Source organism: Dendrobates tinctorius, unplaced genomic scaffold (assembly GCF_039654945.1).
Source record: "Dendrobates tinctorius isolate UK_male_01 unplaced genomic scaffold, ASM3965494v1 ptg000120l, whole genome shotgun sequence".
Taxonomy (NCBI): Eukaryota; Metazoa; Chordata; class Amphibia; order Anura; family Dendrobatidae; genus Dendrobates; species Dendrobates tinctorius.
The window spans coordinates 34280528-34424706 of NW_027361788.1; the positions used below are offsets into that span (position 1 = coordinate 34280528).

General features: G+C 45.2%; 2 protein-coding genes across 3 annotated transcripts; both read left to right on the forward strand.

Moving 5' to 3' along the window:
• The first annotated feature begins 52970 nt into the window (after positions 1-52970).
• Positions 52971-89751, forward strand: TBC1D13 (TBC1 domain family member 13). 2 transcript variants are annotated; one of them, XM_073541133.1, is made up of 12 exons: positions 52971-53008; positions 54140-54213; positions 55298-55338; positions 56414-56475; positions 60675-60774; positions 73166-73248; positions 73509-73668; positions 74392-74602; positions 74701-74864; positions 76006-76166; positions 86622-86679; positions 86777-89751. In XM_073541133.1, exons 1-12 carry the CDS (start codon positions 52986-52988, stop codon positions 86846-86848), a joined length of 1209 nt encoding a protein of 402 aa, XP_073397234.1. In that variant the 5' UTR covers positions 52971-52985; the 3' UTR covers positions 86849-89751. The 2 variants fall into 2 exon arrangements, 1 of the variants encoding a protein (XP_073397234.1); XR_012219621.1 differs by lacking the exons at positions 52971-53008; positions 54140-54213; positions 55298-55338; ... (5 more) ...; positions 74701-74864; positions 76006-76166 and adding an exon at positions 79389-81729 and having other exon boundaries at positions 86777-86856.
• Positions 89752-97495: 7744 nt separating this feature from the next.
• On the forward strand, positions 97496-114623 carry UBAC1 (UBA domain containing 1). Its single transcript, XM_073541134.1, has 10 exons — positions 97496-97731; positions 105150-105270; positions 105360-105433; positions 106377-106484; positions 106727-106829; positions 107247-107355; positions 107530-107755; positions 108682-108768; positions 109107-109245; positions 112483-114623. The coding sequence occupies exons 1-10, from the start codon at positions 97594-97596 to the stop codon at positions 112596-112598; spliced, it is 1221 nt and encodes a 406-aa protein (XP_073397235.1). The 5' UTR covers positions 97496-97593; the 3' UTR covers positions 112599-114623.
• Positions 114624-144179: the final 29556 nt, after the last annotated feature.

Below are 144179 nucleotides of genomic sequence, written 5' to 3' on the forward strand. Positions count from 1 at the left end.
GTGTTTGTCTCTGCTGTCTGGTGCAGGGAGAGAAGCCTCCGTTACACATGTGTCTCAGCTGTCTCTCTGGTGTCTGGGTCTGTGAGCAGTGGGGAGTGAGGTCAGTGACAGGCAGGAGTGTTTGTCTCTGCTGTCTGGTGCAGGGAGAGAAGCCTCCGTTACACATGTGTCTCAGCTGTCTCTCTGGTGTCTGGGTCTGTGAGCAGTGAGGTCAGTGACAGGCAGGAGTGTTTGTCTCTGCTGTCTGGTGCAGGGAGAGAAGCCTCCGTTACACATGTGTCTCAGCTGTCTCTCTGGTGTCTGGGTCTGTGAGCAGTGAGGTCAGTGACAGGCAGGAGTGTTTGTCTCTGCTGTCTGGTGCAGGTAGAGAAGCCTCCATTACACATGTGTCTCAGCTGTCTCTCTGGTGCCTGGGTCTGTGAGCAGTGAGGTCAGTGACAGGCAGGAGTGTTTGTCTCTGCTGTCTGGTGCAGGGAGAGAAGCCTCCGTTACACGTGTCTCAGCTGTCTCTCTGGTGCCGGCGTCTGTGAGCAGTGAGCAGTGAGGTCAGTGACAGGCAGGAGTGTTTGTCTCTGCTGTCTGGTGCAGGGAGAGAAGCCTCCGTTACACATGTGTCTCAGCTGTCTCTCTGGTGTCTGGGTCTGTGAGCAGTGGGGAGTGAGGTCAGTGACAGGTAGGAGTGTTTGTCTCTGCTGTCTGGTGCAGGGAGAGAAGCCTCCGTTACACATGTGTCTCATCTGTCTCTCTGGTGCCTGGGTCAGTGAGCAGTGAGGTCAGTGACAGGCAGGAGTGTTTGTCTCTGCTGTCTGGTGCAGGGAGAGAAGCCTCCGTTACACATGTGTCTCAGCTGTCTCTCTGGTGCCTGGGTCTGTGAGCAGTGGGGAGTGAGGTCAGTGACAGGCAGGAGTGTTTGTCTCTGCTGTCTGGTGCAGGGAGAGAAGCCTCCGTTACACATGTGTCTCAGCTGTCTCTCTGGTGCCTGGGTCTGTGAGCAGTGAGGTCAGTGACAGGCAGGAGTGTTTGTCTCTGCTGTCTGGTGCAGGGAGAGAAGCCTCCGTTACACATGTGTCTCAGCTGTCTCTCTGGTGTCTGGGTCAGTGAGCAGTGGGGAGTGAGGTCAGTGACAGGCAGGAGTGTTTGTCTCTGCTGTCTGGTGCAGGGAGAGAAGCCTCCGTTACACATGTGTCTCAGCTGTCTCTCTGGTGCCTGGGTCAGTGAGCAGTGGGGAGTGAGGTCAGTGACAGGCAGGAGTGTTTGTCTCTGCTGTCTGGTGCAGGGAGAGAAGCCTCCGTTACACATGTGTCTCATCTGTCTCTCTGGTGCCTGGGTCTGTGAGCAGTGAGGTCAGTGACAGGCAGGAGTGTTTGTCTCTGCTGTCTGGTGCAGGGAGAGAAGCCTCCGTTACACATGTGTCTCAGCTGTCTCTCTGGTGTCTGGGTCAGTGAGTAGTGAGGTCAGTGACAGGCAGGAGTGTTTGTCTCTGCTGTCTGGTGCAGGGAGAGAAGCCTCCGTTACACATGTGTCTCAGCTGTCTCTCTGGTGCCTGGGTCTGTGAGCAGTGAGCAGTGAGGTCAGTGACAGGCAGGAGTGTTTGTCTCTGCTGTCTGGTGCAGGGAGAGAAGCCTCCGTTACACACATGTCTCAGCTGTCTCTCTGGTGTCTGGGTCAGTGAGCAGTGTGGAGTGAGGTCAGTGACAGGCAGGAGTGTTTGTCTCTGCTGTCTGGTGCAGGGAGAGAAGCCTCCATTACACACATGTCTCAGCTGTCTCTCTGGTGTCTGGGTCTGTGAGCAGTGTGGAGTGAGGTCAGTGACAGGCAGGAGTGTTTGTCTCTGCTGTCTGGTGCAGGGAGAGAAGCCTCCGTTACACATGTGTCTCATCTGTCTCTCTGGTGCCTGGGTCTGTGAGCAGTGGGGAGTGAGGTCAGTGACAGGCAGGAGTGTTTGTCTCTGCTGTCTGGTGCAGGGAGAGAAGCCTCCGTTACACATGTGTCTCAGCTGTCTCTCTGGTGTCTGGGTCAGTGAGCAGTGGGGAGTGAGGTCAGTGACAGGCAGGAGTGTTTGTCTCTGCCGTCTAGTGCAGGGAGAGAAGCCTCCGTTACACATGTGTCTCAGCTGTCTCTCTGGTGCCTGGGTCAGTGAGCAGTGTGGAGTGAGGTCAGTGACAGGCAGGAGTGTTTGTCTCTGCTGTCTGGTGCAGGGAGAGAAGCCTCCGTTACACATGTGTCTCATCTGTCTCTCTGGTGTCTGGGTCTGTGAGTAGTGAGGTCAGTGACAGGCAGGAGTGTTTGTCTCTGCTGTCTGGTGCAGGGAGAGAAGCCTCCGTTACACATGTGTCTCAGCTGTCTCTCTGGTGTCTGGGTCAGTGAGTAGTGAGGTCAGTGACAGGCAGGAGTGTTTGTCTCTGCTGTCTGGTGCAGGGAGAGAAGCCTCCGTTACACATGTGTCTCAGCTGTCTCTCTGGTGCCTGGGTCTGTGAGCAGTGAGCAGTGAGGTCAGTGACAGGCAGGAGTGTTTGTCTCTGCTGTCTGGTGCAGGGAGAGAAGCCTCCGTTACACACATGTCTCAGCTGTCTCTCTGGTGTCTGGGTCAGTGAGCAGTGTGGAGTGAGGTCAGTGACAGGCAGGAGTGTTTGTCTCTGCTGTCTGGTGCAGGGAGAGAAGCCTCCATTACACACATGTCTCAGCTGTCTCTCTGGTGTCTGGGTCTGTGAGCAGTGTGGTGAGGTCAGTGACAGGCAGGAGTGTTTGTCTCTGCTGTCTGGTGCAGGGAGAGAAGCCTCCGTTACACATGTGTCTCATCTGTCTCTCTGGTGCCTGGGTCTGTGAGCAGTGGGGAGTGAGGTCAGTGACAGGCAGGAGTGTTTGTCTCTGCTGTCTGGTGCAGGGAGAGAAGCCTCCGTTACACATGTGTCTCATCTGTCTCTCTGGTGCCTGGGTCTGTGAGCAGTAAGGTCAGTGACAAGCAGGAGTGTTTGTCTCTGCTGTCTGGTGCAGGGAGAGAAGCCTCCGTTACACATGTGTCTCAGCTGTCTCTCTGGTGCCTGGGTCTGTGAGCAGTGTGGAGTGAGGTCAGTGACAGGCAGGAGGGTTTAGTAAGTAACAGGTTGGTGGCTTCTTAGATGTTTGGTTGATGGGGCTGATACTTGGGGCTAACTAGTGGGATTTGGGTGCTTATCTGGGAGCTGTTGGGCTCCCGGAGGGGAGGGGGGATTAATGCTGGCTGGTGGGGTCTGGTTGGGTCCGGGGGGGGGGGGAATGTAATGCATGCTTACGGGGTCTATTTGGGGTCGGGGGGGGGTTAATGCAGGCTTGTGGGGCCTTTGGGTAGCGGTTAATGCACCCTTATGGGGTATGTTTAGGGTCTGGAGGGGTTAATGCTTGCTTGTGAGGTCTGCTTGGGCTCCCAGGGGGGGTTAATGCATGCTTGTGGGGTCTGTTTGGGGCAGGGGGCTTGGGGTATAATGCACACTTGTGGGGTCTGGTTGTACTTTGGGGGTACTAATACATGCTTGTGGGGTCTGGGTGGGGGTGGGGGGTTAATGCGCACTTGTGGGGTCTGGTTGTACTTCGGGGGGGTTCTAATACATGCTTGTGGGGTCTGGTTGGGGCAGGGGGGTGGGGGGTTAATGCGCACTTGTGGGGTCTGGTTGTACTTCGGGGGGGGGTACTAATGCATGCTTCTCAGGGGGTGGGGGTTAATGCACACTTGTGGGGTCTGTTTGGGGGTGGGGGGTTAATGCGCACTTGTGGGGTCTGGTTGTACTTCGGGGGGGTACTAATGCATGCTTCTCAGGGGGTGGGGGTTAATGCACACTTGTGGGGTCTGTTTGGGGCAGGGGTTAATGCACGCTTGTGGGGGTCTGGTTGTACTTGGGTACTAATGCATGCTTGTGGGGTCTGGTTGGGGCAGGGGGTGGGGGTGAATGCACGCTTGTGGGGTCTGGTTATACTTCGGGGGGTACTAATGCATGCATGTGAGGTCTGCTTTGGGCTCCCAGGGGGGTTAATGCACGCTTGCGTGGTCTGTTGGGTCAGGGGGGTGGGGGTTAATGCATACTTGTAGGGTCTGCTTGGGCTCCTAGGGGGAAGGCTGGCTTGTGGGGTCTGTTTGGGTCGGGGGGGGTTTAATGCATGCTCCCGGGGTCTGGCTGGGTACCGGGGGGTTAGTGCACACTTGTGGTGTCTGGTAGTCCCTGGAGAGGGGGGTTAATGCACGCTTGGCGTGTCTGGTAGTCCCGGGAGAGGGGGGTTGATGATGCACGCTTGGGGTGTCTGGTAGTCCCGGGAGAGGGGGGTTGATGATGCACGCTTGGGGTGTCTGGTAGTCCTGGGAGAGGGGGGTTGATGATGCACGCTTGGGGTGTCTGGTAGTCCCGGGAGAGGGGGGTTGATGATGCACGCTTGGGGTGTCTGGTAGTCCCGGGAGAGGGGGGTTGATGATGCACGCTTGGGGTGTCTGGTAGTCCTGGGAGAGGGGGGTTGATGATGCACGCTTGGGGTGTCTGGTAGTCCCGGGAGAGGGGGGTTGATGATGCACGCTTGGGGTGTCTGGTAGTCCCGGGAGAGGGGGGTTGATGATGCACGCTTGGGGTGTCTGGTAGTCCCGGGAGAGGGGGGTTGATGATGCACGCTTGGGGTGTCTGGTAGTCCCGGGAGAGGGGGGTTGATGATGCATGCTTGGGGTGTCTGGTAGTCCTGGGAGATGGGGGTTAATGCACGCTTGCCGTGTCTGGTTGGGTCCCGGTGGGGGGGTTAGTGCACGCTTGCTGTGTTTGGTTGGGTCCCGGGGGGTTAATGCAGGCTTGTGTGTTCTGTTCGGGTCCTGGCAGGGTTAATGCACGTTTGTGAGGTCTGGTTGGGCTCCCGGGGGATTATTGCACGCTTATGGGTTCTGGTTGGATCCCAGGGGTGGTTAATGTACGCTTGTGGGTTCTGTTTTGGTTTCTGGCGGGATTAATGCATGCATGTGGGGTCTGGGTGGGCTCCTCACTGTGGTGGGGATTAGTGCACGTTTTTGTAGTTTGGTTGGGCTCCGGGGGGGGGTTAATGCATGCTTTTCGGGTCTAGTTGGGCCCCGGGGGGGGGTTAATGCACGTTTGCGGGGTCTGGGTGGACCCTGCATTAACCCACCCCAGAAGCCCACCAGATCCCACAAGCGCGGAGGGTTTAATTCACACTTGTGTGTCTGGTTGGGCTCACGGGGAGGGGGTTAATGCATGCTTTTGTGGTCTGGTTTGCTCCTTGGGGGTCTAATGCAGGGCTCAACCAGACCTCTCAAGCGTGTGTTAATCGACCCCCAGAAGCCCAACCAGACCCCACGAGCGTGCATTATCCCCAGTAGGGATGTGGCGTGTGGACGTCCAATGGGGGCTTATGCTTGGGGGCGTGTGGACTTCCGATGGGGGCTTATACCGGGGGGGTGGACGTCCGATACGGGTTTATGCTGGGAGTAGCGTTCGATAGGGGCTTATGCTTAAGGGGGGTGGACGTCCGATAAGTGTTTATGCTGGGGGTGGACGTCCGATGAGGGTTTATGCTTGGGGGCGTTTGGATGTCCGATGGGGGCTTATGCTTGGGGGCGTGTGGACGTCTGATGGGGGTTTATGGGTTTATGCTTGGGGGTTGGACATCCGATGGGGTTAATGCTGTAGGGGAGGGGCGTCCAATGGGGGGGTTACGCTTGGGGGAAGGAGGCATTTGGGCTTTGATGGGTTTATCCTGTGGGATCCACTGATTAGTGTGAGGTGGAGGTTTATGATTGGACAGGGGAGGTTACCCTGTGTGGCCCTCTGGTTGGTGTTCGGGGTGGTTAATGCTTCATTTGGGCACACAAAAAACTGGTTGTATGCTGCTTATGCTAGGAGGGTACACCAACTGGCATGAAGCTAATCCATTTTAGCTTAGTGTCAGTAGGAGGCAGACATGGGTCCGGACAACCCAGGCTGGTTTCTGCCTTAGGTCTTGATTTTTTTTTTATTAATTTCCCTTTTTCTTTCAGATATGGCTTTTAAGGGCGACAGAGTGGAGTTATCACTCTGATCTCCCACCTAGAATTGTCACTACCATATCATCTGTGGTCTACGAGGCAGGGCCCTAACACATCGAGTATTTGCGGTTTTCCGGCGGACAGTCCTTGCCACTAATCCCCTACCCTATCACCCCCCTAGAGCCAGATAGAGTAAGGAGGGAAGACAAATCCGTTACCTGCCAGTCGCCCGAAAGTCTGTTTGAAGGATAGGATTTGAAATCTTCAGGACAGGTATATCCTACCAGGCAGTGAGGGGGCTCCATTAAAAAAATGAAGGGACAAGACAAATATGTTCTAGTTTTCCCCTGAGCAATATGGACATCTCCTGCGGAAAGATTCCTATTCATGCGGCCTCCACGTTTGATAGAGGATCCTGCGACCCTACTCTTTTAAAAAAAAAAAAAAAAATCATCCAGGCTCTAGTCTAGCCTCTGGTGGCCGGGCCACACCGCCAGCGCCCTGAACAATCATGCACACCAACTTTCTAGTGCGTCCTGCCCTCTACCTATCAGGGTAAGATAAAATAGGATTGTGATATGCATAATACATATATGTGTAAGGAATGTAACCAGGAAAATCAGGTTACATGATGAAAATATCCCTGTAGGACACATATATATATGCAGGACTATGAAGGGCAACTGTCAAAATTCAAGAACAACAATAAAGGAGTGAACGACCAACAGTCAAGAAACCCATAAAAAGTAACATTTTATTAGTATACATCACAGAAATAAACACAGGTTCACATGAAAAGGGGGGGGTTTTGAAGGCATATAAAATGGCAAAATAAGCCATACATGCTGTCTACACCATACAGGACTCTAGAATATGATAATATAGAAAAAATCCCTATAGATCATAGGTTCTTAGTAAAACAGTTAGCATTAGTCATATAGCCATCAAGTAGGAACCAATAACATGTGGTAACAATAGTCACATAGAAGCAAATCGCAGATCACTGCAGTTAGTCTGTCAGTCAACTAGAGGCTATAGAGCATATATAAGGCACCAGTGTACATTATCACCCGTATAGACCGACCAGACCCACTGCAGATGAATGGATAAAGGACCAGACATAATGACATATGTAAAATATAAGCAGCGTTACCTGAATGGATTGGAGACAGACACGCAGACTTACCCCGGGTATCAGGGTAAGAGTACTTTTCTTCTGCAACAGAAGACTAAACTCCTGCTTCCCAAAAGGTGCACAGTCCAATTGTGGTTGTTTTGGAAATGTTCAGTCCAAAAAAGCAACCAACAGGACAACTCTCCTACCCGCCAGGAAAAGAAACCTTCCTTCAGGCCCAATCCCCTCCTGGCGTCCACAAACCCATCAGCGCTGGTCTACTACGCCTGGATCTAGCAGACTCTCTTCGGCATGACGGGGTTTTCCCACCTTGGATGTCTCTCAGGGTTGGCTACCGTCTCCTTCATTATTCAAGGCTGGTATTATGATATCTGGTACTAGACACCGGAAGCAGGCCCTGGGGGGCCGAGCCACAGACCAATCAGTCCTGCCCGCATGCACCAACAGCATATTACAGCTGTACAATACATAAATGCATTGCATGAAACAAGCAAAAGTTTTCAATGCAAAAAATGCACTTTTATAAATTTAGAAAGGTTTCTATATATGTAAGAATGTTATTTAGCCAATATTTCTGTAAGTAAAAGTCTGAGATTTCTGTGGGAAATCTTAATTTGTTCCTCTTAAACTGGTTCTGAATGTAAATAAAACATTGCTCTGATTTAAGTCTCCATGTTGTAATTTAGCTTTTTATTTCATGCATGGACAAGCCCATGATACATCTGTGTAACACATGGAAGGTACTGTAATAACTGGGTTAGGCTAGTTTCACACTAGCATATCTACACGCAGCGCACGGCGCCCCTTCCGGTCATCTACTATCGCACATCGCTGCATGCGATCTGCGCACCCTATCTTTAGCATAGGGTGCGCAGACCGTGCGCTAGTAGGATTTTGCATGCGCTGCGCTCTTTTGACGGTGCGCCGAGCGCCCCAAAATGCAACATGGTGCGTTCGGCGCACCGTCAAAAGGGTGCAGTGCACGCAAAATCCTACTAGCGCACGGTCTGCGGACCCTATGCTAAAGATAGGGTGCGCAGATCGCATGCAGCGATGTGCGATAGTAGGAGATGACCGGAGGGGGCGGGGCTTAGCGGCGCCATGCGCTGCGTGTGGATACACTAGTGTGAAACTAGCCTTAGACAGGTAAATCACTTTTGAGACAGTGAAGTTGACTTGTACAAGCTGCATAGATGTAAGCCTGCCTAAAGGGAACATGTCACCAGGATTCCCCATAAAAAAACGATACAAACTGGTGTGCATGGAGCGTGTAAGCGCACGTTCACACTGGCCACTGAACAGAAAAAAAACACAAACCTGATGGAATACCCTGCAGTAAATGGCATAGTGCATGAAAATAATATAGGGGATTTAGTTAACATGTTCTTTATTAAAAAAGCCAAAGCCATCCCGCCACTTCACGGTGATGTAATTGGGACAGTCCCAACTAATATTAAAAACCTTACCGCTTTGTCCTGTGACTTGCTTGTGGATAAGGACTGAGAAGGATTAGGCCCAAATAGTGGACACACAGGAATGGGAAACCACATGTGAGGACGTTTCGAGACCTTGCCTCAGACTACACGTGAGGACGTTTCGAGACCGTGCCTCAGACCACACGTGAGGACGTTTCGAGACCGTGCCTCAGACCACACGTGAGGACGTTTCGAGACCGTGCCTCAGACCACACGTGAGGACGTTTCGAGACTGTGCCTCAGACCACACGTGAGGACGTTTCGAGACCGTGCCTCAGACCACACGTGAGGACGTTTCGAGACCGTGCCTCAGACCACACGTGAGGACGTTTCGAGACCGTGCCTCAGACCACACGTGAGGACGTTTCGAGACCGTGCCTCAGACCACACGTGAGGACGTTTCGAGACCATACCCGCCAGACATCAGACCACACGGGAGAACATTCCTACGTTGTGCCTGCCATGCCTCAAAGTCGCACAGTAGAAAGTTGGTCATTGTATCTTAACCCCTTCATGACCAAGCCTATTTTGACCTTAATGACCAGGCCATTTTTTGCAATTCTGACCAGTGTCCCTTTATGAGGTAATGACTCTGGAACGCTTCAACGGATCCTAGCGATTCTGAGATTTTTTCGTGACATATTGGGCTTCATGTTAGTGGTAAATTTAGGTCGATAATTTTTGCGTTTATTTGTGTTGAATTTGATGAAAATTTTGCAAATTTTGAATCTTTATTCTGTTAAACCAGAGAGTTATGTGACACAAAATAGTTACTAAATAACATTTCCCACATGTCTACTTTACATCAGCACAATTTTGGAAACAAAATTTTTTTTTTTGTTAGGAAGTTATAAGGGTTAAAAGTTGACCAGTGATTTTTCATTTTTACAACAAAATTTACAAAAAAAAAACTTTAAGGACCACCTCACATTTGAAGTCACTTTGAGGGGTCTATATGGCAGAAAATACCTGACACCATTCTAAAAACTGCACCCCTCAAGCTACTCAAAACTACATTCAGGAAGATTATTAACCCTTCATGGACATTTTAATTTTCCCAACAAAAATTTTCTTATAGCATCAATTTTTATTTTATTTTCACATGGGCAACAGGATAAAATGGATCCTAAAATTTGTTGGGCAATTTCTCCTGAGTACATGGATACCTGTTTGGGTGCACAGGCCTCAGAAGGGAAGGAGCGCCATTTGCCTTTTTGAGTGGAAAATATGCTGGAATATTTAGAGGTTGCCATGTCGTGTTTGGAGAGCCCCTGTGTGCCTAAACATTGGAGCTCCCCCACAAGTGACCCCATTTTGGAAACGACCCCCCCCCCCCCCAAGGAACTTATCTAGATGCATAGTGATCACTTTGAACCCCCAGGTGCTTCACAAATTGATCTGGAAAAAAACACTTTTTTCAGAAAAATTTTCTTTTAGCCTCAGTTTTTTCATTTTCACATGAGCAACAGGATAAAATGGATGCTAAATTTTGTTGGGCAATTTCTCCTGAGTACACCGATACCTCATATGTGGTCATAAACCACTGTTTGGGTGCACTGAAGGGAAGGAGCGCCATTTAACTTATTGAATGAAAAATTAGCTCCAATCGTTATCGGGCACCATGTCGCGTTTGGAGAGCCCCTGTGTGCCTAAACAGTGAAAACCCCACACAAGTGACACCATTTTGGAAACTAGACCCATTAACCCCTTCACCCCCAAGGGTGGTTTGCACATTCATGACCGGGCCAATTTTTACAATTCTAACCACTGTACCTTTATGAGGTCATAACTCTGGAACGCTTCCATTGATCCCGGTGATTCTGACATTGTTTTCTCGTGACATATTGTACTTCATATTAGTGGTAAAATTTCATTCAAATAACTTGCGTTTATTTGTGAAAAAAATGGAAATTTGGCAAAAATTTTGAAAATTTCGCAATTTTCCAACTTTGAATTTTTATGCCCTTAAATCACAGAGATACGGCACACAAAAAACTTGATAAGTAACATTTCCCACATGTTTACTTTACATCAGCACAATTTTGGAACCAAAATTTTTTTTTGTTAGGAAGTTATAAGGGTTAAAAGTTGACCAGCGATTTCTCATTTTTACAACACCATTTTATTTTTAGGACCACATCACATTTGAAGCCACTTTGAGGGGTCTATATGATAGAAAATACCAAAAAGTGACACCATTCTAAAAACTGAACCCCTTAAGGTGCTCAAAACCACGTTCAAGAAGTTTATTAACCCATTAGGTGCGTCACAGGAATTTTTTTGAATATTTAAAAAGAAATGAACATCTAACTTTTTTTCACAAAAAAAATACTTCAGGTTCAATTTTTTTTATTTTACCAAGGGTAACAGGAGAAATTGGACTGCAAAAGTTATTGTGCAATTTGTCCTGAGTACGCTTATACCTGATTTGTGGGGGGGAACGACTGTTTCGGCGCATGGCAGAGCTCAGAATGGAAGGAGCGCCGTTTGACTTTTTCAATGCAAAATTGGCTGGAATTCAGATCGGACGCCATGTCACGTTTGGAGAGTCCCTGATGTACCTAAACAGTGGAAACCCCCTACAAGTGACCCCATTTTGGAAACTAGACCCCCCAAGGAACTTATCTAGATATGTGGTGAGAACTTTGAACCCACAAGGGCTTTACAGAAGTTTATAACGTACAGCGGTACAATTAAAAAATCATATTTTTTCCACAAAAATGATCTTTTCACCCCAATTTTTATTTTCCCAAGGGTAACAGGACCCTAAAAGTTATTGTGCAATTTGTCCTGAGTACGCTGATACCCCACATGTGGGGGTAAACCACTATTTGGGCGCATGGCAGAGCTCGGAAGGGAAGCAGTGCCATTTGACGTTTTTGGCTGGAATTGAGATCGGACACCATGTCACGTTTGGAAAACCCCTGATGTACCAAAACAGTGGAAACCCCCCACAAATGACACCATTTTGGAAACTAGACCCCCTAAGGAACTTATCTAGATGTGTGGTGAGAACTTTGAACCCCCATGGGCTTCACAGAAGTTTATAACATAAAGCCATACAATTAAAAAAATCATATTTTTTTCCACAAAAATGATCTTTTCACCCTCAATTCTTATTTTTCCAAGGGTAACAGGACCCTAAAAGTTATTGTGCAATTTGTCCTGAGTACGCTGATACCCCACATGTGGGGGTAAACCACTATTTGGGCGCATGGCAGAGCTCGGAAGGGAAGCAGCGCCATTTGACGTTTTTGGCTGGAATTGAGATCGGACACCATGTCGCGTTTGGAAAACCCCTGATGTACCAAAACAGTGGAAATCCCCCACAAATGACATCATTTTGGAAACTAGACCCCCTAAGGAACTTATCTAGGTGTGTGGTGAGAACTTTGAACCCCCATGGGCTTCACAGAAGTTTATAACATAAAGTCATACAATTAAAAAATCATATTTTTTCCACAAAAATGATCTTTTCACCCTCAATTCTTATTTTTCCAAGGGTAACAGGACCGTAAAAGTTATTGTGCAATTTGTTCTGAGTACGCTGATACCCCACATGTGGGGGTAAACCACTATTTGGGCGCATGGCAGAGCTCGGAAGGGAAGCAGCGCCATTTGACGTTTTTGGCTGGAATTGAGATCGGACACCATGTCGCGTTTGGAAAACTCCTGATGTACCAAAACAGTGGAAACCCCCCACAAATGACACCATTTTGTAAACTAGACCCCCCAAGGAACTTATCTAGATGTGTGGTGAGCACTTTGAACCCCCCAGTGCTTCACAGAAGTTTATAATGCCCGGGCGTGAAAATAAAAAATTCGTATTTTTTCCACAAACATGATCTTTTAGTCACCTTTTCTTATTTTCCCAAGGGTACCAGGAGAAATTGGACCCCAAAAGTTGTTGTCCAATTTGTCCTGAGTATGCTGATACCCCATATGTGGGTGAAAACTACTGTATGGGCACACGTCGGGGCTCGGAAGGGAAGTAGTGACGTTTTGGAATGCAGACTTTGATTGAATGGTCTGCGGGTGTCATGTTGCCTTTGGAGAGTCCCTAATGTACCTAAACAGTGGAAACCCCCCACAAATGACCCCATTTTGAAAACTAGACCCACTAAGGAACTTATCTAGAAGTGAGGTGAGCACTTTGAACCCCCAAGGGCTTCACAGAAGTTTATAATGCCAGGGCATGAAAATAAAAAAATCGTATTTTTTCCAGAAACATGATCAATTAGTCCCCAATTTTTTCATTTTCCCAAGGGTAACAGGAGAAATTGGACCCCAAAAGTTGTTGTCCAATTTGGCCTGAGTACGCTGACACCCCATATGTGGGAGAAAACTACTGTATGGACACACGTCGGGGTTCGGAAGGGAAGCAGTGACGTTTTGGAATGCAGACTTTGATGGAATGGTCTGCGGGTGTCATGTGCGTTTGGAGAGCCCCTGATGTACCTAAACTATTGAAACTCCCCACAAGTGACCCCATTTTGGACACAAGACCCCCCACGGAACTTATCTAGATGTGTGGTGAGCACTTTGAACCCCCAAGTGCTTCACAGAAGTTTATAACACTCGGACGTGAAAATAAAAAAATCATTTTTTTCCACAAAAATGATATTTTTGCCCCCAATTTTTTATTTTCCTAAGGGTAACAGGAGAAATTGGACCCCAAAAATTGTTTTGCAATTTGTTCTGAGTAGGCTGATACCCTACATGTGGGGGTAAAACACTGTTTGGGCGCATGGCAGAGCTTGGAAGGGAAGGAGCACCATTTGACTTTTTCAACTCAGAATTGGCTGGAATTGAGATCAGACGCCATGTTGCATTTGGAGAGCCCCTGATGTGCCCAAACAGTGGAAACCCCCAATTATAACTCCAACCCTAACCCCAACACACCCCTAACCCTAATCTGAGCCCTAACCCTAGCCCTAACCCTAACCCTAGCCCTAACCCTAGCCCTAACCCTAGCCCTAGCCCTAACCCTAAGGCTGTGTGCACACGCTGCGGATTTTGCTGCGGTTCCGCAGCGGTTTTGGCTGCTGCGGACCCCAGTACCATGATTCCCTATGGGAATCAAAAACCGCAGTGTAGACGGTGCGGAATTTTCCGCGCGGATTATCTGCAGTTTTCAATCCGCAGAAAGAATTGACATGTCAATTCTTTCTGCGGATTCTCCTGCGGTTTGCCATCTTCTCTATTGAGGAGATGAAAAACCGCAGGACAAAACCGCAGAGCAATCCGCAGGTAAAACCGCAGGTCTTTTGACCTGCAGTTTCACCTGCGGATTTTACAAAATCCGCGCAGATGAATCCGCACCTAATCCGCAGCGTGTGCACACAGCCTTACCCTAACGGGAAAATGGAGATAAATACTTTTTTTTTAGTTTTATTATTTTTCCCTAACTAAGGGGGTGATAACGGGGGTTTGACTTACTATTTATGGCGGTTTTTATGTTTGGCGGCTGTCACACGCTAAAAGACGCTTTTTATTGTAAAATAGTTTTTGCATCACCACATTTTGAGAGCTATAATTTTTCCGTATTTTGACCCACTGAGTCATGTGAGGTCTTATTTTTTGCGGGACGAGTTAACGTTTTTATTGGTACCATTTTCGGGCACGTGACATTTTTTGATTGCTTTTTATTCCTATTTTTGGGACGCAGAATGAACAAAAACCAGCATTTCATGAATTTCTTTTGGGGGGTGCGTTTACACCGTTCCGCGTGCGGTAAAATTGATAAAGCGGTTTTATTCTTCGGGTCAGTACGGTTACAGCGATACCTCATTTAGGTCGTTTTTTTATGTTTTTGTCGGTTTTATGCAATGAAAACTATTCTATATAAAAAATAATTATTTTTGCATCGCTTTATTCTGTGAGCTATAACTTTTTTATTTTTTCGCTGATGATGCTGTGTGGTGGCTCGTTTTTTGAGGGACAAGATGACGTTTTCAGCGGTACCATGGATATTTATATGCGTCTTTTTGATCGCGCGTTATTACACTTTTTGTTTGGCGGTATGATAATAAATCATTATTTTTTGCTTCGTTTTTTATTTTTATTTTTTAAGGGGTTCACTAAAAGGGTTAACTAATGGGACAGTTTTATAGGGCGGGTCATTACGGACGCGGCGATACCTAATATGTGTACTTTTATTGTTTTTTTTTTTATTATTTCCAAAAAATGGATTTATAGAGGGAATATTTTTTTTTTTTTCTAATTTATTTGGCGATTTTTTTAAATTTATTTTTACATTTTTTTTAATTTTTTTTACTTTATTACATAGTCCCAGGTGGGACATCACTGTCCTGTGACAGATCGCTGATCTGTCACATCACAGATCACTGTGACAGATCAGCAATCTGTCACAGGCATTGAAGCAGACTTCCTCTTGCCTGCGCTTTGCAGGCACTGAGGAAGCCAGCTTCCTCAGGTCCCCGAAGGCCCCCGTCGCCATCTTGGATCTGGGGGCCTGGAGGATAGGAGCCCCCCGCAGCAGCGCTGCACATTGCGCTGCCGTGGGGGGCTCAGGGAAGCACGGAGGGAGCCCCCTCCCTGCCGATGCTTCCCTTTAACTCCCGATACACCGCGATCATGTTTGATCGCGGTGTGCAAGGGGTTAGCGTGTCGGGGGGCGGTCCGTGACCGCCCCTGACACATAGTGCCGGGTGTCAGCTGTGATAATCAGCTGACACCCGGCCGCGATCAGCGGCGCTCACCACGTGGGCGCCGCTGATCGCGGTAGACGTACTATCCCGTCCACGGTCATACGGGTCCGGGTACCGTGGACGGGATAGTACGTCGGATGTCAGGAAGGGGTTAAGGAACTTATCTAGATGTCTGGTGAGCACTTTGATACCCCAAGTGCTTTACAAAAGTTTATAACACAGCAGTGAAAATAAAAAATCATTTTTTTTCCTCAAAGATGATTTTTTAGCACGCTATTTTTTATTTTCCTAAGGGTAATAGGAGAAATTAGCCCCCCAAATTTGTTGTGTAATTTTTCCTGAGTACGTTGATACCCCATATGTTGGGGTAAACCACTGTTTGGGCACACGTTGGGGCTTGGAAGGGAGGGAGCACCGTTTGACTTTTTGAACGCAAAATTGGCTGGAATCAATGGCACCATGTCGCGGTTGGGGACCCCCTGATGTGCCTAAACAGTGGAAACCCCTCAATTCTAACTCCAACCCTAACCCCAACACACCCCTAATCCCAACACATCCCTAACCCCAACACACCCCTAACTCTATTTCCAACCCTAACCCTAATTCCAACCCAAACCCTAGTTGCACCCTAACCCTAATTCCAACCCTAATCCTAATTCCACCCTAACCCTAATTTCAACCCTATTTCCAACCCTAACCCTAATGGAAAAATAAAAATATTTTCTTTATTTCATTATATGTGCCTACCTATGGGGGTGATAAAGGGGGGGGGTTATTTACTTTTTATTTTACTTTGATCGCTGTGAAAGTTTATCACAGTGATCAAAATGAATGAATGAAATCTGCAGCCGCAGATTCCGGCGGGCGCACTGCGCATGCGCCCACCATTTTCTAAGATGGCGGCGCCCATGATCTGGGACCGTGGGACACCGGGAGCGGCACTCGGAAAGGTACCGGGGGGTGGGAGGGGAGGTGATCGGAAGGCGGGGGGGAGCAGATGATGACAGCGGCAGACGATCGCCGCTGTCATTCATCGTCAGGGGGCAGATCGGTGTCTCCAGCCATGTCCGATGCTACTGCAGCGTCGGCCATGGCTGGTTTGTAATGTTTCATCAAATTTAATTGATGAAATATTACTATCGCTCTGATTGTCTGTTTCACTATTAACAGCCAATCAGAGCGATCGTAGCCACGTGGGGGCGAAGCCACCCCCCTGTGGTGAAGTACAAAGCCCCCTGTATCTGCGGGTCGGGTGACCTTTCATTGACCCCGGTCACCGGACCCGCAGGGGGGCTTTAAATCCATGACACAGCATATGTGTCACTGGTCGGATTGGCACCGACTTTCATGACGCATACACTGTCACTGGTCGGGAAGGGGTTAAGTCACTACTTGTAGGGGCTCATTACTGTATATACAGGAGATGTGGTGGGTACATACGTCATATAAAGATCTGTGTGGCCTGGTAGTGTACAGTGATGTGAAATACTTTTTGCCCACCCCTCCTGATTTTTTACTCTCTTGCATGTTTGTCATACTTAAATGTTTCAGAGTAGAAACAAATTAAAATATTTGACAAAGATAGCACAAGTAAACACAAAATTCAATTTGTAAATGAAGGTCTTTATTATTAATTGGGAAGAAAATACAGGGCCCTGTGTGAAAGTTATTGCCTCCTACTTTTTTTTTTTTAACTGCGGTTTGTCACATCTTTGAAAAGAAAAGTTCAGTTTCCCTAGCCCTACTCAGGCCTAATAACTGCCACACCTATCCTCAATCAAAAAATCACTTAAATAGGACCTGCCTGACAAAGTGAAGTAGACAAAAAGATCCTCAAAAGGTAGACATCATGCTGCGATCTGAAGAAATGCATGAACAAATGAGATGGAAAGTAATTCAGATCTATCAGTCTGGAAAAGGTTATAAAGCCATTAATAAAGCTTTCATATTCCAGCCAACCACCGTGAGACCCATTATCCACAAATGGAGAAAACATGGTACAGTGGTGAACCTTCCCAGGAGTGGTCTGGTCATTAAAGTTACAAATTACTGGGGGGGATGAAAAGGTTATTGAAATTGGCATTTTTTAAGTTTAATTTATATGAAAAAAATATTTTCTTCAACGGTACAATATAGGAACATAGAGATACATTGTACATAGCAATGTATCTCTGTACTTACTGTATATCCTTTGCTTCTGAACTCACAACCTGCAGTACAGCTCACTATTAACAAATGTTGCAATATTATTTCAGTGTGGGCGGTAGATCACTGATAGAGCTGTTACCTGTGGGCGTTATTTTTCATGATTTTAGTGTTTTGAATAAAGTTTTTAGTTTATTTCTATTTTTTAATGGTGATGCAGAGTTTTTTTTTTCTCTCTTTATATATACTCCATTCCGATGTCATCACTGATACAATTGTGCTCAAAAGTTTACATACCGCCATAGAACTTTTGCTTTCTTGGCCTTTTTTCAGAGAATAAGAATGATAACATCAAAACTCTTTGGTGGTCAGAGTGGTCAGCTTTACCATCTGAGAAAATAAAGAACCTTATCCATAACTACCACAAATGACTTCAAGCAGTCAATTGATATTAGAGGGGGCAATACATGGTATTAAAAAAATGTGGAAAGTAAACTATGATCAGGGTGATTTGGATGTTTTGGGTTGTCATTATAATTAAAAAAGAGAAAACAGTAGTATGACAATAAATGGCTTCACCCAAACACAAACCATGAGTGGAGAAAAAGTTTTGATATTATTCATATTCTCTGAAAAAAGGCCAAGAAAGCAATCATTCTGCTGGGGTATGTAAACTTTTGAGCACAACTGAATACCTGACATGCCAATACATTCTGATATCATCACTAATAAATACCTGACGGGATCATACAGTCTATATCTACAATAATATATACCTGACAGGAGCCCGTACAGTCTATATCTACAATAATATATACCTGACAGGAGCCCATACAGTCTGTATCTACAATAATATATACCTGACAGGAGCCCATACAGTCTATATGTACAATAATATATACCTGACAGGAGCCCGTACAGTCTATATCTACAATAATATATACCTGACAGGAGCCCGTACAGTCTATATCTACAATAATATATACCTGACAGGAGCCCATACAGTCTCTATCTACAATAAAATATACCTGACAGGAGCCCGTACAGTCTATCTACAATAATATATACCTGACAGGAGCCCATACAGTCTATATCTACAATAATATATACCTGACAGGAGCCCATACAGTCTATCTACAATAATATATACCTGACAGGAGCTCATACAGTCTGAATCTACAATAATATATACCTGACAAGAGCCCGTACTGTCTATATCTACAATAATATATACCTGACAGGAGCCATACAGTCTATATTTACAATAATATATATCTGACAGGAGCCATACAGTCTATATCTACAATAATATATACCTGACAGGAGCCCATACAGTCTATATCTACAATAATATATACCTGACAGGAGCCCGTACAGTCTGTATCTACAATAATATATACCTGACAGGAGCCCATACAGTTTGTATCTACAATAATATATGCCTGACAGGAGCCCGTACAGTCTATATCTACAATAATATATACCTGACAGGAGCCCGTACAGTCTGTATCTACAATAATATATACCTGACAGGAGCCCGTACAGTCTATATCTACAATAATATATACCTGACAGCAGCCGGTACAGCCTGCATCTACGGTAATATATACCTGACAGGAGCCCTTACATTCTATATCTACAATAATATATACCTGACAGGAGCCCATACATTCTATATCTACAATAATATATACCTGACAAGAGCCCGTACTGTCTATATCTACAATAATATATACCTGACAGGAGCCATACAGTCTATATTTACAATAATATATACCTGACAGGAGCCATACAGTCTATATCTACAATAATATATACCTGACAGGAGCCCATACAGTCTATATCTACAATAATATATACCTGACAGGAGCCCGTACAGTCTATATCTACAATAATATATACCTGACAGGAGCCATACAGTCTGTATCTACAATAATATATACCTGACAGGAGCCCATACAGTCTATATCTACAATAATATATACCTGACAGGAGCCTGTACAGTCTATATCTACAATAATATATACCTGACAGGAACCCGTACAGTCTGTATCTACAATAATATATACCTGACAGGAGCCCATACAGTCTGTATCTACAATAATATATACCTGACAGGAACCCATACAGCCTATATCTACAATAATATAGACCTGACAGGAGGCCGTACAGTCTATATCTACAATAATATATACCTGACAGGAGCCTGTACAGTCTATATCTACAATAATATATACCTGACAGGAGCCCGTACAGTCTATGTCTACAATAATATATACCTGACAGGAGCCCGTACAGTCTATATCTACAATAATTTATACCTGACAGGAGCCCATACAGTCTATATCTACAATAATATATACCTGACAGGAACCCGTACAGTCTGTATCTACAATAATATATACCTGACAGGAGCCCATACAGTCTGTATCTACAAAAATATATACCTGACAGGAGCCCATACAGTCTATATCTACAATAATATAGACCTGGATGGAGACCATACAGTCTATATCTACAATAATATATACCAGAGAGGAGCCCATACAGTCTATATCTACAATAATATATACCTGGCAGGAGCCCATACAGTCTGTATCTACAATAATATATACCTGACAGGAGCACGTACAGTCTATATCTACAATAATATATACCTGACAGGAGCCCGTACAGTCTATATCTACAATAATATATACCTGACAGGAGCCCATACAGTCTATATCTACAATAATATATACCTGACAGGAGCCCGTACTGTCTATATCTACAATAATATATACCTGACAGGAGCCATACAGTCTATATTTACAATAATATATACCTGACAGGAGCCATACAGTCTATATCTACAATAATATATACCTGACAGGAGCCCATACAGTCTATATCTACAATAATATATACCTGATAGGAGCCCGTACAGTCTGTATCTACAATAATATATACCTGACAGGAGCCCATACAGTCTGTATCTACAATAATATATACCTGACAAGAGCCCGTACTGTCTATATCTACAATAATATATACCTGACAGGAGCCATACAGTCTATATTTACAATAATATATACCTGACAGGAGCCATACAGTCTATATCTACAATAATATATACCTAACAGGAGCCTGTACAGTCTATATCTACAATAATATATACCTGACAGGAGCCCATACAGTCTATATCTACAATAATATATACCTGACAGGAGCCCGTACAGTCTATATCTACAATAATATATACCTGACAGGAGCCATACAGTCTGTATCTACAATAATATATACCTGACAGGAGCCCATACAGTCTATATCTACAATAATATATACCTGACAGGAGCCTGTACAGTCTATATCTACAATAATATATACCTGACAGGAACCCATACAGTCTGTAGATTCAAGATTCAAGATTCACAGAAGCTTTATTGGCAGGACTAAATATACATTAGTTTTGCCAAAGCAGGTGTACAGAAGGGGATAGGGACTGTAGGGATGTTGGGAAGGGGCTGTAGGAAAGGTGGATGGGGCAGATCCAGGATGGGGCTATAGAAGTCCATGGCATAGGGTAGGTGGATGGGGGCTTGGGGGCAGATCCAGGATGAGGCTATAGAAGTCCATGGCATAGGGAAGGTGGATGGGGGATTGGGGCATATCCAGGGTGGGTGCCATAGAAGTCCATGGCATATCATAGTTCTCTTTCTCGCAGTCTATGGCATTCGCTCACATATTGCGCTGCTATCTCCACTGCTCTCTCTTCTTCCCCCAGCAGGATGTATGTTTTCTCTTCCTCCTTCATGGTGGTGAAATCCGGGAAGAGATGTGAGAGTCTCCTGAAGTGAGTGTCCCTCACTGCTGAGTACTTGGAGCAGTGTAGCAGGAAGTGGGTCTCATCCTCCAGGGCCTCCTGGTCACAGTGTTGGCACAGTCTTTCCTCCCTGGGCTTGTAGCTCTGCCTGTGTCTGTTGGATTCGATGGCCAGACTGTGGGCACTGAGTCTATACCGGCACAGGATCTTGCGGTCTTTGGGGTCCGGGAGTTTCTCCAGGTATGGGGCCAGTCTGTAGTCTCTCTGTAGACTCCGGTACATGGTCAGTTTCTGTGACCTGATGATGTCGTTCTTCCAGTCACTTACGTACCTCTCCTGGCCTTCGTCTACCATCTTCCTGATTCCGGCTTTTGTCAGGTTGTTGTGATTGGTGTTCTGGTCAGGTTGGGTTTGGGTGAGCTGTTCCGAGGGTCCTGGTTTTTCTGTTTCCCCTACATGTGTCAGGGCTTTATGGTGATGGGAGCTTGGATTGCTACTACGTAGGTGAGCCCGGAATGACAGTGCCCTCTTTAGAACCGTTAGGTGTAGAGGGAATCTGCCCAGCTCGGCCCGGCAAGCACTGTTGGAGGTGCTCCGATGGACTTGGAGAAGGTGCTTGCAGAATTCCAGGTGGAATATCTGTATCTACAACAATATATACCTGACAGGAGCCCATACAGTCTATATCTACAATAATATATACCTGACAGGAGCCCATACAGTCTATATCTACAATAATATATACCTGACAGGAGCCCGTACAGTCTGTATCTACAATAATATATACCTGACAGGAGCCCATACAGTCTGTATCTACAATAATATATGCCTGACAGGAGCCCGTACAGTCTATATCTACAATAATATATACCTGACAGGAGCCCGTACAGTCTGTATCTACAATAATATATACCTGACAGGAGCCCGTGCAGTCTATATCTACAATAATATATACCTGACAGGAGCCCGTACAGTCTGTATCTACAATAATATATACCTGACAGGAGCCCATACAGTCTGTATCTACAATAATATATGCCTGACAGGAGCCCGTACAGTCTATATCTACAATAATATATACCTGACAGGAGCCCGTACAGTCTATATCTACAATAATATATACCTGACAGCAGCCGGTACAGCCTGCATCTACGGTAATATATACCTGACAGGAGCCCTTACATTCTATATCTACAATAATATATACCTGACAGGAGCCCGTACAGTCTGTAGCTACAATAATATATACCTGACAGGAGCCCATACATTCTATATCTACAATAATATATACCTGACAAGAGCCCGTACTGTCTATATCTACAATAATATATACCTGACAGGAGCCATACAGTCTATATTTACAATAATATATACCTGACAGGAGCCATACAGTCTATATCTACAATAATATATACCTGACAGGAGCCCATACAGTCTATATCTACAATAATATAAACCTGGCAGGAGCCCATACAGTCTGTATCTACAATAATATATACCTGACAGGATCACGTACAGTCTATATCTACAATAATATATACCTGACAAGAGCCCGTACTGTCTATATCTACAATAATATATACCTGACAGGAGCCATACAGTCTATATTTACAATAATATATACCTGACAGGAGCCATACAGTCTATACCTAAAATAATATATACCTGACAGGAGCCCATACAGTCTATATCTACAATAATATATACCTGACAGGAGCCCGTACAGTCTATATCTACAATAATATATACCTGACAGGAGCCATACAGTCTGTATCTACAATAATATATACCTGACAGGAGCCCATACAGTCTATATCTACAATAATATATACCTGACAGGAGCCTGTACAGTCTATATCTACAATAATATATACCTGACAGGAATCCGTACAGTCTGTATCTACAATAATATATACCTGACAGGAGCCCATACAGTCTGTATCTACAATAATATATACCTGACAGGAGCCCGTACAGTCTATATCTACAATAATATATACCTGACAGGAGCCCGTACAGTCTATATCTACAATAATATATACCTGATAGGAGCCCATACAGTCTATATCTACAATAATATATACCTGACAGGAACCCGTACAGTCTGTACCTACAATAATATATACCTGACAGGAGCCCATACAGTCTATATCTACAATAATATAGACCTGGATGGAGACCATACAGTCTATATCTACAATAATATATACCAGAGAGGAGCCCATACAGTCTATATCTACAATAATATATACCTGGCAGGAGCCCATACAGTCTGTATCTACAATAATATATACCTGACAGGAGCACGTACAGTCTATATCTACAATAATATATACCTGACAGGAGCCCGTACAGTCTATATCTACAATAATATATACCTGACAGGAGCCCATACAGTCTATATCTACAATAATATATACCTGACAGGAGCCCGTACTGTCTATATCTACAATAATTTATACCTGACAGGAGCCATACAGTCTATAGCTACAATAATATATACCTGACAGGAGCCCATACAGTCTATATCTACAATAATATATACCTGATAGGAGCCCGTACAGTCTGTATCTACAATAATATATACCTGATAGGAGCCCGTACAGTCTGTATCTACAATAATATATACCTGACAGAAGCCCATACAGTCTGTATCTACAATAATATATACCTGACAAGAGCCCGTACTGTCTATATCTACAATAATATATACCTGACAGGAGCCATACAGTATATATTTACAATAATATATACCTGACAGGAGCCATACAGTCTATATCTACAATAATATATACCTAACAGGAGCCTGTACAGTCTATATCTACAATAATATATACCTGACAGGAGCCCATACAGTCTATATCTACAATAATATATACCTGACAGGAGCCCGTACAGTCTATATCTACAATAATATATACCTGACAGGAGCCCATACAGTCTGTATCTACAATAATATATACCTGACAGGAGCCCATACAGTCTATATCTACAATAATATATACCTGACAGGAGCCTGTACAGTCTATATCTACAATAATATATACCTGACAGGAACCCATACAGTCAGTATCTACAATAATATATACCTGACAGGAGCCCGTACAGTCTATATCTACAATAATATATACCTGACAGGAGCCCGTACAGTCCATATCTACAATAATATATACCTGACAGGAGCCCATACAGCCTATATCTACAATAATATATACCTGACAGGAGCCCGTACAGCCTATATCTACAATAATATATACCTGACAGGAGCCCATACAGTCTGTATCTACAATAATATATACCTGACAGGAGCCCGTACAGTCTATATCTACAATAATATTTACCTGACAGGAGCCCGTACAGTCCATATCTACAATAATATATACCTGACAGGAGCCCATACAGCCTATATCTACAATAATATATACCTGACAGGAGCCCGTACAGCCTATATCTACAATAATATATACCTGACAGGAGCCCATACAGTCTGTATCTACAATAATATATACCTGACAGGAGCCAGTACAGTCTATATCTACAATAATATTTACCTGACAGGAGCCCGTACAGTCTATATCTACAATAATATATACCTGACAGGAGCCCGTACAGTCTATATCTACAATAATATATACCTGACAGGAGCCCATACATTCTATATCTACAGTAATATGTACCTGACAGGAGCCCGTACAGTCTATATCTACAGTAATATATACCTGACAGGAGCCCGTACAGTCTATATCTACAGTAATATATACCTGACAGGAGCCCGTACAGTCTATATCTACAATAATATTTACCTGACAGGAGCCCATACAGTCTGTATCTACAATAATATATACCTGACAGGAGCCCGTACAGCCTATATCTACAATAATATATACCTGACAGGAGCCCATACAGTCTGTATCTACAATAATATATACCTGACAGGAGCCCGTACAGTCCATATCTACAATAATATATACCTGACAGGAGCCCATACAGTCTATATCTACAATAAAATATACCTGACAGGAGCCCGTACAGTCCATATCTACAATAATATATACCTGACAGGAGCCCGTACAGTCTGTATCTATAATATATACCTGACAGGAGCCCGTACAGTCTGTATCTACAATAATATATACCTGACAGGAGCCCGTACAGTCTATATCTACAATAATATATACCTGACAGGAGCCCATACAGTCTGTATCTACAATAATATATACCTGACAGGAGCCCGTACAGTCCATATCTACAATAATATATACCTGACAGGAGCCCATACAGTCTATATCTACAATAATATATACCTGACAGGAGCCCGTACAGTCCATATCTACAATAATATATACCTGACAGGAGCCCGTACAGTCCATATCTACAATAATATATACCTGACAGGAGCCCGTACAGTCTGTATCTATAATATATACCTGACAGGAGCCCGTACAGTCTATATCTACAATAATATATACCTGACAGGAGCCCGTACAGTCTATATCTACAGTAATATATACCTGACAGGAGCCAGTACAGTCTATATCTACAATAATATTTACCTGACAGGAGCCCGTACAGTCTATATCTACAATAATATATACCTGACAGGAGCCCGTACAGTCTATATCTACAATAATATATACCTGACAGGAGCCCATACATTCTATATCTACAGTAATATGTACCTGACAGGAGCCCATACAGTCTATATCTACAGTAATATATACCTGACAGGAGCCCGTACAGTCTATATCTACAGTAATATATACCTGACAGGAGCCCGTACAGTCTATATCTACAATAATATTTACCTGACAGGAGCCCGTACAGTCTATATCTACAATAATATATACCTGACAGGAGCCCGTACAGTCTATATCTACAATAATATATACCTGACAGGAGCCCATACATTCTATATCTACAGTAATATGTACCTGACAGGAGCCCGTACTGTCCGTATCTACAATAATATATACCTGACAGGACCCCGTACAGTCTGTATCTACAATAATATATACCTGACAGGAGCCCGTACAATCTGTATCTACAATAATATATACCTGACAGGAGCCCATACAGGCTATATCTACAATAATATATACCTGACAAAAGCCCGTACAGCCTATATCTACAATAATATATACCTGACAGGAGCCCATACAGTCTGTATCTACAATAATATATACCTGACAGGAGCCCGTACAGTCCATATCTACAATAATATATACCTGACAGGAGCCCATACAGTCTGTATCTACAATAATATATACCTGACAGGAACCCGTACAGTCCATATCTACAATAATATATACCTGACAGGAGCCCGTACAGTCTGTATCTATAATATATACCTGACAGGAGCCCGTTCAGTCTATATCTACAATAATATATACCTGACAGGAGCCCGTACAGTCTGTATCTACAATAATATATACCTGACAGGAGCCCGTACAGTCTATATCTACAATAATATATACCTGACAGGAGCCCGTACAGTCTATATCTACAATAATATATACGTGACAGGAGCCCGTACAGTCTATATCTACAATACTATATACCTCACAGGAGCCCGTACAGTCTGTATCTACAATAATATATACCTGACAGGAGCCCATACAGTCTGTATCTACAATAACATATACCTGACAGGAGCCCATACAGTCTATATCTACAATAATATATACCTGACAGGAGCCCATACTGTCTGTATCTATAATAATATATACCTGACAGGAGCCCATACAGTCTGTATCTATAATAATATATACCTGACAGGAGCCCGTACTGTCTATATCTACAATAATATATATCTGACAGGAGCCCGTACAGTCTGTATCTACAATAATATAAACCTAACAGGAGCCCGTACACTCGGTATCTACAATAATATATACCTGACAGGAGCCCATACAATCTATATCTACAATTATACCTGACAGGAGCCCGTACAGTCTATATCTACAATAATATATACCTGACAGGAGCCCATACAATCTATATCTACAATTATACCTGACAGGAGCCCATACAGACTATATCTACAATAATATATACCTGACAGGAGCCCGTACAGCCTATATCTACAATAATATATACCTGACAGGAGCCCATACAGTCTGTATCTACAATAATATATACCTGACAGGAGCTCGTACAGTCCATATCTACAATAATATATACCTGACAGGAGCCCATACAGTCTATATCTACAATAATATATACCTGACAGGAGCCCGTACAGTCCATATCTACAATAATATATACCTGACAGGAGCCCATACAGTCTGTATCTATAATATATACCTGACAGGAGCCCGTACAGTCTGTATCTACAATAATATATACCTGACAGGAGCCCGTACAGTCTATATCTACAATAATATATACCTGACAGGAGCCAGTACAGTCCATATCTACAATAATATATACCTGACAGGAGCCCGTACAGTCCATATCTACAATAATATATACCTGACAGGAGCCCGTACAGTCTGTATCTATAATATATACCTGACAGGAGCCCGTACAGTCTATATCTACAATAATATATACCTGACAGGAGCCCGTACAGTCTATATCTACAGTAATATATACCTGACAGGAGCCAGTACAGTCTATATCTACAATAATATTTACCTGACAGGAGCCCGTACAGTCTATATCTACAATAATATATACCTGACAGGAGCCCGTACAGTCTATATCTACAATAATATATACCTGACAGGAGCCCATACATTCTATATCTACAGTAATATGTACCTGACAGGAGCCCGTACAGTCTATATCTACAGTAATATATACCTGACAGGAGCCCGTACAGTCTATATCTACAGTAATATATACCTGACAGGAGCCCGTACAGTCTATATCTACAATAATATTTACCTGACAGGAGCCCGTACAGTCTATATCTACAATAATATATACCTGACAGGAGCCCGTACAGTCCATATCTACAATAATATATACCTGACAGGAGCCCATACAATCTGTATCTATAATATATACCTGACAGGAGCCCGTACAGTCTGTATCTACAATAATATATACCTGACAGGAGCCCGTACAGTCTATATCTACAATAATATATACCTGACAGGAGCCAGTACAGTCCATATCTACAATAATATATACCTGACAGGAGCCCGTACAGTCCATATCTACAATAATATATACCTGACAGGAGCCCGTACAGTCTGTATCTATAATATATACCTGACAGGAGCCCGTACAGTCTATATCTACAATAATATATACCTGACAGGAGCCCGTACAGTCTATATCTACAGTAATATATACCTGACAGGAGCCAGTACAGTCTATATCTACAATAATATATACCTGACAGGAGCCCGTACAGTCTATATCTACAATAATATATACCTGACAGGAGCCCATACATTCTATATCTACAGTAATATGTACCTGACAGGAGCCCGTACAGTCCGTATCTACAATAATATATACCTGACAGGACCCCGTACAGTCTGTATCTACAATAATATATACCTGACAGGAGCCCGTACAATCTGTATCTACAATAATATATACCTGACAGGAGCCCATACAGGCTATATCTACAATAATATATACCTGACAAAAGCCCGTACAGCCTATATCTACAATAATATATACCTGACAGGAGCCCATACAGTCTGTATCTACAATAATATATACCTGACAGGAGCCCGTACAGTCCATATCTACAATAATATATACCTGACAGGAGCCCATACAGTCTGTATCTACAATAATATATACCTGACAGGAACCCGTACAGTCCATATCTACAATAATATATACCTGACAGGAGCCCGTACAGTCTGTATCTATAATATATACCTGACAGGAGCCCGTTCAGTCTATATCTACAATAATATATACCTGACAGGAGCCCGTACAGTCTGTATCTACAATAATATATACCTGACAGGAGCCCGTACAGTCTATATCTACAATAATATATACCTGACAGGAGCCCGTACAGTCTATATCTACAATAATATATACGTGACAGGAGCCCGTACAGTCTATATCTACAATACTATATACCTCACAGGAGCCCGTACAGTCTGTATCTACAATAATATATACCTGACAGGAGCCCATACAGTCTGTATCTACAATAACATATACCTGACAGGAGCCCATACAGTCTATATCTACAATAATATATACCTGACAGGAGCCCATACTGTCTGTATCTATAATAATATATACCTGACAGGAGCCCATACAGTCTGTATCTATAATAATATATACCTGACAGGAGCCCGTACTGTCTATATCTACAATAATATATATCTGACAGGAGCCCGTACAGTCTGTATCTACAATAATATAAACCTAACAGGAGCCCGTACACTCGGTATCTACAATAATATATACCTGACAGGAGCCCATACAATCTATATCTACAATTATACCTGACAGGAGCCCGTACAGTCTATATCTACAATAATATATACCTGACAGGAGCCCATACAATCTATATCTACAATTATACCTGACAGGAGCCCATACAGACTATATCTACAATAATATATACCTGACAGGAGCCCGTACAGCCTATATCTACAATAATATATACCTGACAGGAGCCCATACAGTCTGTATCTACAATAATATATACCTGACAGGAGCTCGTACAGTCCATATCTACAATAATATATACCTGACAGGAGCCCATACAGTCTATATCTACAATAATATATACCTGACAGGAGCCCGTACAGTCCATATCTACAATAATATATACCTGACAGGAGCCCATACAGTCTGTATCTATAATATATACCTGACAGGAGCCCGTACAGTCTGTATCTACAATAATATATACCTGACAGGAGCCCGTACAGTCTATATCTACAATAATATATACCTGACAGGAGCCAGTACAGTCCATATCTACAATAATATATACCTGACAGGAGCCCGTACAGTCCATATCTACAATAATATATACCTGACAGGAGCCCGTACAGTCTGTATCTATAATATATACCTGACAGGAGCCCGTACAGTCTATATCTACAATAATATATACCTGACAGGAGCCCGTACAGTCTATATCTACAGTAATATATACCTGACAGGAGCCAGTACAGTCTATATCTACAATAATATTTACCTGACAGGAGCCCGTACAGTCTATATCTACAATAATATATACCTGACAGGAGCCCGTACAGTCTATATCTACAATAATATATACCTGACAGGAGCCCATACATTCTATATCTACAGTAATATGTACCTGACAGGAGCCCGTACAGTCTATATCTACAGTAATATATACCTGACAGGAGCCCGTACAGTCTATATCTACAGTAATATATACCTGACAGGAGCCCGTACAGTCTATATCTACAATAATATTTACCTGACAGGAGCCCGTACAGTCTATATCTACAATAATATATACCTGACAGGAGCCCGTACAGTCTATATCTACAATAATATATACCTGACAGGAGCCCATACATTCTATATCTACAGTAATATGTACCTGACAGGAGCCCGTACAGTCCGTATCTACAATAATATATACCTGACAGGACCCCGTACAGTCTGTATCTACAATAATATATACCTGACAGGAGCCCGTACAATCTGTATCTACAATAATATATACCTGACAGGAGCCCATACAGGCTATATCTACAATAATATATACCTGACAAAAGCCCGTACAGCCTATATCTACAATAATATATACCTGACAGGAGCCCATACAGTCTGTATCTACAATAATATATACCTGACAGGAGCCCGTACAGTCCATATCTACAATAATATATACCTGACAGGAGCCCATACAGTCTGTATCTACAATAATATATACCTGACAGGAACCCGTACAGTCCATATCTACAATAATATATACCTGACAGGAGCCCGTACAGTCTGTATCTATAATATATACCTGACAGGAGCCCGTTCAGTCTATATCTACAATAATATATACCTGACAGGAGCCCGTACAGTCTGTATCTACAATAATATATACCTGACAGGAGCCCGTACAGTCTATATCTACAATAATATATACCTGACAGGAGCCCGTACAGTCTATATCTACAATAATATATACGTGACAGGAGCCCGTACAGTCTATATCTACAATACTATATACCTCACAGGAGCCCGTACAGTCTGTATCTACAATAATATATACCTGACAGGAGCCCATACAGTCTGTATCTACAATAACATATACCTGACAGGAGCCCATACAGTCTATATCTACAATAATATATACCTGACGGGAGCCCATACTGTCTGTATCTATAATAATATATACCTGACAGGAGCCCATACAGTCTGTATCTATAATAATATATACCTGACAGGAGCCCGTACTGTCTATATCTACAATAATATATATCTGACAGGAGCCCGTACAGTCTGTATCTACAATAATATAAACCTAACAGGAGCCCGTACACTCGGTATCTACAATAATATATACCTGACAGGAGCCCATACAATCTATATCTACAATTATACCTGACAGGAGCCCGTACAGTCTATATCTACAATAATATATACCTGACAGGAGCCCATACAATCTATATCTACAATTATACCTGACAGGAGCCCATACAGACTATATCTACAATAATATATACCTGACAGGAGCCCGTACAGCCTATATCTACAATAATATATACCTGACAGGAGCCCATACAGTCTGTATCTACAATAATATATACCTGACAGGAGCTCGTACAGTCCATATCTACAATAATATATACCTGACAGGAGCCCATACAGTCTATATCTACAATAATATATACCTGACAGGAGCCCGTACAGTCCATATCTACAATAATATATACCTGACAGGAGCCCATACAGTCTGTATCTATAATATATACCTGACAGGAGCCCGTACAGTCTGTATCTACAATAATATATACCTGACAGGAGCCCGTACAGTCTATATCTACAATAATATATACCTGACAGGAGCCCATACAGTCTGTATCTACAATAATATATACCTGACAGGAGCCCATACAGTCCATATCCACAATAATATATACCTGACAGGAGCCCATACAGTCTGTATCTACAATAATATATACCTGACAGGAGCCCGTACAGTCCGTATCTACAATAATATATATCTGACAGGAGCCCGTACAGTCTGTATCTACAATAATATATACCTGACAGGAGCCCGTACAGTCCACATCTATAATAATATATACCTGACAGGAGCCCGTACAGTCCATATCTACAATAATATATACCTGACAGGAGCCCGTACAGTCCATATCTACAATAATATATACCTGACAGGAGCCCGTACAGTCTGTATCTATAATATATACCTGACAGGAGCCCGTACAGTCTATATCTACAATAATATATACCTGACAGGAGCCCGTACAGTCTATATCTACAGTAATATATACCTGACAGGAGCCCGTACAGTCTATATCTACAATAATATTTACCTGACAGGAGCCCGTACAGTCTATATCTACAATAATATATACCTGACAGGAGCCCGTACAGTCTATATCTACAATAATATATACCTGATAGGAGCCCATCTATATCTACAGTAATATGTACCTGACAGGAGCCCGTACAGTTTATATCTACAGTAATATATACCTGACAGGAGCCCGTACAGTCTGTATCTACAATAATATATACCTGACAGGAGCCCGTACAGTCTGTATCTACAATAATATATACCTGACAGGAGCCCGTACAGTCTATATCTACAATAATATATACCTGACAGGAGCCCATACATTCTATATCTACAGTAATATGTACCTGACAGGAGCCCGTACAGTCTATATCTACAGTAATATATACCTGACAGGAGCCCGTACAGTCTATATCTACAGTAATATATACCTGACAGGAGCCCGTACAGTCCATATCTACAATAATATATAACTGACAGGAGCCCATACAGTCTATATCTACAATAATATATACCTGACAGGAGCCCGTACAGTCCATATCTACAATAATATATACCTGACAGGAGCCCATACAGTCTGTATCTATAATATATACCTGACAGGAGCCCGTACAGTCTGTATCTACAATAATATATACCTGACAGGAGCCCGTACAGTCTATATCTACAATAATATATACCTGACAGGAGCCCATACAGTCTGTATCTACAATAATATATACCTGACAGGAGCCCGTGCAGTCCATATCTACAATAATATATACCTGACAGGAGCCCATACAGTCTGTATCTACAATAATATATACCTGACAGGAGCCCGTACAGTCCGTATCTACAATAATATATATCTGACAGGAGCCCGTACAGTCTGTATCTACAATAATATATACCTGACAGGAGCCCGTACAGTCCACATCTATAATAATATATACCTGACAGGAGCCCGTACAGTCCATATCTACAATAATATATACCTGACAGGAGCCCGTACAGTCCATATCTACAATAATATATACCTGACAGGAGCCCGTACAGTCTGTATCTATAATATATACCTGACAGGAGCCCGTACAGTCTATATCTACAATAATATATACCTGACAGGAGCCCGTACAGTCTATATCTACAGTAATATATACCTGACAGGAGCCCGTACAGTCTATATCTACAATAATATTTACCTGACAGGAGCCCGTACAGTCTATATCTACAGTAATATATACCTGACAGGAGCCCGTACAGTCTATATCTACAATAATATTTACCTGACAGGAGCCCGTACAGTCTATATCTACAATAATATATACCTGACAGGAGCCCGTACAGTCTATATCTACAATAATATATACCTGATAGGAGCCCATCTATATCTACAGTAATATGTACCTGACAGGAGCCCGTACAGTTTATATCTACAGTAATATATACCTGACAGGAGCCCGTACAGTCTGTATCTACAATAATATATACCTGACAGGAGCCCGTACAGTCTGTATCTACAATAATATATACCTGACAGGAGCCCGTACAGTCTATATCTACAATAATATATACCTGACAGGAGCCCATACATTCTATATCTACAGTAATATGTACCTGACAGGAGCCCGTACAGTCTATATCTACAGTAATATATACCTGACAGGAGCCCGTACAGTCTATATCTACAGTAATATATACCTGACAGGAGCCCGTACAGTCTATATCTACAATAATATTTACCTGACAGGAGCCCGTACAGTCTATATCTACAATAATATATACCTGACAGGAGCCCGTACAGTCTATATCTACAATAATATATACCTGACAGGAGCCCATACAATCTATATCTACAATTATACCTGACAGGAGCCCATACAGACTATATCTACAATAATATATACCTGACAGGAGCCCGTACAGTCTATATCGACAATAATATATACCTGACAGGAGCCCGTACAGTCTATATCTACAATACTATATACCTCACAGGAGCCCGTACAGTCTGTATCTACAATAATATATACCTGACAGGAGCCCATACAGTCTGTATCTACAATAACATATACCTGACAGGAGCCCATACAGTCTATATCTACAATAATATATACCTGACAGGAGCCAATACAGTCTGTATCTATAATAATATATACCTGACAGGAGCCCATACAGTCTATATCTATAATAAAATATACCTGACAGGAGCCCATACTGTCTATATCTACAATAATATATATCTGACAGGAGCCCGTACAGTCTGTATCTACAATAATATATACCTAACAGGAGCCCGTACACTCGGTATCTACAATAATATATACCTGACAGGAGCCCGTACAGCCTATATCTACAATAATATATACCTGACAGGAGCCCGTACAGTCTATATCTACAATAATATATACCTGACCGGAGCCCATACAATCTATATCTACAATTATACCTGACAGGAGCCCATACAGACTATATCTTCAATAATATATACCTGACAGGAGCCCGTACAGCCTATATCTACAATAATATATACCTGACAGGAGCCCATACAGTCTGTATCTACAATCATATATACCTGACAGGAGCCCGTAAGGTCCATATCTACAATAATATATACCTGACAGGAGCCCATACAGTCTATATCTACCATAATATATACCTGACAGGAGCCCGTACAGTCCATATCTACAATAATATATACCTGACAGGAGCCCGTACAGTCTGTATCTATAATATATACCTGACAGGATCCGTACAGTCTGTATCTACAATAATATATACCTGACAGGAGCCCGTACAGTCTATATCTACAATAATATATACCTGACAGGAGCCCATACAGTCTGTATCTACAATAATATATACCTGACAGGAGCCCGTACAGTCCATATCTACAATAATATATACCTGACAGGAGCCCCTACAGTCTGTATCTACAATAATATATACCTGACAGGAGCCCGTACAGTCCGTATCTACAATAATATATATCTGACAGGAGCCCGTACAGTCTGTATCTACAATAATATATACCTGACAGGAGCCCGTACAGTCCACATCTATAATAATATATACCTGACAGGAGCCCGTACAGTCCATATCTACAATAATATATACCTGACAGGAGCCCGTACAGTCTGTATCTATAATATATACCTGACAGGAGCCCGTACAGTCTTTATCTACAATAATATATACCTGACAGGAGCCCGTACAGTCTATATCTACAGTAATATATACCTGACAGGAGCCCGTACAGTCTATATCTACAATAATATTTACCTGACAGGAGCCCGTACAGTCTATATCTACAATAATATATACCTGACAGGAGCCCGTACAGTCTATATCTACAATAATATATACCTGACAGGAGCCCATACATTCTATATCTACAGTAATATGTACCTGACAGGAGCCCGTACAGTTTATATCTACAGTAATATATACCTGACAGGAGCCCGTACAGTCTGTATCTACAATAATATATACCTGACAGGAGCCCGTACAGTCTGTATCTACAATAATATATACCTGACAGGAGCCCGTACAGTCTATATCTACAATAATATATACCTGACAGGAGCCCATACATTCTATATCTACAGTAATATGTACCTGACAGGAGCCCGTACAGTCTGTATCTACAATAATATATACCTGACAGGAGCCCGTACAGTCTGTATCTATAATATATACCTGACAGGAGCCCGTACAGTCTTTATCTACAATAATATATACCTGACAGGAGCCCGTACAGTCTATATCTACAGTAATATATACCTGACAGGAGCCCGTACAGTCTATATCTACAATAATATTTACCTGACAGGAGCCCGTACAGTCTATATCTACAATAATATATACCTGACAGGAGCCCGTACAGTCTATATCTACAATAATATATACCTGACAGGAGCCCATACATTCTATATCTACAGTAATATGTACCTGACAGGAGCCCGTACAGTTTATATCTACAGTAATATATACCTGACAGGAGCCCGTACAGTCTGTATCTACAATAATATATACCTGACAGGAGCCCGTACAGTCTGTATCTACAATAATATATACCTGACAGGAGCCCGTACAGTCTATATCTACAATAATATATACCTGACAGGAGCCCATACATTCTATATCTACAGTAATATGTACCTGACAGGAGCCCGTACAGTCTGTATCTACAATAATATATACCTGACAGGAGCCCGTACAGTCTGCATCTACAATAACATATACCTGACAGGAACCCATACAGTCTATATCTACAATAATATATAGAATCATAGAATCATAGAATCATAGAATCATAGAATCGTAGAGTTGGAAGGGACCTCCTGGGCCATCTGGTCCAACCCCCTGCTCAAAGCAGGATTCTCTAAATCATCCCAGTCAGATGTCTGTCCAGCCTCTGTTTGAAGACTTCCATTGAAGGAGAACTCACCACTTCTCGTGGCAGCCTGTTCCACTCATTGATCACTCTAACTGTCAAAAAGTTTTTTCTAATATCTAATCTGTGTCTCTTCCCATTCAGTTTCATCCCATTGCTTCTAGTCTTTCCTTGTGCAAATGAGAATAAAGTTGATCCTTCTACAATGTGACAGCCCTTTAGATATTTGTAGACAGCTATTAAGTCTCCTCTCAGTCTTCTCTTTTGCAAACTAAACATTCCCAAATCCTGCAACCTTTCCTCATAAGACAGGGTTTGCAGACCGGTCACCATTCTGGTCGCTCTTTTCTGAACTTGCTCCAGTTTGTTGATGTCTTTTTTAAAATGTGGTGCCCAAAACTGGACACAATATTCCAGATGAGGTCTGACCAAAGAGGAGTAGAGGGAAATAATGACTTCACGTGATCTAGACTGTATGCTTCTGTTAATACATCCTAGAATTGCATTTGCCTTTTTTGCTGCTGCATCACACTGTTGACTCATATTCAGTCTGTGATCTAATAGTATACCCAAGTCTTTTTCACATGTGCTGTCACTTAGCCCTATTCCTCCCATTCTATATATGCTTTTTTCATTTTTATTGCCCAGATGTAGTACTTTGCATTTCTCCCTGTTAAAAACCATTCTGTTAGTTGCTGCCCACTTCTCCAGTTTATTTAAATCTTTTTGAATCCTCTCTCTCTCTTCTCTAGTATTAGCTATCCCTCCTAGCTTTGTGTCATCAGCAAATTTAATCAGTTTACCCTCAATTCCTTCATCTAAATCGTTGATAAAGATGTTGAACAATACAGGGCCCAGGGCAGAGCCCTGTGGTACCCCACTTGAGACATTCTTCCAACTGGATGTGCAGCCATTTACGACCACTCTTTGGGTCCGATCACTAAGCCAGTTATGAATCCACCTAACAGTTGCCTTGTCCATTCCATACTTAGTCATTTTTTCAATAAGGATTGTATGAGAGACTTTGTCAAATGCTTTGCTGAAGTCAAGATATACTATATCTACAGCATTTCCTTGATCCACCCAATCAGTGATACCGTCATAGAAGGAAATTAAGTTAGTCTGACATGACTTATTAGTTAGAAACCCATGCTGACTCTGTTTAATCACTTCATTCTTATCCAGGTATTGACATACATGTTGTTTAATAATTTGTTCAAAGATCTTTCCTGGTATAGAAGTCAGACTCACCGGCCTATAGTTGCCTGGGTCCACCTTCTTCCCCTTTTTGAAGTACCTGACAGGAGCCCATACAGTCTGTATCTATAATAATATATACCTGACAGGAGCCCATACAGTCTGTATCTATAATAATATATACCTGACAGGAGCCCGTACTGTCTATATCTACAATAATATATATCTGACAGGAGCCCGTACAGTCTGTATCTACAATAATATATACCTAACAGGAGCCCGTACAGTCTATATCTACAATAATATATACCTGACAGGAGCCCGTACAGTCTGTATCTATAATATATACCTGACAGGAGCCCGTACAGTCTGTATCTACAATAATATATACCTGACAGGAGCCCGTACAGTCCATATCTACAATAATATATACCTGACAGGAGCCCATACAGTCTGTATCTACAATAATATATACCTGACAGGAGCCCGTACAGTCCGTATCTACAATAATATATATCTGACAGGAGCCCGTACAGTCTGTATCTACAATAATATATACCTGACAGGAGCCCGTACAGTCCATATCTACAATAATATATACCTGACAGGAGCCCGTACAGTCTGTATCTATAATATATACCTGACAGGAGCCCGTACAGTCTATATCTACAATAATATATACCTGACAGGAGCCCGTACAGTCTATATCTACAATTATACCTGACAGGAGCCCGTACAGTCTATATCTACAATAATATTTACCTGACAGGAGCCCGTACAGTCTATATCTACAATAATATATACCTGACAGGAGCCCGTACAGTCTATATCTACAATAATATTTACCTGACAGGAGCCCATACATTCTATATCTACAGTAATATGTACCTGACAGGAGCCCGTACAGTCTATATCTACAGTAATATATACCTGACAGGAGCCCGTACAGTCTATATCTACAGTAATATATACCTGACAGGAGCCCGTACAGTCTATATCTACAATAATATTTACCTGACAGGAGCCCGTACAGTCTATAACTACAATAATATATACCTGACAGGAGCCCGTACAGTCTATATCTACAATAATATATACCTGACAGGAGCCCATACAATCTATATCTACAATTATACCTGACAGGAGCCCATACAGACTATATCTACAGTAATATATACCTGACATGAGCCCGTACAGTCTATATCTACAGTAATATATACCTGACAGGAGCCCGTACAGTCTATATCTACAATAATATTTACCTGACAGGAGCCCATACAATCTATATCTACAATTATACCTGACAGGAGCCCATACAGACTATATCTACAATAATATATACCTGACAGGAGCCCGTACAGTCTGTATCTATAATATATACCTGACAGGAGCCCGTACAGTCTGTATCTACAATAATATATACCTGACAGGAGCCCGTACAGTCTATATCTACAATAATATATACCTGACAGGAGCCCGTACAGTCTGTATCTACAATAATACATACCCGACAGGAGCCCGTACAGTCCATATCTACAATAATATATACCTGACAGGAGCCCATACAGTCTGTATCTACAATAATATATACCTGACAGGAGCCCGTACAGTCCTTATCTACAATAATATATATCTGACTGGAGCCCGTGCAGTCTGTATCTACAATAATATATACCTGACAGGAGCCCATACAGTCTACATCTATAATAATATATACCTGACAGGAGCCCGTACAGTCCATATCTACAATAATATATACCTCACAGGAGCCCGTACAGTCCATATCTACAATAATATATACCTGACAGGAGCCCGTACAGTCTGTATCTATAATATATACCTGACAGGAGCCCGTACAGTCTATATCTACAATAATATATACCTGACAGGAGCCCGTACAGTCTATATCTACAATAATATTTACCTGACAGGAGCCCGTACAGTCTATAACTACAATAATATATACCTGACAGGAGCCCGTACAGTCCATATCTACAATAATATATACCTGACAGGAGCCCGTACAGTCTGTATCTATAATTATACCTGACAGGAGCCCGTACAGTCTATATCTACAATAATATATACCTGACAGGAGCCCGTACAGTCTATATCTACAATAATATTTACCTGACAGGAGCCCGTACAGTCCATATCTACAATAATATATAACTGACAGGAGCCCATACAGTCTATATCTACAATAATATATACCTCACAGGAGCCCGTACAGTCCATATCTACAATAATATATACCTGACAGGAGCCCGTACAGTCTGTATCTATAATATATACCTGACAGGAGCCCGTACAGTCTGTATCTACAATAATATATACCTGACAGGAGCCCGTACAGTCTATATCTACAATAATATATACCTGACAGGAGCCCGTACAGTCTGTATCTACAATAATATATACCTGACAGGAGCCCGTACAGTCCATATCTACAATAATATATACCTGACAGGAGCCCATACAGTCTGTATCTACAATAATATATACCTGACAGGAGCCCGTACAGTCCTTATCTACAATAATATATATCTGACTGGAGCCCGTGCAGTCTGTATCTACAATAATATATACCTGACAGGAGCCCATACAGTCTACATCTATAATAATATATACCTGACAGGAGCCCGTACAGTCCATATCTACAATAATATATACCTCACAGGAGCCCGTACAGTCCATATCTACAATAATATATACCTGACAGGAGCCCGTACAGTCTGTATCTATAATATATACCTGACAGGAGCCCGTACAGTCTATATCTACAATAATATATACCTGACAGGAGCCCGTACAGTCTATATCTACAGTAATATATACCTGACAGGAGCCCGTACAGTCTATATCTACAATAATATATACCTGACAGGAGCCCATACATTCTATATCTATAGTAATATGTACCTGACAGGAGCCCGTACAGTTTATATCTACAGTAATATATACCTGACAGGAGCCCGTACAGTCTGTATCTACAATAATATATACCTGACAGGAGCCCGTACAGTCTGTATCTACAATAATATATACCCGACAGGAGCCCGTACAGTCTATATCTACAATAATATATACCTGACAGGAGCCCATACATTCTATATCTACAGTAATATGTAACTGACAGGAGCCCGTACAGTCTATATCTACAGTAATATATACCTGACAGGAGCCCGTACAGTCTATATCTACAGTAATATATACCTGACAGGAGCCCGTACAGTCTAGATCTACAATAATATTTACCTGACAGGAGCCCGTACAGTCTATATCTACAATAATATATACCTGACAGGAGCCCGTACAGTCTATATCTACAATAATATATACCTGACAGGCAGCGTCGGACTGGAACACCTTGGGCCCACCAGAGAAAATCATTCTTGGTGCCCACTATGTAGCTGCATAGTTAAATACCAGACCACCAATTGTGCGGTAAAACACGCTAATATCCGGGTATAATATAAGGTTGTACATGTCTTAATTATGTAGCAGGAGTTGGGGTAGCCCCCTCATAGAATATAAAGCAGCCCCCTCATAGAATATAATGTAGACCCCTCATAGAATATAATGCAGCCATCTCATAGAATATAATGCAGCCATCTCATAGAATATAATACTGCCCCCCTCATAGGGTATAATGCACCCCCTCATAGGGTATAATGCACCCCCTCATAGGGTATAATGCACCCCCTCATAGGGTATAATACTGCCCCCCTCATAGGGAATAATGCACCCCCTCATAGGGTATAATGCACCCCCTCATAGGGTATAATACTGCCCCCCTCATAGGGTATAATACTGCCCCCCTCATAGGGTATAATACTGTCCCCCTCATAGGGTATAATGCACCCCCTCATAGGGTATAATGTATCCCCCTCATAGGGTATAATGCTGCCCCCCTCATAGGGTATAATGCTGCCCCCTCATAGGGAATAATGCACCCCCTCATAGGGTATAATGCTGCCCCCTCATAGGGTATAATACTGCCCCCCTCATAGGGAATAATGCACCCCGTCATAGGGAATAATGCTGCCCTCCTCATAGGGTATAATGCTGCCTCCTCATAGGGTATAATGCACCCCCTCATAGGGTATAATGCTGCCTACTCATAGGGTATAATGTATCCCCCTCATAGGGTATAATGCTGCCCCCCTCATAGGGTATAATGCTGCCCCCTCATAGGGAATAATGCACCCCCTCATAGGGTATAATGCTGCCCCCTCATAGGGTATAATACTGCCCCCCTCATAGGGAATAATGCACCCCGTCATAGGGAATAATGCTGCCCTCCTCATAGGGTAAAATGCTGCCTCCTCATAGGGTATAATGCACCCCCTCATAGGGTATAATGCTGCCTCCTCATAGTGTATAATGCACCCTCTCATAGGGTATAATGCTGCCCCCTCATAGGGTATAATACTGCCCCCCTCATAGGGTATAATACTGCCCCCCTCATAGGGAATAATGCACCCCGTCATAGGGAATAATGCTGCCCTCCTCATAGGGTATAATGCTGCCTCCTCATAGGGTATAATGCTGCCTCCTCATAGGGTATAACGCTGCCTCCTCATAGGGTATAATGCTGCCTCCTCATAGGGTATAATACTGCCCCCCTCATAGGGTATAATGCTGCCTCCTCATAGGGTATAATGCTGCCCCCTCATAGGGTATAATACTGCCCCCCTCATAGGGAATAATGCTATTTAGATATAGAGTTAGATAGATATAGATAGAAAGATAGATGTAGAAATAGATATAGAGATAGATAGTAGATAATGGATAGAAAGTAGATAATGGTTAGATATAGATAGAAAGATTCATAGAGATAGATAGAGATAGATACAGTGGGGCAAAAAAGTATTTAGTCAGTCAGCAATAGTGCAAGTTCCACCACTTAAAAAGATGAGAGGCGTCTGTAATTTACATCATAGGTAGACCTCAACTATGGGAGACAAACTGAGAAAAAAAAATCCAGAAAATCACATTGTCTGTTTTTTTTTTCATTTTATTTGCATATTATGGTGGAAAATAAGTATTTGGTCAGAAACAAGCAATCAAGATTTCTGGCTCTCACAGACCTGTAACTTCTTCTTTAAGAGTCTCCTCTTTCCTCCACTCATTACCTGTAGTAATGGCACCTGTTTAAACTTGTTATCAGTATAAAAAGACACCTGTGCACACCCTCAAACAGTCTGACTCCAAACTCCACTATGGTGAAGACCAAAGAGCTGTCAAAGGACACCAGAAACAAAATTGTAGCCCTGCACCAGGCTGGGAAGACTGAATCTGCAATAGCCAACCAGCTTGGAGTGAAGAAATCAACTGTGGGAGCAATAATTAGAAAATGGAAGACATACAAGACCACTGATAATCTCCCTCGATCTGGTGCTCCACGCAAAATCCCACCCCGTGGGGTCAGAATGATCACAAGAACGGTGAGCAAAAATCCCAGAACCATGCGGGGGGACCTAGTGAATGAACTGCAGAGAGCTGGGACCAATGTAACAAGGCCTACCATAAGTAACACACTACGCCACCATGGACTCAGATCCTGCAGTGCCAGACGTGTCCCACTGCTTAAGCCTGTACATGTCCGGGCCCATCTGAAGTTTGCTAGAGAGCATTTGGATGATCCAGAGGAGTTTTGGGAGAATGTCCTATGGTCTGATGAAACCAAACTGGAACTGTTTGGTAGAAACACAACTTGTCGTGTTTGGAGGAAAAAGAATACTGAGTTGCATCCATCAAACACCATACCTACTGTAAAGCATGGTGGTGGAAACATCATGCTTTGGGGCTGTTTCTCTGCAAAGGGGCCAGGACGACTGATCCGGGTACATGAAAGAATGAATGGGGCCATGTATCGTGAGATTTTGAGTGCAAACCTCCTTCCATCAGCAAGGGCATTGATGATGAAACGTGGCTGGGTCTTTCAACATGACAATGATCCAAAGCACACCGCCAGGGCAACGAAGGAGTGGCTTCATAAGAAGCATTTCAAGGTCCTGGAGTGGCCTAGCCAGTCTCCAGATCTCAACCCTATAGAAAACCTTTGGAGGGAGTTGAAAGTCCGTGTTGCCAAGCGAAAAGCCAAAAACATCACTGCTCTAGAGGAGATCTGCATGGAGGAATGGGCCAACATACCAACAACAGTGTGTGGCAACCTTGTGAAGACTTACAGAAAACGTTTGACCTCTGTCATTGCCAACAAAGGATATATCACAAAGTATTGAGATGAAATTTTGTTTCTGACCAAATACTTATTTTCCACCATAATATGCAAATAAAATGAAAAAAAAACAGACAATGTGATTTTCTGGATTTTTTTTTCTCAGTTTGTCTCCCATAGTTGAGGTCTACCTATGATGTAAATTACAGACGCCTCTCATCTTTTTAAGTGGTGGAACTTGCACTATTGCTGACTGACTAAATACTTTTTTGCCCCACTGTATAAAGATAGATATAGAAAGAAATATAGATAGATAGATAGATAGATCTATAGGTAGATAGATATAGAGATAGATAGAAAATAGATAATGGATAGATAGATAGATATAGAGATAGATAGATATATAGATAGAGATAGATAATAGATAGAGATAGATAATAGATAGAGATATAATAATAATAATAAAATAATAATATAGACATATATAGATAGATATAGAGATAAATATATATAGATAGATGGCTATAAATAAAAATAGATATAGAGATATATATAGAGATAGATAGATATAGAAATAATAGATATAGAGATAGATAGATATAGAGACAGATATAGAGATAGATATAGAGATAATAGCTAGATAGAGATATGTATAGAGATAGATAGATATAGAGTTAGAAAGATAGATAGATATAGAGAGAGATATAGAGATAGATAGAGATAGCTAGATAGATAGATGGATAGATAGATATAGATTATAGAGATAGATGGATAGATCAATAGATAGATAAAGAGAGACATAGAGATAGATAGATAATGAGATATAGAGATAGATATAGAGATATAGTGTTAGATAGAAAGATAGATATAGAGATAGATAGATATAGAGATAGATATAGAGATAGATAACAGATAGATATAGAGATAGATAGATATAGAGATAGATATAGAGATAATATATAGATAGCTATAGAGAGATATAGAGATAGATATAGAGAGAAACAGATATAGATATAGAGATAGATATAGAGATAGACAGGTAGATAGAGATAGAGATAATAGATAGATATAGAGATATATAGATATAGATATAAATATAGATAGAGATAGAGAGAGCGGTAGATAGAGAGATAGATATAGAGAGATAGATACAGAGATCGATAAATAGATAGAGAGATAGATATAGATATAGATAATAGATAGAGATAGATAGATAAAGATAGATAATAAATATAGAGATAATAGATAGATATAGAGAGAGTAAGATAGAAAGATATAGAGATAGGTAGATATAGATAATAGAGATAGCTAGATAGATAGACATAATAGATAGATATAGATATAGATAGATATAGAGATAGATAGAAAGATAGATATAGAGATAGATGTAGAGATAGAAAGATAGATATAGAGATAGAGCGATAGATAGATAGATAGAGATAGATAGATATAGATAATAGATAGATAGAGAAAGATAGATATAGATATAGAGATAGAAAGATAGATAGATATACAGAGATAGATATAGAGAGAGATAAATAGATAGATAGATATAGAGAGAGATATAGAAATAGATATAGATATAGAGATAATAGATATATATATAGAGATATATAGATATAGAGAGAGATAGATACAGAGAAAAGATATAGAGATAAATAGATAGAGAAAGAGATAGATATATAGATATAGAGATAGAAAGATAGATATAGAGATAGAGCGATAGATAGATATACAGAGAGATAGATATAGAGATAGATAGAGATATATAGATAGATAGCTATAGAGAGAGATATAGAGATAGATATAGAGAGAAATAGAGATAGAGATAGATATATAGATAAAGATAGATATAGAGATAGATATAGAGATAGAGCGATAGATAGCGAGAGATATAGATATATAGATAGATACAGAGAAAAGATATAGAGATAGATAACGGATAGATAGATAGATAGGTATAGAGATAGATAGATATAGATATTAGATAGAGATATATATAGATAAAGATAGATAGATATAGATGGTAGCTAGATAGATAATAAATATAGAGATAATAGATATAGAGATAGATAGAGATAGATAGATATAGAGATATATAGATAGACATAATAGATAGATATAGAGATATATATATAGAAAGATATAGAGATAGATAGATAGATATAGAGATAGCTGTAGAGATAGAAAGATAGATATAAAGATAGAGCGATAGATAGAGATAGATATAGAAATAGATAGATATAGATAATAGATAGAGATAGATATAGATAATAGATAGAGATAGATAAAAAGATAGATAGATATAAGAGAGATAGAGAGAGAGATATATAGAGACAGATAGAGAGAGCGAGAGAGATATAAAAAAAAACAGAAAACACAATACTCACCTCTCCTCCTCGCTCCCACGCTGATCCCGGCTTCAGTGTCAGGAGCTGCCCCCTCTGCCAGACACACAGCGGGTGCGCGATGTAGCGACGTCATCGCGCACTGGCTGTGAGTCAGGAGCAGAGGGGACTGAGGGCGACGCCGGCCCTGATTGACAGATGCAGAGCGGCTTACTGGGCTGGGGGCGGGGCCTCTGGGGGTGGAGACCTGAAATGATATTCACTGCTTCGCAGTGAATATTCATTTCTCTTTAGCAGCGGGGACAGGGGCTCCTGCCTCCTGACACCCGCTGCTACTCCGCTGGCAGGGGCCCCCATAGCAGCTGCATGGTGTGCCACACACCACTGGCTGGGGGCCCCTGGAGCAGCGGGGGCCCTAGACAACTGCTGGCCCTGTATGCCAGCAGGTGCCAGGGCCCACCAGATGCCAGGGCCCACCGGAGAATCCACCGGTTCTCCGGTGGGCCAGTCCGACGCTGCTGACAGGAGCCCATACATTCTATATCTACAGTAATATGTACCTGACAGGAGCCCGTACAGTCCGTATCTACAATAATATATACCTGACAGGAGCCCGTACAATCTGTATCTACAATAATATATACCTGACAGGAGCCCATACAGCCTATATCTACAATAATATATACCTGACAGGAGCCCGTACAGCCTATATCTACAATAATATATACCTGACAGGAGCCCATACAGTCTGTATCTACAATAATATATACCTGACAGGAGCCCGTACAGTCTGTATCTATAATATATACCTGACAGGAGCCCGTACAGTCTATATCTACAATAATATATACCTGACAGGAGCCCGTACAGTCTATATCTACAATAATATATACCTGACAGGAGCCCGTACTGTCTATATCTACAGTAATACATACCTGACAGGAGCCCATACAGTCTATATCTACAATAATATATACCTGACAGGAGCCCGTACTGTCTATATCTACAATAATACATACCTGACAGGAGCCCATACAGTCTATATCTACAATAATATATACCTGTCAGGAGCCCGTACAGTCTATATCTACAATACTATATACCTGACAGGAGCCCGTACAGTCTGTATCTACAATAATATATACCTGACAGGAGCCCATACAGTCTGTATCTACAATAACATATACCTGACAGGAGCCCATACAGTCTATATCTACAATAATATATACCTGACAGGAGCCCGTACAGTGTGTATCTACAATAATATATACCTGACAGGAGCCATACAGTCTATATCTACAATAATATATACCTGACAGGAGCCCGTACAGTCCATATCTACAATAATATATACCTGACAGGATCCCGTACAGTCCATATCTACAATAATATATACCTGACAGGAGCCCATACAGTCTATATCTACAATAATATATACCTGACAGGAGCCCGTACAGTATATATCTACAGTAATATATACCTGACAGGAGCCCGTACAGTCTATATCTACAATAATATTTACCTGACAGGAGCCCGTACAGTCTATATCTACAATAATATATACCTGACAGGAGCCCGTACAGTCTATATCTACAATAATATATACCTGACAGGAGCCATACAGTCTGTATCTACAATAATATATACCTGACAGGAGCCCGTACAGTCTGTATCTACAATAATATATACCTGACAGGAGCCTGTACAGTCTATATCTACAATAATATATACCTGACAGGAACCCGTACAGTCTGTATCTACAATAATATTTACCTGACAGGAGCCATACAGTCTATATCTACAATAATATATACCTGACAGGAGCCCATACAGTCTATATCTACAATAATATATGCCTGACAGGAGCCCGTACAGTCTATATCTACAATAATATATACCTGACAGGAGCCCATACAGTCTGTATCTACAATAATATATACCTGACAGGAGCCCGTACAGTCTATATCTACAATAATATATACCTGACAGGAGCCCGTACAGTCTATATCTACAATAATATATACCTGACAGGAGCCCGTACAGTCTATATCTACAATAATATATACCTGACAGGAGCCCGTACTGTCTGTATCTACAATAATATATACCTGACAGGAGCCCGTACAGTCTATATCTACAATAATATATACCTGACAGGAGCACGTACAGTCTATATCTACAATAATATATACCTGACAGGAGCCCGTACAGTCTATATCTACAATAATATATACCTGACAGGAGCCCGTACAGTCTATATCTACAATAATATATACCTGACAGGAGCCCGTACTGTCTGTATCTACAATAATATATACCTGACAGGAGCCCGTACAGTCTATATCTACAATAATATATACCTGACAGGAGCACGTACAGTCTATATCTACAATAATATATACCTGACAGGAGCCCGTACAGTCTAGTGTCTTCACCAGTGAGCCGGCTAGACTATGGGCAGCAGCCAGGACCTGGCAGGAGCCCATATAAATTCAAAGAAGCTTTATTGGCAAGACTAAATACACATTAGCTTTGCCAAAGCAAGTGTACGAAAGGGAATAGGGACTGTAGGGATGTTGGGTAGGGGTTGTAGGGAAGGTGGATGGGGGGGGATGGCGGCAGATTCAGGATGGGGCTATAGAAGTCCATGGCATAGAGGTCCATGGTATATATTCTGCTGGCTTTAATAATTTATACCTTGAAGGAGCACATACATTCTAGTGTCATGTATGGGCTGCAGTTAGGGTCAGGCAGCAGCCCATAATGTCTGCTATCTTCAACTATATATACCTGGAAGGAGCCCATACAGTCTAGCATCTTCAGTAGTGAGCTGGCTAGACTGTATGGGCTGCAGTCAGGCACCTGGAAGGAGCCCATACAGTCTAGCATCTTCAGTAGTGAGCTGGCTAGACTGTCTGGGTGGCAGTCAGGACCTGGAAGGAGCCCATACAGTCTAGCATCTTCAGTAGTGAGCTGGCTAGACTGTCTGGGCTGCAGTCAGGCACCTGGAAGGAGCCCATACAGTCTAGCATCTTCAGTAGTGAGCCAGCTAGACTGTATGGGCGGCAGTCAGGCACCTGGAAGGAGCCCATACAGTCTAGCATCTTCAGTAGTGAGCTGGCTAGACTGTCTGGGCTGCAGTCAGGCACCTGGAAGGAGCCCATACAGTCTAGCATCTTCAGTAGGGAGCCGGCTAGACTGTATGGGCGGCAGTCAGGCACCTGGAAGGAGCCCATACAGTCTAGCATCTTCAGTAGTGAGCTGGCTAGACTGTCTGGGCTGCAGTTAGGACCTGGAAGGAGCCCATACAGTCTAGCATCTTCAGTAGTGAGCCGGCTAGACTGTCTGGGCTGCAGTTAGGACCTGGACGGAGCCCATACAGTCTAGCATCTTCAGTAGTTAGCCGGCTAGACTGTATGGGCGGCAGTCAGGACCTGGAAGGAGCCCATACAGTCTAGCATCTTCAGTAGGGAGCCGGCTAGACTGTATGGGCTGCAGTCAGGCACCTGGAAGGAGCCCATACAGTCTAGCATCTTCAGTAGTGAGCTGGCTAGACTGTCTGGGCGGCAGTCAGGCACCTGGAAGGAGCCCATACAGTCTAGCATCTTCAGTAGTGAGCCAGCTAGACTGTATGGGCTGCAGTCAGGCACCTGGAAGGAGCCCATACAGTCTAGCATCTTCAGTAGTGAGCTGGCTAGACTGTATGGGCGGCAGTCAGGACCTGGAAGGAGCCCATACAGTCTAGCATCTTCAGTAGTGAGCCGGCTAGACTGTCTGGGCTGCAGTCAGGCACCTGGAAGGAGCCCATACAGTCTAGCATCTTCAGTAGTGAGCCAGCTAGACTGTATGGGCGGCAGTCAGGACCTGGAAGGAGCCCATACAGTCTAGCATCTTCAGTAGTGAGCTGGCTAGACTGTATGGGCTGCAGTCAGGACCTGGAAGGAGCCCATACAGTCTAGCATCTTCAGTAGTGAGCCAGCTAGACTGTATGGGCGGCAGTCAGGACCTGGAAGGAGCCCATACAGTCTAGCATCTTCAGTAGTGAGCTGGCTAGACTGTATGGGCTGCAGTCAGGACCTGGAAGGAGCCCATACAGTCTAGCATCTTCAGTAGTGAGCTGGCTAGACTGTATGGGCTGCAGTCAGGACCTGGAAGGAGCCCATACAGTCTAGCATCTTCAGTTGTGAGCCGCCTAGACTGTATGGGCGGCAGTCAGGACCTGGAAGGAGCCCATACAGTCTAGCATCTTCAGTAGTGAGCTGGCTAGACTGTATGGGCTGCAGTCAGGACCTGGAAGGAGCCCATACAGTCTAGCATCTTCAGTAGTGAGCTGGCTAGACTGTATGGGCGGCAGTCAGGACCTGGAAGGAGCCCATACAGTCTAGCATCTTCAGTAGTGAGCCAGCTAGACTGTATGGGCTGCAGTCAGGCACCTGGAAGGAGCCCATACAGTCTAGCATCTTCAGTAGTGAGCTGGCTAGACTGTATGGGCGGCAGTCAGGACCTGGAAGGAGCCCATACAGTCTAGCATCTTCAGTTGTGAGCCGGCTAGACTGTATGGGCAGCAGTCAGGCACCTGGAAGGAGCCCATACAGTCTATATCTACAATAATATATACATGGAAGGAGCCCATACAGTCTAGCATCTTCAGTAGTGAGCTGGCTAGACTGTATGGGCGGCAGTCAGGACCTGGAAGGAGCCCATACAGTCTAGCATCTTCAGTAGTGAGCTGGCTAGACTGTATGGGCTGCAGTCAGGACCTGGAAGGAGCCCATACAGTCTAGCATCTTCAGTAGTGAGCTGGCTAGACTGTATGGGCGGCAGTCAGGACCTGGAAGGAGCCCATACAGTCTAGCATCTTCAGTAGTGAGCTGGCTAGACTGTATGGGCTGCAGTCAGGACCTGGAAGGAGCCCATACAGTCTAGCATCTTCAGTAGTGAGCTGGCTAGACTGTATGGGCGGCAGTCAGGACCTGGAAGGAGCCCATACAGTCTAGCATCTTCAGTAGTGAGCTGGCTAGACTGTATGGGCTGCAGTCAGGACCTGGAAGGAGCCCATACAGTCTAGCATCTTCAGTAGTGAGCTGGCTAGACTGTATGGGCTGCAGTCAGGACCTGGAAGGAGCCCATACAGTCTAGCATCTTCAGTTGTGAGCCGGCTAGACTGTATGGGCAGCAGTCAGGCACCTGGAAGGAGCCCATACAGTCTAGCATCTTCAGTAGTGAGCTGGCTAGACTGTATGGGCTGCAGTCAGGACCTGGAAGGAGCCCATACAGTCTAGCATCTTCAGCAGTGAGCTGGCTAGACTGTATGGGCTGCAGTCAGGACCTGGAAGGAGCCCATACAGTCTAGCATCTTCAGTTGTGAGCTGGCTAGACTGTATGGGCAGCAGTCAGGCACCTGGAAGGAGCCCATACAGTCTATATCTACAATAATATATACATGGAAGGAGCCCATACAGTCTAGCATCTTCAGTTGTGAGCCGGCTAGACTGTATGGGCAGCAGTCAGGCACCTGGAAGGAGCCCATACAGTCTAGCATCTTCAGTAGTGAGCTGGCTAGACTGTATGGGCTGCAGTCAGGACCTGGAAGGAGCCCATACAGTCTAGCATCTTCAGTAGTGAGCCAGCTAGACTGTATGGGCTGCAGTCAGGCACCTGGAAGGAGCCCATACAGTCTAGCATCTTCAGTAGTGAGCTGGCTAGACTGTATGGGCTGCAGTCAGGACCTGGAAGGAGCCCATACAGTCTAGCATCTTCAGTAGTGAGCTGGCTAGACTGTATGGGCTGCAGTCAGGACCTGGAAGGAGTCCACACAGTCTAGCATCTTCACCAGTGACCCGGCTAGACTGTATGGGCTGCAGTCAGGACCTGGAAGGAGCCCATACAGTCTAGCATCTTCAGTAGTGAGCCGGCTAGACTGTATGGGCTGCAGTCAGGCACCTGGAAGGAGCCCATACAGTCTATATCTACAATAATATATACATGGAAGGAGCCCATACAGTCTAGTGTCTTCAGCAGTGAGCCTAGACTGTACGGGTTCCTTCCAGGTCCTGCCTGCAGCCCATACAGTCCAGGCGCAACCGTGGCAGCAGAGCTGGGGGTGACGAGGAGCCATGTTGTTCCCCTGTGCAGAGGCTGCAGCCGCCAGGTTCCTGTTTCCTGCTCTCTCTTCAGCCCTGCCCCCCGCATCCCAGAAACCAACGGAAGTCAACATGTCGAGTCTGCACAAGAGCAAGTAAGAGCTGCAGGAGAGCGGAGTCCTGGCAGATTGTGGGGGGCTGCTGGTGGGAGCGCCGCCTGCTTGCAGGGGGTGCCTGGGTGGGCAGCTGCTGGCATTGTGGGGGGGGGTTAGGAGGGCTCCATGCCTGTACACCTGTGGAGAAATCCCCTGCTTTGTATCTTGTTGTGTGTTGCTATAGTATATCTAGTGCTGCATGTATGATCTCTGGGGTGCGGACGTCCCATTACAGTGGTTGGGTGGTCCCCCGGGACACTATGGGGCTGTGACAGACTCAGTGCTCCCTGTCAGCCCCACAGGTATTGCGCATATGTGGAAGTAGTGGTGTAAATGTGTTTGCCCCCCATAAAAAATGAGACCTTATGTGCCAATCTTGAGAAATCTAGTATAGAAGCAGTATGCAAATCAGGCAGGAAGTGCACTGGGGGCGTGTCAATTCACTTGAAAGACAGTACTGCAGCAGTCACACCCCCAGTGCACGTCCAGCCTGATTTGCATGTGGCTTCTATACTAGATTGGCACATCGGATCTCTATACAAAAGGAGTATTGTTATTGGGGGGAAAAAAGCACCTGCACAGCAATATTCCTACCGCCATGTGTATAAACGTGCTGACGGGTCCCTGCATTTGACCTTGTCACGGAGCATCAGGGTTAATCTTCATCCAGTCACTGGGGTAGATTTTGCTTTTTTATGCAGTGGTCAGTTCCCAACTGGAAAATCCACAGTACTTGTTTGTTACAGTGGATGGATTTGCTGTTTTAGTACACAGTCTTAAAGGGGTTGTCCAAGATTAGGAAAACATTGCTGCTTTACTCCAAAAACACCCCTTCAGGGGCATTGCAAAGGCTGCGCCATTACAGTGATCAGGACTGAGCTGCAATCCCATACACAACCTGAAGACAGGTGTGGCGCTGTCTTTGGAGTTTAACAGTCATATATTTCTAATCTTGGACAGATCCCTTTAAATGAAGAGCTAGTGTATGAGGAGAGTTGTCACTTTATTATCCTTTGCCAGTATCTCCTTGTTTTGTGAGCGTGTGCACGGGGGTCTGCCAGGCAGGAAGGACGTCGCGCCTCTTGTCGCCAGCGGACGGTGCGTGATCAGCTGATGTTTTTCTGTTTGCAGAATTGCAGAGTTCCAGAGCATTGTCAGTGAACCTCGCATTAACCTGTCTGTGCTGCGGGAGCTGTGCTTCAACGGTGAGACGTCATCGCTCCTCCTGCCCCGGACTTTCTTTTATGCTTAATTTTTTTTTTTCCACCAACATCAGACTTGGGTTAATTTAGAAGATAATTAACTATTCAAGAACATTTCCTTAATATAAAAGTTGCATGATAATGGTGGCCATATTGGCTATTAACTGGAACCTAAAGCTTCTTTTTGAAGGGGGTTATCCAGGGTTGCAAAAAAAAAAAAAAAAGCTCCTGTCTTGTCCTCGGACTGCGTCTGGTTTTAGCTTTGCCTTATTTCAATGAATGAGACTATTGTGCAATACCAGACACGTCGAACGAATAAGAGAGGTGCTGTTTCCAGGAAAAAAATACAGACCCTTTATTGTAATCGTTAATGTAACATTGGACAACTGCTTTAAATAGTCAAAATGATGGCCCATATTTATCGTTTTAAAGGCATATTAAAGGGGTTGTCTCATGAACCCTCCAAAGTCAGCCACCTATGTAATTGATGGATAGTCTCTTCGCCCACAGGAGAGAGCGTCGCTCCTCGTTACAGGGTCGCTGAGTGTGTGCCCTGATCGGGAATAGGAATGTCTTCTGTTTGCAAAAACCTAAAGTTTCTGTATTGTCTGTGATTCCAAGAGGTGGCTACCCCCAATAATATTTCTCCTACATATATGATACATAGGAACTGCTCTCAGCCTAGTGTAAAACACATTTTACAAGTACGGTAGTTTCCTACTTATGTGCTCTGCAGCAGCCCTCTGAACGCTGCAGCTCTTCCTGCCTCCCTCGCAGCAGGAAATCCCAGTGTAGTCTGTGGCTGTTCTCAGCTGCACAGTCGCCTCTCTCCCTGCCTATGAGCCGCTGAAGGAACTCTTGAATGTCTGTTGGAGAGGAAAACTGGTCTCTGATTGGTGGAGGAGGATGAGAGTCCTCAATCATTGGGGCCAGCTCAGTTTTAAGTGTGGCAAGCGTCTGGACTCCATATGTGAGATCTGTCCGTAGAGAGCTGTAGATTTATCCTCTGCAGAGAAACGCTCCTATAAACAGTCGGGAAGGTTGTCCTGACTTTCATCATCTAATGCTTCTTTTTCCTTTTTGGCAGGCATACCATTTGAAGGAGGGATTCGGTGCCTCTGCTGGAAAGTATGTACACCCCACCCCTCAATAGAATGAAATGCTGTCTGCATACATGAGTTTTTCTTTGAGACGTTCAAAAACGATGCATTTTCTAGTGGAAACCACTTCAGGAAACTCACTCCTCCTTTTGGGAAGTTTTTGGAGGAGTTTTTCACTTCCCGAATTGGTTTTAAAGCTTTATTTAAAATGAACCTGCTTGTATAGGGTTCATCTGCAGGTAAATTATGTTCCAATTTTGCCTGTCCGCAGTACTGAAAGTGCGGCTACTGGGAGAAAATGAACTTATTTTCTCCTGGGAGCCGTCGACTTTCAGTCATAGGGGCGTGCAGAAAGCGGCCATATTCACCCCTCTGTAGACGGTGCACAGCCGGCTATGCAGCTTATCTGTGCAGAGTGAACCGTCAGTTAAAGTGCCACTGCGCACCGTGAACAGTGACAGCCGTGTGCATACTGAACATCTGCTCCGTGCACACCCCTATGACTGCAAGCCGGCGGCTCCTGGGAGGAAATGAGTAGCATTTTCTCCCAGTATCCGCACTTTCAGTGCTGCATCCTGCAGATTTACCCCATAACTGAAGGTCCATATGATTTACCAAGGTGACAGGTTCCCTTTATGTTTTTTTTAAGCCTTTGATTGGAAAGTGTCTAGTTTGGAGCAGATTCCATCAGGAGACCCTTTCTATAAGTGTCAGGCACTTTCTTTTCTTCCACCGGACTTTTTTTTTTTTTTGCAAACCTGAAGCGGAAAATAAATTGCCCAAAGAAAATACTGAATATATGAACAGCAAAGTGGAAAGTAAAATAGAGTCTTTCAAGCGATTTTCAGATGTATTTCAGAATAGATCGACCCCCAATAGATTTTGTTAGAAAAAAAACTTCGGGCATGTTCACACAGCAAGACATGGGCGGATTTGCTCCAAAATTCACATTAAAACCCACTTCACGTGTTCTTTGACGTGGATTTTGGAGTGGCTCTGAAACAAAATCATTGACGTTAAACTCTGTGTGAATGTAGCCCAAGATTGAGGACATGAGTTCCTCGGAGATTTAATAAAATGTCTCCTAATGGTTCTCGTTTCAGATCTTACTCAACTATCTCCCAACAGATCGGCTATCATGGGATTCAGTGCTACAGAAACAAAGGTCAGGAGGCGTCTTCTGTGTTATTTGCACATAATTTAGAAAAAATGAGAATATGCCACACCCAATATGGTCCACCAATTCTGTCCCACTATGTGAGACTCTTACAGGAAAATTTGGGATTATTTTTTCATGACTTGTTCAAAAGAAAAATGGTTATGCTTTGTAAATAATCAGATTCACGCTGTGTTTTGGAGAACATCTTAATCCCTTCCTTATGTGTAATGTACATGGATGTGACACATTGGGTGTTGGAGAATGGAGCTGTCTCAAGAGATGTGCCCACTCCGTGCACGATGGATGCTACCTGTTATACAGCTGGCTTCTCCCTTTTATCAGCAGCAACCAGAGCGATCCGAAACCAGCATGTAAGAGGAATGATCACGTCACGTGATTGTTCCAGTGCCCTTCACCAACCCCCCCACCACCAAATGCGCAGCTCATGGATTAAGAGGGCAGCCTACTGAAGGTCCCTGTCACCACCATCTTTGTACTCTCATCAAGCATAGTGTGAGACGTTGTTGTAAATGGCCGTTATGTGTCGCAGAGGAGAAGGTCCTCTGCGCTATAAGCCTGAAATGTTGCTCTGGGACCTGTAGTTCTACGAGCCTTGTTTTCGTTTATAAGAGTGTCTTACAGGGTTAGCCGGAGAGGTGGGCGGGACTGGCTGACCACACACACCTCTTACCAATGGGGGTGGTTTCAGCTACATAATGTGACTGTGGTTAGGTCACATGAGCTGTGTTGTATGGTCCTGAGAGAGGATAGGTCTTTGTGTGTTGGAAGGTCCTGCGAGTGGACTGGATTCCTGAAGAGCACATGGTGAGACCATGGACCTGGATGGCCTCTGTTGGAAGGTCCTACGAGTGGACCGGATTCCTGAAGAGCGCATTGTGAGGCTGTGGGGAGGTTGAGCTGGGTACGGTTCTGTCTGTAATAGGAGACAGAGTGATTGATAGTAGGTGTCATTTGGCAGTCCGCCATCAGAGGTCACTGGAGAGCACCGATGGCAATGGTTATGTAACTCATATGAGGGTTACATAACTGCCAGAGGTCAAGGTGACTCTGATTGGGCGAAAGTGACTGTCAGGTGACAGAGGGTGGGGCTACCTGGAGTGGCTGAATAAATACTGAGGTGAGCTTCTAGAAGCTTCCGTCAGCCAGGGGAGCTCACAAAGAAGCAGGGTCTGTCACACAGAGGAGACCCCTCAGAGACTTTCTGACGGTAGAAAACGGTCTCGGGGGGTGACCCGACAGCATATTGGTCACAGGTAGAGACTGCCTGTGAGGGCCTGGTGTACGGTGGACTTTGAAAGGTGAAACGCCACGGTGGATCGAGCCACGAAGTACGCCTGCTGAAGAAGTAAATAAGTGAAGGTACTCGGGCCGTTCTGCAAGAGGAGAACAGTGTGCAATATTTGTCATGCATTGTGCTGGTCGTCATATGGGCGGCCAATAAAAGAAAAACCTGTTGAAAACATCTCCTGTCTCTGTCTCTTGCCTGTCGACGCCAAGAAGCGGGTCACCCCCCATTCCTGGGAGTACAGCACACCTCCGCCGCTTACCAGCCACATCTCCTAAATACCCACAGCATGCTACCCTCCGCCCCAGCCTGCCACCCGGACCCCTACAAGGCCATGGACCTGGAGGATGGTCTCTGTGTTGGAAGGTCCTGCTAGTGGACCGGATTCCTGAAGAGCACAGTGTGAGGCCATGAACCTGCAGAGCCTGTGACGGCTAACTATGTTGGGGAAGCTACCGACATTCTGGTATGTGCACATGTTGCAGATTCTGCTGTGGAATTTTCCGCGCAGATTTTGCTAAATCCACAGGTAAAATGACCTGCGTTTTACCTGCAGATTTAGTGCAGTTTTTGTGCGGATTTCCCCTGCAGTTTTACACTTGCGGATTTCTATAATGGAGCAGATGTAAAACTGCAGCAGAACTGCACAAAAGAAGTGACATGCTGCAGTTTTAAATCCGCACCAAATCTGCTCGGAAAAATCTGCAGCATGTGCACAGCGTTTTTTGTTTTACATAGCCTTAAATGGTACTGTACATCACTTACAGTTCTGCTTCAGTTCTGCAGGGCCAAATCTGCTGCAGAACTGCAGAAGAATCCGCACCGTGTGCACACACCCTAAGGGTCTGAAACTGTTCGGGTAGGACGTTGCTGAGCAAGTCATCGTACGGGACAGTAATCCTAGTAAGGCAGCTTCCTCAGGAGCCTAGGACTGACAAGGAGTCAGCGTGTGGAGGGAAGCTCCTGGAAGGTAACCCAGAGGATGGGGGACTGTGTGCACTGACGAGGGTCAGTTAATGAGCTGTGTGGTCACCCAAGGCAACTGGACAAAGTGAGGTCCAGCGTGTTTAGAGACTGCAATCTAATGTTGTATGTCAGGGAGTAAAACTGTGAAAGAGACATTGTCATGGCGTGCCGTCACCCCCGGTAACTGGACAAAAAGAAGTCCGGCGTGTTTAGTGACTGTGACTTAAAGCGGTGTACTATGAAGTGCTATAGGCTGTGTTAGGTCTGTGATGTGTAACATGGCCTACAGTGGTTTATGCTGAGTCTAAGTAAACCATATATGGACTGTTTAAGCGAGGAAACGTTCCTGTGTGCCTTCATCCCGTTTCCAAGCGAGTGTCCCCCAACACATTCAGTAAGCACTATCTCACAATAGCCAAAGGTTTCATTGCAGGTTGATTACCCCTACAAGGACTTGTTTGAAGAACTCCCCATTAAAAAATATATATATATATATCGCCACATCCATAAAATTACAATGTAGGAAAATATAAAATGATTTAACCTTCATGGTAAATGCCAGAAAAGGAAAAGATAAAAAATTTAAAATCCAGAATTGCCATTTTTAAATCATCCCCCCTACCCCCCAAGAAGTGCAATTAAAAGCTATAAAAACTTTGTAAACTGGTGTCAATAAAAATGTTGGTTTGCCACACAAATAAAACAAGTCAATTGATGTAAAAAATAAAAAACTTTCCCATCATAAGAAAATATCGACCACATTTTTATTCTGTAACAAACTTCTGAATCCTTTTTTATTTTTTTCTCAACAACTAAAATAAGAAAAAAAAAATGCAGTTTTGAGATCACTGTAATTATACTTACCTGGAGAATCAGGATCGTAATTAACTAGGAACGTCTTAAAAACGAAACCTGCAAAAACACAATGACGATAAGAAAAGCACAACAGAGGATGTTCTTCCTGCGTCAGCTGAAAAGATATGGTTTGTCTAAGAATCTGCTGATCTTATTCTTTAATGCTGTCATCAGATCTGTGATTTGTTCCTCTCTGATAGTCTGGTATGGGGGAGCCACTGCGCATGACAAACTCCGCTTACAAAGGACTTTCAGAACAGCAGAGAGAATTATAGGTTCCCCCCTGCCTAAAATCCAGGATCTTTATGATAAGAGTATTCGATCCCACGCATTGAAAATTTCATCCGATCCCTCTCACCCGGGACACTCCTCATTCCAACTACTCCCTTCAGGACGTCGCTTCAGAGTCCCCAAATGCAGCACCAACCGCCATATGAACAGCTTCTATCCACTCTCTGTTCAACAATTAAATCGTCATGTGTAGACTATATACTGTATCTGTCTTGTTAGATGTTACTTGTTGTATCTGTTGTTATATATTATGTTGCCTCTTTGCCACAAAGAATTCCTTGCATATATGTAATATGTACTTGGCGATAATAAATCTGATTTGATTTATCCTTTAGATATATTTTCTTCCAATTTTCAGTACATTGTATAGTAACATTAATTACATTATACAAAAATAAAACTAGTCTCGGTGTGGGGGGGGGGGGGGGGGACAAGCCCCCATACCACTGTCTCCTGGAAAAAGTAATGACTCCTGGAAGTAAGGGGAGGAAAAAAACGAAAGCTTTGGTTATGCTTCATTAAATCCTGGCAGAATTAATCGGCCACCATATTGGTGGTCACTGTGCAAAAAAGAAAAAACCTAGAATCATAGATTGGTAGAATTGGAAGGGACCTCCTGGGTCATCTGGTCCAACCCCCTACTCAAAGCAGAATTCACTAAATCATCCCAGACAGATGTCTGTCCAGCCTCTGTTTGAAGACTTCCATTGAAGGAGAACTCGCCACCTGTTCCACCTAATCAATGATATTAAGGGTCCGCGATATATATCACTTCTCTGTCTTCTAGGGAAACGTACGACCACTTCTTAAAGGAAATGATCATTCAACCTGGAATTGCCAAAGCCAAACTCGGACTGTCCAGAGAAGATGTCACTTTGGAAGACCATGTAAGTTGTCAATGATTTTAAGGGAATATTTAGTTTGAAAAACACATTTTGCAATTCCAAATTGGGCCCAAAACCTTATTAATTGCGATCTCTATAATTCAGAGCGGCAACAAAGATTGTCTCTTTCTCTGGAAGACCTGACACCCCCATCCATTACATAGGTCTCTATGGGAAACCTGTAATACTTTGTTTCTCCTAGGGGGGCACAGCAGGGGAATTGAACACTTGCTGTCAGGTATTTTCCCATGATTTCTTGGGGTTCCAGCTGCTGGAAAATACGGATCAGGCAAAAGTTGAGACCATTGCAAAATTTTCAGTTTGTCTAATTTTTTTCTTTATAGGTATATTTTTGTCTTTGAAATTCCAAGCACTAAATTTTGTGTTTATTTTCAGAAAATGAGAAATGGTCAAAATAACAAAAAAATGCAGTGCTTGCAGACCTCAAATAATGCTAAGAAAACAAGTTCATGATCATTTAGAAACAACAATACTAGTGTTTTAACTCAGGAAGAGTTCAGAAATCAATATTTTGTGGATTAACCATGATTTTTAATCACAGCTTTCATGCGTCTTGACATGCTTTCCACCAGTCTTTCACACTGCTTTTGGGTGACCTTATGCCACTCCTGGTGCAAAAATTTAACTATCCATCTTCCTCTTGATTACATTCCAGAGTGTTGTGAGTTCATTCTCACCAGTTGTGAGTTCCCCTTCTGGACTCCCTCTGGTGGTGACGGGAGGTGGTGCGGCTGGTTTGATCGGTGGAGATCTGCCACCTGAGAATGAGGATGATGATTGGATCTCAGGATTCTCAGATTGGATTTAAAACAGCCGACGCCCTATTCAGTTGCTGGTGATTCCTTCTGGCTTGTCAGCTCTTGGTTTTCAGCTCTGTTCCAGTCATCTAAAGCTAAGTTTTTCTGCTAATGTTCACACTTGATTTTGTTGGTCTATTCAGTTTTTTGTGTGGTCTGCCAGCCCCGGCTGGGGGCTGAGCTGAATTTCCACTCTTATTTATCAGTATTTTGCCAATTGGCTTTTTGTCCCTTACTAGTTCGGTCTCTTTATGCTCTGTCTCAGAATATTCCAGAGTGCTTTTGCTATCAGAAGTGTTGGACATTATTTTTGTAGGGTTTTCCAGGTCACCACCTGACAGCACATTGGAGGACGTCCTTCTCATCCGCAGTGGGACAGGAAACCACGAGAGTTCAAAAGGATCCTCCCCCTACCATCCCTCAGTGTTTTTCCTGTCCCACTGCGGATAGGAACGACGAGAGGAATGTCCGTTCCAGGCACATGGTCAGGATCGGGGGGCCCAGCCTTTTCCCTTCCTACCGGGAGAAATCTGCAGCTGAAACCCGATAAAGTGTCCCTCAACTATCCCGGTGTAGCGCTGCTGCCGGATGCAGAGTCGCTTCCTCCTGACGGGGCTCTCGACTCTGGACGCCACCACCGCCAGACCGCCTCTGGGAGCCGACTGAGCCCACAAGCGGCTCACCGACAGCGACCGCACTTGCCTCTCTGGAGAACCCGTCGCCGGTACCCGTAGTCAGAGGAAGGCCGAGGGCGCCGCAGCAGTCGGCCCCATCCACGGGGCGCGCTACACAGAATGGGCGCGTCACTTCGGCAGGAGCAGGGCGCGCGTCGCAGGTGGGGGGGGCGCGTCATCAGCGGGGACGCGTCACTTCCGGTCGCGTCATCGGCCGCGGTCGCGTCGTCAGCCGGGGGACGCGTCACTTCCGGTCGCGTCGCCAAAAGCCCTCTGTCAGCCACCGCCCGGTCCCACAAATCACAGCGGTATAGGCCCACCAGGGAAGTGGGCAGGCGTCCATAGGAACGGACCAACGGTGCCACCAGCCAGTCTAGGCCCAGCGGGACTGCTTTGTCGCAGACGGCACAGACAAGGTGGACGCAGGCTCTGCTCCGGGGGGCCAGGGCGAGACCCATCGCCACTTACAGGTCTGTGTCTCCACAGTGGCTGACAGACAGCGATCCACCATTACCAATGGAGGACCAGAAGACGGGAGCAGAGAGCCAGGGTCACGTGAGTAACCTCTGAAGAGGTCACTGCAGAGCCCATAATGATTGACCCCACAGAACCCGTATTTTATATGTTCTAGGGGGGAGCCTCCACCTCTGAGAGAAAGGACCCTAAGCGAAAGGATAAGAAGTGTCCGGTTTGCTCTAAGAAGCTATAGGACACGTGGCAAAAGACCCTCTGTGGCGCTTGTGAAAAGCGTATAGTGGGGGAGGAGCAGGATACTTTCATGTCTAACATGAGAGCGATAATCAGAGAGGAAGTACAGGCCTCGGTATCCGGTCTAGCCACTTCCCAGACCCCGCAGGCGAATCCCCACTTATCCAGAAAGAGACAGAGGGAATCGGATACGTTGTCTGAAGACATTCTGTCCGAATCAGATGCAGAGGAGGAGGAGATCAGAGAGCACCCGGAAAGGGGAAGGAAATATCTGTTTTCGTCTGGGGATACAGATGAACTATTAGGGGCGGTACGGCAAACTATGCAGATCGAGGAACCCCCTCCTTCCCGTTCAATTCAGGACGAAATGTTTGGAGGGTTGCGCTCCCAGACCTCAATGGTCTTCCCAGTAAATACCCACATACGGGCAATGATACTGGAGGAATGGGAGGAGGCAGAAAAAAGATTAACTATCCCCAGAGACTTTAGGCTTCGTCTGCCGTTTGACCCTGAGGAGGTCAAAGTCTGGGAGGAGGTCCCTAAGATAGACATCCCAGTGGCAAAGATATCAAAAAAGACAGCAATTCCGTTCGAGGATTCCTCAAGCCTGAAGGAACCCCTAGATCGGAAAGCAGATGGGCTCTTAAAAAGGGCCTGGGAAAGCTCAGCAGCGGTCATAAAAACGAATATAGCTGCAACGTCAGTAGCGCGCTCCATGCATCTATGGATAGATGACCTGGAGGAGCATCTATCAGATAGAACCCCGAGGGAAACCATTCTGAAGTCCCTCCCTTTACTGAAGTTAGCTACTGGGTTTTTGGCCGACGCCTCGGCAGAATCGGTTAGGTTCACGGCCAGGAGCCAGATCTTGTCCAACACAGCCAGAAGGGCTATCTGGCTTAAAAGTTGGGGAGGCCACATGCAATCTAAAAATAAGCTGTGCTCAATTCCCTTCTCGGGGGGGCAGGGTCTTTGGGCCCGTGCTCGATGATATCCTGGAAAAAGCCTCAGATGAAAAGAAAGGGTTCCCTGAAGAAAAGCGTAAGAGATATCAGCCCTTTCGTAGACCCCGTTACAACCAGAGAACGGACTACAGGGGGAAGGGCAAGTCGGGTCGATGGAGCTACCCCAAGGGGGGCAAGGGTAGAAATAGGAACAGAGATAACATCTTTTCCGGCCCCGGGTCCAGCTCCCGAAAAAAATGACGCCACCAGAGTAGGGGGGCGATTGCTCAAGTTTGCAGGAGAGTGGCAGAAAATTACCTCCAGCCCCTGGGTTACTACAGGTCATTTCTCAGGGGTACAAAATAGAATTCAACTCCCTGCCCCCAAACAGATTTCTAGTCACCAATTCGCGTCTCAGTTCCGCTTCCCCCATGTGGTTGGACATTCAAGATCTCCTACTCATGGGAGTAATTGCTCCGGTTCCCACCCAGGAAGAAAGTAGAGGACACTACTCAAGCCTCTTCGCAATAAAAAAACCCTCGGGGGAGAACAGAACCATAATAAACCTCAAACCCCTAAACAAATGAGTAACATACAGACGCTTCAAAATGGAATCAATAAGATCTACGATTCCACTCCTGGGGAAGGGAACAGTAATGTGCACGCTAGATCTAAAAAACGCGTACTATCATGTCCCTATCCACCCGGATTACCAAAGGTACCTCAGATTCGCGGTCGAAAAAGACGGCACGATTTACCATTATCAGTTTCGCTGCCTACCTTTCGGCCTTGCGTCAGCCCCGAGAATTTTCACAAAAATAATGATAGAGGTAGTGGCCTACGTAAGAGACCGGAACATCTTGGTGGTCCCGTATCTAGACGACTTCCTAATTATAGCCGATTCGACAGCCCAGCTCAGGGCCGACTGTCAGTCTGTGATCTCCACGCTGCAGAGTTTAGGATGGATCGTAAATTGGTTGAAGTCAGATCTTGTACCCAAGCCCAAAATAAAATTCTTGGGGGTCATGCTAGACTCGGAAAGAAGAATGTCTTATCTTCCAACCGAAAAGCAGACCTTGATGCCGAAGAAGATCCGGCAATTCTCAAAGAATCGAGTATCGATCAGGGACGCAATGAGAGTCTTGGGGCTGATGACTTCATGCATTTCCTGTGTCAGATGGAGTCAGTTCCACTCCCGCGACCTGCAACGCGCAGTCCTAGCATCCTGGGACAGAAGGCAGAGCTCACTGGCAGCAAGATACTGTTGACCCCCCCGAGCCAGAAGATCGCTATTGTGGTGGACCATTCCGAGAAACCTAAAGAGGGGTGTCTCATGGGTTCAGTCACCGGAGGTTGTAGTAACAACGGATGCGAGTCTATTCGGCTGGGGCGGACATGTCGCAGGGAAGTACTACCAGGGACGATGGAGTCCGGAGGACAGCAACAGGTCCTCCAACGTCAGAGAATTGCATGCAGTCTGGAAAGTACTGCTCGTCGCCGGGTCTCACGTGAAGAACAAACACGTAAAAATTATGTCAGACAATACCACAACAGTGGCCTTTCTCCGTCACCAGGGCGGACCAAGACACCCAGCACTTCAGGGCTTGGCGGATCAGATTTTCAGATGGGCAGAAAAGTTGGTCCTCTCAATGTCGGCCGTGCATTTGGAGGGCTCCCGAACCAGATCGCAGACTTCCTCAGCAGGAAAAGGATAACTACGACAGGCTGGGAGCTCAACGACGAAGTGTTCAGCAGCCTGTGCGATCGTTGGGGACAACCGACAATAGGCCTGCTCGCGGACAAATGGAATACAAAGCTCAGGACCTTCTACTCCCTGAACCCCCTGGGAGATCCGGCGGGAATAGATGCTTTATCACAATCCTGGAGCAGGGGTCTGTTGTACGCCTTCCCGCCCCTAGCCCTCGTGTCACAGGTCCTCAGAAAGATCTGCGAGGACAAAGCCAGGGTCATACTGGTGGTTCCCTACTGGCCAAGAAAAAGTTGGTTTCCCCTACTCAGGAAACTAGCGGACGAGGAACCCATTCTCCTGCCAAGAAGAGAAGACCTCCTCCATCAGGGTCCGGTCCTACATCAAAGACCAGAGGCTTTCCAGTTGTGAGCCTGGATCCTGAACGGCAGGTCCTAAGAGCAAGAGGTCTATCGGACGAAGTTATTTCCACCTTACAAGCCAGCAGGAAACCCGTGACCGCGGCGATATATAACAAAATCTGGAAGAAGTTCTGCAGCTTTTGTGGAGACGCGACAGTCGGAACTGACCAGCCCAACATCCCGAAAATACTTGATTTCTTGCAGGAGGGGTTCAGAAAAGGCCTTAGGCCCAGCACGCTGAGAGTGCAGATAGCAGCCTTGAGTGTGTTCTACGACACAGCTCTATCATCACACCCATGGGTAGCACGGTTCTCGAGGGCGGTGAAAAGGCTAAAACCCCTAATTAGAAAGAGCATACCACCCTGGGACCTTAACCTAGTCCTCAATACGCTATGCAAACAGCCATATCAGCTAGGGGCAGAGATAAATATCGGTAATCTCTCTCTCAAAACAGCCTTTCTAGTGGCAGTCACCTCGGCCAAAAGGTTAGGAGAACTGCAGGCCTTATCAACCCAAGACCCCTATTTACAGGTGTTTAGTGACCGTTTAGTCCTAAGACTCGACCCGACTTTCCTGCCCAAAGTTATCTCGAGCTCTAACATGAACCAGGAAGTAGTACTCCCTTCCTTTTTCCAGTCTCCCAAAAATAGCAGGGAAAGAACGTACCATAATTTGGACGTAAGAGAAACTGTACTCAGGTATCTGGACGCAACCAGACCCTGGAGGCAGGATAGCAACCTCTTCGTGCAATACAGAGGCCCCAACAAGGGGAAGAAAGCGTCAAAATCAACAATAGCAAGGTGGATTAGATGCACTATTAGCATAGCATACAGATCACAGGGTCAGATTCCCCCGGGGAACCTTAGAGCCCACTCAACCAGGGCCATGGCCGCTTCATGGGCAGAAAGGGGGGGAGCCTCGGCAGAACAAATCTGCATGGCAGCGTCTTGGACCAGTCTTAGTACTTTCTCCAAGCACTATAAACTAGACATAGCATCCACACAGCTTACTTTTGGGAGAAACGTACTCCATGCAGTAGTCCCACCCTAGGACCAATATACTTTGGTACTACTCCAATGTGCTGTCAGGTGGTGACCTGGAAAACGGTAATTAGACCTACCGGTAATTGTGTTTCCAGGAATCCATCCTGACAGCACTGTTAGATCCCTCCCGATAATACTTTCTATACAACTGTGATGTAACATGTGTATGAAGAATGTTGGTATAAATAAAGACTATGTTTGCATCCATCCAGATGTGTTACTTTGTGTGATCACTGAGGGATGGTAGGGGGAGGATCCTTTTGAACTCTCGTGGTTTCCTGTCCCACTGCGGATGAGAAGGACGTCCTCCAATGTGCTGTCAGGATGGATTCCTGGAAACACAATTACCGGTAGGTCTAATTACCGTTTTTTGCAGGTTGCAGACAGTGACTTGCCTTTCCTTTCCTGTCTAGTTAGTTTGGGCCCCATCATTTACTCAGCCTATTTTTCTGCCTGTGTTTGTGCCTTCAACTTGTTTCACCGTCAATACATGTCGTCACTGCTCTGGGGCAGTTAGTTTTCCCTTTTCTTGCTTTAGGCTTATGTAGTCGTCCGGCCGTGACGAGGCGTCTAGGAACATCGTAGGCACACTTCACGGCTACTGCTAGTTGTGTGGTAAGATCAGGGATCTGCATAGTTACCAACTTCTCTGGTTTTCTGTGGCTTAGCTTGTTTTGTTTTTTTTCTCCTCGGTGACTCATTCATAACACCAGAGGTTTTCAATGGGGTTCAGGTCTGGAGATTGGGCTGGCCATGACAGGGATTTGATGTGGTGGTCCTTCATCCACACATTGATTCACCTATCTGTGTGGCATGGCGCATTGTCCTGCTGGAAAAAAAACAGTCCTCAGAGTTGGGGAACATTGCCTGAGCAGAAGGAATCAACTGCTTTTCCAGGATAACCTTGTATGCGGTTTGGTTCATACGTCCTTTGCAAAGATTAATCTGCCCAATTCCAGCCTTGCTAAAGCATCCTTAGATCACCACCGATCCTTCACCAAATTTCACAGTGGGTGCAAGACGCTGTGGCTTGTACGCCTCTCCAGGTCTGTCTAACCATTACACAACCAGGTGTTGGGCAAAGCTGAAAATTAGACTCATCAGAGAAGATTACCTTACTCAAGTCCTCTATGGTCCAGTCCTTATGGTCTTTGGCGAATTTCAGCCTGGCTCTCCTTTGCTTCTCATTGATGAAAGACTTTTCTATACCTTTACATGACTTGATCCCTGCCTCTAGGAGCCTGTTACGAACTGTTGTTGCCGAGCACTACACCCCAGCTGCCATTTGCCATTCCTTTTGTAGGTCCCTTGATGTCATACTGCGGTTGCTGAGTGACAATAAGATGACGGTCATCCCGGTCAGTGGGGAGTTGTTCTTGCCCACTGCCGGTCTGTAGCTTTGTTGTTCCCAATGTCTGCTGCTTAACCTTGTTGTAATGGACTGCTGTCTTAGAAATGTAAAGGATGGAGGTAACATGACGCTCGCTGTATCCCTCTGTTAGTAAAGCCAGAATTGAGCCCTTCTTTTCCTCACTCAAGTCTTTTCTTTTCAACTCCTTTGGTATGTTTAAAAGTTATTTTTTCATTCCTATTACTTTTGGGATATTACTAGCACTTGTGGGACACCACGGCAAGTTTTTTATACTTTCCCTCGTTAAATAAGATTTGGTTCAGCTGACCACCTATTCAGAAGCTCTGAATCCACTCCTGTGTCTCCATTCAATGTCAGCAAGCAGTTAATCCTGAATGCTATCTATGTGTTTTCAACTCTGCAAGCTTATATCTGGTAACCAGCTTTTCCAATCTCTGCTCTGAATCCACTCCTGTGTCTCCATTCAATGTCAGCAAGCAGTTAATCCTGAATGCTATCTATGTGTTTTCAACTCTGCAAGCTTATATCTGGTATATAGTTATTTCAACTTACTCTGCTTGTCCCCTTATGTTGTGAGGTCAAGAAACTTTTCAAAGTGCTTTATGATCCATGTAGTGCTGGACATGTGTTTATTTGACCACAACATTTTATTGGGTCCTGGTGTCTCAATTTAGTGTGATTGATTAACGAGCAGAGAGAGCCACAAAACAAAAAAAAAAAAAAACTTAGCCTTAACCTCCTATATATTCAGACCTAGCTAGGGGGAGCATTTATGCAGGGGTGGCATTTATGCACATGTAATCTAAGTACATGTATCATAGTACTTCTGGCAGTTATAACATGGCAGTTAGACAGGGCAGGAGACAGGTAAGACATTTATATACATCTACTCTCTGTACATTTGGAGTACAACAAATATATACCATATGCATTTGTGTAATTTTTATCCTGGCCGCTGCATTCACACACATCCACCGCCCTGGCATTAACTCTCCACACTCCATCCATATTGGCCCCTCGCTCCTTTCCTCTCCTATGTATAGCACTCATGCTCTTTTCACATTGTTAAATTGCACAGATCCAGCCAGTCCCACCATTCAACACCAGAGACGCTCTCACAAATCACTTAACCATCTGCTCACTCTTTCTATCCTCCTTCTCCTAGTTGCAGGAGACATTGCTCCCAACCCTGGTCCCCCATGTTATAGAAAGTCAAACCCCCCCACTGCTACACTCAGAAACCCCTCTAATCTTATTAATATTCCCTGCATGCCATCTGTCTCTCTTAATTGTGCACTTTGGAATTCTCGCTCAGTGTGTAACAAACTCTCCTTCATTCATGACTTCTTCCTTTCTAATTCTCTTAACCTTCTGGCTCTTACTGAAACCTGGATCCAGCAGTCAGATACTACCGCTGCTGCTGCTCTTTCATACGGGGGGCTACACTTCTCTCATACCCCAAGATCAGACAATAGAGCTGGTGGAGGCGTTGGTCTGCTCCTATCACCAAAATGTACCTTTCAGGTTATCCCTCAAGTACCCTCACTTGTCTTCCCTTCTTTTGAGGTCCATGCCATCAGACTCTACACCCCCTTCTCCATGCGAGTGGCGGTGGTATATCGTCCTCCCGGCCCCTCCCATCAGTTCCTGGATCATTTTGCCACTTGGCTTCCACATTTTCTCTCCTGTGACATCCCTACCCTCATCATGGGAGATTTCAACATCCCCATTGCTCTTCCCCTCTCCCCATCTGCTACTCACCTTTTATCTCTAACCTCCTCATTTGGCCTTTCGCAGCTTACTAATTCTCCAACGCATGAAGACGGAAACTCCCTCGACTTGGTCTTCTCTCGGCTTTGTGCAGTGGATGATTTTGCAAACTCCCCTCTCCCGCTCTCTGACCACAATCTTCTTTCATTCTCTATAAAGAACTGCCAGGCTGCTCAGGTCACCCCCACTGTCCAGACTTATAGAAACACACAGGCCATTAACACCCAGAAACTTCTGAAGAACTTGCAGTCTTCATTGGCCCCTATCTCCTCCCTCTCATGTCCTGATTCTGCATTGAAGCATTACAATGAAACACTTCAAACTGCCCTGGATGAATTTGCACCCCCTATAAATAGAACACCACAACGCAGACGGCGACAACCCTGGCACACGGTGCAAACACGTTTCCTGCAGCGGTGCTCCAGGTGCGCCGAACGTCTGTGGAGAAAATCCAATCTACACGAAGATTTCATCCATTTTAAGTTTATGCTTAGAACATACAACACTGCCCTTCACCTCTCCAAACAAACCTATTTCAACACCCTCATCATCTCACTGTCCAATAACCCGAAACGTCTCTTTGACACTTTTCATTCTCTACTCAATCCAAGAGTACAGGCCCCAACCACTGAGCTCCGAGCTGACGATCTGGCCAATTACTTCAAAGAAAAAATTGACCAGATCCGACAGGAAATTATCTCCAAATCCCCTCATACCATGCACTGTCCTCCCTCCCCCACTGCATCTAACTCACTCTCTGATTTTGAACCAGTCACAGAAGAAGAAGTAAGCAGGCTCCTTGCATCTTCTCGCCCAACTACTTGCACCAGTGACCCATTTCCGTCACATCTCCTCCAGTCCCTTTCCCCTGCTGTCACCCCTCACCTAACTAAAATATTTAACCTCTCTCTCTCTTCTGGTATTTTTCCCTCCTCATTTAAGCATGCCATCATACATCCACTACTTAAAAAACCATCCCTCGACCAAAACTGTGCCGCTAACTATAGACCTGTCTCTAATCTTCCCTTCATCTCTAAACTCCTGGAACGCCTGGTCCACTCCCGTCTTATCCGCTATCTCTCAGAAAACTCTGTTCTCGACCCTCTCCAATCCGGTTTCCGCTCTTTACACTCCACTGAAACTGCCCTCACTAAAGTCTCTAATGATCTGCTAACAGCTAAATCAAATGGTCATTACTCCATGCTAATTCTCTTGGATCTCTCTGCAGCATTCGACACTGTGGATCATCAGCTCCTCCTCACTATGCTCCATTCCATTGGCCTCAAGGACACCGTTCTCTCCTGGTTCTCCTCCTATCTCTCCGACCGCTCCTTTACTGTTTCTTTTGCCGGTTCCTCCTCTTCTCACCTTCCCCTTACTGTTGGGGTTCCTCAAGGGTCGGTTCTAGGCCCCCTCCTCTTCTCCTTGTACACTGCCCCTATTGGTCAAACAATCAGTAGATTTGGTTTCCAGTACCATCTCTATGCTGATGACACCCAATTATACGCTTCTTCTCCTGACATCACGCCAGCCTTTCTAGAAAACACTGCCGATTGTCTAAACGCTGTGTCTAATATCATGTCCTCACTATATCTGAAACTGAACCTGTCAAAGACTGAACTCCTTGTGTTTCCCCCCGCTACTAATGTACCTACACCCGACATTGCCATTTCCGTCTGTGGTTCCACTATTACTCCCCAGCAACATGCCCGCTGTCTTGGGGTCATACTTGATTCCGAGCTTTCCTTTGCCCCCCACATTCGATCACTGGCTCGCTCTTGTCATCTGCACCTCAAAAACATTTCTAGAATTCGACCTTTTCTTACTTTTGACTCTGCAAAAACTCTTACTGTTTCTCTTATTCATTCTCGTCTCGACTATTGTAACTCTCTTCTAATCGGTCTCCCTCTTACAAAACTCTCCCCTCTCCAATCTGTCTTGAATGCTGCAGCCAGGATCATATTCCTCACCAATCGTTACACCGATGCCTCTACCTTGTGCCAGTCATTACACTGGTTACCCATCCACTCCAGAATTCAGTATAAACTTATTACCCTCACCCACAAAGCCCTCCATGGCTCAGCACCACCCTACATCTCCTCCCTTGTTTCAGTATACCACCCTACCCGCGCCCTCCGTTCTGATGATGACCTGAGGTTAGTATCCTCAATAGTCAGAACCTCCCACTCCCGTCTCCAAGACTTTACACGTGCCGCGCCAATTCTTTGGAATGCACTTCCCAGGTCAATACGATTAGTCCCCAATCCCCACAATTTTAAGCGTGTCCTGAAAACGCATTTATTCAGACTGGCCTATCGCCTCAACACATTAACCTAACCTATCCCTGTGTGGCAGAGCCAAAAATTTTACCATAACCAGGTTCCCAGCATCATGTTCCCACATGCTTTATGCATCCATTAGCCCTCTGTGTCTGTACTGTTACACACTTAACATTATGGCTGGTCCATACAATCAGGGCAACTGTTACCACCCACCTTTCGTGTCTACCTCTTTCCTCATAGACTGTAAGCTTGCGAGCAGGGCTCTCATTCCTCTTGGTATTTGTTATAATCTACTGTATGTGATTATTGTTATGCTGTAATGTCTATTGTCTGTACAAATCCCCTCTGAAATGTAAAGTGCTGCGGAATATGTCGGCGCTATAAAAATAAAATTTATTATTATTATTATTAAGTAGAATGAGGTGTACTCTGGTTGGAATTCAACTGACACTGGAATGGAATGGCTGTCAGACATGTAGAGAGGCTGATTTTTATAAAACTGTGCAGTGGTCTCTTAATTTTTGCCAGAGCTGTACATATAATGGTCGGGGAGGGGCTTCTAATTAAAAGAAATTATTTAAGGTGGAGAAGTGGATTTTTCTAAGAATAAATTGTCACAATTTGCTGTCATATACTTATAGTAAATATTATAATTCTATTTTATTTTTTTATAGCCCCTTAACCCAAATCCCGATAGTCGGTGGAATACTTACTTCAAAGATAATGAGGTGCTGCTGCAGATAGACAAGGATGTGAGGTAAGCAACATGGCCCCTGATTTCTTGCAAAAAAAACAGCACCACACCTATGCACAGGTTATGTGTGCAAATGTAGCTCTGTAGCTCATTCATTTTTCACTTCAATGGAGCAGAGCTGCAATACCAGACATGACCTATAGGAAGTGAAGGCACTGTTTTGTTTGTTTGTATGGTAGAAAGAAGCAGGCATGTATTTTTGCCTGTTTTATTTTCTGTTGCTATACAGGGTTTGTATTTGAGCACCACTTTAACTGTTTCAGGCGGCTATGCCCTGACTTCTCATTTTTCCTGAATCCCACGGAGTACCCCTGCCAGTTAATAATGGATCCAGAGAACGAGTACGAAACCCTGAGGAAGCGGGTAGAACAGACCACCCTAAAGTCCCAGACTGTAGCGAAGAACAGGAGTGGCCTGACAAATGTAAGGAGCGATCCCGCCTATCCGACCAGTCGGTCTGCATTGTGATCGAAGTCTTGCACTCTGCCTTGGGTGAAATTACAGCATATACGTAACTCTTTACAATGTAGCTTCATTAACCCCTTCCTGATATAAGATACACTATTAAATTATTTTTTTGGGACTGTGTGTTGCGGACTCAGGAACTGAGCCTGCACCATATCTGGGAGATGCCGGCTGTATAACTGCAGAGGCATGACTGAGCTAGCTTTGATTACTTAGAGTATAATCGTAGCACAATAAACAAAAAAGAGCTGCAGAAAAGCTATAAAAACAAAAATGGAATAGAAAATCCAAATGATTGCAAATATAATGTCTCTGATGACTGCTGTTTAACCATTTAAATGCTGCTGTCAGTCTCTGACACCGATATTTAAATGGACTGGTTGTCATTTGCGTTCATATATCAGCTCCCAATGGCCATCTGCAAAGGAGAGCATCCCTTTCCCTATATACTGCAACACTGTAGTATTTCACTATATACTGTAAGAGATCAAAAAATTGTAGGGTCAGTTCGCCCTAGGATCGAGTAAAAAAAAAAAAAAACAGCATCTACACTGACAGTGCACACACTATGGCAAGCCATTGAAAGATTCTGTGTCGAGCCTGTAATGATGGGCCTATTAGTCTGCACAGAATATTGCACACACTCTGTATACTCAGAAGGTTTTTTTTGTCTTATACCAGGTGAGTTCTCCACTAAAGGCATCAGCTTCTCATTCGCTGAGCGACATCGAGCCTTTGCCCAGCGGCTGTGAGGCACATTGGGAGGTGGTGGAGCGAATCCTATTCATTTATGCCAAACTGAATCCTGGCATAGCCTATGTACAAGGCATGAACGAAATAGTCGGACCCATCTATTACACTTTTGCCACAAACCCTAACAGTGCTTGGAGAGGTGAGGCCAGAGCTAGAGTCACAATGCCCTATTAATCTTGTAAGGTGGCCGATTATGAGGACCATGTAATGTTTGCTCTCATGTACCCCTGTAACCAGAGCATGCCGAAGCTGACACCTTTTTCTGCTTCACTAATCTGATGGCTGAAATTCGGGACAATTTCATCAAGAGTCTAGATGATTCCCAGTGTGGAATAACAGCAAAGATGGAGCGTGTTTACTCCACCCTGAAGGAGGAGGATGTAGAGCTCTACATCAGGCTGGTGAGTAGATCACAGAATTTCCTACGCCTTTGATCCTTCATGATCACCCGTGCTCTGTGGGAAAACTTGGCAGCATGTGTTCATTTTCCCTGCAGTGCCTCCACAGGTTCAGCGAAGCATTACACCAATCCTATTGAACTCAACGGTTTGTAATAAATGAATGAGATAGGTCGCCAAGAGCAAAAGAGGGTTTTTATACATGTCGTACGCTCTGGGGGTCCTAAATTGGATACTGACTTACAGTGGCTTAGCCTGGGGTTGCGGAGAAGGCACAAGGGCGGTTGTCATGGGCAAAAAATTCTTCCAAACACAATTGCTTCCTGCCCACTTTCTCTCTTATAGGCTATGCCTAAAAGACGAAAGCATCCTGGTGCAATGGTGTTGGCTGCGTTGCATCATCTGTGCCAGCCCGTTCTGTGTGGCGGGGAGAAAATAACTCGGTTGCCCAGATTAGGAGAGTACATATATTTTTTTTTATGATGGTGGCGCATAGCTGGCTTTATTATTTTTTGGGTGGGCCTTTAGGGGCCATCATTACTTTTTTAATTGGGCCCTAATGGGGCATTAATATTTTTGTAACAGGGGCACTCGAGACATTATTTGTTCTATGGGGGCAGTCAGATGCCGTTATTACTTGGCTCAGGGGAACAATACTTACCTTGCCGCGGGCACTGACAACTCATACTTCGCCACTGCTGACTGCCAAAACTGCTCTTGTAATTCAGCTGATGGAACCTGCAAGGTTGCAGCGAGGAGTCTCCGTTCTTCGCATCTTCTCAGGGGTATTCTCCCAGATTCTTTTAGAAGCAATTCCAGTAATCCTATTGGCAAATTCCTGACAAAGCAATTCTCTAATATTTGTGAAGTGGTTCCTTAACGCTTTCTTTCACTATGCCATTTGCATGTGCACTTTACTGAGGCCAGCTGAGTGAGGTTAGAAAAACATGGCCGGTTATTTTCTAAAATGGCGCTACACCTGTCAAAAGGTTGTGTTTAGTATTGCTGCTCCGCTTTATTGAAGTGACTGGGTCTCAGATGTAATACCAGACATAACCTGTGGACAGGTGTGGTGCTGCTGTGCCTTGATCAACTCTTTTAACTCTTTATTGTGGGGTCACCTATCCCCATTATCTACTTACAGCAAGAACAGAACATCAAGCCTCAGTTCTTCGCCTTCCGCTGGTTGACATTACTCCTATCCCAAGAATTTGTGCTGCCCGATGTCATACGGATTTGGGATTCGCTTTTTGCAGATGAGAACAGATTTGACTTCCTGCTTAAGGTCTCATGTGCGATGCTGATGTAAGTAATGTGATCCCACTGATGTATGTAATATGATCCTGATCCATTCTAATGGGGATGAAAGTGCCCCGTTCTGATGGACGGACCACCACCAATGTAAAAATCCTCACCCATCCTATGAATAGGGAATATGTTGTTTCAACTGGATGCCCCCTTTAATGTGCAATCTCTATCCACATGATAGCTCTCTCCCCTTACTCCATCTTCGTTCTTTAAGTGGGTTCCCATTATCTTGTCCATGTCAACTCTGACTTGGGTAATCTAGTCACCCTAGCCAAGTTGTAGAGCCTAGTCAGAAGTTTCTGTTATGATGTGTATTGTTGTGAATTCGCTTTCTGGCCTACTTCTGGTTACTACTGAAGATAGTGGAGCTGGTCATATTGCGAGTTCTCTTTCTGGGCTCCCTCTGGTGGTTACTGGAGGTAATGGAGCTGATCTGATTAACAGAGGCTTGCCACCTGATAATGAGGAGGACGATTGGAGATCTGGGGTTTCAGACTAGATTTAAGACAGCCGACTCCCTCTATCCCTGCTGGTAATTTTTTTTTTCCTGCTTCCTGAGGTCTTAGTTTCCAGCTCAGTCCCTGCATGCTCCGCTAAGTTTTCTTTTGCTATTGTTCACATTTGATCTGGTTTTGTCTATTTCAGTTTTGTGAGGGTCAGCCTTTTCCGGCTGGGGCTGTGCTGAATCACCATCCATATGTTTCTGCTTGTGCCAGTTTGGTTTTGTCCCTTATTAGATTGGCCTCTTTTTGCTCTGCTTTCAGAATATACCAGAGTGCTGATATAGTGGGCGAAGTCGTGCGACTTCAGTATTTTTTCTATTAGACATGTTGGATATTTTTGCAGGGTTTTTTGCGTGATTGCAGACAGTGTCTTTCCTTTCCTGTCCTGTCTAGTTAGTTTGGGCCCCATCGTTTGCTCAGTCCATTTTTCTACCTGCGTTTGTGTTTTCATCTTGTCTCACCGACAATATATGTTTGGGGGCTATCTATTTCTTTGGGGTCTGCTCTGGGGCAGTTTAGATTTCTCCTTTCTTTCTTTAGGCTTATTTAGCTCTCCGGCTGTGCCGAGGCATCTAGGATCATCGTAGGCACGCTCCACGGCTGCTGCTAGTTGTGTGGATAGGATCAGGGGTCTGCAATCCGCTTAGTTACCAACCTCTCTGGTTTTCTGTGGCTTAGCCTGGTCTTGCTCTCCTCCTCTGTGACCCAATCATAACAGTGTGTGCTCGAACAGATCCTGTGCATTATATTTAGAAATTAACTTTTTCTCTAGTCACCTTCCACGATAGCCACCTTGGAGGTTGTCTCCCCGCCCTAATAGGGGACAGGAACACAAAGAGGCTAAATAACCCTCCCCTTCCTGCTACCTCAGTGTTTTTCCTGTCCCCTATCGGGGCATGAAGAGGTCACAAGGGGCTGCCGTGGCCAGCGAGCGGAGCCCCTATATACTTACAGAGCTGGGCAGCTGAGGTCGGGGGGTTCGCCTCTCCTCCTCCATGCGCTGCTCCTGTCTCCACCGCGGTGTGACTCGGGACATGGCTGCCCCTCCCGCGCCCTCCGGGGTAAAGCGGGGCGGTACGGTGCCTGCCGGGGTCCTGCACAGCTCCCCGGCTTCCTCCTTCCTCCCAGCTCCACATGGGAGTCAGGGCGGGTGTGTCAGAGGGGGCGGGCAGTCGACCGGAAGTGACAGTGACGCGCACTTCCGGTTTGCGGCCTCCGGCGTCCTAGGAAGGGGAAACGTGCGCCGGCTCCCGGGGAGAACCGGGAAACAATCACAATGGCGGCAGGGGTCGAGCATATCCTCCCCAGGGACCAGGGAGGAGCACCAGGAATGAACGCCCCAATCACCCTTAAAAGGGTGCAGCAGCTCCAGGTAAGCGCAGAGTGTGTGTGCAGAATGGACTGTGAGAAGCCCTCAACTGCAGCATCTGCGGAGCTCAGCGTTCCCCCTCCTACAGTGAGTAGCGGGGCTGGTCCCTTGCCTGTCAGACGAACTGGTGGCACAGGTCTGAGTAAGCTTTCTCTTCTCTTGCAGGAAGACAAAGCCTCTGCCCCTAAAAACCCCCGCAAGTGTGGTATATGTGGTGCCAAGTTTCCTTCTGATTACAGAAAGAAGTTATGCCAGCCATGTACACAAAATATACTGCGTACCGAGCAACCCTCCCTGTTTGACAGTATAAAGACTCTCATTAGACAGGAGGTTCAGACCTCCATAGCAGCCCAAACCCTGGCCCAGGGCCCTGCCCCAAAGAAGAGGAAAAGGGCACCTATAGAAGCCGACTCAGACTTAGGAGAAGTCCGTTCCTTGGAGTCGGAGGAGATTTGGGAAGATGAGGGCTCCACGTCCACCTCCAGCCATGAGACAAAAAAATACTATTTCTCCTTGGAGGATATGGAGGAGTTAGTTTCCATGGTAAGAAATACCATGGGATTGGAGGAGGAGGTTAGGCTCTCAGTCCAGGATGAGATGTTTGGAGGGTCGAAACCCAGAGGTAGAAAGGGTTTCCCGATTCATGAGGTTATACAGGATTTAATAACTCAGGAGTGGTCCTCCCCCGAGAAAGCACTTACGGTGCCCTCTGAGCTAAAAAATCGGTTCCCCCTAGAAGGAGAGAGTTCCATTTGGGAGATCCCTAAGATAGACGTCCAAGTGTCTAAAGTGACTAAGAAGACGTCCTTGCCCTTTGAGGATGCCTCCCAATTGAAGGATCCGATGGATCGCAAAATAGAGAGCCATCTTAAAAAGTCCTGGGAAGCCTCTACGAACCTGCTCAAAGCAAATATTGCATCCACCTGCGTAGCCAGATCGTTGTTTTTCTGGCTAAGTACGTTGGAAGATCACCTGTCGGGGGGCACTCCAAGGGAAGAAATCTTAGACCAGGACAGTAGCCTGTTGTCTTTTGGAGGATTGACAGGACTGAAAAGCAGTGACTCCCGGGTAGGGGGTCGACTCACACAGTTTTTCGCCCAATGGTAGGCCACGACCTTGAACCAGTGGGTCCTGCACACTATACAATTTGGGTTAAAACTTTTAGTTCGAGCACCCCCCCCCCCCCCCCCCTTGCATGCCCTAAGGATTGCCCCAGCACATTGCCCAAGTCTGCAAAAAGTTCTGTGGCTTCAGTTAGAAGAACTGCTACGGGAACAAGTGGTCTCGTATGTGCCTCCTCAGGAGGAGGGCAGGGGACATTATTCTTGCCTGTTCCTGATAAAAAAAAAAACCTTCAGGAAAGCACAGGCTCATTATAAATCTAAAACCCCTGAACCACTTCATCAGGTACCGTCGATTCAAGATGGAGTCAGTAAGATCAGCGATTCCTCTTTTTGGACGAGGCTGGCAGATGGCGACAATAGACCTAAGGGACATGTAAAATCGGCCCTCTGGTGGTGGCTGAGCTACCGAAACCTGAGGCGAGGAGTAACCTGGGATCAGCTTCCTCTAAAAATACTATGCACCGATGCCAGCCTGAGGGGCTGGGGAGCCGTAGTCGAAGATTCATACTTCCAGGGACAATGGCCCCAGAACATAAAGGCTGGATCTTCAAACCTAAGGGAGCTGACGGCAGTGGAAGAGTCACTGAAGGCCGCAGCAGCCCTTGTCAAGAACCATCATGTCCGGATATACTCCGACAACGTGACCACGGTGGCATTTCTCAGGCATCAATGGGGCACAAGGTACGCCAGCCTAAAGGAAGTAGCAGCAAGGATCTTCCTCTGGGCAGAGAAGCACCTGTTATCCATTTCCGCGGTACACCTGAAGGGGTCGGAAAACATCCAGGCAGACTTCCTGAGCAGGAAAGACGTCCATCCAGGAGAATGGTGTCTGAACCAAGAGGTGTTCCAGGCTCTAGTCTCAAGATGGGGAGATCCAGAAGTCGACCTGTTCGCGAATGCACAAAATACAAAGGCTGCAACCTAATTCTCCCTCAGTACCACGTACGGAGCCAGGGGGACGGATGCATTGGCCTATCCATGGGTCTTCAGACTGGCCTACGCTTTTCCCCCAATCCCGATGCTGGCAAAGACCCTACAAAAGATCAGGGCAGATGGAGTCAAGACGATCCTGGTGGCTCCGATGTGGCCAGGACGAAGCTGGTACAGCGCTCTGTTGGACATGGCCCAGGAAGGTCCCTTGCTATTACCCCAGAAGACCGACCTCCTTTTTCAAGGTCCGTTGGTACACCCGGACCCAGCCAAGCTATCCCTAGCAGCCTGGTTATTGAGGCCAACATTCTGAAGGCCAAAGGGTTATCGGATGAGGTAATCCAGACCCTTCAAAAGAGTAGAAAGCCGATAACGAATGCAATCTATGGGAAAATATGGAAAAGATTTTCCTCCTGGTGCCTCCCGAAGGTCCCTGACCCCGCCCATCCAAATATTGCCCAAATACTAGACTTCCTACAGAAAGGGTTAGATCTAGGGCTTACTCAGAGTACGTTAAAGGTACAGGTATCTGCCCTAAGTGCCTTTTTTGACCAAGACCTAGCCAAACACCGCTGAGTCAAGCGGTTCATGATAGCAGCAGGCAGGATTCGCCCTTCGCTCCCTAGCCGGGTTCCCCCCTGGGATCTTAATTTAGTGCTTAATAGCCTAACACAGGCCCCGTTTGAGCCCCTGTCAGAAGTTCCATTAAAAATGCTGACACTCAAAACAGTGTTTCTTGTGGCGATCACATCAGCTAGATGGGTGGGGGAGCTACAGGCCCTTTCAGTACAGGAACCTTATCTACTACTCAATTCAGATAGTATAGTACTACGCCTAGACCCCTCCTTTATGCCCAAGGTGGTGTCAGACTTTCATAGAAGCCAGGATATCGTGTTGCCTCATTCTGCCCAAATCCTCCTAACCCGAAGGAAGCGAAATTTCATACCCTGGATGTTCGCAGGGTAGTTCAACGTTACCTCGAAGCAACCAAGGATTGGAGAATTGATCAGAACCTGTTCCTTCAGTATTCAGGAAGAAATAGAGGGAAGAAGGCGGCAAAAAACACGATGGCGGGCTGGATCAAGCAGTCCATCTCTCTGGCATACTCTGCAAGACATCTCTCTCCTCCGGAGTCGTTAAAGGCCCACTCCATTCGGTCAGTCGCTACGTCCTGGGCAGCAAGGGGAAATACGTCTTCGGGGCAGATATGCAGAGCGGCCACCTGGTCCTCTGTGCACACCTTTACTAGACACTATAGACTGGATTTCAATAGGGATCTGACGTTCGGCAGACGCGTCTTGCAAGCCGTAGTCCCTCCCTAAAAAATTAACGTTGGCATGACTCCAAGGTGGCTGTTGTGGAAGGTGACTAGAGAAAATAGAATTAGACTTACCGGTAATTCGGTTTCTAGGAACCTCCCACGACAGCACTAATTTCCCTCCCTATATGATATATTTACCTGATGATTCCTGCTCTACTGGCGGTAACTATTCATGCTAGTATGTTCAGAAAAAACACTGAGGTAGTAGGAAGGGGAGGGTTATTTAACCTCTTTGTGTTCCTGTCCCCTATTAGGGCGGGGAGACAACCTCCAAGGTGGTTGTCGTGGAAGGTTCCTAGAAACCGAATTACCGGTAAGGCTAATTCTATTTTTTTAATTAACCCCTTCACGACCAATGACGCCACATAGGCGTCATGAAACCTGGTTCAAATCTGACCAGTGACGCCTATGTGGCGTCATGACTTCAAAGCCCCCCTGCGGGTCGGGTGACCGGGGTCACTGAAAGGTCACCCGACCCGCAGATACAGGGGGCTTTGTAATTCACCACAGGGGGCGTGGCTTCGCCCCCACGTGGCTACGATCGCTCTGATTGGCTGTTAAAAGTGAAACAGCCAATCAGAGCGATAGAAATATTTCATCAATGAAAATTGATGAAATATTACAATCCAGCCATGTCCGACGCTGCTGTAGCATCGGACATGGCTGGAGACACCGATTCCACCCCCCCACCGGCGATCGCCCCCCCGCAACTGAATGACAGCGGCGATCTGCCGCCGCTGTCATCATCTGCCCCCCTCCCATTCCCTCTGCTCCCCGCCAGCCTCCAATCCCCCCCTCACCCCCCCGGTACCTCCTGAGTCCCCCCGTCCCTCCTGGTGTCCCTCGGGTCCGGATGATGGGCGCCGCCATCTTTGAAAATGGCGGGCGCATGCGCAGTGCGCCCGCCCGTATCTGCCGGCTGCAGATTCCATTCTTTCATTTTGATCACTCTCACAGTGATCAAAATGAAAGAAAAAGTAAATAAACCCCCCGATTATCACCCCTATAGGTAGGCAGAACTAATAAAATAAAGAAAATATTTTTATTTTTATTTTTCCATTAGGGTTAGGGTTAGGGTTGAAAAGAGGGTTAGGGTTGAAAAGAGGGTTAGGGTTAAAAAGAGGGTTAGGGTTGAAAAGAGGGTTAGGGTTGGAAAGAGGGTTAGGGTTGGAAAGAGGGTTAGGGTTAGGATTGGAAAGAGGGTTAGGGTTGGAAAGAGGGTTAGGGTTGGAATGAGGGTTAGGGTTGGAAAGAGGGTTAGGGTTGGAAAGAGGGTTAGGGTTGGAAAGAGGGTTAGGGTTGGAAAGAGGGTTAGGGTTGGAAAGAGGGTTAGGGTTGGAAAGAGGGTTAGGGTTGGAAAGAGGGTTAGGGTTGGAAAGGGTTAGGGTTGGAAAGAGGATTAGGGTTGGAATTAGGGTTAGGGTTGGAATTAGGGTTAGGGTTGGAATTAGGGTTAGGGTTGGAATTAGGGTTAGGGTTGGAATTGGGGTTAGGGTTATGGTTAGGGTTGGGATTAGGGTTCGGGGTCTGTTGGGGTTAGGGTTATGGTTAGGGTTGGAATTAGGGTTAGGGATGTGTTGGGGTTAGGGCTGTGGTTAGGGGTGTGTTGGGGTTAGGGCTGGAGTTAGAATTGAGGGGTTTCCACTGTTTAGGCACATCAGGGGGTCACCAAACGCGACATGGTGCAACCATTGATTCCAGCCAATTTTGCGTTCAAAAAGTTAAACGGTGCTTCCTCCCTTCCAAGCCCCGACGTGTGCCCAAACAGTGGTTTACCCCAACATATGGGGTATCAGCGTACTCAGGAAAAATTGCACAACAACTTTGGGGGTCTAATTTCTCCTGGTACCCTTGGGAAAATAAAAAATTGGGGGCTAAAAAAATATTTTTGTGGAAAAATTTTTTTTTTTAATTTTCACGTCTCTGCGTTATAAAGTTCTGTGAAACACTTGGGGGTCCAAAGTGCTCACCAGGCATCTAGATAAGTTACTTGGGAGGTCTAGTTTCCAAAATGGGGTCACTTGTGGAGGGTTTCTATTGTTTAGGCACATCAGGGGCTCTGCAAACGTAATGACGACCGCAGACCATTCCATCAAAGTCTGCATTTCAAAACGCCACTACTTCCATTCCGAGCCCTTACGTGTGTCCAAACAATAGTTCCCCCCCCCCCCCCATATATGGGGCACCAGCGTACTCAGGACAAACTGTACAACAACTTTTGGGGTCCAATTTATCCTGCTACCCTTGTGAAAAAAAAATTGCTGGCTAAAAATCATTTTTTTTGAGGAAAAAAAAATATTTTTTATTTTCACGTCTCTGCGTTATAAACTTCTGTGAAGCACTTGGGGGTTCAAGGTGCTCACCACACATCTAGATAAGTTCCTTAGGGGGTCTAGTTTCCAAAATGGGGTCACTTGTGGGGGGGTTCCACAGTTTAGGTAAATCAGGGGTTCTGCAAATGTAACATGATGCCCGCAGACCATTCCATCAAAGTCAGCATTTCATAATGTCACCACTTCCCTTCCGAGCCCCGACGTGTACCCAAACAGTGGTCATCCCCCACATATGGGGTATAAGCGTACTCAGGACAAACTGGACAACAACTTTTGGGGTCCAATTTATCCTGATACCCTTGTGAAAAAAAAAATTGCTAGCTAAAAATCATTTTTTTTTTTTTTGTGGAAAAAATTTTTTTTTTTATTTTCACGGCTCTGCGTTATAAACTTCTGTGAAGCGCTTGGGGGTTCAAGGTACTCACCACACATCTAGATAAGTTCCTTGGGGGGTCTAGTCTCCAAAATGGGGTCACTTGTGGGGGGGTTCCACAGTTTAGGTACATCAGGGGCCCTGCAAATGTAACATGACACCCGCAGACCATTCCATCAAAGTCAGCATTTCAAAATGTCACTACTTCCCTTCCGAGCCCCGACGTGTACCCAAACAGTGGTCCCCACCCACATATGAGGTACCAGCGTACTCAGGACAAACTGGACAACAAATTTTGGGGTCTAATTTATCCTGGTACCCTTGTGAAAATAAAAAATTGCGCACTAAAAAATAATTTTTTGAGGGAAAAATTTTTTTTTTTATTTTCACTGCTCTGTGTTATAAACTTTTGTGAAGCACTTGGGGGTTCAAAGTGCTCCCTACACGTCTAGATAAGTTCCTTAGGGGGTCTAGTTTCCAAAATGGGGTCATTTGTGGGGGAGCTCCAATGTTTAGGTGCACAGGGGCTCTCCAAATGCGACATGGTGTCCGATAACGATTGGAGCTAATTTTCCATTCAAAAAGTCAAATGGTGCTCCTTGCCTTCCGGGCCATGCCGTGCACCCAAACAGTGGTTTATGACCACATATGAGGTATCTGTGCACTCAGGAGAAATTGCTCAACAAATTTTAGGATCCATTTTATCCTGTTGCCCATGTGAAAATGAAAAAACTGAGGCTAAAAGAACATTTTTGTGAAAAAAAAGTATTTATTTTTTTTACAGATCAATTTGTGAAGTACCTGGGGGTTCAAAGTGATCACTATGCATCTAGATAAGTTCCTTGGGGGGTCTAGTTTCCAAAATGGGGTCACTTGTGGAGGAGCTCCAATGTTTATGCACACAGGGGCTCTCCAAACACGACATGGCAACCGCTAAATATTCCAGCATATTTTCCATTCAAAAAGTCAAATGGCGCTCCTTCCCTTCTGAGCCGTGCCGTGCACCCAAACAGTTGTTTATGACCACATATGAGGTATCGTTGTACTCAGGAGAAATTGCCCAACAAATTTTAGGATCCATTTTATCCTGTTTCCCATGTGAAAATGAAAAAATTTATGCTAAAAGAAAATTTTTGTTGGAAAAATTAAAATGTCCATTTTTTTCTTTCCACATTGCTTTAGTTCCTGTGAAACACCTGAAGGGTTAATAATCTTCTTAGTAGTTTTGAGTAGCTTGAGGGGTGCAGTTTTTAGAATGGTGTAACTTTTGGGTATTTTCTGCCATATAGACCCCTCAAAGTGACTTCAAATGTGAGGTGGTTCCTAAAAAAAATGGTTTTGTAAATTTTATTGTAAAAATGAGAAATCGCTGGTCAACTTTTAACCCTTATAACTTCCTAACAAAAAAATATTTTGTTTCCAAAATTGTGCTGATGTAAAGTAGACATATGGGAAATGTTATTTATTAACTATTTTGTGTCACATAACTCTCTGGTTTAACAGAATAAAAATTCAAAATTTGAAAATAGCAAAATTTTCTAAATTTTCACCAAATTTCTGATTTTTTGACAAACGCAAAAATTATCAACCTAAATTTACCACTAACATGAAGCCCAATATGTCACTAAAAAACAATCTCAGAATCGCTAGCGTTCCTGAGTTATTACCTCATAAAGGGACACTGGTCAGAATTGCAAAAAATGGCCTGGTCATTAAGGTCAAAATAGGCTTGGTCATGAAGGGGTTAAACTAAAAAAATTGCATTAAAAAAATGATGCCTTAGTGCAAAAATTAAAAGAAAAAAAATTTAATTCGAAATAAACATGTAAATTAAGTAATAACCTATAGTTACCCACAAGTTTCACCCCCAAAAAAGTATGACTCATCCCGTAAAAAAAACAATGTGGCTAGGTGTGTAGCTATCATCAGATGCGACCACCACCAATCCTGAGAAAGGGGCTCTGAAGAGCCCATTGCATGACCTCCATTCGTTCATTCTCTGTGGGACTGCTGGCCATAGTTGAACACAGTGCTGTCTATCTCCAGCAGTCTCATCAGGAATACCTCAGAGCCCCAATCTGAGGATCGGTGGGTTCCCCAACTGATCCTCAATTTATTGATCCATTGATGTTCATTGATCTGGATTCCCTTTTAAGGCCGGGGTCACACTTGCAACTGCAATGCAAGAAACTCGCGCATCAATACCCGGCACTGCCGCCAGTACTCGGGACCGAAGAGCTCAGCTACATAGAAATACATGTAGCCGCACACTCCGGTCCCGAGTGCCGGCGGCAGTGCCGGGTATTGAAGCGAGAGGCTTGCGAGAGTTTCTCGCATTGCAGTTGGAAGTGTGACCCCCGGCCTAATGCCAAAAATGACTCAAAAATCCAACCTCTGGGTAACTGTACAGAATTTGGCTCCAAGAACTTGTACTTCCTCTCCTGGGAGTTATCCATCTGATTTCTGCTTCATCTGATTTGTACTTTAATTCTGTTGTAGATTAATCCGTAACCAGTTATTAGAAGGGGACTTCACAGTAAATATGAGGCTGCTCCAGGTGAGATCATCACAAAAGGGAACGGTGAATTAAAATAAAATGCAAAATATACATAAGAGATATGAGATCTTATACATGTTTGTTCACATCAACCTAGGATTACCCACTCTCAGACGGGGATGTTCTTCCTATCTTGAAGAAAGCCAAGGAACTTCAAGACTCCAAATAAGATCCTGCATTACAGTCACTGTTCTCTTGGATCCTTCCAGTATGCCCAACTTCTGGACAAGAGCTGATGCTAGAGGTCCGCCGCTTCCTTCCCATGTTACATGGACATGAGTCTTGCCTTGTACACTCCTGCCCGGAGCCGTATGGACATTGATATCACAACGAGTATTATGCTGGGATTTCCTGGTGCTCATTCGTGCCTATGTTCTGGCCTCCTGGTGACCAATTAATGCACTAAAGACCTATGACACTGAAGGAGCTTTCCGAATACCTGTATCAGTATTTGTCAGGCGATGGAAGACTGTTATTGAGGACGCTTGTAGCACCCAGCCTGACAAGGGAAAGCCCACAGTGTGACAATGCTGCCTCTCGGCTTAGGCCCTGGTGCCTGAGACACCCAATAGTTACCTAAGTGTTTAGTACTGTCATATTGCAGAGAAATGAAACTGATTTTATGTTGTGTTTGCCAATCAATTATTTTTTGTGAGTTTTATTATTTTTGATTTTTTTTTTTCCGTCCAATCTCATTTTTATTTCAAAGCTTTTTCCATTTCAAGAGAACCTTACATTTTCTTACAAATGTGTAGTTTTTTTTTACCCTAGGTAAATGCCGCTGTTCTCCTGAATCCGGTGTTTTTCTTTTGATCCTGCTCCTCTCCATTCCAGAGATATGGCCTCTTCTTCTCTTTATATAACTCTAGTCTTGTTTTCCAAGTGAGCGTGGTCATCGCATCCACATATAGAAGTTATAGACCACACCCACTTGTATAAAAAGACTAGATTTACACTTATTGAAGAGAATGTCATAGCTTAGGAATGAAAAGTTGCAGAAAGAAAAGAAAAACGACACTGCATTCAGGAGAACGGCGGTATTTATCTAGGGTAAAAAAAATCTATGTCAAGGAACACGCCGTTATGAATGTCTTAGCATGGCCATTGATGGACTTTCCTAGTAATATGCTACCAATGTCCCATTATTGGGTGTCACGTTTATTTGATCCCCTTTCCTAGAATACAAGGAAAGCTCAATGACTCTTCTTTCTACTTCATTTTTTTACTCACTACAGAAGGCTGTTTGGCAACCATCATGGCTACCATTACTAGCCTAACCTATTTGAGGCTCCTAAATGACCCTGAACCACTTTTCTATCTTATTGCCTTTGTTGTAAGCAATTGCCATTCAGGAGTCCAGAAAGCTGAGCAGTAAAGGCGATGTTTCTGAAGGGGGTCTTTAGTCTGAACACTCGGCGATCAGCAGAAGGCTATGCTCTATTATATATATTGCAATGACCACTAGATGCAACATTTAATATTACATGCCACCATTCTGAGTAGTGCATAGTTTGGTGCAGGAACCACTGATAGCTGATCCCTGGCTCAGGAGTGGGATCCTGAGTAGTAACCCGCCTCTTTGATGTCCTCCTAAGGGGCAATTAGCTCAGGTTAGAAGACACATCAGTCGAGGCGGGTATTGCGATAAGAGCATGGTCCTTTTTTCATGGATCTGGGAAACTGAACTTGTTTGGTTTTGTTTTATGGGGGACAATTCTTCAGTGTAATATTGCAAAAAAAACTATATTAGCGGGTACAAATTTCACTGGAGGACTAGTGCGTCATGGTTTGTAATGGAAACCATGGCCTAGATGTGAGCAGAACCTTCGCCAGTCAGCAGCTATAACATGGATCTGGAAACCACCGCCACTGTGCTTTGGTTATGCTGCCTTCTTGTCTCATGCTGAAAAGAGAGGCATCATTTTCCTTCTAATTCCTCAATAAATGAGGTCGGCACAGATAGTACTATCTTCCTCTTGTAAATGAGGTACACAAATAAGTCTCCCCCCCCCCCCCCCCTATAAATTTAAGTAGGCACGGATAGTCCTGTCTTCCTTGGTAAATTAGCTGTATGCGAATACTCGTTCCTCCCCCTATAAACAAAAGACGCACAGATACACACAAAAAAATTGTCTCCCACCTCTAAATGCATTAGGCACAGATAGTACTGTCTTCCTCTGTAACTGAGGTACACAAAAATACCTTGTGAATTCCTCTATAAATGTGGCAGCCAGATAGTGCTGTGTATCTCTACAAATGAGGATCCCACAGATTCTTTTCAACAGAAAATGTTTGATGTTTTTTTTTTATGTTAGTCTCCTAATGGCTGACCATGCATGATCCCAATTGGTACCCGGTAGTGATGAGCGAACGTGCGTGGATAAGGCGTTATATGAGCATGCTTGTGTGCTAGCGGAGTGTTTTTGGCATGCTCAAAAACTATGTTCGAGTCCTCGCGGCTGCATGTCTCGCGGCTGTTAGACAGCCACAACACATGCAGGGATTGCCTAACAGCCGCGGGGACGTATTTCTCGAGCATGCCGAATATATTCTGTTAGCACCCAAGCATGCTTAGATAATACCTTATCCGAGCAAATTTGCTCATCATCACTAGTACCCAGTGATAATTGTATTCCAGCAAACATAGTGAAGCACCATGGACCTACTGGGTAAAAGCAGCATTCATCTGCAGTTTACATGCCGGTTTTGCCATTTTTTCCTCAGATCAATAAATTAGAATATCTGGGTAGAGTCATCTATGTTACATGAGTTGTTATGCCATTAAATATCGGCACCACAAAACCTCCCGCGATCGAGCAACCTCACTGATTAATGTAGATTGAGGACTACGACTCCTGCCCTCTTCTGGAATTCATAAGGGAATCTGTACTATGGGACCTTTTTTTAAATACCTGGAATTATGTTTAGATTTGATTTTTTTTTTTGCATTAATATTTGCCTCTGTGATTTTTGTCCTTATTCTGTGTATATGTTTGGTCCTTGGTGTGGACTGTGGCGCCGCGACATGAAATGTACAATGTGATGATGGGAGCCAATAAATTAATTTCTGTTCTCTCGTCTGTTAATTTTGCTGCTGCCGAAAACAACGATTCTATCTTCACGTTCAACTTGTTCGTTGGCTGATCACTGCCATGTTTATGTGGCACAATGATGGGGACCGATTACCAGTCCATGTAAAAGGGTCTTAAGATTGGCCAGGAACTTATCAATACCTACCTCTGCGCTAGAGTTCGGGAATTAATTTGCCGGTGAGGGGTTCCTTAAAGATGGGACAGTCCTGGCAAATTCGGGTAAGATGAGGAGGAGAAATCTGAATGACATTTGTAGAGCGGCAGTGTGAGGGAGATGGTAAGACAAATGGGGGGGGGGGGTGTAAGTGAGAATAATGGAGAAGATATAATAACACCACGAGTAGAGGTTGCCGGGTTTTGCCCTTTGGGTGACTGAAAACCGCCTTAGTGTAAAGATAAGCCAAGACTTATCACCATTTATCAATACTAACAGAAAACAGGTCTAGTTCCACAAAGCAACCAAGAATTGACACCATTTATCAACACTGTCAAAGAGAGAAACAGGCATTTCGACCTATATCAACGAATCACAGCTCAGCTTAATTTCTGAAACTGGTCTGGAAAAATGTAAGCTGCATTGTGATTGGTTATTATGGGCAACAACACTCTGTCTTTATACACTTGAAGGTAGATACTGCGCGTGACTCTTAACAATTCCAGGTTCACTTTCCAATGTCAGAACCTTATGTACAGGCTGGGGCAATATACACCTCTGGCAAAAATTAAGAGACCACTGCAAAATGTTCAGTTTGTCTGATTTTTCTCTTTTATAGGTATACTAGCTGAAGAGCTTGGCGCTGCCCGGGCATAGTAACTAACTACGGTTAGTTATAACAAATTATAATGATTATATATATATATATGTAAAGCTGAGTCTATATCCCCGCCCACTCCGCATAGCCACACTCACTATAATATCCCACATCGTCCTGTCAGCCAGATCCACCGGACTATTACCACTAATATCCCACATCATTCCGTCAGCCAGAGCCACCGAACTACTACCACTAATATCCCAAATCATCCCATCAGCCAGAGCCACAGGACTACTACCACTAATATCCCACATCATCCCGTCAGCCAGAGCCACCGGACTACTACCACTAATATCCCACATCATCCCGTCAGCCAGAGCCACCGGACTACTACCCCTAATATCCCACATCATCCTGTCACAGCCACCGGACTACTACCCCTAATATCCCACATCATCCCGTCAGCCAGAGCCACCGGACTACTACCACTAATATCCCACAAAATCCCGTCACAGCCACCGGACTACTACCCCTAATATCCCACATCATCCCATCAGCCAGAGCCACCGGACTACTACCACTAATATCCCACAAAATCCCGTTAGAGCCACTGGACTACTACCCTTAATATCCCACATCATCCCGTCAGAGCCACCGAACTACTACCCCTAATATCTCACATTATCCCGTCACAGCCACCGGACTACTACCCCTAATATCCCACATCATCCCATCAGCCAGAGCCACTGGACAACTACCACTAATATCCCACATCATCCCGTCAGCCAGAGCCACCGGACTACTACTAATATCCCACATCATCCCATCACAGCCACCGGACTACGACAACTAATATCCCAGATCATCCCATCACAGCCACCGGACTACTACCCCTAATATCTCACATTATCCCGTCAGCCAGAGCCACCGGACTACTACCACTAATATCCCACATCATCCCATCAGCCAGAGCCACCGGACTACTACCACTAATATCCCACATCATCCCGTCAGAGCCACTGGACTACTAACCTTAATATCCCACATCATCCCGTCAGCCAGAGCCACCGGACTACTACCACTAATATCCCACACCGTCCCGTCAGCCAGAGCCACCGGACTACTACCCCTAATATCCCAGATCATCCCGTCACAGCCACCGAACTACTAACCCTAATATCTCACATTATCCCGTCACAGCCACCAGACTACTACCCCTAATATCCCACATCATCCCGTCAGCCAGAGCCACCGGACTACTACCACTAATATCCCACATCATCCCGTTAGAGCCACTGGACTACTACCCTTAATATCCCACATCATCCCGTCAGAGCCACCGAACTACTACCCCTAATATCCCAGATCATCCCGTCACAGCCACCGGACTACTACCCCTAATATCTCACATTATCTCGTCACAGCCACCGGACTACTACCCCTAATATCCCACATCATCCCATCAGCCAGAGCCACTGGACAACTACCACTAATATCCCACATCATCCTGTCAGCCAGAGCCACCGGACTACTACCCCTAATATCCCACATCATCCCATCAGAGCCAACGGACTACTACCCCTAATATTCCACATCATCCCGTCAGAGCCACCAGACTACTACCCCTAATATCCCACATCATCCCGTCAGAGCCACCGGACTACTACCCCTAATATGGAGGATGGGTATATGGGAACTGGATTATTGGTGAGAGGGGGGATTCATTTCTGTCATGTGCTCTCTGCTCCTTTCCGGGGGCAGACAATGGCTGGGAGCTTATGTTCCCAGGGATGCTAGATTTCTCCCACCATGGCAGTGTCTGCTGAGGTGTTGTCGTGGAGTGAGAAAACTATTGCTCATAGCAACCAATCACAGCTCAGCTTCTTTGCTTAGTGATTGGTTGCAAGGAAAACTTTTGGGGTCCAATTTATCCTGTTAGCCTTGGGAAAATAAAAAAAAATAGCGGGCTAAAAAGTCATTTTTGAGGAAAAAATAATTTTTTATTTTCATGGCTCTGCGTTTATAAACTTCTGTGAAGCACTTGGGGGTTCAGAGTGCTCACTACACATCTAGATAAGCTCCTTGTGGGTTCTAGTTTCCAAAATGGTGTCACTTGTGGGGGGTTTCTACTGTTTAGGCCCATCAGGGGTTCTGCAATCGCAACATGATGCCCACAGAACATCCTATCAAAGTCTGCATTCCAAAATGGCGCTCCTTCCCTTCTGAGCTCTCCCATGCTCCCAAACAGTGGTTCCCCCCCAAATATGGGGTATCGGTGTACTCAGGACAAATTGCACAACAACTTTTGTGGTTCAATTTCTCCTGTTAGCCTTGTGAAAATAAAAAATAGCGGGCTAAAAAATCATTTTTGAGGAAAAAAGATGATTTTTTATTTTCACTGCTCTGCGTTATAATCTTCTGTGAAGCACTTGGGCATTCAAAGTGCTCACCACACATCTAGATAAGTTCCTTCGGGGGTCTAGTTTCCAAAATGGGGTCACTTGTGGGGGAGCTCCAGTGTTTAGGCACACAGGGGCTCTCCAAACGAGACATGGTGTCAGCTAACGATTGGAGCTAATTTTCCAATCAAAAAGTCAAATGGTGCTCCTTCCCTTCTGACCACATATGAGGTATCGGTGTACTCAGGAGAAATTGCCCAACAAATTTTAGGATCCATTTTATCCTGTTACCCATGTGAAAATGAAAAGACTGATGCTAAAAGAAAATTTTTGTTGGAAAAATTAAAGTGTCCATTTTTTCCTTCCATGTTGCTTTAGTTCCTGTGAAGCACCAGAAGGGTTAATAATCTCCTTGAATGTACTTTTGAGTAGTTTGAGGGGTGCAGTTTTTATAATGGTGTCACTTTTGGGTATTTTCTGCCATATAGACCCCTCAAAGTGACTTCAAATGTAAGGTGGTCCCTAAAAAAAAAATGGTTTTGTAAATTTTGTTGTAAAAATGAGAAATCACTGGTTAACTTAAAACCCTTATAACTTCCTAACAAAAAAAAAAGTTTTGTTTCCAAAATTGTGCTGATGTAAAGTAGACATGTGGGAAATGTTATTTATTAACTATTTTGTGTCATATCACTCTGGTTTAACAATAAAAATTCAAAATTTGAAAATTGTAAAATTTTCAAAATTTTCGCCAAATTTCCGTTTTTTTCACAAATAAACGCAAAAATTATCGGCCTACATTTACCACTAACATGAAGCCCAATATGTCACGAAAAAACAAACTCGGAATCGCTAGGATGCGTTCCTGAGTTATCTCATAAAGGGACACTGGTCAGAATTGCAAAAATTGGCCAGGTCATTAAAGTCAAAATAGGCTGGGTCATGAAGGGGTTAAAGGCTTTTTTTTACCTTTACATGACTTGAGCCCTGCCTCTAGGAGCCTGTTACGAACTGTTCTGGCCGTGCACTTCACCCCATTTGTAGGTCATTTGATGTCCTCCTGCGGCTGCTGAGTGACATTCAAATAAGATGACGGTCATCCCAGTCAGTGGAGAGTCGTTTTCGCCATCTGCCGGTTTGTAACTTCGTTGTCCCTAATGTCTGCTGCTTGACCTTGTTGTAATGGACTGCCATCTTAGAAATTTTAAGGATGGAGGCAACATGACGCTCACTGTATCCCTCTGCTAGTAAAGGCAGAACTGAGCCCTTCTTTTTCTTACTCAAGACATTTCTATTCACCTCCTTTGGTTAAAAGTTATTTTTTCATTCCTATTACCTTTGGGATATTATGAGCAATTGTTTTGCCATCCAGCCTGTCCTATTGCAAGAGGATTGTGAACACCACAGCAGGGTTGTTGATATACTGTCCTTCGTTAAATAAGATTTGGTTCAGGTGATCATCTAACCAGAAGCACATTAAGTAGAATGAGGAGTACTCTGGTTGGAATTCAACTGACACTGGAATGGAATGGCTGTCAGACATGTAGAGAAGCTGATTTTTATACAACTGTGCAGTGGTCTCTTAATTTTTGCCAGAGCTGTAAATATGGCAGACCAGGAAAGGAAAACATCTATGGCAGAATCTACACTGCTGACGGGACAGCAGGGGGCGCTATTTTGACTAGGTTTATGACTGCAGGAGGCGCTATTTCAACATAGTCAACGTTAATTTTTGTCCCATGTTTTTAACAACTAAAAGTATCATAATCGGTCCTAATAATGTTACAGACTACTTTGTTTCAAATATTATTATGACCATTAGGACTTTTCTTTCTATATTTACCCTTTTGTTGCCCCCCATGACATATCAGTACAAAAGCAGCAACTCGAGCTAGCTCTAATTGCTGCTGTTTAACAGCGGCACCAAAGAGTTGCGATCCCAGAATAAGCTCCGTTCCGGTGTCCCTCTCATCCATGCAACATGATTAGGGGAACCAATAGTTCACATGATGCCAGGGGCGTTTTGAAGGCTCCTATCGCCACCATCTTGATACTCCTGCAAGTCTCAAGTTTGGCTTGTTATAGTCGCTTTCAATATACAGTGGGGCAAAAAAGTATTTAGTCAGTCAGCAATAGTGCAAGTTCCACCACTTAAAAAGATGAGAGGCGTCTGTAATTTACATCATAGGTAGACCTCAACTATGGGAGACAAAATGAGAAAAAAAAATCCAGAAAATCACATTGTCTGTTTTTTTTTCATTTTATTTGCATATTATGGTGGAAAATAAGTATTTGGTCAGAAACAAGCAATCAAGATTTCTGGCTCTCACAGACCTGTAACTTCTTCTTTAAGAGTCTCCTCTTTCCTCCACTCATTACCTGTAGTAATGGCACCTGTTTAAACTTGTTATCAGTATAAAAAGACACCTGTGCACACCCTCAAACAGTCTGACTCCAAACTCCACTATGGTGAAGACCAAAGAGCTGTCAAAGGACACCAGAAACAAAATTGTAGCCCTGCACCAGGCTGGGAAGACTGAATCTGCAATAGCCAACCAGCTTGGAGTGAAGAAATCAACTGTGGGAGCAATAGTTAGAAAATGGAAGACATACAAGACCACTGATAATCTCCCTCGATCTGGTGCTCCACGCAAAATCCCACCCCGTGGGGTCAGAATGATCACAAGAACGGTGAGCAAAAATCCCAGAACCACGCGGTGGGGACCTAGTGAATGAACTGCAGAGAGCTGGGACCAATGTAACAAGGCCTACCATAAGTAACACACTACGCCACCATGGACTCAGATCCTGCAGTGCCAGACGTGTCCCACTGCTTAAGCCTGTACATGTCCGGGCCCGTCTGAAGTTTGCTAGAGAGCATTTGGATGATCCAGAGGAGTTTTGGGAGAATGTCCTATGGTCTGATGAAACCAAACTGGAACGGTTTGGTAGAAACACAACTTGTCGTGTTTGGAGGAAAAAGAATATTGAGTTGCATCCATCAAACACCATACCTACTGTAAAGCATGGTGGTGGAAACATCATGCTTTGGGGCTGTTTCTCTGCAAAGGGGCCAGGACGACTGATCCGGGTACATGAAAGAATGAATGGGGCCATGTATCGTGAGATTTTGAGTGCAAACCTCCTTCCATCAGCAAGGGCATTGAAGATGAAACGTGGCTGGGTCTTTCAACATGACAATGATCCAAAGCACACCGCCAGGGCAACGAAGGAGTGGCTTCGTAAGAAGCATTTCAAGGTCCTGGAGTGGCCTAGCCAGTCTCCAGATCTCAACCCTATAGAAAACCTTTGGAGGGAGTTGAAAGTCCGTGTTGCCAAGCGAAAAGCCAAAAACATCACTGCTCTAGAGGAATGGGCCAACATACCAACAACAGTGTGTGGCAACCTTGTGAAGACTTACAGAAAACGTTTGACCTCTGTCATTGCCAACAAAGGATATATCACAAAGTATTGAGATGAAATTTTGTTTCTGACCAAATACTTATTTTCCACCATAATATGCAAATAAAATGAAAAAAAAACAGACAATGTGATTTTCTGGATTTTTTTTTCTCAGTTTGTCTCCCATAGTTGAGGTCTACCTATGATGTAAATTACAGACGCCTCTCATCTTTTTAAGTGGTGGAACTTGCACTATTGCTGACTGACTAAATACTTTTTTGCCCCACTGTATAACGCAATACTGTGGAATTATAGCATATAAACCTCAGGATCAAATGAGTAGATTCATATCCTCTTTGGGACACCTTAAAAAAAAAAGAAAAAAAATGAAAACAGAATTTCCCTTTTTTTGGTATCTTCATCACATCTCACATCCAGAAAATGAAAACTATATGAATTAAAATATGTACTCCAAAATAGTAACAAATACTGTAGTATGGCGTTAAATTAATCAGCCCTATCACAGAAAAATGAAAAAGTTACATGTTAGAAAAATGTCAACACAAACCAAATTATCACACTATTTTATATATATATATATGTGTGTGTGTGTATACATATATAAAAAATTTTTTTAACAAAATTACATTTTTTTGTTCACTTCTAAAATATAACAAAAAAAATACAAATTTGTTATGGCTTGTAGTCTCCTAAGGAATCGTGTTACCAGGTTATTTTTCCATATGATAACGCCGTAAAAAAGAAAACCTAAAAGACAATGGCACTATTGAGGGGTTTTTTTTACATAATTTTCCCACTTGGAATTTTTTTTCATATTGTGCAGGACATTATATGTTAAAATGAATAATGTTATAGAAAATGACAACTCATCATACAGTTGTGTCAGTGGAAAAATAAAGTTTTCCTTCTTGGAATGGATTGGGGGGGGGAAATAAATGAAAACTCAGCTGGACATGTAGGAGTTGAAAGGCATCATAACTACAAGACCATTTGTTTCTCACTGTTAGCACTTCCCATGTGTTGGGTGTAATGTAACAATCTGACAGTAGATCTAGTCTGTACTCAGAGCTGCTACTCTGTCTCCCTCTTCTGCTATCATTTGATTAATGCAGGTGTAAAAATAAACTACAAGTCCCATGGTGCCCTGGGGCTTATCCGGTTACTGGAGAAGGGGGGGATCCGGTCACAGGGCAGCGGGCTGGCTCGTCTTCCTGCCTGTCCTTGGGCCGCTGCTGGTGGGGATGCTCCATGTTCGTGCAGGAGGAGAAGATATTCGCGGGCCGGGTGCTCAGGCTCCATGTCTGCACCATGGAAGGAGCCGAGTGGCTGGAGGAGGTGACAGAGGACATGACACTGGAGAGGTTGAAGGAGAGGTGCCTGAAACATGTAAGGATGGAGGGGCTGTCATATACAGGGGGCAGCACTGATCATCTGTATACTGTATGAGGGGCTGTCATATACAGGGGGCAGCACTGATCATCTGTGTACTGTATGAGGGGCTGTCATATACAGGGGGCAGCACTGATCATCTGTGTACTGTATGAGGGGCTGTCATATACAGGGGGCAGCACTGATCATCTGTATACTGTATGAGGGGCTGTCATATACAGGGGGCAGCACTGATCATCTGTGTACTGTATGAGGGGCTGTCATATACAGGGGGCAGCACTGATCATCTGTGTACTGTATGAGGGGCTGTCATATACAGGGGGCAGCACTGATCATCTGTATACTGTATGAGGGGCTGTCATATACAGGGGGCAGCACTGATCATCTGTATACTGTATGAGGGGCTGTCATATACAGGGGGCAGCACTGATCATCTGTGTACTGTATGAGGGGCTGTCATATACAGGGGGCAGCACTGATCATCTGTATACTGTATGAGGGGCTGTCATATACAGGGGGCAGCACTGATCATCTGTGTACTGTATGAGGGGCTGTCATATACAGGGGGCAGCACTGATCATCTGTGTACTGTATGAGGGGCTGTCATATACAGGGGGCAGCACTGATCATCTGTATACTGTATGAGGGGCTGTCATATACAGGGGGCAGCACTGATCATCTGTGTACTGTATGAGGGGCTGTCATATACAGGGGGCAGCACTGATCATCTGTGTACTGTATGAGGGGCTGTCATATACAAGGGCAGCACTGATCATCTGTCTACTGTATGAGGGGCTGTCATATACAGGAGGCAGCACTGATCATCTGTATACTGTATAAGGGGCTGTCATATACAGGGGGCAGCACTGATCATCTGTGTACTGTATGAGGGGCTGTCATATACAGGGGGCAGCACTGATCATCTGTGTACTGTATGAGGGGCTGTCATATACAGGGGGCAGCACTGATCATCTGTCTACTGTATGAGGGGCTGTCATATACAGGGGGACTGATCATTTGTATGCTGTATGAGGGGCTGTCATATACAGGGGGCAGCACTGATCATCTGTCTACTGTATGAGGGGCTGTCATATACAGGGGGACTGATCATTTGTATGCTGTATGAGGGGCTGTCATATACAGGGGGCAGCACTGATCATTTGTATGCTGTATGAGGGGCTGTCATATACAGGGGGCAGCACTGATCATCTGTGTACTGTATGAGGGGCTGTCATATACAGGGGGCAGCACTGATCATCTGTCTACTGTATGAGGGGCTGTCATATACAGGGGGACTGATCATTTGTATGCTGTATGAGGGGCTGTCATATACAGGGGGCAGCACTGATCATCTGTGTACTGTATGAGGGGCTGTCATATACAGGGGGCAGCACTGATCATCTGTGTACTGTATGAGGGGCTGTCATATACAGGGGGCAGCACTGATCATCTGTGTACTGTATGAGGGGCTGTCATATACAGGGGGCAGCACTGATCATCTGTATACTGTATGAGGGGCTGTCATATACAGGGGCAGCACTGATCATCTGTGTACTGTATGAGGGGCTGTCATATACAGGGGGAAGCACTGATCATCTGTGTACTGTATGAGGGGCTGTCATATACAGGGGGCAGCACTGATCATCTGTATACTGTATGAGGGGCTGTCATATACAGGGGCAGCACTGATCATCTGTCTACTGTATGAGGGGCTGTCATATACAGGGGGCAGCACTGATCATCTGTCTACTGTATGAGGGGCTGTCATATACAGGGGGCAGCACTGATCATCTGTCTACTGTATGAGGGGCTGTCATATACAGGGGGCAGCACTGATCATCTGTGTACTGTATGAGGGGCTGTCATATACAGGGGGCAGCACTGATCATCTATTGTATGAGGGGCTGTCATATACAGGGGGCAGCACTGATCATCTGTGTACTGTATAAGGGGCTGTCATATACAGGGGGCTGCACTGATCATCTGTCTACTGTATGAGGGGATGTCATACAGGGGGCTGCACTGATCATCTGTCTACTGTTTGAGGGGCTGTCATACACAGGGGGCAGCACTGATCATCTGTATACTGTATGAGGGGCTGTCATATACAGGGGGCAGCACTGATCATCTGTATACTGTATGAGGGGCTGTCATATACAGGGGGCAGCACTGATCATCTGTATACTGTATGAGGGGCTGTCATATACAGGGGGCAGCACTGATCATCTGTCTACTGTATGAGGGGCTGTCATATACAGGGGGCAGCACTGATCATCTGTCTACTGTATGAGGGGCTGTCATATACAGGGGGCAGCACTGATCATCTGTCTACTGTATGAGGGGCTGTCATATACAGGGGGCAGCACTGATCATCTGTCTACTGTATGAGGGGCTGTCATATACAGGGGGCAGCACTGATCATCTGTATACTGTATGAGGGGCTGTCATATACAGGGGGCAGCACTAATGATCTGTATACTGTATGAGGGGCTGTCATATACAGGGGGCAGCACTGATCATCTGAATACTGTATGAGGGGCTGTCATATACAGGGGGCAGCACTGATCATCTGTATACTGTATGAGGGGCTGTCATATACAGGGGGCAGCACTGATCATCTGTATACTGTATGAGGGGCTGTCTTTTCCTGGGGGCACTGATCATCTATATATACTGTATTATGAGGGGCTGCCACGCTGAATGCTACGGAAGCTGGGAGACGTCAGTTCTTACTGTATGTGCCCACGGTCAGTAATCAGTGGTGTTTCGGATGCAGCACATGTCCGCTGCTTCCAAAGATCTGCCGGCTTTTGAACACAGGTGAATCTGCATGTGTTCATTGAACCGTTCGGAATTACCGCGTCCAATACATTGTACAGGTGATATTTATCTTGTGGAGACTCAAGTCTCCGCAAGAGAAATTGACATGCTGCAGTCTGGAGAGACGCGACGCATATCCGTCTCTGCGGGTAATCCACGGGCGTTGATGCACGCATAGTGGGCATGGGATTTCTTGAAATCCTATCCACTATACTGTAACAGCTGGACGCTGCTGATGTACGCAGTCTATTTATCTCATGGAGACGCAAGTCTCCACAAGATAAATTTCACCCATAGAATGTATTGGACGTGGCGATCCATCACTGTTCAGGGACCACATCCGGATTCACCTGCATTCAAAAGCCGCAGCGCTCTGGCCACAGCGTCCAAAGTGCTGCTGATTCGCGAGTTTACCAGTCGCTGATTTGATTTTGACGCCATTCATCATTTTTTTTGGTCACTGTGACTTAATCCCTCATTGAAGCGTGTGTGTTCCCAGTGTCAGTGGGAGGGGGTTGTGTTACTACATGCATGAAATATGCATGCGGATACATTAACCAGATACATCTCCAGAAGTGGCTGTGCCTGGGATACATGAACCAAGCATTTTAATTTATTACTATGGATTTTCAGTTTTGGATTGGGTGGTGTTTTATTTTATTCATACAAGGACAGTTATTCAACACCTTCAATTCTCTCAACCACCCCCTGGAACCTCCTCCTTCCCCACTCATCTCAACTGAAGACTTTGCCTCATTTTTCAAGGAGAAGATTGATAACATCAGAGACAGTTTTGGTCAACAACCCCCAGTGCCCTTCCTCTTAACTGCCCTGCCCTCCCCTCCTCCTCCAAAACCAACTTCTGCACCATTACAGAAGATTGACTCTCCACTCTACTCTCAAGGTCACATCTCACTACCTGTGCACTTGACCCGATCCCATCCCACTTCATCCCAAACCTCACTATAGTCTTCATCCCAACCCTAACCCACCTGTTCAACCTATCACTAACAACTGGTGTTTTCCCCTCAAGGTTTAAACATGCCTCAATCACACATATCCTCAAAAAGCCCTCTCTTGACCCATCCTCTGTATCTAGCTGTCGCCCTATATCACTTCTCCCCTATGCCAAAACTACTGGAACAACACATCCATCTTGAACTGTCCTCCCTCCTTGACCGATTACAATCAGGCTTCCGGCCACACCACTCCACTGAAACTGCCCTAAGGTCACCAATGACCTACTAGCCGCCAAGGCAAATCAACACTACTCTGTCCTCCTCCTCCTGGACCTGTCCTCTGCCTTTGACACAGTGGACCATTCCCTTTTACTACAGACCCTGCCATCTCTTGGTATCACAGACTTGACCCTATAGGGGGTTTTACACTAAGCAATATCCCTAGCAATATCGCTAAAACGTCACTGGTTTTGTGACGTTATAGCGATATTGCTAGCGATATCGCTATGTGTGATACTTACCAGCGACCGGCTCCCCCGCTGCTCATCGCTGATCGCGCGAGAATGTCCGGCTCCATTTCTCGTCGGGCACTTCCTGCTGGGGCTTCCTGCTGTGATGACGAGCGACGCGTGGACGCGGGCGGGAGGACGCAGGATCGCTGTGTGTGAATGGTAAGTATCGTACGCTGCGTCGCTGCTGCATCGCTGTGAGATCTTTCTGTATGAAAGCTCACTAGCGATCATTTAGCGATGCACCAGCGATCCTGACCGGGTCGGATCGCTGGTTGGATCGCTGGTGCATCGCTAAATGTAAAAGGGCCTTAACTTGGATTGCGTCATACCTAACAGACCGGACATTCAGCGTCTCCCACTCACACACCACCTCCTCACCTCGCCCCCTATCTGTCTGAGTCCCACAAGGTTCAGTCCTAGGACCCCTGCTCTTCTCCGTTTACACCTTTGGCCTGGGACAGCTCATAGAATCTCATGGCTTTCAGTATCATCTCTATGCTGATGACACACAGATCTACATCTCTGGACCAGATATCACCTCCCTACTAAATAGATTCCCTCAATGTCTGTCTGCTATTTCATCCTTCTTCTCCGCTAGATTTCTAAAATTTAATATGGTGAAAACAGAAGTAATCATCTTTCCCCCTTCTCACGTGACCCCCCCCCCCCCTAACGGACCTATCCATTAAAGTAAATGGCTACCCACTCTCTCCAGTCCCACAAGCTCGCTGCCTCGGGGTTATCCTTGACACTGATCTCTCTTTCAAACCACATGTCCAAGCCCTTTCCACTTCCTGCCGACTTCAACTGAAAAATATTTCACGGATCCGTTCATTCCTCAACCAAGAATCTGCAAAAACCCTAGTCCATGTCCTCATCATATCCCACCTTGACTACTGCAACCTCATGCTCTGTGGCCTCCCCTCTAACACTCTCGCTCCCCTCCAATGTATTCTAAACTCTGCTGCCCGACTAATCCACCTGTCCCCCCACTATTCCCCGGCCTCTCCCCTCTGTCAATCCCTGCACTGGCTCCCCATTACCCAAAGACTCCAGTTCAAAACCCTAACCATGACATACAAAGCCATCCACAACCTGAGTCCTCCATACATCTGTGACCTTGTCTCCCGGTTCTTACCTGCACAAAACCTCCGATCCTCACAAGATCTCCTCCTGTACTCCCCTCTTATCTCCTCTGTCCACAGTCGCATAAATGATTTCTCCCGCGCATCCCCCCTACTCTGGAACTCTCTACCACAACATATCAGACTCTCGCCTACCATGGAAACCTTCAAAAAGAACCTGAAGACCTACCTCTTCTGACAAGCCTACAACCTGCAGTAACCACCGATCCACCAAACCGCTGCACGACCAGCTCTACCCTCGCCTACTGTATCCTCCCCCATCCCGTTGTAGATTGTGAGCCCTCGGGGGCAGGGTCCTCTCTCATCCTGTACGAGTCGTGACTTGTATTGTTTAAGATTACTGTACTTGTATGTATTATGTATACCCCTCCTCACATGTAAAGCGCCATGGAATAAATGGAGCTATAATAATAATAATGGACATGTACTGTTTTTGGATCGATCACCTTTGGTTTCAAATGCTATGAGTTTAATGACTGTGAATAAGCCCTTTTTAAAGATTTTTTCTTTTTAATTTTCCAGTGTATTTTACCGATGCCTCTTGGTTTCCAAGATCTCTGCTTGCTGTCTTTCATTGGGAATGTTGAATGGTGACGTGGATTACAATCTGTCCCGGCCACACGAGGGACGTAGAGGTTCCCGGCACGTGACGCGACACATCTCTCCTAACTGGACGGATGATGGAGTCCAGCCAAAGTCATCTGTGAAACACTTTATGAATGACTGACAGCAAGCGGAGATACTGAACATAGTGAGAAATTAATATAGAAAGTACATGGGAAGCTGTTAGTCTTTAATCTGGCATCATATATTTTTTTAAACGATCCATGGCTAATATGGCAGCATTACTATACCCATCAGATGTTGCCAGAACCCTGAAATTTGGGAGAATTCCCAGAGTTTTTTTTACTTGTAGTTTTTCTTTAAATCATATAAATTCTGAAAGATGTAAAAAACAAAAACAGTGGTATGCAGGGCATGGACCCCTGAGATGTGTGTGGCCCCTTTATTAACCCTTTACATTGCCCTGGGCTTCCCCTAATGTTGGACCTGATGAGCGGCTGCTAATAATAAACCATCTTATTCATAGAGCCGGAGCTGCCTGTTTGTTGACCCCCTGCCAGCCATCACTTCTCCTCTGGTTACCCAGTACATGGCCTGTAGGCCGCATCTCTTATCATATGCATGTAAGCAAGGGATCCTACTGTATTGTTATTTAAAGGGACATTTAAATGTGCCATTACTTGATAGGTGGTGCTCTTCTGGGACCCTCACTCATCCTGAGGATTAAGCGCTGGTCTTGCTCTTTGTCGTGCTCCGCCATGCTGAATTACCCTGCACAGTTGGTGGCTGTTTGGGATTATTGCAGACCTGTATGGAATCCTCTATGATCCAGAAATTGAGTAGAGTGAAGGCTCAACCACCACTCCATTCATTGCTTATAGGACTGCCGAGTGCTGCTCTGTTATTTACAGAAGCACTGTGGACAATGAATGGGGTGGAGGTGGAGGACGCGCAGCTCCGCTTCGTTCCTGCCCCTTCTTGAGATCACCGGAGGTCCTTGCGATAAGTTAGTGATGGATCTGTCCTCTTGGTATCCAAGGACATATAGGGGACAATCCTCCATGGACATGGTTCGGCATGACCCCCTTATATCCAGGATCAGACTCGGCAGCAGTTTAGTGTTAGTCTCCGCTGCAGTAATCAGTGGGAGCTGACGTCGTGACTTGGCACTAGGAGGAGCGATGTGAGTAACAGACTGTGGCTGTGCTGTATAAAGCCTCCCTGCAGCAAGATGTAACCAGAGGACTAATAGAGTGTCCTAAAAATACAAGTCTGAGAGCTGACCTCTACTGCCAGGCTGATAAAATGACACCTCGCTCAGTCTGCCATTATATCCTAAGTTTCTGAGGTCGGGATACCCCTTTATAGATTATTCGGTGTTAATAACAGTTGGTATCTCCTCTTTATGTCGGCAGTGTGCCCATGGCAGCCTGGAAGACCCCAAGAGCCTCACCCATCACAAGCTGGTGCATGCCTCCTCCGAGAGAGTTCTGTCTGATACCAAGACGGTGGCAGAGGAGAATATCCAAGACAGAGGTGTCTCAGGGCCGCGGGGGTCACTGCGGAGGGGTGGGGGTGTTCTTGCTGTAGTCAGTAGTGTACTTATATATGCTCTCTCCCACCAGATGTCTTGTTGTTAATCAAAAAGAGGGCCCCTCCCCCACCACCAAAGATGTCCGACGTATCGGCGGAGGAGAAGGTGGGTGAGAACTGCACGAACCGGTTGTTTTAGCCAAATCCTAAAGGCGCACACTTCAGTATTTTAATTAGCTGCACTGCTTGCTAAACGTTTACCCTATGGCGGAAAACCCCTTTAATAAATGTGTATACATTGAGCTCCTCCTACTGTTAGCAGCTAGAAATTAATTTTTTTTTTTTTTTATTAAACTGCACTTTCAGGAATCTTTTGACATGTCATACGTTTTTAATGTAGGGGTCCAGGTATTGAATCCCCTTCCCCACTGATCGGTGCTCTCATTTAAGACTGAAGACTGGCTCAATAGAAAGTCTATGAGTTTGTCTCCTATCTTGGAGAAAGGCAGTGTTGAGCCAAGTACTTCTGCTCCTGTGATCAGTGGGGCTCGCACATCCGTCCATCAAATGTTCTCACATGCCAAAAGTTTTGTGAACGTGCCGTCACAGTTTACCATCAGAGAACTTGGAGCATCGTAAATCTGGACCTCAAATGTTACCATGTGGATGGTGATAGACGTTAAATGGGTGTTCAGGGATTGGGAAATTAAGGCAGAAAATAAAAAGTCGCATCTGCAGCGATCTCTGTGTACTAATTGGCATCTGTCACCTGCCATCTGCCTTCATGACCACTACAGACAATCATTGGTCTGTGTGGCCTGTACCATATACTGCTGTGATAGCCTGTGCTGCCACAGGTATCTGGATGAAGGGCCAGTGGTTTCTGAATGGAAGTAAATGGAGACCATCTATTTATTTACTACTTCAAGCCTAATTTTTCTTTTGCCGATCCTGAAACACCCCCTTGTGGCACCAGGTATTGGGTGTTTGGTGTCTGACCCCCAAATTACTGATGATAACCTAATTCATATCGGTCTTTAGAGACCACCGTTAAGTAAAAAAACTAAATAAATATATATCTCTGATGTCAACTGACTTTTACTTTGCAGCGTAAGCAGGATCAAAAGGCACCAGACAAGGATGCCATTCTCAAGGCCACTGCTGGCCTTCCAGCCCGCACTGCAGATCGGACTGTCGCTCATCACAACATGAGAGATGTGAGTACCTTGTGACTCCAGGGGATGGGAAAGACTGACCCCTCCACTTATGGGGGGTGTAATCACACCATGGTAAATCTTCCCCTACACTTGGGAAATCTCCTTAAGCTCCAGTAGAGGAGTGTGTTTTGCCGAGCGACACTCTCTTCATCCTCCGTCCTAACTAATAAGGGTCCAAGTCTGCATGTTCTCCCCCTTCTCATACTGCTCGCAGATTTTTCACATTTGCTTTTCTCCAACAGTTTCAGACGGAGCTTCGGAAGATTCTGGTGTCTCTTATTGAAGTTGCACAGAAGTTGCTTGCGCTGAACCCTGACGCAGTCGAGCTCTTTAAAAAGGCAAATGGCAAGTATGGGTTAACACTAGAGAGAGTGGGAATTGTTTTGTAGGACCCTGCCATCGGCCACATCAGTAGTCTGTGGCAACTGGACGAACCGCCTCTTACCAGTTGGCATCTGCGGCGCTTCTTTAGATCAGCCAGTGTCACGTCACTTGTTCTTCCCACTGAAACAATGACGTCACGCCAAGCCGACTGATCAAAAGATGAGTGGGGGATGCCATCAGGTAACTGTTGGTCCGCAGGGCTTTTGTCCAGCAGCCACAGATTGATGACATGGCGGCCGCTGGACCGGGACCTGCAAATTGATTTTTTTCCATCTGTAGGTAACATTGGGGAACCATTTTTTGGATTTACTTATTCTACTGCATCAGCCCTGCCATATTATTCTGCCTGACTTACGCTGTGCTTTTCTTTGATTTCAGCCATGCTAGATGAGGATGAAGAGGATCGAGTGGATGAGATGGCATTGCGGCAGCTCACAGAGATGGGATTCCCTGAGAGCCGAGCAGTGAAGGCCCTCCGGTTAAATCAGTAGGTACTTCTGCAGTCGTGTCTTGTCGCCCTTGGAAAATGCGGCTGTAGAGGAAGTTTCTGTGACAGCCATAAAAATATATGGCTGGCCATGTAATATTTGGATGGATGATGGATGTACCGCTATCTTTTTCACGGTATATTATTGTTACCTCTGATGCTTTAATTTTGCAGCATGTCGGTCACACAGGCCATGGAGTGGTTGATCGAACACGCCGATGATCCTGCAGCAGATACACCGCTCCCTAATGAGAACGTATCGGACGTGGCCGGTGCTTCAACGTCAACATCAACGGATTCAAAGTCAAGCGAAGGAGCCACCGCAGAGGATCCTAAAGATGAACTTACTGAAATCTTTAAGAAAATCCGGAGGAAAAGAGAATTTCGCCCTGACCCCCGTGTAAGTGAAATACAGAATTTTGCAGGGGTGAGCAGAGCAGAGTGCACCAAACGTTTCTGCATGGTTATCTTCACTGTCCTTATTAAGTCCGGAGTTTTTCCCAAACATAGGGCTGAGGCCGAATTCAGACACCTGTGAAGCACAAGCCGTATGGACAGTGACATATGGCCTACGGGACTCAGGGACTGGTCTCTGGATACCCGCAGCCAGTTCACATATGGACGACGTTTCATAGACGTTTCAATTCTGTCTTAAAGGAGCTTTTTTGGTTTCAAAAGAAAAACTCTCCGGCTATAGTCTGCAATTTGTTCTCAACTCCCCGTCCGCAGGACCGATGCTGAGACTTCACTGCTGCTCTCCGTGTCTGCAGCACTAACGCCAAGTTGACGGCACTGCACCTCAGAGCCACGTTGCTCACCGATTGGCTGCAGCACTGCAAACAATTACAATGAGGGAGCTCAGTGGCTCTGAGCAGTTTGTGCCGTCAACTCGGGCTGAGCCACTAAGCTCCCGGATTAGTTGCAGATGGTGTTTATGTGACGTCAGAGCTGCAGTCCATGATACACATCGAGAGCAGTGGTGGAGACTCAGCGCTGGACCTGGGGAGGGTGAATAAATAACACTTTGTTGGTTTGTTTGTTTGTTTGTTTTTTTAAAGCTGAGGGGTGCAGCATTTTCCAAAATCTGAAATTCACTCTAATGTAATGTGAACAGGACTTTACATTACACTTTACAGAGACTTAAGTTTTACATATTTTTAAACCAATGTATTGATTTTTTTCCCCATTCATGTAATTCTCCAACAATGCACCACTCTCCATTCACACAAAAATTGTAGAATTTGCCTCTAGAGTGTTGAGAAAATGTACATGTACGGCTTGGCTCTGGGGTGATCCGGTTGGAGTAAATTAATTTTTGCATTCTAGGCTGTTATAGCTTTGATGGAGATGGGCTTTGACGAGAAAGAAGTGATTGATGCTCTACGAGTGAACAACAATCAGCAGGACGCAGCGGTGAGTATCATGACTGACATTCCCAGAGATGACCCTGCGAGTCTATTATAAGGCGGTGTCCATCTTTCGGGAATTCCCTCCACCCACTAGCTAACTCTATATATTGACACCCCCAAGTGACAACTGTCCAGTCAATTCTTGTTAATCTGACGTGAGACTAATTTTGTGTCCAGATTATTGGGATTTCTGGACTATAATAAGCACCAAGTTAAACGATTTGGTCAGTGATCATAACGCAATTGTGATTATGGTCACAGTGTAAAGTATGAGGAGCCTTGTAGAACCAATATGTGCTGTAATCCTGAACACCACGATCACCCAGCCGCTTGTGATTTCAGTGCGAGTGGCTGCTGGGAGACAAGAAACCGTCACCAGAGGATTTGGACAAAGGAATCGACACCTCCAGTCCTTTATTCCAAGCCATCCTTGACAACCCTGTTGTACAACTAGGTCTAACCAACCCTAAAACTCTACTAGGTAAGTGCTTTAGATGATGAGACAATGGACTTATTTTCTCTAAGAGCCCCCTGTTATCATGTGTTTTTAGTGGAGAGGAGTGCACCTGCAGCGACCCCTCAGGAGGAAAGAAGAATTATTCTCTCACCCAGCCATCCGGGCAGAAGAAAGAATTCCAAAACAGCTGACTATAGATAGATTTCTCTTCCAGGAGACTCACAGTTTCAGTAATATGCTTAGTCATGTTGTAATGGTGGCTACAATTAGGTCCAGAAATGACACAAGTTTTGGCATTTTAGCTTTTTACCAAGACATATGCAAGATACAGTTAGATCATCAATATGGGCTTAAAGTGAAGATTCTTGGCTTTAATTTGAGGGTATTCACTTCCTAATTGGAGTAAGGGTTTAGGAATTACAGGTCTTTAATATGTAGCTGCCTTTTCTTAATGAGACCAAAAGTAATTGGACAATTATCTCAAAAGCTCTTTAATGGGCTACATGAGCTTTTCCCTCATTAATCCATCATCAGTTAAGCAGGTGAAAGGTCTGGAGCTGATTCCAGGTGTCATTTGCATTTGGAATCTGTTGCTTTGAACCCACAACATGCCGTCAAAGGAGCTCACAATGGAAGAGAAAAAAACACAAAGAAACCCGTGAGAGGGAGCAGAAATATTATGAATGGCCAAATCAACAGTTTTGAAAAAGAGCACCCAGGTGAGCTTGGGAACTCAAAAAGGCCTGGACATCCACAGAATACAACAGTGGTGGATGATCACAGAATCTTTTCCATGGGGAAGAATAACCTCTTCCCAACATCCACCCAAGTGAAGAACACTGTCCAGGAAATCGGTGTTTCAGTATCTAAGTCTACCATAAAGAAGACTTCCAGAGAGCAAATACAGAGGGTTCACCACAAGGAGCAAACCATTAATGAGCCTTAGGCTGGGATCACACATGCGAGAAACACGGCCGAGTCTCACATGTTAATACCCGGCGCTGCCGCCGGCACTCGGGATTGGAGCATCCAGCTGCATGTATTCCTATGCAGCCGCACACTCCGCTCCCGAGTGCTGGCAGCAGTGCTGGGTATTAAGATGTGAGATCCGTCCGAGTTTCTCGCATGTGTGATCCCGGCCTTAAACATAGAAACACCTGATTAGACTTTGTCAGAAAACATCTAACGTTGTCACCCAGTTCCAAAAAAGCAAAACTAAGATCAACCTGTACCAGAACGATGGGAAGAAGAAAGTATGGAGGAGGCTTGAAATGGCTCATGTTCTAAAACACAGCACACCCTCTGTGACACATGATGGAGGCAGTGTGATGGAGCGAGCATACATGGCTTTCAGTGGTGTTGGATCACTGGTGTTTATTGGTGATGTTACTGAAGATAGAAGCAGCTGGATGAATCCTGTGTGTACAGGGCGATACTTTCTGCTCAGATTCAACCAATTGCAGCAGAGATGATTGGACGACGCTTCACAGGACAGATGGACAATGACCTAAACATACTGCAAAAGCAAAGAAGTGGAATCTTCTGCAATGGCCAAGTCATCACCAGATCTCAGCCCCATTGAGCAGCATTTCACAGGCTAAAGACAAAACTTAAAGGGGTATTCCCATCTTTTTTTATTCTCTCTTTCCTCATGTGCAGGCATTGTGGGACCTTAGGTATCCATGGTTACGATCACTAGCAACTAGCTGTCACTTCATCAGTGGGCGTAACCATGGATACCTAAGGTCCTACAAACGCCTGCACATGAGGAAAGAGACATAGCGAATAAAAGAAAACTCTACTACATTTGTAATTCAAGGTATTTGCTAATATTACTATTACACGTACTACATATTGGGATGGGATCTTGGAGATGGGAATATCACTTTAAGGCAGAAAAACCCACAAACAGCAACAACTGAAGTCAGCTCCAGTGAAGGCGACAAAGCATCACAAAGGAGGAAACTCAGCGTCTTGTGACGTCCATGGCTTCCAGACTTCAGGCAGTGATTGCTGCAAAGGATTCTCTATAAAGTATTAAAAATGAACATTTTATTTACGGTAACGTTAATTTGTCCCATTACTTTTGAGCCCCTGAAATGAGGAGGCTTTGTAGGAAAATGGCCGCAATTCATAAACGTTTCACATGATATTTTTGTTCAGTGCCTTTAATTAAACCTGAAAGTCTCCACTTCAATTACATCTCAGTTATTTCATTTAATATCCAAAATGGCGGCCTGCAGAGCTGAAATCACAAAGCTTCATCACTGGCCAAATATTTCTGGACCGAACTGTACATCTAATAGTTGGCACTTGAGGCTGTTTTTTTTTTTTCCTGGAGAAAAGCCAAGAAATGGAGCTGGTGCGAGTCAATCTGCACGTAGTTCATCCGTGAACCGCTTCTCACCCGATGACATCTGCAGCTCTTCTTTTGATTAGCTGGCCTGGCGTGAGGTTATCATTGTGGTGTGATGCACATCACAGGCCAGCTAATCAAAACAAGAGCCGCGAATGTCATCAGGAAAGAGGTGGTTCTCCCACTCCCGGCTAGAGGCCACAGATTGCTGTTGTGGCCGGCAGACGACGTATGAATTGGTTTGTGCCAACTCTAGGTTTATTTCTGGGAAATCATTACTAAATGGTGGCACGAAACGCCAACTAGTTCTGTGTGAAATGTATCTATACATGACAGTGAGATTTGTCGCTGACATATCTGGTGTCACCAGTAATCCCAGCCTAGGTACAGTTACAGGGATGTGTCATTAGAGCCGCGTAGTACCAGTCCTCAGCTGACCGATATAGTACAGGCCCGTGCCAGAGCCGAAATAGCAACACTCTAAATACTTTGCCCTTGTTTGAGTTCACGGTCTCGTCATAGACTCGGCTCATACATGGCTTGCTCCATCTCTACAGGACAGTCCTCTTGGGACTTTTTATTTTTTTTAATCCTGCTCCATTTTTCAGTGTAAGAATTAAAGGGGTTGTTCACAATATTTCATCTACAGGAGCACCGCTCCCCGTGCTTACACCTGAGGAAGCTTTGGCAGTGCCAAGGCTAGATTCATACATTTGTGTTTCGCAGCCAAGTATGGGCCACCACTAGGCCCCATAAAGTGCATTTCTAATCATGCAACATAGTCTGGACATTTTGATGTTTCTGATTTTGTATTTTGTCTTATACTTGTAGATATTTTCTTTTTTTTTTTTTTTTTTTACTATTTTGCCCATTCCTCCACTAAATGATCCACTCTCCTTTTGCAGCGTTTGAAGATATGCTTGAAAACCCATTAAACAGCACGCAGTGGATGAACGACCCTGAGACCGGCCCCGTAATGTTACAGATATCTAGGATTTTCCAAACCTTAAACCGCACGTAGGAGACGATGCCCTCCCCGAAGAGGATCCCCTCCCCTATCCTCCCCCATTTACTGCGTCCCTGGACCTGGTGGGGAAGGGGAAGTGCAAAAACCAAAACCTCACTGAGATTTTTTTTTTTTCTTTTTAAAGTTACTCTGGGCCTGTGTCAATTCTTTTGCTCAGGAGCGTGTGAGTGTGCGCTGCTTCATTAATCTGCTCATGCAACCTACTTATAATTGTGATGTGATTGCGGTTGTTTTGTGGTTAGACCGGGCAGATGAACAGGGGTGATTCTGTGCTTTTGGGTTATTGTCTGATGTTGTCATGCGCTTTCCTACTTTGTAAACGGGAAAACCAACTTTTAAAAGGGGATGACCACCATGATGCCTTCAGCAATCTAGCAAGCTCCTTCTGACAACCGTGGTACCTTTAATTTATTGCCTAAGTGTAAAGTTGCTTTACTCCGGCAGTAACAGGGGCCTGATTGCTGCTCGATTATCAACTTTTATGCTACGATAAAAAAAGAGAAAAAAAAAACCCAACTTTGATCAGACTGTCCTACAGAAAGCCCCTTATCTTATATTGCTCCTAGCACATTTTATTGGGATCCACTGGTTTAGACCTCCCCTTTATACAAGGGTTTTCTCCGATTCAACTACACAAATGTCCCAGCCTGTCGTGGCATTACATGGAGCGTAAAAGGGTTAGACTTGGTGCCTTTTTGGGCTTTGCTGCTACGTGCAAGGACAGTGGCCGAGCGGAAAGCTGAGGCATGCAAGGCCAGTGGCCGAGCGGAAAGCTGCGGCATGCAAGGACAGTGGCGGAGCGGAAAGCTGCGGCGTGCAAGGCCAGTGGCGGAGCGGAAAGCTGCGGCGTGCAAGGCCAGTGGCAGAGCAGAAAGCTGTAGCTGTACTGTGCAAGGCCAGTGGCGGAGCGGAAAGCTGTACTGTGCAAGGCCAGTGGCGGAGCGGAAAGCTGTACTGTGCAAGGCCAGTGGCGGAGCGGAAAGCTGTACTGTGCAAGGCCAGTGGCGGAGCGGAAAGCTGTACTGTGCAAGGCCAGTGGCGGAGCGGAAAGCTGTACTGTGCAAGGCCAGTGGCGGAGCGGAAAGCTGTACTGTGCAAGGCCAGTGGCGGAGCGGAAAGCTGTACTGTGCAAGGCCAGTGGCGGAGCGGAAAGCTGCGGCGTGCAAGGCCAGTGGCGGAGCGGAAAGCTGCGGCGTGCAAGGCCAGTGGCGGAGCGGAAAGCTGCGGCGTGCAAGGCCAGTGGCGGAGCGGAAAGCTACGGCGTGCAGAGCCCAGGGTGGAGTGAAAAGCTGCGGCGTGCAAGGTACGGGGGAAGCAGAAGGCTGCCTTATCCAAAACCTGGGGTGGAGTAGGTGGCAGTGTAGTGGATTGGTAAGAAAGCTGTGTCATGAAAGGATTGGAGGGGTGTGGACGACTGCAGCATGAAAGACCCAGGGTGGAGCAGACAGCTGTGTCATGGTTTGGTTTGGAGGGAGCCGTTGGCTGCGCCATGGACTGGTTAGGAGGGAGTGAGCACAGACACTTTGGACTGGTGAAACCTTATTTCTGACATAATACCGCATGTGGGTGCAAATTCTCTTAAACCCCCCTCAAGCATGCCATCTGCAATTGAATGTATGAATCCAGAGCACGACAGTCCTTGTCCCTCCAGTTGCTATTGGCCACTAGGGCATGCTGTCACTTGTAGTTCACCAGTTGCCTATTTACAGAATATCGGGCAGCCTGGACATTGTAGTTCTACAGCTTCTCCACTGTGACAGGAAGCTGATGTGATCTATACAAAATAAATATCTGATGAAATAAATACCTCTGAGCTGCTGCACGATCCCCCCCTGCTGCGAGCACCAGGGTCAGTGGAGGCTTCTGTAATCACCGCATAGGCGGGCGCGCTTTAATTTATTGTTATTGAGCTTTTTGTTCCTCTGTGTTAGTGTGTGTGTGCGCTCGCACCAGATCATGGACTCTTTCTGGTCGTTTTGTATTTTTTAATTTTTGGAAAAATATATTTAAATGAACCAATATGCCTGGAATGAATGTTTAATGAGCGGCAACTAATGTGGGGACTCATCCACCACTTCTAGACTGCTGCTTAAGGGGGTCTGAGGGGGAAATATCCAACTCTTCTAAATTGATGGTCTATTCTCAGGATATCAGATCGGTGGGGGTCTGGCTCTTCATCCTGGTGAAGGGCTCATGGTACTCACTTTTCTCTACCGGACACAGCACCATACTTATGGAGGTGGCTGTGTCTGATATTGGCGCTTCATCCCATTCAGCGTCCTTTATTTTGGAAACTTTCTAATATACGGTACTCTGTTTCCATGCCTTGTCATTCACATGTTGTGCTTGCTGGCAGTGAATGGAAACATTCAGAGGCTGAAATCCTATTAAGGCTGTGTGCACACGCTGCGGATTAATCCGCACGGATTTTGCAAAAACCGCAGATAATCCGCAGGTCCAAAGACCTGCGGATTATCTGCGGTTTTGCTTGCGGTTTGGTCCTGCGGATTCACTATCTCCACAATGGTGGAGATAGGAACCCGCAGCGGTTTCCGCAGAAAGAATTGACATGCAATTCTTTCTGCGGATTCAAAACCGCAGCAAATCCGCGCGGTTTTTTCCGCAGCGTCGGCACAGCGTTTTTTGTTTTCCCATTCAAATGAATGGTACTGTACACCGCAGCTAAAACTGCTGCGTGTCCGCAGCGGCCAAAACCGCTGCGGAAACGCAGCGGAATCCGCAGCGTGTGCACACAGCCTTAGACTCACTAGCTGAGGGTTCGCTACAATGCTATCCAGTACAGACCACCCTATCTGAGCCAGACTGATACAGTACATTGCAGCAAACTAGAAAGACAGAAAAGAGATGATCAGCTGCTGCTGCAACTATCAGAGAATTGCTTAGGTCGTATAAAAATATAGCGTCATTCACTGAAAGCAATAAGTGATCTTGCAAAACACGCAGAATGGAAACAAAATGTTAGAAAGTTGGAGAAATGTTAATTACCCAGTAAATTAATATGCAAATACGGGAAGTGATATTTGCTGATCGCTGGGGGCCCCATTGCACCAGGGAGTAGGTCTGGAGTGGCACCGCTCTAGTCATGGTTTAGGGTGCAGCCACCGCTTCATTCTGGTGCAGCACTTCAGATTCCTGTTCTGGGGATCGGTAGGAGGTCTCAGTGGTCATTCCCCCATGATGAGCAATCTGACCACCTATCCTATGGCCATCTCCACAGGCTTTACCTATGTGACGGCAGCTGACTGGCACTGGGATGAGCGCATTTAAAGTGACTCCATATTATGTTCCTTCACCCTTTACACTGTGTGCAGAATTATTAGGCAAGTTGTATTTGAGAGGATTCTTTTTATTATTGAACAACAACTATGTTCTCAATCAACCCAAAAGACTCATAAATATCAAAGCTTAATATTTTTGGAAACTGGAGTGGGTTTTTTTTTAGATTTGGCTATCTTAGGAGGATATCGGTTTTTAAAGGGGAACTATTACTGCGCAGAATTATTAGGCAACTTAATAAAAACCAAATATATACCTATCTCACTTGTTTATTTTCACGAGGTAAACCAATATAACAACACAAAATTTAGAAATAAACATTTCTGACATTCAAAAACAACAAAAAAAAAAATCAGTGACCAATATAGCCACCTTTCTTTACGATGACACTCAAAAGCCTTCCATCCATACATTCTGTCAGTTGCTTGGTCTGTTTACGATCAACATTGCGTGCAGCAGCCACCACAGCCTCCCAGACACTGTTCCGAGAGGTGTACTGTTTTCCCTCCCTGTAGATCTCACATTTTATGAGGGACCACTGTTGTGAACTCATTTTCTGCTCCTTCCATTCTCCCTCTGTTGGTGACAGGAGGTAGTGAGGTTGGTTTAATTGGTAGTGATCTGCCACCTGATGAGGAGGATAACGATTGGATCTCTGGAGTATCGCACTGGATATAAGACAGCTGACGCTCTATCCTGGTGCTGGTGATTCAGTCTGCTTCTCGGGTCTTGGACTTCAGCTCTGTTCCAGTCTTCTCGGGTTGAGTTTGTTTTTGCTATTGTTCGCACTTGCTCTTGTTGGTCAGTTCAGTTTTTTGTGGTCGGCCGGCCCCTGCTGGGGTTGTGCTGGATTTCCACTCCTGTTTATCTGTATTTGCATTTTGGTCCCTTGTTGGATTGGCCTCTTTTTGCTCTGTCTCGGAGTGTTTCAGAGTGCTGGTGTGGTGGGAGGGGTCTGGTGGCTTCGGGGTTGGTTTTGCTGTCAGAAGTGTTGGACATTGTTTTGGTGAGGTTTTTGGCGGGTTGCAGACAGTGTCTTTCCTTTCCTGTCCTTTCTGGTTGGTTGGGCCCCATCGTTTGCTTGGCCTGTTTTTCTGCCTTTGTGTTTTCATCTTGTTTCACCGTCAATGCATGTGGGGGGCTGTCTTTCATTTGGGGTCTGCTCTGGGGCAGTTAGTTTTCCTCTTTTCCTGATTTAGGCTTATGTAGCTCTGGTTGTGACGAGGCGTCTAGGATCATCGTAGGCATGCTCCACGACTGCTGGTTGTTGTGTGGTAAGATCAGGGATCTGCAATCTGCATAGTTACCAACCCCTCTGGTTTTCTGAGACTTGGCTTGTGTTGTTTTTTCCTCCTCGGTGACCCATTTATAACAGAATCACCAGCCATACCGCAGATTCTAGTGTAATCAAAAGCAGGAGAAAATTGTTTAAAAAGGAAAAAAAAAAAAGTCAGAATTTTTTTTTTTATATTTTTTCCTCTTTTTCTCTGGGGCCGTAGGAGGATTTTTTTTTTCCCTCTCCTAATGGAGATTAAGCAACTGTCTGAACATGTGGAGTAACTTGCTGCTGAAGTGCAGGGAATTTCCACCTATCTCATTCGGTCACATGCTGCTGAACCCAAGATTCCTACTCCTGATGTGTTTTCTGGGGTTCGGTCTAAATTTCTGAATTTTAAGAATAATTGTAAATTATTTCTTGCCTTGAAGCCTAACTCATCGGGGAGCTCTGTGCAGCAGGTTAAAATTGTCATCTCCTTGCTGCGCGGCGATCCCCAGGATTGGGCTTTTTCTCTGACACCTGAAAATCCTATTCTGACTAATGTGGATGCATTTTTTCAGGCCTTGGGGTTGTATGATGAACCTAATGCCGTTGATTAAGCTGTGAGAACTCTGTTGGCATTAGACCAGGGTCAGGATCCTGCAGAGTTATACTGTCAAAAATACCGAAAGTGGGTGGTCCTTACTACATGGAATGATAGTGCATTGGCAGCTCTCTTTCGGAAAGGTTTATCAGAGACCGTAAAAGATGTTATGGTGGGATTTCTTGTTCCCTCTGGTCTGGATCGCTCTGTCATTAGCCATTCAAGTTGATCGGCGTTTACGTGAACGTAAAACTACACGGGAGGCGCTGACACCTTTTGAACAAATGTCAACCTGTGCAATATGATGGGGTTTTGTCTAGGCGCAACATCAGGAGTTTAGAAGGCGTAATAAGCTGTGTTTTTTCTGTGGAGATGCCTCTCATACTATTTCTGTCTGCGCTAAACGAGAGAAACGTTTTGCACACACATTTGCAGTGGGCAGTGTACAACCTAAGTTCCTTTTGGCAATTACTCTGATCTGCTCCTTGTCCACATTTTCCACAAAGGCTTTTGTGGATTCAGGAGCAGCTCTTAATCTGATGGATTTGGACTTTGCTAAACATTGTGGTTTGTCTATGATGCCTCTGCAGACGCCTATTTCTTTGAGGGGTATTGATGCCACTCCTTTGGCGGAGAATAAACCTCAGTATTGGACCCAGGTGATAATTCGAGTTGCCCCAGACCACTAAGAAAATTGTAAATTTTTGGTGCTGCATAATTTGCATGATACTATTGTTCTGGGTTTCCCCTGGTTGCAAACTCATAGCCCAGTTTTGGATTGGAAATCCTGTGTCTGTGGTGAGTTGGGGTTGTGAGTGTGTCCTTAGGGACGCTCCTGTTTTCTCCACCTCTCCTCAGTCTCATGATATTCCTGATTATCTGGCTGATTTCTCTGATGTATTTAGTGAGAGCAAGTCTGCGTCTTTGCCACCTCATAGGAGTTATGACTGTGCAATTGAGTTGATGCCTGGTGTAAATTTCCCAAGGGTCGGCTTTTCAACTTATCAGTACCCGAACATGATGCTATGCGATCCTATATTAAGGAGTCGTTGGAGAAGGGTCATATTAGACCATCCTCGTCACCTTTTAGGCTCTGTTTTTTTTTTTTGTGGCCAAGAAAGACGGTTCATTAAGACCGTGTATTGATTATCATTCCCTTAACAAAATGACTGTTAAATATCAGTACCCGTTACCTCTGATGTCTAATTTATTCTCCAGAGTTGAGTGCTTGCTGGTTTACTAAGCTTGACCTCAGGGGGGGCGTATAATCTTACTCGCATCAAGCACGGGGATGAATGGAAGACGGCGTTTAATACTCCGGAGGGACATTTTGAGTACCTGGTGATGCCTTTTGGGCTCACTAATGCCCCTTCTGTCTTCCAGTCCTTTATGAATGATATTTTCCGTGACTTTGTGGATAAGTTTTTGATCATCTATCTGGATGATATTTTGATCTTTTCTAGTGATTGGGATTCCCATGTGGAACATGTCCGTACTGTGTTCCTGATTTTGGGGGAGAATTCCCTGTTTGTTAAGGGATCGAAATGCCTCTTTGGTGTACAGAGGATTTCATTTTTGGGATTTATCTTATCTCCATCGACTATTGAAATGGACCCGGCCAAGGTACAGGCCATTTATGATTGGATCCAGCCTACTTCTTTGAAGGCTCTCCAGAAGTTTTTGGGTTTTGCTAATTTCTATCGTAAATTTATAGGTAATTTTTCTAGTATTGTCAAACCACTGACTGATCTGACCAAGAAGGGCGCTGATGTGCTGAATTGGTCTCCTGAGGCTGTCTCAGCATTTCAGGAGCTTAAGCGGAGATTTACTTCAGCTCCAGTTTTACAGCAACCTGATGTCTCCCTTCCATTTCAAGTGGAGGTAGACGCTTCTGAGATTGGTGCAGGAGCTGTTTTGTCCCAAAAAGACCCTGTGACTTCTAAGATGAATCCTTGTGCCTTCTTTTCTTGAAAGTTTTCCAAATCTGAATGCAACTATGACGTGGGGAATCGGGAATTGCTGGCCATGAAATGGACATTTGAGGAGTGAAGACATTGGTTGGAGGGAGCTAGACATCAATTTGTGGTCCTCACTGATCACAAGAATCTGATTTATCTGGAGTCGGCCAAACGCTTGAATCCTAGACAGGCTAGATGGGCCTTGTTTTTCACGCGTTTTAATTTTGTGGTCTCTTTTCTTCCGGGCTCTAAGAATGTTAAGGCAGACGCCCTTTCTAGGAGTTTCTTTGCTGATTCTCTTAATGTGACCGAGCCTACTACTATCCTAGGTGAGGGGGTAGTTCTTTCTGCCATTTTGCCCGATTTGAGACGCGCCCTGGAGGAATTTCAGGAGGATAGGCCTGAGCGTTGCCCTATGGGAAGATTGTATGTTCCTGACCAGTGGAGAAAGAGAGTGATGTCTGAAGTCCATTGCTCCGCATTGGCTGGTCATCCAGGTATTTTTGGTACCAGAGATTTGGTGAGTCGGTCGATTTGGTGGCCTGCCTTGTCTCGTGATGTCAGGAATTTTGTACAGTCCTGTGGAACTTGTTCTCGGTCTAAACCCTGTTCTCGTTCTAGTGGGTTGCTGATGCCCCTGCTGGTGCCCAAGAGGCCATGGACCTATATCTCAATGGATTTTATTTCTGATCTTCCTGTCTCTCAGAGAATGACTTATCTGGGTGATTTGTGATAGATTTTCGAAGATGGTCCATCTTGTACCACTCCCAAAGTTGCCATCTTCTGCTGAGTTGGTACCCTTGTTTTTACAACAGGTGGTTTGGTTACACGGGATTCCTGAGAACATTGTGTCCGATAGAGGGGTCCAGTTTGTTTCCAGATTCTGGAAAGCCTTTTGTTCCAATCTGGGAATTCAGTTATCCTTCTCCTCCGCGTTTCATCCCCAGACCAATGGGCAGACTGAGAGAACAAACCAGACCCTGGAGTCTTATTTAAGATGTTTTATATCTGCTGATCAAGATGATTGGGTCTCAGTTTTGCCCTTGGCCGAATTTGCGCTGAACAATAGAGCTAGTTCTGACACTTTGTCACCCTTTTTCTGTAATTTTGGGTTTCATCCTCGATTCTCTTCAGGGCAAGTGGAATCTTCGTCCTGCCCAGGTGTGGACACTGTGGTTGTGAGAATGCAGCAGATATGGGACCAAGTGGTGGATAAGTTGTCACTCTCTCAGGAAAAGGCCCAGTGTTTTTCCAACCGGCATAGGACCATTGGTCCCCAGTTTAAAGTGGGTGATATGGTTTGGTGGTCGTCTAAGAATATTCCTATGAAGGTTGCATCTCCAAAAATTAAGCCAAGATTTAATGGACCTTATAAGATTTTGGAGATTCTTAATCCTGTTTCATTTCAATTGGCTCTTCCAGTTACATTCAAAATCCATAACGTATTTCACAACTCACTGTTGAAGAGGTTTGTTGAGCCAGTAGTTCCTATGGCGGCACCTCCTGACCCTGTATTGGTTAAAGGCAATGTGGAATATGAGGTAGAGAAAATATTGGATTCTCGTTTGGTTAGACGGAGACTCCAGTATTTGGTCAAATGGAAGGGTTATGGCCAGGAGGATAATTCTTGGGTCTCTGCCTCTGATATTCATGCCAATAAATTGGTTCGTGCTTTTCACCGGGCCCATCCTGATCTGCCTGGTGGCATGGATGAGGGTTCGGTGACCCCTCCTCAAGGGGGGGTACTGTTGTGAACTTATTTTCTGCTCCTTCCGTTCTCCCTCTGGTGGTGACAGGAGGTAGTGAGGTTGGTTTAATTGGTAGTGATCTGCCACCTGATGAGGAGGATAACGATTGGATCTCTGGAGTATCAGACTGGATATAAGACAGCCGACGCCCTATCCTGGTGCTGGTGATTCAGTCTGCTTCTCGGGTCTTGGACTTCAGCTCTGTTCCAGTCTTCTCGGGTTGAGGTTGTTTTTGCTATTGTTCACACTTGCTCTTGTTGGTCAGTTCAGTTTTTTTGTGGTCGGCCGGCCCCTGCTGGGGTTGTGCTGGATTTCCACTCCTGTTTATCTGTATTTGCCTTTTGGTCCCTTGTTGGATTGGCCTCTTTTTGCTCTGTTTCGGAGTGCTGGTGTGGTGGGAGGGGTCTGGTGGCTTTGGGGTTGGTTTTGCTGTCAGAAGTGTTGGACATTATTTTGGTGGAGTTTTTGGCGGGTTGCAGACAGTGTCTTTCCTTTCCTGTCCTTTCTGGTTGGTCAGGCCCCATCGTTTGCTCGGCTTGTTTTTCTGCCTTTGTTTGTGTTTTCATCTTGTTTCACCGTCAATGCATGTGGGGGGCTGTCTTTCCTTTGGGGTCTGCTCTGGGGCAGTTAGTTTTCCTCTTTTCCTGCTTTAGGCTTATGTAGCTCTCTGGTTGTGACGAGGCATCTAGGATCATCGTAGGTACGCTCCACGACTACTGCTAGTTGTGTGGTAAGATTAGGAATCTGCATAGTTACCAACCCCTCTGGTTTTCTGAGACTTGGCTTGTGTTGTTTTTTCCTCCTCGGTGACCCATTCATAACAGACCACAGGTTCTCTATGGGGTTCAGATCAGGTGAACAAGGGGGCCATGTCATTATTTTTTCTTCTTTTAGACCTTTACTGGCCAGCCACGCTGTGGAGTATTTGGATGCATGTGATGGAGCATTGTCCTGCATGAAAATCATGTTTTTCTTGAACGATACCGACTTCTTCCTGTACCACTGCTTGAAGAAGGTGTCTTCCAGAAACTGGCACTAGGTCTCGGAGTTGAGCTTCACTCCATCCTCAACCCAGAAAGGTCCCACAAGTTCATCTTTGATGATACCAGCCCATACCAGTGCCCCACCTCCATCTTGCTGGCGTCTGAGTCGGAGTGGAGCTCTCTGCCCTTTTCTGATCCAGCCTCGAGCCCATCCATCTGGCCGATCAAGAGTCACTCTCATTTCATCAGTCCATAAAACCTTAGAAAAATCAGTCTTAAGATATTTCTTGGCCCAGTCTTGACGTTTTATCTTATGTTTCTTGTTGAAAGGTGGTCATTTTCAACCTTCCTTACCTTGGCCATGTCCCTGAGTATGGCACACCTTGTGCTTTTTGATACTCCAGTAACGTTGCAGCTCTGAAATATGGCAAAACTGGAGGCAAATGGCATCTTGGCAGCTTGACGCTTGATTTTCCTCAATTCATGGGCAGTTATTTTGCGCCTTTTTTTATCAACACGCTTCTTGCGACCCTGTTGGCTATTTGCCATGAAACGCTTGATTGTCCGGTGATCACGCTTCAAAAGTTTGGCAATTTCAGGACTGCTGCATCCCTCTGCAAGACATCTCACAATTTTTGACTTTTCAGAGTCCGTCAAATCTTTCTTCTGACCCATTTTGCCAGAGGAAAGGAAGTTGCCTAATAATTAAGCACACCTTATATAGGGTGTTGATGTCATTAGACCACACCCCTCCTCATTACAGAGATGCAAATCACCTGATTTACATAATTGGCAGTTTGCTTTCAAGCCTATACAGCTTGGAGTAGGACAACATGTATAAAAAGGATGATGTGATCAAAATACTCAAGGGGCACATGCTGTGTACACCATGTATATTTATCATACCCTGTATGCCGTATTATTAAAGTGATTTTGAGGGACCTAACTTTGCCCATAACAGATTCTTTGATTCTAGACCGTGAGAAAAGGTGAAGGATTTTCCTACCTCCATTACACCCCTTCCTGCCGGATCTTCATTCACTTTTTTTCTTTAATTGGCAGAGATGGTTGTAAAAACACCAAAATTCTCCTAATCTTTGTCCCCGGCATAATCTGTGGGTGGAGAGTCCCTCATAGACATTAAATGTCCTTCTGATCCCAGCAAAATCTGTATTTTCGGCTGACTTAGGCTAGTTTCACATTAGCGCTTTTTAAGCGCACGCACGGCCGGGGGTAGCTCCGCCCTCGAGCCGGCTCTCTTCCCGGCGTGCCCGCCCCTTGCTTGTAGCGCCGCCTCCTTGCGCACAGCGGCGCCTGCGATCGGCGCACCCTATCTTTAGCATAGGGTGCGCAGATCGTGCGCAGGCCGTGCGCTAGTTGCGCTTTGACCTGCGCTGCGCACTTTTGACGGTGCGCCGTGCGCGCCAAAATCCGAAAAGTTCGATTTTGGCGCGCACGGCGCACCGTCAAAAGTGCGCAGCGCAGGTCAAAGCGCAACTAGCGCACGGCCTGCGCACGATCTGCGCACCCTATGCTAAAGATAGGGTGCGCCGATCGCAGGCGCCGCTGTGCGCTAGGAGGCGGCGCTACAAGCAAGGGGCGGGCACGCCGGGCAGAGAGCCGGCTCGGGGGCGGAGCTACCCCCGGCCGTGCGTGCGCTTAAAAAGCGCTAATGTGAAACTAGCCTTAGTTAATGTGGATGGCATCCTTAAAGGGAGTGTTTCATCCCCAAAATGCATTTTAAATGAGGTATACTGTGAAGTAGGAAACTTAACCACTATAATAAAATCATACTAGCACTGTACCTGTCACTTGTACGCTGCCTGAGAAAATAGCTTAGGGTCTGTGTACACCCTGCGGATTCTGCTGCGGATCCGCAGCAGTTCTGCAGACAGTGTACAGTACCATGTTAGCCTATGGAATTTCAAATCCGCAGGTGCATCCGCAGCGTGTACATTCACCCTTAGTTTGGAAATGAGGGGCTTCAGTGCACGGTTAGTGTGACCAAGAGTTCCATTACGCCATACATTAATTTGCATGGTTGGAGCTTCCCCTGCTTCTGATTGACATCCCTAATGAGCATTGAGCTCAACGGAACGTGCCGTCTACATCGGCAGAGACACTTATCTCAGTGGCTGCAGTAGTGATGTCAGCAGTCGTCGTGTTGCCACCACTGCATCCAAAACGCAGAGATCAGAGGTGGGCAAGTACCCACTATATTTGTTATGGAAAGGGTAAAAAATAAGTCTGTTCACCCATAAGATCTATCGCACCAGAGGCTTGCTGTACCACAAGAATTAGTAGGGGAAGACGAATAATATCCAGCAGTGGATTCTCCTGCTAGAAGCCATATTTCTGTCATACAACAAACATGTATTTTTTGTAATGAAGTTGTTTGAAGGCAACTTTTCGTAACCTGGAAAAATAGTATTACATATGCCCTACACATGGATTGGTAAGTGTGTAATATAAGAGGAATCACAGGATCACCCATTTACAATATGAGATATAACAGCTCTCCTACTCCTCCTGTACAATAACTAGTAGCATCTCTATATACAGTGGATAGCACAGGATCCACATTCACAATAGATGTCACAGCTCACCTCCTCCTGTACAATGTTATGATGACCTCTATATACAGCAGATAACACAGGATCCACCATTCCCAATAGGTGATGTCACAGCTCACCCCCTCCTGTACAATGACTGATAACACCTCTATATACAGTAGATAACACAGGATCCACCATTCCCAATAGGTGATGTCACAGCTCACCTCCTCCTGTACAATGACTGATAACACCTCTATATACAGTAGATAACGCAGGATCCACCATTCACAATAGGTGATGTCACAGCTCACCTCCTCCTCCTGTACAATGACTGATACCACCTCTATATAAAGTAGATAACGCAGGATCCACCATTCACAATAGGTGATGTCACAACTCACCCCCTCCTGTACAATGACTGATAACACCTCTGTATACAGTAGAGAACACAGGATCCACCATTCACAATAGGTAATGTCACAGCTCACCACCTCCTCCTGTACAATGACTGATACCACCTCTATATACAGTAGATAACACAGAATCCACCATTCACAATAGGTGATGTCACAGCTCACCTCCTCCTCCTGTACAATGACTGATAACACAGTATACAATAGATAACACAGGATCCACCATTCCCAATAGGTGATGTCACAGCTCACCTCCTCCTCCTCCTGTACAATGACTGATAACACAGTATACAGTAGATAACACATAATCCACTATTCCCAATAGGTGATGTCACAGCTCACCTCCTCCTGTACAATGACTGATAACACAGTATACAGTAGATAACACATAATCCACTATTCCCAATAGGTGATGTCACAGCTCACCTCCTCCTCCTGTACAATGACTGATAACACCTATATACAGTAGATAACACAGGATCCAGCATTCACAATAGTTGATGTCACAGATCACCTCCCCCTGTACAATGACTGATAACACAGGATCTACCATTCACAATAGGTGATGTTGCAGTTCACCTCTCCCTTTCTTCACAATGACCTTTGCTCAAATCAGAGCATGTAACAATATATTGTTACAATTCAATAGTCAGCAACAGACTGGCTATGACCCTATGTCCATCTGGCTACTAAAAAGAAAAGGAAGCATGAACCTAAATTAGGCCAAAAAGTGGCCAGAGTGAAAATTGATATATATATACAGTGCATATTGTAGACAAGTATCTGGCAGAATCCTAGATAGGAGGCGCTGAGAGGGCCAATAGGACCAATATATGGGTCCAGGTTTCTTAGGAATGATTAGATGAGATGGGGGGAACCAATGGACTCTGTTTTATTCATTTATGGGGTGAATAAACCCTCCTGTTTGGACAAAAACAGCTACCAAAGAGCTAAATCCCTACAAGATAAAGAGAACATTATTCATGCTTTATAATACAAATAACACAATAGGTAATTTTCTGATTATTCCCTTTAAACCTGTGTGAATTTCTCCGGTGATTCATTTCCCTGCAGTCCAGAAACCATTGGGTAGAGGAGATACCAGCACAGTATAAGATTACAGCAGGTTATCGTGTGCGGCTCAGTGCTAGAAACATGATCAGCTGCCATGAAAGTATACGGCATAATGACTCCGATTAAAACCTAGCATGTACCGACTCTGCAGAAAAGGAACGGCTGAGAATCGTACTCATAAGTACAAGAGAAGGTGGTCGGCACAGCAGCGTTTGTACCAGTGGAATAAAGGACCAGACGCCATACGGAGGCCTCCCGACTCTCCCCCCAGTGGAAACTGTCTTACTTTTTATTCAATCCTTGTGTGCAGCTACAGATGACTATTTCTGTACTATTAGTATTACATGTATTATGATACTAGGGCTGGAAGGGTCGTGCACTTTTTTTTTTCACGGCTAGAAAAGCAAAAAAAAAACAAAACAGCACAGTCGCAGCCCTAGACCCTCTGTATTTTTAGCTGTTCGATTGTACATCCTACATATGGATTGTGACACCTTGTCCAATCCATCATATAAATTACATAAGTAGCATTACAAATCATATACAGTGGTGCTCAATTGTTTACATACCCCAGCAAAATTTTTGCTTTCTTGTTTTGGGTTGTCATTATGATTTAAAAAGAGAAAACACAGTAGTTTTGCAATAAATGGCTTCACCCAACCACTAACCATGAGTGGAGAAAAGGTTTTGGTGTTCTTATTCATATTCTCTGTAAAAAAGGCCAAGAAAGCAAAATATTCTGCCAGGGTATGTAAACTTTGAGCACTACTGTATGTCTTTAACTTATGACTGTTGTCATTACTAAAGGGCACAAATGAAGATGCAGCAGATAGTGTCTGCAGTTGTAAGATCCCTTATGTCCCAGCCAAGTGGACTTCAGAATTTCATCCAGAAATAAACATGAACAAAAATCCCCCAATATACAGTACATATGTAAGGGTCGGCCAGGACTATAGTCGTGGCCGGAGACACTAAGGCATCAGTGTCCCGGCCTTCCATCACAGAAAATTGCAATCCATTGTTCGGCATACCTGCGTCTCCAGGTCCGGGTCCCCCTGGGCACTTCCCAAGTGGCGACGGCCACTCTCCGAGGTGACTCCCAGTAACTGAGACACAGTCCATGATAACTTGAATGGTTTCTTTACTGATAACTTCACACAATATATCCACATTTGGCACATCGTAGATAACACATTCGTCTTCACTTGCTTCCTCAGCTCTCCCTACTCTGCTGGCGCTTCTATACGGCACATGCCCGGACCGGACTGTCTTAGACTGCTTCCCAGCTTCTTCCTGGCCTAACCTCACCATGATGACAATTCCTTCTGCCTGTTTTGCCCCAGACTTGAAATCATCCGTCACCTGGTTTGGTTGCCTCTGGAAAAGCATCTGACCTGTCTGTACCACTCCCTGCGAAGCTTCAGCATTGTTCTGTTCCTCACTCCATTCGACTCCTGCCCTAAGAGCGTCCACCCAGGCTACAAGTCACCACATCTTCTCTACTGCTTTGGTCCACTAAACTGATGTCCAATGGACATGGGTAAATTGGGCAGTCACTGCTTAATATTGTGTGGCTGCCGAGCCGTCCTGGGTCTATAGCCCATGTGGACACTTCGGGCACCCTGGACCTGTCTGAACTAACTTCCTTCTCATCTATCCTTAACTCCCGGCAGCCCCTCCTACTTTAACTTTATATCTTAATCTAAGAACCGTGTGTACTAGAATGCTCCCCCATCTAGTGGCCAACCAGAATATTACTCTTTCCCTATTACTAGTACAGAAACAGCATATATTTATATTTACAGGACTCGGTAAAGGCCCTTTTACATTTAGCGATGCACCAGAGATCCCAACCACGATACGACCCGGTCAGGATCGCTGGTCAGGGGCGTATCCAGGGGGCAACCGGGGCATTTGCCCCAGGCGCCGCCGACAGGGGGCGCCATCGGGCTGCCTGATGCGGCGGTCCAAGGAGGAGACTCCCCGTCGGCGGCATTCTGCCGCCCCCACACTCAGACTCTCCCGTTCTCTGAGCCGGCTGTCAAACTGACAGCTGGCGCAGAGAAAGTGCTGTGCGTCTGTGTACTAGCGTCTTCAGACGTTAGTACACATACACACTGTCTGACAGACTCTGTCTCTGACTCACTTGTGAAGGTGTAAGCGCCGCTGCGCCCGTGTGCCGCCACTGCCAGCAGCCAGCAGCGTGATCAGGTCACATGATCACGCTGCGACGTCACATGCCGGCTCTTCAGAGGCAAGCTGAGGCAGCGTTGCGGTTGGTGCGGTAAGTGCTCCAGATGGGTAATGGAGCTTAATACACCACCGACGACTGTGCAAGGGAAGATAGGGGGATGGCTGCCTGCAGAGTCCCATGGAATGGATAGGGAGGGAGCAGGTGGAGTTATTTTATTGAGGACAGTGTGTGAGGAGGACTCGGAGCAAGACCAGGCCCAGGGTGCAGACATATTAATGTGATTTGGTGGAGAAAGATTGAGGAACATATGTGGGGTGGAGGGGGAAACCTGAGGATATTATGGGGGAACCTGAGGACATTATGGGGGAACCTGAGGACATTATGGGGGAAACCTGAGGATATTATGGGGGAAAACCTGAGGACATTATGGGTAAACCTGAGGATATTATGGGGGGAAACCTGAGGACATTATGGGGGGAAACCTGAGGATATTATGGGGCAAACCTGTGGACATTATGGGGGGAAACCTGAGGACATTATGGGGGAAACCTGAGGACATTATGGGGGAACCTGAGGACATTATAGGGATAAGTGGGGATAAGGGAACATAATGTGTGGGGGGATTTTGAGTGGAGATGGGGGAACATAATGTGTGTGGGGATTTGGAGTAGGGATATTTAATGTGTGGAAGGATTTGGAGTGGGGATGGGGGATACTTATGTGTGTGGGGAGATTTGAGGACACAAATGAAGAATGTATGTATGAGGGCATGTATGAGGAAACAGTATGGGGGATGGGTGCAGGCACAGTATGGTGAGTGGGGGATGGGTGCACACAGTATGGGGAGCCAAACGGGTAAATGTATGTGGACACAGTATGAGTAGCGATGGAAAAAATCTATGTGGACACAATATGGGGAGTGAGGTTGATGGGATGAGGAGGGAGGGGAATAGTGTGAGGAGACAGTATACACTGTATTGCAGATATTTTTATTTAGGAGCATTATAATGACACTTCTATCTTTAAGGGGATCGTGTGGAGATTTGCTGCAGAAGACCGGAGAATATGGAAGTCTGCAGAGATGCGATGTGGATGAGAAAACTCATCAAGGGGTCTGGACAAGAAGAAAAGAAGGAGAACGACTCCAGAGACGACGTCATCTATAAGGTACCTGGATGTAAATATTATTTGTGATACTGACTAATTCTTATATTTTTATTTATGTCAGGAGCATTACAGGGGTTGTCCAGGTTTGTGCTGAGTCTGCAGTCATTCTATGTGACTGCAGACTTCTGAATTCTCACAGTGCTCACTGAACGCTGTTAGGATTCTCTCATGCCGGTAATTTACATACATGCGGTCACATGCTGACTAGACATGTGTGGCCTCACTCAGTGAAAATGAACGGAGCACGTCTAGTTGGAATGTGGCCAGAAGTATATAAATCACATGCTTGTGCTGACATGACCATGTACTCTTGCCATCTTGCCACCGGTACGGGAGAATCCTAAGTGCGCAGTGCATTTGTTGTGAGAATTCAGAAGCCTGAAATGTCAGGATTCAGCTCTGCAGGTTCCAGTAGTCATCACATGGACACTTCACTCATATGCGATTTTCATACTTATGGTCTTGTGACGAGCTTCTCTTCCTGCTTCTTTCAGTTTTTCATTGAACATTGAGATCATTAGGGACAGCAGCTCGTCAGTACATGACTAAGTTTGGAAATCGCATATGTACCGGGGGGGGGGGGGAGCGCCGAACCGACATCTCGCCCTGGGTGCCAGAAAGCCTAGATACACCTTTGTCGCTGGTGCATCGCTAAATGGTTGCTAGTGAGCTGCCACACAGGCAGATCTCACAGCGATGCAGCAGCGATACAGCAGACAATACTTACCTTTCAGACGCGGCGATCCTGACGTCCTCCCAACCGCCTCCACACGTCGCTCGTCGGCGCCGCAGGAAGCGACCGTCGAGAAATGGAGCTGCACGATCTCGCGCAATCAGCGATGGACAGCGGGAGAGCCGGTCGGAGGTAAGTATCACACACACATAGCGATATCGCTAGCAATATCGCTTTAACGTCACAAAATTGGTGACGTTATAGCGATATTGCTAGCGATATCGCTATGTGTAAAACCCCCTTAATACATCAAAATGTAGCAGTACCATTATAAATAAGAGGTAATACATGAAAACATGTAGCAGTACCATACAATAATATTAACTATACATTACATTACAGCAAACGATATCAGAACCTGTTAAGGGGGAGGAACAAAGGGAAACACATTCCTTCATCCCCTTACACATACACTGTTGGACAAACTATAATTTGGCTGACCGCTATATCTCCCAACTTCCACGTACTCCGTTCGGCCTAGCTGGTGCTAGTTTTGCAGTGGTGACTGAACATGCACAGCTTGTATGTGCTGATCTAAAGCTGGCCAGATCACTGGAACTCATGCCACCATGCTCCTTCAATACTGCAGAAGTAAAACTGTCTCTGCTTGCAACCAGAACTATCCAACTTCAAGACCACACTGCCCCCCAGCAAGCAAGAGATGGGAGAGTGGTGCAGTCCTGAAGATGAAACAAGGGAAAACACCTTTAATGAAAAAAAATATTGTAAATTATGCTATACATGGAATTCTAAATTCCTTAAAATTGATGTAGGTGGTTGTTACAGCAGTATCAGTGCCCTTCCCTCATCCTGCAGGGACGCCGACGTATTAACTTACCTATCCGTGTGCCTCGGGTGTCTTCTTCCTCCCAGGACCTGCGCATGGCATGCAGGTTTCCTGGGAGTGTGCTTAGGGTGCATGCTCCATACCGCATAAAGGGCCAGTGCGCGCCATTAAAAACATCCCCAGCCAATAGCCGGAAGACTTGGCATATAAGGCATCCTCCCCTATTGGGAGGTTCCTTAGCAACTTTAGTCAGAGTATAGCCTGCTAGCTCTAGTTGAGAGGTTCCTGTACCCATATGCTCTGAATCTGTCCGCCCCGCTTACGTAATCCTGTTCACCTTGTCTGCACCTGTTTCAGTCCGTCCTGCTAAACCCGTGCCTGTATCCATTTTGACCATGCCTAGTCTTGCTCCTAATCTGCCGAACCTAAAACTGTGATCCCGTACCTGTGGCCGTCCTGTGTTCCTGTACCAGTCCTGCTTGTGCCTGATCCCGCAATTGTCTACCTGCCGTTCCCTCCGGGTAACCAGATCCTGGTAGGTCCTGATTCCCTTCCCCCGGGGTCAGCTGCCTTGGCTCCGTGGGTCCATCTTAGAGCTGGAGTAGCACCTGGCGTCAATCTAGAGCCAAGTCTAACCCCACCATCAGGGGCTCTAGCAAAGAGTCAGGTGTTCACTTAGTTTTGCCCTTCCAGGCTCTCCCTGGACCGTGGCCCAGTGGTTCCTCAACCACGTATGTGATGATAGGGACATCATAGAAGATGGCTCAATATAACAAGGTCGTCTATATAACTAAAGTTATAGTTGCATAATTCATTGTGCCACAATCCACAATACAATATGACGCAGATTCATGAAGTCAGACGCAGTAAGATGCACCAACTAATTTAGAGACATGCAAGTGAATTTGTAGTAGATTTCAGCTGCTGCGTGCCACCGTAAAAAATGTACTACATTCAGGGGATGAGTACATTTCTATGGTAATATATATCGCTTTTGTGATAAAAAATATAATTCAATCAGCCACACTCCCTTTGGATAAGAGTCGTAAACTTTTTTAAACAGATGTAAAAACCCAAAAGTATGTGGAAATGTTTGCCCTTTTATCCAGAAGAACATTTATGAGGTCAGACCCTGATGTTGGGGACAGGCCGGAGGTCACGATCTCTAGGGTAACACAAAATCAATTTATACATATGGGTCGCCCTCCCAGGGCTGTGGGGTTCTCGGTACCGGGACCGATGAACTTCAATGGGAGATGTCACGGCAGCTGGGACCCGACCCGTGGCCTTCGGCGCCCAATGTAAAAGGGGGGAAATGTTCAGTGTGCTTATGATGATTAGAGTTTATGAATGAATGAGTCGTGACGCCACCTGTGGTGTTTGGCAATAAGAAAAACGCTGCCAATAAAACTGGGCAACAAAACTGGAAACAACTGTCATGGTTTGAACAGGGTTCTTGCCCTGCACTCACAGGGTTAAGTGTTCGTGGCCTCTTTCTGGATCTGGGAGGGGTATTTATACTCACTCTTTACCAGGGTTCTCTGTCAGCTATACTGTTGTTCTGGTGTGTCTGACCCCTGGTGTGCGTGTATTCTGCGTTGCTTGTTTGCTTCCCGTGTATGACCCGGCCTGTTCCCTCACTCTGTACTCAGTCTCTCGCTTTGGTACTACTGTCTTCTCCGGTTATGACCTCCTGGCTTGGCTATTGTTACTCCGTTACAGTTTGTCCCTATTGTACCGTCTATTGCCCGTTCTGGTTTTCTGACCTATTGCTACGTCCTGACTATCCTTTCTGTCTAAACCCCGTGGTACTGTATTTCTATCTGGTGCTTTGACCCTGGCTTCGTCTGGTTTCTGTCTCTGTCTATGCCCCTTGGTAACATTGCCCCTTAGTTACCTTTCTAGGAGTTTCCCTGCAGCTCCTAGATCTGTGGAGCTTAGGCCACGCCCCCAGTAGTCATGTGCTTCAGGTCCTGATACTCTGAAGCACGCATCGTCACCGCTGCTGCCCTGCTCTACAGGTATCTGTGAGTACTGTCTTTGTACTCAGGACACCCGCACTGGCACAGTGAGCAAGTGCAGTGCGGTGTTCCTGACAACAACAAGGAAAACATCATGATAACCAAAAAAAAAAAAATAGAAAAATAGAAAAACAGGCACAATGGTGCACATACCCTCCTGGGTAACAGTTATTTTCTCCTTTCATGTTGGTGTTCCCCTCCTGGGGTACTGGAAGCTGATGACTTGGGCTGCTGCTTCCAGGGGAGAACTTCTGGACATCCTTCTCCTGTTGACTGTTTACCATAGGACGAGGTGGTGGCAGCTGGGTGGATTGCTGCCCGAGGTACAGCTGGGTGGGCGACAGGGGTAGATGTTGCCTGCCTGGCGTTGGTAGGTGTGATCACTACAGTGGGTGGTACTCCTGCTGGGGGAACATAAGCGTGTTCCTTCTTATAGGCCGCAATGAAATCTTCAGGAATGCGTCGCACGTTCATCGCGTACCATCCACGCAGCCCCTCATGCCGGGTAAAGGTTAGATATTCCCCCGGTTGCAGATCCCTAGCAGGGTGTCCCTTCCTCAGCTGTGACTCCACATCTCTCCTGCTGAAGAACAGGTCACTGATCCTCTTGGGGTCTGCAATGAACCCAAACCCCCTGCTCTTGGTTCACATTGAGGACCTGTCCCCATCCAGCTGAGTCCCGGGGACCAAAGTGACCGTCACGGACCTTTTCCTTCCGGTCCAGATCAGGGCCCTGCACAGCCAGCCTCCTCCGTTCCCTTTCTCTTTGTTTGGCTGCCAGCTGGCGGAGGGTCTGCTGGCAAAAGGACTCCGCCTCCTCTGCCTCATCCCGGGATCTGCTTTTACCCACTGTGGACAAGGGTACCACCGCTAGGGGTTCAGGTGTTTCCCCCCAGGGCTCAGAGTCCCGATCCCAGACGAGGTCCAGCACCACTTGTCCGGACGCTGCAGCAGCTACACACCCAGAGGCCTTCCCAGGGACAGGGGCAGTAGACGTACCTGGGGCCTCCTGGCGGTGTCTTGGCTCCTGTGCAGACATGAGGCGGCAGGCAGCAGCAGGAACATCCTCAGGGATAGTCCATTTGGATGTCGCCGGCGGTGGAGCAGATGGCGGCTCTGGGTCCGCAGGGGTCTCTGGTGGGACCTGCGCAGCCGCGTCAGGTCCAGGCGGGAGCTCAACTTCTTCCTCCACTTCAGCTCCCAGGCCCTCGGACAACTCCTCCTGGCAGGCCTCACCCAGCGATGATGACAGCGGGGAGATGGTGATAGACGCTGCCGGTGGTATTGCAGCGGCCGCTGGCTCCACGGGGTCTGCCTGGGGGAGGTCTGGTGCAGCAGTGGCGGGTACCGGTGACAGGGGGACCGCTGATGGAGGCCCCTCCTGGGCGTGCTGCCAGTTCATCCTCCATAACGCCTCCTTCTGGGGGGCGGCGTCTTCTTCCTACTCCTCCATACCAAGCCAGTATCCGAACCCCTCGGGGGGTGGGCCATGTTGCAGTTGCATAGAAGTTCAGGCAGGGGAGGCCCAGGACAGTTTGCGGTCTTTTCTTAGGACCACCCATATTGTCACGTCCTTCTCCGCATCGGCGGCCATTTTAGCGGTCATTTTACAGTCTATCAAATTGGGTCTTATGCACATTTCCACAAATTTTTAAGTGCAATAAATCGTAGATACACAGAACCCGGTGGCACCGGGCTTCGTCATCCTGTTCGTGACGCAAGGTGGGTCACCCTCCCAGGGTTGTGGGGTACTTGGTACCAGGCCCGATGAACTTCAATGGGAGATGTCACGGCAGCTGGGACCCAGCCCGTGGCCCTGGGCGCCCAATGTAAAAGGGGGGAAATGTTCAGTGTGCTTATGATGATTAGAGTTTATGAATGAATGAGTTGCGACGGCACCTGTGGTGTTCGGCAATGAAGATGTTGAGCCGACGCTGCAGACAGATCCTCTGGGACAGATGGTGTGGTGCAGCAATGATGTTATAGCCCTCCACAGGTAGGGCTGTAGTCCCAGGGCAGAGTAGGTGAAGTGACACTTAGATGATGTAGTGTCAGGCGCAGGGGATGTAGCAGTGCTGGGCAGGTTGACGCAGGAATAAGTGGCGGACACCGGGCATGTAGTTCCAAAGCTTTACTCACAGTCTGTTGTGGCACCAGAGCCTGCATCCGTGCCGTGTCCTCCGGGTCAGGAGCTCAGCCAACTTCCAGGCAAGATGAAGTACTCCCTTCCAACCATCCGCCAACATATGTGCCTTTTCTGAACGTCTCCCTCTTAGCGCCTTTAGTGAAGTACTCACAGTACTGAGTTACACTGGAGTTCCTGTCAGATGTTTCTATGAACTCTACTTGTACGGCAGACAGCTGTAGCCTGCTTCGGGGACTCCTTACTACCTAGTCCCGGCTCACTCATGATGCTGTTGTGCCCCCAAGTCTTGTGTGGGAATAAAGCGGTGACAACTTCTATTCCTCCGGTGTCTGCTGCAGGACACTTAGTATCCATACAACCTCGGGGACCGGACCCCGGCCTTGCGCTTAGAACTTGGGAAGGGTTCTCCTCTAACCCTACTCCTTGGTTCTCTTCTTCTCCTCACGTTCCGTACTAATTCTTTCCTTCTTATGGAGAGTCAGGCTTTCTATTAAAGTTCCTTTCCTGTGCCAGTGGACCCAGATCACTGAGGTCGGCTGCAGCACTTCCTTCATCCATCCCACTCCGGGGATCTCCTTTCACAGACTGACCTCGTCAGACTCCTGTGACTAACTGACTAATTCCTATCCTGCTCTTTTAGTGCAAACTAAACTCCACCCACCACCCAGCACACTTTGTGTTCCAAGCAGGAAGCCACCAAAGGGTGCTTTGCTACACTACTAAGTTGTGTGGGATGCAGGTGTTGGAGTGTGGTCAGGTGTCTCCACCTTACCTGGATGGTGGGGTACCATACCTCAGGAGGAGGTGCAGTACCTCTGTGGCGACTGAACCCTCAGGGGCGCCACACATACCCAGCAAAAAGAATACACCAGGACACCAATGTTGGCTAGAGAAAAGGCTGTGATGTTTTTTAAGAGTAACATAATAAATCTTTAATAAATAACCATAAATGAATAAATAACCACCATTATATCATAACCATAAGACCAAATCCACCCAGCCAGGCCGGGCGATTTCCCAGCCTAATTAGCATCATGACAATAAAATAAAGTTGAAAAAACAGGGAGAGTGGGCGGGTGCTTCGCTCTTTTGCAGGTTTAATGAGCAGCTGACAGAAAACTGGGATATTTATTGACCAAAATCATCCCGCACTTTTTCAAGTTAACCAATCAAGTTTAACTAAAAAGACCACCAAAAAAACTGTTTTTAGCTGGAATAATAGCCTGCTCTTGAATTCACAGCTGACTGAGTGTTGAACTTTTGACCTCAAAGAAAACCATGCAAAACACCATAATACAATACACAAAAAACAGGGGTGAGGGTTTGTGTTGTCATGAGACCGCCATTATATTTGTTATGTGGGGCTTCCATTATAGGTGTTCAGTGATGTTGGGGTCAGGACTTTGTGCCACCAGTTACGTTCTTCGACATTAAATTCCCCCTCCATGTCTGTATGGAGCTTGTGCACTGGGCACAGTCATGGGGAACATAAAGGATCTTCCCCAAACTGTTCCCACAAAGCTGGAAGCTACAATATTCCACAATGTCTTGTGCTGAAGAATTAAGATCTCCCTTCTCTGGGACTAAGAGGCCGAGGTCGACTCCTGATAACAAGCCCATAGCATTATCCTTCTCCACCATCTGTACAGCAGGCACAATGCAGTCAGGGGGTAACGTTCTCCTGGAATCACCAAACCCAGACTCCTCCATCAGACGCCAGATAGAGAAGTGTGATCTGTCACCGCACAGAACACGTCTCCTCCAGAGTCCAGTGGTGGCGGCTTTACACCACTCTATCCGACGCTCAGCATTGTGCTTGGTGATGTAAGGATGCATGCAGCTGCTCGGACATGAAGCTCCCAGTGGGGACGCTGTGTCTGTGCTGATGTTATACCAAAGGAGGTCTGGACTCTGCAGTTATGGATAAATAAAATAATGATCTGTCTGATCAGAGACAAAATTGGGATTCAGCCCAGTCCCAGCCAGGGCTGGTTGAACACAAAAACTAAGTGAACCAGACAAAAACTCATATGAACAATAGCAGAGAAAACTTAGCTTTAGGAAGGCAGGAACCAAACTGGAAACCAGGAGCCACAGTCAGGAAAAATCACCAGCAAGAAACTAGGGAGTCGGCTGCCTTAAATCCAATCAGAAACTCCTGATGTCCAATCGCAGTCCTCTTCCTCAGGTGGCCGGTCTCTGCCATTTAGATCAGCTTCATTACCTCCCTTCACCAACAGAGGGAGTCCAGATAGATAACTCACTACTCCTCTCTCAGCACAGCCAAATCCATAACCCTCACCAGAAGCCAGAGGCAAACCCGAAAATGAGCTCACAACACATTGCCCTTTGTAACTGCTCCAAACAATGTTCCGCCGTTTTGCCTATAATAAGGAAGTCATCAAGGTAGGGGACCACTAGAATGTCTGATTCACGCAGATGGGCCATAACCTCTTCTACAACTTTAGTAAATACCCGGGGAGCGACTGCAACACCAAAGGGGAGGGCCACATATTGGAAATGTTGAACTGACCCATCTAACTGAACCGCCTCTCTGAGGAAACGCTGATGAGCTGCATGAATGGGTATATGGTAGTAGGCGTTTTTTTAAATCTAACACCACCATAAAGCAATTTTCAAACAGCAATTTTATTGTGGAATTGATTGTTTCCATTTTGAACGGACGTATGACCAGAAACTCGTTGAGGGCTTTAAGATTTATTATAGTCCTGAAGGAGCCGTCTGGCTTACGGACTAGGACCAGAGGGGAGTAGAAACCTCTTCCCCTTTCCGCCTCCTGCACCTCTGTCAGGACCTTTTTGCGGCATAGATCATGATAGATCAGCCTCCAGGGCCGCTTGTTCTGATGGGGAACCTTCCGTCGTATCCGTTGCTGCAATGGGCCTTCAGAAGCATCCCAGCAGAGTCCCAGCCTGCTTTATATTGCCTTCCTCCGGATATCCGGGTCAGCAGGGCTCTGGCCAAGGGCACCTCCCACTTGGGACCCTCCCCGTGACCTCCCCGCCCCGCGCTCCGGACCCCCCCTCCCTCCCGGGTGGTGTACAATCTAAGTTTCTTTTGGCAATTACTCTCATCTGCTCCTTATCCACATTTTCCGAGAAGGCTTTTGTGGATTCAGGAGCGGCCTTGAATCTAATGGACTTGGATTTTGCTAAACGTTGTGATTTTCCTATGACACCTCTGCGGACGCCTATTCCTTTGAGGGGTATTGATGCTACTCCTTTGGCGAAGAATAAACCTCAGTTTTGGACCCAGGTGATAATGCGGGTCGCCCCAGACCACCAAGAAAATTGCAGATTTTTGGTGTTGCATAATTTACATGATACCATTGTTCTGTGTTTTCCCTGGTTGCAAATCCATAATCCGGTTTTGGATTGGAAATCTGTGTCTGTGGTGAGTTGGCGTTGTTGGTGTGCTCTTGGTGACACTCCTGTTTTCTCCACCTCTCCCCAGTCGCATGATGCTCCTGACTATTTGGCTGATTTTTATGATGTATTTAGTGAGAGTAAGTCTGCGTCTTTGCCTCCTCATAGGAGTTATGACTGTGCAATTGAGTTGAGACCTGGGTGTAAATTTGCCAAGGGTCGTTGGAGAAGGGTCATATTAGACCATCCTCTTCGCCCTTAGGTGCTGGGGGTTTTTTCGTGGCCAAGAAGGATGGTTCATTAAGGCCTTGTATTGACTATCGTTCCCTCAACAAACTTACGGTTAAATTTCAGTATCCGTTACCCCTGATTTCTGATTTATTCTCCAGAGTTAAAGGTGCTTGCTGGTTTACTAAGCTTGACCTCAGGGGAGCGTATAATCTTATTTGCATCAAGCATGAGGATGAATGGAAGACGGCGTTTAATACTCCGGAGGGATATTTTGAGTACCTGGTGATGCCTTTTGGGCTCACTAATGCCCCTTCTGTCTTCCAATCCTTCATGAATGATATTTTCCGGGACTTTGTGGATAAGTTTTTGATCATCTATCTGGATGATATTTTGATCTTTTCCAGGGATTGGGATTCTCATGTGGAACATGTTCGGACTGTGTTCCGGATTTTGAGGGAGAATCCTTGTATGTTAAGGGATCGAAGTGCCTTTTTGGTGTACAGAGGATTTCATTTTTGGGATTTATTTTGTCTCCGTCAACTATTGAAATGGACCCGGCCAAGGTACAGGCCATTTATGATTGGGTTCAACCCACTTCTTTGAAGGCTCTCCAGAAGTTTTTGGGTTTTGCTAATTTTTATCGTAAATTTATAGCTAATTTTTCTGGTATTGCTAAGCCACTGACTGATTTAATTAAGAAGGGTGCTGATGTGCTGAATTGGTCTTCAGAGGCTGTTTCGGCCTTTCAGGAGCTGAAGCGGAGGTTCACTTCTGCTCCCGTTTTGCGGCAACCTGATGTCTCACTTCCTTTTCAGGTGGAGGTAGGCGCTTCAGAGATTGGTGCAGGAGCTGTTTTGTCCCAAAAAGACCCGGTGACGTCTAAAATGAATCCCTGTGCCTTCTTTTCCCGAAAGTTCTCCCCATCTGAACGCAACTATGATGTGGGGAATCGGGAATTGAGGAGTGGAGACATAGGTTGGAGGGAGCTAGACATCAAGTTGTGGTCCTCACTGACCACAAGAATTTGATTTACCTTGAGTCGGCCAAACGCTTGAATCCTAGACAGGCTAGGTGGGCCTTGTTTTTTACGCGTTTTGATTTTGTGGTCTCCTTTCTTCCAGGCACTAAGAATGTTAAGGCAGACGCCCTTTCTAGGAGTTTCTTTGCTGATTCTCCTATTGTGACCAAGCCTACTACCATCCTAGGTGAGGGGGTAGTTCTTTCTGCCATCTTGCCCGATTTGAGACGTGCTCTGGAAGAATTCCAGGAGGACAAACCTGAGCGTTGTCCTATGGGAAAATTGTATGTTCCTGACCAGTGGAGGAAGAGAGTGATGTCTGAAGTTCATTGCTCCACATTGGCTGGTCATCCAGGTATTTTTGGTACCAGAGATTTGGTGAGTCGGTCTTTTTGGTGGCCCGCCTTATCTCGTGATGTTAGGAATTTTGTGCAGTCCTGTGGGACTTGTTCCCGGTCTAAACCCTGTTCTCACTCTAGTGGGTTGTTGATGCCCCTGCCGGTGCCCAAGAGGCCATGGACCCATATCTCAATGGATTTTATTTCTGATCTTCCTGTCTGTCAGAGAATGACTTATCTGGGTGATTTGTGATAGATTCTCTAAGATGGTCCATCTTGTACCACTCCCAAAGTTGCCATCTTCCTCAGAGTTGGTACCCTTGTTTTTACAACAGGTGGTTCGGTTGCATGGGATTCCTGAGAACATTGTATCGGACAGAGGAGTTCAGTTTTTTACCAGATTCTGGAAAGCCTTTTGTTCCAAGCTGGGAATTCAGTTGTCCTTCTCCTCTGCGTTTCACCCTCAGACCAATGGGCAGACGGAAAGAACAAACCAGACTTTGGAGTCCTATTTGAGATGGTTTATATCTGCTGATCTGCTGATCAGCATGATTGGGTTTCATTTTTGCCCTTGGCCGAATTCGCTTTAAATAATAGAGCTCGTTCTGCCACCTTGATGTCGCCCTTTTTCTGTAACTTTGGGTTTCATCCTCGATTTTCTTCAGGGCAAGTGGAATCTTCAGCCTGCCCAGGTATTGACATTGTGGTAGAGAGAATGCAGCAGATTTGGGACCAAGTAGTGGATAAGTTGTCTCTCTCCCAGGAAAAAGCCGAGCGGTTTTCTAACCGGCATAGGACCATTGGTCCCCGGTTTAAAGTGGGTGATATGGTTTGGTTGTCATCAAAGAATATCTCTTTGAAGGTGGCTTCTCCAAAGTTCAAGCCATGATTTATTGGACCTTACAAGATTTTGGAGATTCTTAATCCGGTTTCTTTTCGATTGGCTCTTCCTGTTACGTTTAAGATCCATAACATGTTTCATAAGTCGTTGTTGAAGAGATATGTTGAGCCAGTAGTTCCTATGGCTGCACCTCCTGACCCTGTATTGGTTGAAGGTAATGTGGAATATGAGGTAGAGAAAATACTGGATTCTCATCTGGCTCGGCGGAGACTCCAGTATTTCGTCAAGTGGAAGGGTTATGGCAAGGAGGACAATTCTTTGGTCTCTGCCTCTGATATTCATGCCGATAGATTGGTTTGTGCTTTTCATCGGGCCCATCCTGATCGGCCCGGTAGCGTGGATGAGGGTTCAGTGACCCCTCCTCAAGGGGGGGTACTGTTGTGAGCTCATTTTCGGGTTTGCCTCTGGCTTCTGGTGAGGGTTATGGAGCTGGCTGTGCTGACAGAGGAGTAGTGAGTTCTCTATCTGGACTCCCTCTGTTGGTGAAGGGAGGTAATGAAGCTGATCTAAATGGCAGAGACCGGCCAGCTGAGGAAGAGGACTGCGATTGGACATCAGGAGTTTCTGATTGGATTTAAGGCAGCCGACTCCCTAGTTTCTTGCTGGTTTATTTTTCCTGACTGTGGCTCCTGGTTTCCAGTTTGGTTCCTGCCTTCCTAAAGCTAAGTTTTCTCTGCTATTGTTCATATGAGTTTTTGTCTGGTTCACTTAGTTTTTGTGTTCAGCCAGCCCTGGCTGGGACTGGGCTGAATCCCAATTTTGTCTCTGATCAGTTGATCTCTTTTGCTCTGTCTTCAGAATATACCTGAGTGCTGATATAGTGATTTGAAGTCTAGCGACTTCAGGGCCTTTTTCTATCAGACGTGTTGGACATTCTTTTTGGCAGGGTTTTTTGCGTGATTGCAGACAGCAGCTTTTCTTTCCTGTCCTTTCTAGTTAGCGAGGGCCCCATCATTTGCTCAACCTATCTTTCTACCTGTGTCTGTGTTTTCATCTTGTTTCACCGACAATACATGTTGGGGGCTGTCTATAGCTTTGGGGTCTGCTCTGGAGCAGTTTAGATTTTCCCTTTCTTTCTTTAGGCTTATTTAGTTCTCCGGCTGTGACGAGGTGTCTAGGACCACCGTAGGCGCGCTCCACGGCTACTGCTAGTTGTTGTGGATAGGATCAGGGGTCTGCAATCCGCTAGTTACCAACCTCTCCGGTTTTCTGGGCTTAGCTTGCTTTTTTTTTTTTCCTCCTCGGGTGCTCATTCATATCAGCAATGTCTGCCCTAGAGCAGTTAGGATGGCTGCTTACCATCAAAAAATCTCGGTTGCAGCCAGTGAGAGTCCAGCAATTCTTAGGCCTAATCTTAGATTCTGAGAAGCAGGAATGCCATCTGCCTCCTGAGAAGTTAGTTCACCTACACTATCAGGTCTTGAACGCTTCCGATAACCCCACCATGTCCCTCAGGAAAGCCATGTCCCTTTTGAGCTCTCTCTCGTCCTGTATCCCTGCGGTCCGGTGGGCCCAGTTTCATACAAGGAAATTACAGGGCGAGATTTTATTACATCAGAGAGTCATTGGGGGTTACCTGGAGGGCAGCTAACTTTGTCCCGGATCACAAGGGAGTCCCTAGAGTGGTGGTTAGAAAGGAATAACTTATCCAGGGGGGTGCCATGGGAGTATAACATAACCCGCACAGTCACCACAGACGCAAGCCCTTCCGGTTGGGGGGCTCATATCGGTGAGATTTTGGTCCAGGGCCTATGGGAGCATCATCAGGTAGAAATGTCATCTAACCTGAAAGAATTGACAGCGGTGGAGCAGGCAGCTGAAAAGCTCCTTGTGTATCTACAGGGTCATCACGTGCGAGTGTTCTCTGACAATCAGGTCACCGTGGCTTATATCAATCACCAAGGCGGGACTCGTTCCAGACCCCTGATGAATTTAGCAGAGCGTTTGTTCCAACTAGCAGAGCAGCATTTTCTATCTTTGACAGCTCTACATATAAAAGGAAGAGAAATCACCACGGCAGATTTCTTAAGCTGCAATCTGCTAAAACAAGGGGAATGGTCCTTAAAAACCTCCATCTTCGACCTGATTGTACAAAAGTGGGGGCAACTAGAGGTAGATCTCTTCGCCACCAAGGAAAACAGGAAAGTGAGGCAATTCTGCTCACGGAATCCCAGAGAGGACCCTCTGGCGGTAGATGCTTTTCTGATTAAGTGGGACTTCAGGCTAGCATTCGCCTTCCCTCCCCTATCTCTACTACCCCTGGTGATGAGGAAAATCAGAAAAGACAGGGCGAGGATTATAGTGATCGCTCCGTTTTGGCCCAGGAGGGCATGGTTCTCATGCCTCAGGACCATGTCGGTGTCCAATCCATGGGTTCTTCCGGACATCCCAGATCTCCTATCCCAGGGTCCAGTTTACCATCCTCAGGTGGCTGGCCTACATCTGACGGCGTGGATTTTGAACGGTCACTGTTAAAAGATAAAGGTTTCTCCCCAGACCTGATTAACACCCTGCTTAAAAGTAGGAAAAGCATTACAACCAAAATTTACGTTAGAATCTGGAAAAGATTCCTTCAGAACTCAGGAGTAGTCACTGGGGAATCAGCACCAATAGTTCATATATTAGAATTCCTACAAAAAGGTCTGGACATGGGGCTTTCCACCAGTACCCTTAAAGTACAAGTATCAGCCTTGGTGGCCCTTTTTAGCTGCAACATCGCGGGTAACTACTGGGTCAGTAGGTTCATTAAGGCGGCAGGTAGAT

Coding starts and splice junctions, on each gene's coding strand:
- TBC1D13 (XM_073541133.1), top strand. CDS start 52,986: ATGTCGAGTCTGCACAAGAGCAA. Junction 60,775..73,165: donor ATGTCACTTTGGAAGACCAT/GTAAGTTGTCAA, acceptor ATTTTTTTATAG/CCCCTTAACCCAAATCCCGA. Junction 73,669..74,391: donor ACAGGAGTGGCCTGACAAAT/GTAAGGAGCGAT, acceptor GTCTTATACCAG/GTGAGTTCTCCACTAAAGGC.
- UBAC1 (XM_073541134.1), top strand. CDS start 97,594: ATGTTCGTGCAGGAGGAGAAGATATTCGCGGGCCGGGTGCTCAGGCTC. Junction 106,485..106,726: donor CTCATCACAACATGAGAGAT/GTGAGTACCTTG, acceptor TTTCTCCAACAG/TTTCAGACGGAGCTTCGGAA. Junction 106,830..107,246: donor GCTCTTTAAAAAGGCAAATG/GCAAGTATGGGT, acceptor CTTTGATTTCAG/CCATGCTAGATGAGGATGAA.